Raw genomic sequence first — 144,179 nt, forward strand, 5'->3', positions numbered from 1 at the left:
TATCATCGGCCAGTACATCTAACAACAGATCAAATCTTAATATATTAATAAAAATAGTATTATACATAAAACATACATATTTTGTTTTTATATGTATAAAAAATTTTCAAGTATTGATTATCTATATATATAAAGGAATTTGTTCTCCTGAGGGATTACCGTGGAGCCCAAACCACAATAGGCAGATCTGGTTGAAATTTTCAGGATGGATTAATATTATAATTTAACCGTGCTTTAAGAAAGGATTTTTGGAAATTCAACCCCTAAAGAGGAAATTAATATAAGTATTAATCCATCTTGAAAATTTTAACCAGATCTGCCTTGAGGTTTGGGCTCTACGGTGATTCCTCAGGAGGACAAATTCCTTTATATATACAGATATCTAATCTTAATTATTATTATTATTATTATTATTATTATTATTCTATATTTATTTATTTATATTATTAAATTATTATTATTATTAATATTATTGATTAGAGGTTGTCATTGGCAATATATTATGGGCATAGGATATTATTTTGTGTTCAGTTATTTTCACTTTCATTTAAAAAAAATGTCATCTATTGAAGAAATTACTGTGAATGGAATGTTGACATAAATAGTTGTACCAATTATCGGTGATGGTACCTGCTTTTTTCCGTTCAATTTCCTTTGCCAGGAGATCCAAAAATACAATTGTTGTGTATGTCTCTGATAATTGGAATACCTTTATTAATATGTCTTACAATTCATATGGTGACAACTGTTCCACTGCTGAGGATTATGTTCGTGATATGGGCAATCCTGCTGTCTACAGTGGTTACTGCCAATTGTTTGCAGCTGGCAATATTTTCCCATATGTATTTGATATTTTTTATAATAATAATCTTTATGCTAAATTTGGTGTAAATATATTCCCAATAAAAAGATTGGGTAAAAATTAAATGAAGAAAAAAATTACTTCGCCGACCGGATTAGGTACTGTTATAAAAACTATAAAAGAACTCGCAGACAAAATATATCCAGGTACCGAAAACATCAAAGATAAATCAATGGACTGGTTATGTGAGAGGGCCAACTTGACATCAAATAATGATACAGCGGGAGACATAAACAAAATATTATTGGACTCTTTCAAAGAAAAAAAATATGGAATACAGATCAGTGAATTCAGTAGGTACTGGAAATAGATGATGCAGTTAATTATCCAGTTACATTTCTCAATTCACTAAACCCTTCTAGATTTACAATACATTTATTAATATTAAAAAATTGGTTGTCCTATAATGCTTCTAAGGAATCTTAGTCCACCAAAATTGTGCGACGGGACATGTCTACAGATTATTGGTCTACAATAAAAGAATTTTATAGAAGCTATTATTATGACTGGATCTGCAAAAGGTGAATCAGTTCTTATTCCTCGCATACCAGTATGTTTTGCTATGACAATAAATAAATCACAAGGGCCAACCTTGAAATTTGCAGGGATCGATATAAGAGAAGATTGTTTTTCACATGGCTTTTTGTACTTGGTGACTATATATTAACATATAAAAAAAAATAAAAACATTCTTGTTGACCAATTACATAAGTATTATAATACAAATAATTAATAAAAACATTCTTATCAGGTATTAAATAATAGGTAGGTAACTTTTTTGTTTACTAATTAAATAAGTAAGTATTATAATATTATGTAAATAACATTAAAAAAAACCAGGGTTGAATAACAGTGGCCCAATAGTTGGACTAAATAAGTAAAAACGTAATTTACAGAAATGTATATAGGATTATAAAAATGTATAATATAGAAAAGTAAATTTAACACACATCCGAACATATTTTTTTATTATACATTTTTATGTAAAAACGTCTAATTCAACGATTATTAGTGTAAGTTTTCGGACCTTTTCAAAACAATAGATATTAAACATAAAATTAATTAATAAAAATTAATATTTACGTTTAAAATTTGATGCTACAACACTATCAAAGTGATTTTAAATATTGTTAAGATAACAACAGAATATTTGTATTACATTAATTAATTGATAAGAGGCCGTTATGGAGGTAAAACTAAAAGATAATATTTTTGGCCCAAGTTAAACACACGTCCTAAGTTGGGCCAATACATTAAAAATAATAATTAAGTGTAACATAGGTAATGTGCAAGGTTCAAGGTCACCACCGCCTTTTAGGTAGTTATGACATTTTATCAATTCAAAGATATTAAGCTAATAAGCTGGACTCAATTTATTCAAAACACATAAAAGTAGCATGGACTCAATTCAATATCACCGCGTTTTAGAGGTCTAGTTGCGGCTATATATAGGTGCATATTGCATAATATATTAATATGACAGAATGCGAGCACATAATTCGTTTTTTACAATTTTTATCGCATATATGCTTTAGTCTTCCAACTAAAATATGACAAAATTTTGATCAACAGCTGTCTACAACGTTTTTTTTAACTAATAAATTATTCTAATACCTGCGGGATACCATGGAAAAAACTTAAAAGCTAACATTTTTTGAATTTTTCTGCATTATTTTTTTTTAGTTATATTTCTTATATTATTTTGTGTCTGTCATCACTTTTTAGCCTGTAGGACAGTAAAAATCAACAGTGAATATAGTGAATCTAGTTGTAATAGTCAAAAGTAAAATATTCCTGATAATGGAAGCGCATGGAAAAAGAAAAGAAAAATTAAGGAAAACCAAGAATTTTTACGCAAAATCGGTTTTTGACAAAATCGATTTTTGTTTTTGGTGAAGGTAACTCTAAAACAAATATTAAAAAGGTGGGTAAGTGGATGTCGCTCTGCTGTGCAGTAGGTGACAAGTGTGTCATTGTAATAACCAAGAATATCGATTTTAGTTATTTTGTTTTAATTGTATACTGTATAGGTACCTAATATTAATTAAACTTAATAATAAGTATTAATAATGAATAGGTAATAACAATATAAAATATAATATAAAATATCCACACTGTCTCCGCTCAGAATCGTTTTTCGTATTCAATAATATTATATCATTGAATTCAAATTTAATACAATCCATTATGCAGTGACCCACAACTGTACAGTAGAGCGACATCCACTTACTCGCTTTTTTCATTGCATATACTTTATATTATTTGTCTGGTTTCAAGAGGCATGCAAAGTATAAACAATCCGGATTCGAGTAGTCGAGTTAACATTGGTTAACCAGTAGATTAGCACTCCCTCATACTTTCCTGCACCACTCGCCACGGGCGATTATCGGATTATATGGTATAGGTACATACTGGCTACGAGTAAACTGCAGCATTGCAATTGGCTATTTACAGTTAACATCCAAACCCGGTCAAAGTACATACTTGAAAACAACAAACACGCATTATTGTAAATATTATTTGTGCCTATATACATTGTGCGTAGTTCCTCGTGATAATAATAATATTATAATATGTAAGTCGTAGTCGTTCTTGTCGTGTAGGTACCTACTTACCTATATTTAATTATTTAAATCGCATTTTATCACGCCGTCCTGGTGTGAACGGACTTTTGTAGGTAGGTCTTCAAACTTTGGATCGCTCGTTCCGTAGACGTAAGACAGTATCTAAGCCCTCCCCCTTAATACCCGGTTTTAGGTACCCCCCCCAAAATGTCTTCAATATGTCTTACTTTTAACCAAATATCAAAACCTAAATTCAATACAATTACAATATACATGTTTTTGACCCCCCCCCCCCCCCCCCCCCGAATTTTTTTTTGGATACGGCCTTGCGTGGACGACTTGCGTTAGGTACGTACCTACCCAGTACAGTAGTACCTATAACTTACTGTCCATATTATATCATATCCTACGATTTAAAAACTCAATAATAATATATTATTATATGATACGAAATTCGTGAACGCATCCGAATGATAGGCACCTATTACTCATATGGCTAAATATTATTAAATATTATGCATTATGTGTGTACAGTGATTTTCTTGATGGCCAACACGTCTCGGCTTCTCCCCACCTAAATACCTACCTGCAATGGGTTAAACAATAAACATAGGTCGATTTTAATGGTTTACAATATTATAATGTATAATGTACATAACCAGTTTGTAAAAGCTACAACTTATTATTTTTGTATAATGAAGGTCATTTAGGTTTAGGTATAGAAGTTGTTTTTATTTTGTAAAGCATTTACAGTTTAAAGGTACCTAACCAGTAAAATCAATAGCACACGTTACATACCATATCTACTCGGGCACTCGACTTATCTACTTAAACAGTATAATATTATACATATTCTTCAATGATAATTATTACAGATATTCCATAATATTGCTTATTAAAAGTAGATTATAATTTTTAGAAAAGTATTCTGCAGAAGAATTTTAAATTAAAATTATGAGTATATATTATTATTATTAATATAAATTAAAAACCTTATAATTACATTATACAAAAAATTATTTTATTCAGCCTGTAAAAACCTTGTTAAAAAAACTAAGACAATACACAATCTGATTAAAATATATTATATACCTATTGCCTTCTACTGTTGTATTTATATACCTATTCATATTGATATTGGCATAGTCACATAGTATTTTACTGATAATGCACGGTCAAATGTATTTTAGCTATAAGTCCAGGTTAGGTTATAACTTATAATGATTTCTTTTCTATAAACAATTGTCAGAGGATGATGCTAATCACCATAATTTGTTTTGAATGATCATAAACGATACAGTATAATATATTGCCAATGTTAACAAATTTGATTTACAAAATATCAAAATATAGTATTATTATAATTGTTACACAATATATTATCATAGTATATAATATCATTATCATTTACCATCATCTTATTAGTTATTATGTTTACATTTCATGTATGATATTCCCTAAAAACTGTCTCTTCACAATCATTTTAGTTATTATTACAAGATATGCATATATCACATTACAATAGTCTAAAATATATTATTAAGAATTCTTTTTTATTTATATTATAATATTCTATAAACATGTTAAATTAGTTTTTAGATGATTTGCATTCATTGTGATTTTACTCCAAAAAGATTATAAACGAGCTTTAAAATCATAAACAACATTTGTTGTAGTCATTCTATGTAGAGCATCAAAGCTGTGCAATAATTATTGTAATGAATTAATGATATTTAATAATAATAATAACAGCAATAATACAATAAAAAATATTATTTTGTTTAATTGATACGGATGTAAATGTTCATTGATTGTGCGTATACTAAACAATGTAATATGTATACCTATAATAATAAAATTACGATTGGCCATTATATAGATAACAAGTGTATCATAGTGACCTATACAATTGGAAGGTGAGGTAGGGAAAGAAAGTAAAATTTTTTTCTTAAGTGAGCAAGAATATTTAAAATAATGATAATAATATATAATCACCAATTTCGTCTAAATGATTTAAGTTTAAAAAATTAGACATTAATCTAGTATTCTAGTATTTTAGTATTTAATAAAGAAAAAAAATTAAATTCTTTATTGTTAGCCGTACAATATAATTAAATATTGTAATATTAATGTAAAAAGACAATTATTATAATATTATGTAATTTCCCCGCCTCGAGCCCTCATTTGAATTCTTTTTTTTTCTGATTATTAAGAGCGACCATTTCCGTACAAGTAAAACACAAAAGCACACATGACTATTACAGGTATACAACAAATATAGACATTGGTAAAAAAATAATAAAATACAAATAAATAAAAATAATAATAAAAATTTGAGATAATTTTTTTTTAAAAAAACAAAATATTTTAGAATTAAAAAATAGCTAGGCACTGATAATAAAACATCTATAAAGTTGAAAAAGTTAAACAATAATAATTTTTTTTAGATACATATTGTACATACAAATTTCCACCACACATCTCACGTAAAACATTATAAATCACATTTTTGTAGGGGGGAAATTATCATCATCATAAACATTTGTTAACCATCGAAAGGAACTGCTACAATAAAATATTTCATACATTTTTTACGTGACTAGTTATTAGTATAAGTATATTATAATATAATTATTAATATTTCCCTACTCTCACTACACATAATAATAAAAAAAAATATAATATTCAAATACCTTCACCGTTTTATTAGAGGTGCTTTTACATAAGATGGTAATAATGTTATACAAATGTGTGCATACTTTTATAAGTATTTATATGCTTATAAATATATATAATCAATTATCATACAGACATATTTATCAAATTTAAGAAGAAAAAAAACCATATTATATATTATAATAAATAAAATCAATTCAAATCATCATTTGTAAATTATATAATTAAACAGAAGAAAAAAGATAATTGCTAAAATTCTCGATATGGACATATATCTATTTACAGAATATCGATACGGGATACATAAATGTTGTATGAATAATATCACAAACATAATATCCTAAAATACGATAGTGGCTAACAAAATAAAAACCATCATTGATACAATATTATACTGTCTACTGATAAAAATAATTTCAATGTTAGATACACCTGTGGACCTTGCAAGATACTTGAAAAAAAAACACTTATGACCATGGTCCCCCATAAAACTATTCGAGAATCTTATTTAATATTATATTACAGTACATGATTGAATGATTAACAAAGTGAGGTTCAAGTACATGAATAATTATTGCAAGTTAAGAAAGATAAAATTAAATACAGTATTAACGCGGATCATAAACGTGTACATAAATTTTGGGATGATCTGTCCCTATATTCATAAATTTTTATTTTTAAATACAATCTAAATAAAACTTTAAATGTTTCACATTAAACAAGTGTGTTACCACAAGATTATGAACGCATAATTAATTAATTATACAAGTTCGTCATCGGGTTTTAGAATAATAATGATCAAATATTGATTTGTTCTACTGTACCGTGTTGAAATGTTAGTTTATAACAACGTACAGCCTTTACATTTTTGAACATTTTCGCCTTCACTCAAGTTGATGACAGGATTTGGTTCATCTTCAATATGAGCACTTTGGTCATGACGTCTCTGTAAAAATTCTTATTGAATGGCCAGTTGACAACAAATACAATTCTAACACTTACCTTAAGTTCAGAAGCAATTGTGACAAATGCTTCTTCAATATTTTTATTTTCCTTAGCCGACGTTTCTAGCACAGACAATAGTTCAGGAAAGTATTCGCACATTGCATCTGCTTCAGATAATTCCACCTGGCGGTTCTCCTCCAGGTCGCATTTGTTACCTACATAGATTGAATATGTAACTATGTAAGTGAAGTTGTTACAGGGTGGGTCATACTATTAAGATAACTTAAAAGGTATACGCATTGATTGATTGCAAAGAATTTCCAATATTGCAAACTTAAGACATTTAAAGTCTAAAATATGTATACATCTAATATACTATTGGAAGTTTGTAGGTTTAATTTTGGATTACCTATTATTATTATGTTTTATTAATTACCTATCCATGCATTTTATACTTATTAATAATCAAATAGCACCTGTACTGTACATTAAGTACACTATACTGTAAATTGCAATAAATAGTATTAAATACCTATTGTTTGGTAAATTTTAATTCGATTAATTATTTGCAATGAAATGAAGGAACACCACATAAGTGTAATACTCACTATAAAAAACAGATTTCAGTATAAAAACTTACCAATCAATACGAGCAAGACATTAGACGAAGTATACCGACGTACTTCTTCGACCCATCTCTGTAGATTTAGGAAAGTAGCACGTTTTGTAATGTCGTACACTGTAAGACATGATAATATTATAATGACAAAGTGGTGAATCGTACTGTATAGGGATGTTGATGAGATTTACCTAGTAGGACCCCATTAGCTGAGCGATAGTAGCTCTGCGTGATCGTTCGAAACCTCTCGTGACCAGCCGTGTCCCATATCTGGAGCTGTAACACAAAACTACTGTAAGTACGCCTTAAGGCATTGTCATTATTACAGACACCTATGCACGGCTGCAAGGCATCACAGACGGAAATACAAATTAATTACTTTGACTTTCTTGCCGTCGATCTTGATGGTCTTCATGGAAAAGTCGACGCCGATGGTGTTGCCCTGGTTCTCGGCATATGTGCCACTCTTGAACCGCTGAACGACGCACGTCTTGCCAGTGCCGCAGTCACCGATAAGCACGATTTTGAATAGAAAGTCGAAATTGTCCTCGGCTGGCACAGCGGCGACTCCGGAAACTTGCTGCTGCGACGACGACGACGACGAGCCGGACGCGGCCGAACCGGACGTCTTGGACATGGCGGTGGTCACGTTCGATTATTTAGCAGTTGAAGACGGATTCCGCGTCGGTCGTCTGTCGCATAACCTCACGGAGACAATGGCTAGCTGGCCGATGACGGGTCCACCGATTTCCCTGTACGCGAACGTCGTCTCGACAACCGTGTTTTCGGAGACGGGAAAATTTCGACTCGACGGTGACACTGGCGAAAACTCACGAGATATTATGAATTTTATTCATTAAATTTATGTAGACGGGTTTATACTTTGATATCGTTCGCTAGGTAGTACACTACATCAACTTACTATACGGCGTATGCGGTAATGCGGTATACGCGTACGGACGGCTCTGGGAAAATCATTCAGTACAACAATAACATCGCCGTTATCTCTGGTCTTTGTTATCTAAACATATGTTGAACGGTGACCTCACTGCGACCGTAACCGTGTTTAGCGCTGCCGGAATGGTATCACCGCTGGCCGCCTCGCACGTCTATTCTGGTACCGCGGTCCTGGTGGGGACCGGAAAGTGTTCTGTAATATTTCAATGCAGTAATGCACCATAGACTATGGTAATATTACTCTATGTAATGCACACGTCGATTATTATCTACACCTTAGCTGCCTAATAGACTGCAAAACATTTGTATAATTTTGACTATATTATGACGTATCATTTTATGTTTATTTATTTGTCGAATGTACACAGTAAGTTGTACCTAATGCGTACGTTGTTAGTAAATATTAAACGTACGTAAGATATATTTAAATATTTTATTACCATTATAGTACCTATTATCGTGAACAACAATCACAGACTAAGGTATACCGTATACCTACTAAGGTATATCTTAGTCCGTGACAACAATCTATAATCATAATAAATATTAATATTATTATTCAATTTATCTACGATCTTCATGATGTGTACAAACGTTAAAGTATAAAGATAACTATAGTCTAATGGTCATCACCTCGTATGTCTTTATCGTATTCTGATTGGCCGTTGTAAACATGGTAGGTATCATTTACTAACCATGATCTACCGGCAAATTTTCGGTTGTTCTGAGTTCAACTTTCGACTCGACACGAGAAAGTCGGATTCGGACGGACGAGTAGACGACCTAGCAGGCTGAAATACCGAATTTATACTTTGTAACACATTAATTAGGTATAGTTATAACTTATTAGTTATTAATAGTTGGTTATTTATAAGTAATATTATATAAAGTATTATGCGACGTTATTGACGAACCGTAGCATGTACTTATATATTTAATATTTATGGACAATCGATAACATTACAATTTTACTATATTATAGATACTAAACGTACTAAAATACTAAATTTAATTTTATCTTCAATACCTACCTATATAAGGTAAGTACAGCAAAACCGTTAAACGAAACCTAAACAGTTTCCGGTTTGACGTTTTCCAAATTTTACTTATTTCTGGCAATAAGATACCTATAGTATAGGTAGGACAATAAAATGCAATTAGATATATAAATATGTGAAATTTACGCAAACATTATGGTCTATGGAAAAATGTAGGCAGTGGAGTATTTAGGGGGGGGGGATGCGAAATGGGGGAAATTGCCCCAAGCAGCAATTTTGGGGTCACCAAATTTTTGTGGGAGCTTTTTTTTTGAAATCAGATTTACATTGATAGGCAGTTTGGCAAATCAATGTCAACAAAACATTCAATTAATATTTAAATATAAACAAAGCCATTCTGTGCAATCAATCTCCACATCTGAATATCTGATAATACGCCAGCGTATTGGTTTGTCGTCGAATACCTATTAATTGTTCTGTGCCTAAACTAAACATTTTTTGTGGTCTATGATGTTAGTAAAATCGTACTGTCAGTACAAGAGTATATAAAAAAATTATATATTGTACATGAGAGCATTTTAAATATTTAATAGCTTACATACTACAGTAATTTTGCAAGTTATCTTTAACCACATAATATAAGTATAACGAATTGTATTCGAAAATTTCTTGTAATTTTGATTATGTACTTTTTAAAAACTTAGACTTACGAGAAATAGTATTTTGTTATAAAAACAATAAATATTTTAAGATATGGAATTATATTGCATTAATAATTTGATTAACTACCTAGGTAACTATAAAGTATGGATACCTATAGGTAACTATAGTATATTGACATACTTTTCTAACAATAAATAATTAGGTACTGACGACAATAATATTATAATAATTATTGTATTTCATTAATAATATTATTAGATTCTGAGCGCTCTGCTCAATAAAGACAATGATTTTATAATAAAGTGTGATGATTTTTTTTGTGTGTCTATACACACGATAAATAGTTGAAATAATGCTTCGATTTTCAACTTCAACTTCTTTTCAAGTAAGAAAGTTAATCTAGTTGATAATATCCCAGTATTATAGAAAACGACGAGAAAAACAAAAAAAAATTAACGAAAAACGGAAATTTTTAAACAATTCACAATTTTTTGACAAAATTGATTTTGATTGTTTGGTGTAATTAAAAAAATAATAACTGTAGGTTAATGATATATTTTTAAATTATAAGCTATAAATTATTATCATTGGACGATTTGGCCGTTTTCTATAAATATTTATATTGATTTTAACCATGATTTTAATGCAATAAGCCATAAGGCCATATTTGATTATGCAGCCATTATCGGTCTTTTTCAAGAAATATTAATTTTTAGTATATTCAAAATGTTATAAATGGGTCTGGGTCGAAATCCCGACAGTTGTTATACCGACATGTAAAATCCCGACAAATAGCGATACCGACAGTAATAATAATAATAATAATATATATTACATAATATATTATATAATATATAATAAAAAAATTACCTAATACATTTTACAATTTGCTTTGATTATTTTGTTATTCTTTAGTACTGAGAATACCTCCGATGTTCTACGTCATTCTGGTCCACTAAATAGATTTTTATACTGCATGATACTATTACCATATTATATGTGTTGTAAGTTTTTGATGGGTGAGAAAAATTGCCACTAAAAAAACCGGGGGAGGGGAAAGGGTATTAAAAAAAATGTGTACCCAGCCACCCAGGACAGCAAAATTCTAAATACGCTACTGAATGTAGATATATACCTACTAAAGAAAAAACAAATTTAAAAAAAAAGATAAATAAAGTTTACTTTAATGCAATCAGAATGATACAAAAGTATAATTAGATATATAAGAACCATCTTTTTATCACACTCCTCGCCCAAAAAGCATTTGCTTCAAAAGTCGAGCCCTATTACCCTATTCGGGCCTATTACTACATTCCCACTGCTGTTTTTCCGCGTTGTAGTATAGGTAAGTATGTTGTGGGTAAATATTATTGTAATATTTTTTTTTCTATGTATACCTATTGTGTTTACTAACGATTTAACTTCATAATAAAATGTTCTGAGGGGGGGGGGGTGGTCTACCAATTACCTAATAATTATTTATTATTTACAAACTTTTAGACGCAGCCTAAAGATATTAATAAAAAAAAAAGCAAGTGGGAAAGTGAGTGTTGTTCTATTGAACAGTAGGTTACAAGTTGGTCACTGTAATAGATAGTGTTAAATTTTAATTCAATGATATAATATTATTATATAAGAAAAATTATTCTTTGCGAAGACGTTCAGTCAGCTTATTATATTACTAAGCATACCTACTTTATGATATTATTATTAATTTATTTATTTATAAATAACCTATTTACGTGAACCCTTATTTTAAATGTTCAATACTTATCTATAAAAGTTGAATATAAATTTTTAGTTACAAAATTATTTTTAAATTTGATACATTTTTCCAAAATCTAAACTTTAATTGCTTAAAAAAAAATTGCGAGTTTGTATTTTTAATTTTTTTCAACTACTATTTCAACAATATATCAGCAGCCTTGTATTTTATTTTTACGCTTTTTGACCCAACAAATAAAATTGTATTGACATTTATAGAAAAAAAAAATAAACAAATTGAAAATTGAAACTATCCGTAAACAGTTTAAAATGAGACAAAATAATTTTATCAAGTATAGAAATTGATAAAATAAGCACATGGTGTAAATTTCAAGTATCTACGGTTACCTATTTGTTTTTTAATTACAACAAAATAAGATAAATAGCTACATGCAGTGGCGTAACTGGATAAAAATATAGGGAGGAAATAAAATTAACCTCCCGTTCCAGCCGTTCCTGTAGTCATAATCGCGATTTCAAGAATATAATATTATTCAACAAGAGAAACCTAAAACAAATATAAACTTTTATAAAGTAATTTGAGGAAACAAATATTTTAATATTATAATCTTATGTAACAGTCTTGTTAACAATACTTTTTAAATGTGGATTATTTGGGGGGGGGGACTGATACTTTTGCCCCCCTCCCCGCAATTACACCACTGGCTACATAAGAAATCGAGTGAATATCCAATATTGTAAAAATTTTAATTTCGAACGCTCATAAAAATTTAATTTGATATCCTGGTAGACATTTTTTTTTTGATAAATGTAGACAAACTTATGAGGAATCTCGTATTACATTTTCAAATTTTAGATTTAAAAAGTAAAATTTTTATGAGTTTCTAACTCAAAATAATTTGCACATTTTCGTGATCTTTACGTGTTTTGTCAACATTTGAACTTTAAAAAAATATTGTGAATTTCCAAATATTCAATTATTTAGCCGATATTTTAGCTTATTTTCTTATTTTTAACGTCAATATGTCAATTTGTGCTGGCCTTTTAGTTTTAATTTTAGTTGCATACTAATTTATATTATATAATAAAAATAATTTATAAATTCAAAATTAAAATTTCTTTTGATAAACTGATTATTGTGGAACTAGTTAAATATTTTTTTGTTTTTGAAAAACATAAAATTTGTTAATAGTTTACATTCTTCTAATATTCTATAATATTATCTATGCTCTTGTGGGGTATTTAATTATTATCAACGAACTTATGTATGAATTTGAATGCTAGACGAAAACAAGTTTCAATATAATTTGTCGTTAGGTAGGTAAGTACCTACCTATTTATTGACCTAATTGGTACGTTACGAACATATTTTCTTATTGCCACAATGATGATATAATACTAGATACTTTTATATGTACAATATTTACATTTATTTATAATTCGCTCAGTATATTTACAGAATTTAAACAATCAAAAAGTGTACAAATAAAAATATACCTTGTTAGTTGTTTAGTATTCGTGTGAGTGGTTTAATATTACAATATGAACCGTTTCCAACAATTAGTATATCAACCCTGAAAATGAGCAAGCCTAATTTGGTCTATTGACCCGTAAAATGACCTAACACAATTGGTCTATAGATCCTAAAATTTTATGAGCGTAATTGATACTTGAAAAGATCATATTATACGCAATTGGTAAACTCCCACATCGTAACGTTGTAACTTTAATTAAACTTAATCGAGATACGTACATATTTTATTTTATTTATAATATTGTTATTGATTCAAAGGTAATATTTACGGTAATTTGTTTTTGTGTTCAACCTGAAAAACAAAAATTGATTTTGTCGAAAACTGGTTTCGAGTAAATATTCTCGCTTTTCCTTAATTTATTTTTTGTTTTTCCCAATGCTTTTGAAAAGTATTGCGAATTAAAAATAGAAATTGCTTACATCACCTATAATACTTAACTATATGTTTAGATTAATTTGACAAGTATTTTTTTTTTTTTATAATACCTAATGAAATAACTCAGGGTTTGCCAAAAATAAGTGTAAAACAGTGGAATTGACTCTCTAATAATATAGACCACATAATATTCACATATGGTTCGCGGGCCCTTATTCACATGTTAGAGACCACTGAATACTGATCTTAATCTATGCAATACAATATACGTACCGATTGGCAATTTATAATAATACAATATTTATCGCACTATCACTGTAGTCTGTATTGTATAATAATATATTAATTATTGTGCGTGGATATTATATTGTTGCAGGTGCGTGCAGATCCGGCCGTGCGGGCGCGAAGAAGACTTCGAGGGAATGTCACGGTATACTATGCAGCTATTTCAAGTATGGATTGAGATGATCTATATTAGTCATATAATATACTAGCCTAGGTCATCGTCGCATGCTTTCACGTATAATATATTACAATACTTATTAATTATATATACCTATGCATATTGTGCGTGTGGATAGGCCTCAAGAACTCGCGTAAGAATATTATTATGTGCGTTGCAATATTATATATTGTGTCACACAATACATATAATATATATAAACACAGACAATAAATAGTACAACTATTGTTAATTATTTGACGCGAGAAGATTCGATTGCGTTCGGCGTAGCACGCGTGTTTATGTCGATATTATAATATTATGCACATTTTTCCGCGGTCACTGCAGCAACTGGTAGGAGCAGAGCAAATGAACACAGTAACCATAATATAGGTAGTAGTAATACTGTATACCTCACAATAATAATATACCAGTCTATAATAATAATAAAAATAATAATCGTCGAATTAGTATTAGGTACCGCACTTACCAGTAGTTGGTTGTGATAATTGAATCACAATATATTATACGATTGGCATCTGTGTATTATAGGTATTATCGCACGTATATAGTACAGAAGAGTGGCGCTGGTCCATTTTCAAATTTAATATTATATATATTTTTCTTAAACCACGAGAAAAGAAAACGTCTAGATTGTGCTGCCAAGTCGACCCTGACCGAGTGTCGAGAGAAATAAATGTATACATTGTAATCGCGTCGGACCGTATACCTAGCACAGTTTGAATAGTATTATTAAGTTGCAACAACTGCCGCGATTATGACGAAATTATAATAACTATAATAGTATTGTCCATTTGTCGAAATTTAACCATAAAAATCGTTTTAATTGTAAAATAAATATGCCCTAAAATATAGAATTTCTTATCAGTTATCACACACATAGGTAGTGTGGTATTGGCGTTTGTGTTTTCTTCTCCGTTTATTCGTATGAACGTTTTATAATATTGAAAAATTTTTAGTATTTTAGTAGTTGAGTCTATATAAGCTACAAACATACGAACATTGCCTTTTGATGTATATTTGAATAACAAACAATAACTATAAATATTATTTTCTTTTATAAGGTACCTATACAAATTGGAAAGGTTACTGCTTTTTAATATTTTACGATATTTGACGATATCGACTACTTATGTTAGAAATTTATAATATTGATAGCATTTACATTATTATCAAATTTACATCATTGCCGGTAACATATACATTTACAACCAAATTCAATGAACTAATTAATATTACCAAAATAAATAAACCAAATAATTTTGGAACTGAAAAATTCTCTACTAACCTATATCGTTTTAGGATCCTAAGAAAATCAAAAAAGGGGTCTTGCACAGATTACGTTTAAATACCGGTATTTTTATTTTTGGTTCCAATCTCTGCGCGCAGGTCGCCCGTTTAAAGACAATCCACTAGACCCAAACCGGACTCTGAATAGTAAAGACTTTCCTGAAATTTTTGTGGATTGAATTCATGTTATCTATATTATGCAATTTAATTACTTATCAAACTTTTTTTTAACTTGCTGATTTCTCTGATTCATTTACCTCTAAATCTTCACAAATATTATAGGCACCCACCTAAATCAAAATAAGTATTTTTTCTTTTTAAATTAAAATAAATATAAAATCATAACAAGCCACCAACACTGCCAATCACTGCACATTTAACTCCATTGATAAGTGATGTTTCTATAATAATTATGCTCTACGCGATAATATTTTCATAAAGTATCACCTAACTCTAAAAAATTTTATTTTATTTTTATTTTAATTATACGGGCTGGGACCTTTTTACATGCAGCAATACACATTTGTAATTACAGAAGTAAATTACTTACAAATTTTTATAAAATATAATATAATTTATTATTAGGTCTAATGTTAATATATTTTAGAATGTGATTATAACATAACATAATTATCAGTAATTATCGTTTAGTCAATTTTTTAAACGTTTTTATTATTATTATTATTATTATTATTATTATTATAGCAATAAGGCAGTAAACCAACGTCCAACGTAGAATTTTATTCATCACAATATATCTATAATAAATATTATGACGTGTTATATATTATAGTAGCAAGCCCAGTCCATATAATCTGAATTCCCAATTGTACCTATTTTACCTATATTATAATAAATTATTTTAAAAATTATAATTTAAAATGTTTTTATACTTAAAATTTAAAAATTTAAATTTATGTAGGTATGTAGCACCCTAAAAAAATATTAAAAACTTAAGATTAATCAATTTGAAGGTGTTAATCACAATAATGAAAACCATAGGTACATTTAATATTTTAGATTAGAAATATAAACACTAACACTACCTATTATAGAATGCACACGGAGATCAGTAAAGTGGTGAAATAAGAAACGATGAGTGATTATTGACTAGTGTTCCTTCTTAGCTTTCTCTTTTTATATGTAAATTTGGTTGGGTGGGATCTGGTTGTAGGCTATGACCGAGCTAAGTATAGTGACATGTTGTCCGAAGGTGAACATATCTTTATATTAGATCATATTTTGGTAATTAGACTCTTGACATTATTAATAACAGAATATCCCACAACACTGATGTGTTAGTAAAAACTAATCTATAAGATTATGTATTTTAGTTAAATTGTATTTTTAAGTTTAATTCGACATTTTACCTTCAATATAATTAAATTGAATAAATAACGCTAATTTATAAATCGTTGTATATAAGCATTTAGTATATTTATGTGCAGAATATTAATTGCTGTAATAATTAATTTCTTCTTTTTATTTTTAGATAAAATTATTTATTTTTTTTTATTATTGAGCTTGAGCCTGGCAACTAAGACCATTAGCTATTTTTGTTTTTTGTTTGTAGGTTTTTTGTTGGAAGGGGGAGGAACACGTGTGTGTTTGTTTTGGCAGAATTTTTGATTTGGGCACCTGTAGGTATCTGTTATGCCCGGACGGGGGATGGCGGCACTTGTTCTCCGGACACTGTGACTTGCTTGAAAAAAAATGCCACCCATGGCCGAGAATCGAACCCGGGACGGCCACTCCGTCCCCCATAAAATTATTATCGATACTAATCGCTGCAGATTGTCAATTATTGATGTATTCGCGAAGTTGTTACTATTAAACTATAATTGTGTCGTAAATTAATGATAAAATATAATACATTAATATATTATCTATATTTAATAATATAAATAGCATATGAAAAAATGTGGGTAAGTAGATGTCGCTCTGCTGTACAGTAGGTTACAAGTGGGTCACTGTAATGGATGGTGTTAAATTTGAATTCAATGATATAATATCATTGTATAAGAAAAACGATTCTGAGAGAAAACGGTCAGTCAACCTTTGATATTACCAAGTATATTTGATGATATTATTGTGAATAAAGTAATTTATATATAACCTATTTACGTGGAGCCTTGTTTTAAATTTTCAATCCTTAGCCATAAAAGTTAAACATTTTATACATTTTTAACTACAAAATAATTAATAAATTATAAATTTGATAAAGGTTGTCAAAATTTGAACTTTAAATGCTTATAAAAAAAAAAATTGTGCCTATGCATATTTAATATTTTTTAACTGCTATTAGTACGATATATCAGAAGCCTTATATTCAATTTTCACGCTTTTTACCCAACAAATAAAATTTTATTTATATTTATAGAAAAAACTAAAAAAATTGAAAACTGACAATGTCCGTAAACAGCTCAAAAAGAATCAAAATATTTTCAACATTTTATGGTGTATAGAAAATGCTAATATAGACATTCAGTGAAATTTTCAAGTATTTACAGTCATTTGTTTTTTAATTAAAATGAAATAAGAAAATTGTTACATGAGAAATCGAGTGAATATCAAATATGATTGAAAATTTAATAGAAGGCTCCTAGGTTATTGTTTCAAAGGCAGATGAAAAAAATTAAAAATCCTTAGTCACAGTTTTTATTTATAAGCATTTAAAGTTCAAATGTTGACAAAATACGGAAAAATCACGAAAATTAGCAAATTATTTTGAGTTAAGAATTCATAAAAATTTTTCTATTTAAATCCAAGATTTGAAAATGTAATATAATATTACTCATAAGTTTGTCTACCTTTATCAAAAAAAAATGTCTACAAGAAACTTAAATTCAATTTTTATGAGCGTTTGAAATTTATATTTTTACAACATTTGATATTCACTCGATTTCTCATGTAACAATTTTCTTATTTTATTGTAATTAAAAAACGAATGACTGTAGATACTTGAAAATTTCACTGAATGTTTATATTAGCATTTTCTATACACCATAAAATGTTGAAAATATTTTGACTTATTTTGAGCTGTTTACGGACATTGTCTAAAACATTGTCGGAAAAAAGCGTGAAAATTTAATATAAGGCTCCTGATATATCGTTCTAATAGCAGTTGAAAAATATTAAATATGCATAGGCACAATTTTTTTTTTATAAGCATTTAAAGTTCAAATTTTGACAACATTTATCAAATTTATAATTTACTAGCTGAATTACCCGGCTTCGCCCGTGTGTAGTTTTTGTTTTATAAAAATTAAATTCTTAAATCAACACAAATTGTTGTGTTTTAAAGAAGAAAAAATGTATTTTACTTAATGCTATCAAGTGCTAAAAAAGTAGTAGTTGCTGAATTATAAAGACAACAAAAATAATAATAATAGTATTTACAAATGATACTAATGATTCTGATACACATATTGTTATTAAAAAATGTTTCTATAATTATATATAACTTTTTTTTATGAATATTTACAAATGATACGTAGTTGCTCAATTCTAATATGGTTTAAGTCAAAACCTCTTGGTATACTACATTTAGAGTGTATTTAGAGAAATGTATTATTATTTTTAGTCAGTGTTTTCTATACAACTCATTAAATATTTTATTATATAGCCTCGGAACAATTCATAACACACACAAAAAAAAGGTCAGAGTCCAGGTTGACGGAAACCTTCGGACCGCCGTGCCGTACCGTATTTCCCGTTATCGGCCGACTGCTATTGTTATTTATTATATGAATATAGATATACAAATTACACGTAAAAATTTATTTTTGCCAATTACAACCCTTTAAAATCAAAATTTTGAAAATCGGGTGACGTGGTGACACTCACGAAGGTATTTGGAACAACTTTGTGAAAAAAAATTGGAAAAAAGTTAAATAGCGTCGTCACAAAATTGGTACATAAAAAAGGCCTGTTCTTTTATACATAAAAGGATTAATTATTTTGTAGTTAAAAATGTATAAAATGTTTAACTTTTATGGCTAAGGATTGAAAATTTAAAACAAGGCTCCACGTAAATAGGTTATATATAAATTACTTTATTCACAATAATATCATCAAATATACTTGGTAATATCATAGGCTGACTGACCGTTTTTTCTCAGAATCGTTTTTCTTATGCAATGATATTATATCATTGAATTCAAATTTAACACCATCCATTACAGTGATCCACTTGTAACCTACTGTACAGCAGAGCGACATCCACTTACCCACCTTTTTTTTACGCATTTCACTATTTCAGTAGCTTGAAATAAAATAAAATATATTATGACCATTGATAGCACGGCGATATCCATAGGCAATTTAGGTACATCAGTATTGTGGTTCCATTTTTCGATCTCATGTCCAATGCCGTGAAAAATAATCTTAAAATTATCGATGTTGGCTAATTTGATGAGGAAACGTCAGGTGTATGAACCATTCAACTATATGTTATGTGACACGCTTTGTATCTAACGGCTAACCACTTCTTTTTTAAAGCATTTCATGTGCTTTATAATGACCAAGTGTAGACTGAAGGCGACCTCTGGATAATATAGTTTCATGTTCTTCTTTACTGCACAGTTGCACACCTAGCGTAGTATCAGCACTGCACATTTTCATACCAGTAAAATGAGTAAATTTGTTGAATTATACATATTATAAGTATTAAGTTTCTAAATAAACATTGACTCAACCATTTGTATTTAATCTAATACGTTATTATACTATATTATATTAATATGTTTGTTGGCAATATGTGCTGTATATACTTAAACGAGTATAGTAAGTTAAGTATATAATTGTAAACTTAGCTGAAAATTACCATACTTTAGACCTCTTGGACAAAATGTATCAATTTTATTTATTTATTTTATTACAAAATAAATCTAAGATATTCAATATTTAATTTAAAAATGTCCATGCTAATTAATTTTTTTAGTATTTAATACAAATGTTTAACGTTCTACTGCATATTACTATTCTTATAGATTCCGTGAGAAAAAAAAAGCAGACTAGATAACACATTTAAAAAATGTTGAATATTGTCAATGTTTAACAAAGTTAGTCATCCGTTAGACTAATAATAATAAAAACAAATATAATGATTTTGTATTGTTTTTTCTCGTACATAGGTTATTTAATATTGTATGCATTCAACAGACTAAAAATGATTAAGGACCTTTAAGTAATCATTTTCAAAGTGAAGACGGTTTATTTCGAATTTTAAAGTTATTATGATACAGGTATAATTTATTATCTGGAATATTTGGTGACGTATATATGTTTGTGAGAATATGTCTACACACAGCTATTTCCATTCACAAGCTAGGTATGTTCATAGTTTATAATATTACAATATGTTACTTATGCTGACACTGTTATACTTTTTAAAAATAAAAATCAACATTTGGTATTCAATACCAAAAGGTAACACACCTTTGACGTTAAAAACAAACTGAGTTGATAGTTTATTATCTGCAGTATTATCGGTAGTGATCGCTGAAAAACTAAATTGTCCACGTTCAATGCAAAATAAAATTATCATGTAAATCAACTATGTTCATCATTTTTTTTTTATGAAAAATATTTTTTTTAGTTTTATCTATAAAAACTATTGAATTTTGTCATTACTCATTACCTAGTTAAAATTATTTTAAGTTTGATGGTGTTTTGGCATGCGCGCTTCGCCATTAGTGAATTTTTTTATGTTCATCGATTTAATATCCTTTTTACTATAACGTGATTGTTATGATCGATTTCGATACTTACATAATTTAGTGTCTGGTATAGAGGTGTGAACAGTGGTGAAAGTTTGAAGCAGTATACTCAGATCTCATTATGTTTATTATGGTCAATGTGATTTTAGTTATTGCCATAAATGTATGATAGAGCTTTTGCGTAAAAACAAAATATAAATAAAGTATATAATTATAAAATATAAGAAAAAAAAATAATAATGACTTTACAGTATTATCAAAATGAACACACTTTGAACGTTGAAAACATTTTAAAAATTCACCAACAATATGAATTCAAGCTCACATTCGATTTTTATAAAAAAATTATAAACGTAAACAATTCTCTCATCAAAATCGTTATCCGTTAAATATTGTGTAGCTTTACTTTACTGTATCAACTAACTATATATAGGTACATAGTCTTTGGCATAAAGAACAATATACAAAATAGTGAATAAAATTGTTGCATGGTATACAAACTGGTATAGTAACATCCATGTTATGTAATATCTATTCTGTTGATGCATTATGGTCATTATAACTACCGATGTAAATCGACTATTGTTGCCTTATAGGTACTTTGTATAACAAAAAGTAGCATGCTGCTAGATATTTTTCCTCTGCAAGAAAAATTGAGAAAAATTGATAATTTTTTAGTGTAGTTTAGGTAGTAGAAACATATCATGTATACAAAACGTTAGAAATATCAGGTAGAAAAATCGGTAGTAACCAGCCCAAAAACATAATATCTATGTTAAAAAAAATTTAAAAAGTCGTATTAAATAAATGATTTTTAATAACTATAATATTATATTATATTATTACATCGTACCTACGCATATAGTTTACAGCATCAGAAATACAGTTTAATGCCACTTTCGGTGTATATACAAAATAGTCACGGAATAAAAACATATTTAACGCCTTATAATATTTTTCCGGTTTCACAGGACATACATAATATGTAAATATAATAATAATAATAATAATAATAATAATATTATATTGATATTGCACAGTGAAAATATTTTCGACGTGAATAGACTTATGTCGTTGTAGTACTTTTACGGTTAAATTATTGTTACATCATAATATATAATATAGTATAATGTATATCTATTTATAATAATATGTTAATATTAGCTATTAGATATTTAATTCACTATAGTTTATCTATGGTATTCGCCTAACTATAAATAAGTACAAACAGATATATTACCTACATTCTATAAAAAAACATATTTATCGTAATAATACTACGATTCGTACACTATGCTTAAAAACCATAATATTTATTTCGTTATTTTTTTGACTAAATGAGCAAACAGTTTACATCCTAACTACCTACATATCTTAAGACTCTATACATACTTAAATCATAATTTATTATAATATTGATTCGATTGACGACGTTTTGCACTATATATTTTGTTGAAATTCATTACGGTGTTGTTCACACATTACACGCGCCTATAGTATTACATTACATTAACTATTTTGCGAAATAGACTATAAAACTGAAAAAATAAAAATTATAATCTAAAATAATAATAAAAATAAAATACAGTCAATGTGTAGTGGCTTGACACGTAAATAACAACGTGCGTCAGTGTTCGTATAATATATGTATCGTCTATAAATACATAATATGTACACACACACATACACACACACATTTACTATCATATAGTAACATTTTCACGAAAAAAAAAAATATAGAAGGCATTAACAATATTATGGGCTGTAAGTATATAATATGGATTTTGATCTGTGCGCAGTTTAGTTGTCTCGTAAAGGAAAATCTTTAACATCGCGTCGACAGTAAATTGTAGTAGCGATACGTTAGGTTAGTCATACGTGTAGTAATATTATACCGGTCGACTGAAATGGCACACAATTTGTAAAAAATAAAACGATATTAAAATATAATATTTTATAATATGTTATGTTGTCCGAGACCGATTTCGAAAACGAACCAAATAGGATCGAGATAAATTTCATGCCGTGGTAATATTATCCTCATAATGACGATGAATCGTACCTACGCGATAAACAATATTAAAATACTATTATTAAAGTGGCTAGCGCATAATATTATTTAAAACATATCTCGGATACTAAACGTATATATAATAATATATATATTTAAATATATGAGTATGTGTGTGTCGCAAGTATAATGTATATAATATATATAAAAAAATTTGTCGAATATTTATTTACAAAAATGATTATTATTACTAAGTATTATATGATAAGACACAGGCACAAGCGATCATTTCCTGGGGTTCGTGTTGTAGTCCACGTACACCCTGACCACCTCGCCCGAGTACTTCCTCTGAGACGGCATAAAGTAAAAGTCCGGTTGGAGCTGATCTCCGGGCCCGCCGGCTGACTGCTGCTGATGCGGCGGCCCGTGGTGCGCCGCGGACGTCCGGTTGGGCGGCCTTTGCGTGTAGTAACCACCATTGTGGTGTGGTGGCTGTTGCGCGGGCCTGGGCAGCGAGTAAGTGCCCGCCGCCCTGTCCTGGTGGTGCATCTGCTGCTGGTGGCCGGGCGGTGGCGGAGGGCGGCTGTGCATGTGACGGCCGCCGCCGTTGGCCGTCTGCGCCGCGGTAGCGGAAGGCCTGTGTAACGACCGCGATTCCGCGTAATGGTTACCGCCGCCGCCGCCACCGTTGTGCGACACCAACTTTGTGGTCAGCGGTATGGTGGACGTGTGGCTCAACGAGCTCGGTGACTGTTTCTCGTCGCCGTCGTACTGGTCGAACGCGTAGTTGGTGTTCGGTCCGCCACCGCCACCAGACGAATAATCCTTCCAGGCCGAATTTACGCCGCCGTGATCCTGAGCACGCGCAAAAATTAAAGCAATTATTGGATAATCCATAGTAAAATTTCAAAGATATGTCATTATTATTAACGTGTGTATATCCGCGGGCTTTCCGATGTATAGATCAGCCGTCGATCGTTATGCGATGCGATCCGCTGGCAAAACCGTAGTTTTGCGTAAATTTTTCTTGGGGACCAAACTTATAGTCTCCTGCCTATAATGTCAAATCAATATAGTTTTTTTTTGTCTCGTCGATATTATTCTCTTTTTATTTTTTTTTGTTTGGTGTAGGGTTAGAGGTAGTTATGAGACGCGAGTTTTGTCAAGTTTTTAGAATTTAAGATTGTTAAATAAAATTGAGTTCACGCGTAACGATTCCATATTGCACGATATCGTTTAAAGTTACTACATCGAAAAGCCTTTGGTCTTTAGACCGACCAGGGTCTTAATAATTTTTGTGATAATAAGCATGAGAAGTCTACAATTTGCGCCGAAAACAACCTTTTTTCCACCACGCCGTGGGAGAAGATGGGAATATTATGTGATACCGAAGTCAAACGGTGACCTCTATTATCGTTTTATTAAAGGTTGATTTCGGCGCAAACAAAACCACTCTCCGCGGTTTACCACCGATTTATTTTCTATAATACATATTACATATTATATATATATAGCAATTATTATTAATATAGTCACATTTCGCAACGGCATAAAAAGAATAATATAATATTTACAAATACAACAAGATAAAATAATAATAATAAGTGTAAAATAGCTATACATTATTATAGTAGTGATAGTGTGAGTGTATGTAGTATTATAGAGGTAGTAGTAGTAGTAGTAATATAGTAAGTGGCAGTAATAATAATGTTAATAAAAATAGGAGCAGTGTGCAAGCGGTTTTTTTTGTTTAAGAAAAGAAAATCGTTCTACGGTGGAAAAACGTGTCCGCCTATTTCTGTACAATGATGGCGTATTCTAGGTACTACTTTTATTCGCGTTTCGACCCACATTCGCAATCATAATAATATTACGGCGATAAATTCCACATGAAGTCAATTTTTTTTTTATCAGAGTAGTAGTTATAGGTGGTATAATTACCACTTTTCTATGAAAGCATAGGTACATTTTTATTCCGTCAATTTGTACCATAATATTGTTAACTTCTTGTGTGAAAAGTAAAAAATGGTAGTAAATAATAATAATAATAATATTGTACGTTCGAAAAGTTGGTACATTTCACGTGCATAGTGAGTAGAATATGTATAATATTGCTATTATTATTATGTAATGATTTGTCATTGAACCAACGAAATAGTAGTTTTAAATGTAAAATACCTATTAGTATGTATTAAACGCAGTTATAATGTCGTTTCGGAAAAAATAACTTATAGGTACCTAGGTACCTACTACTAGAAAAAAAGCGATCAAACGAATATAATAGGCACGCATATACAAAACGATGATTTGTAAAGAATTCAGAGATCTAAAAAAGGGGGATTTATTGAAAGACCTCGATAGAATGAAAAAAAAATATGAATAAAACGTGAGAAAACACCAGCTGCGTAATATTGTATTATATATTGTGCGGGAGTCAAAGACAGAGTTAAATTATTAGTGGGGATGAATGACGGAGCAAAATCAAGTAAATGACTTCACGATCGCAGGTATTATTATATTGTTAGTCGAGTTATCGAAATATTTTAAGTTTAAAAACATCGACGTTTTTGAACACAATTATTACCGAATACGAAGTGAATATTATTAAAGTCGATGAAATACGCGTATTACAATTAACGATTCAATCTATGCTAGATGCATAGGGCACAACAATCAATATTATGATAGATAACTAAGTGAAAAAAGTTAGTAAGAAGACTACAAAATAGGATAATAGCCATTATATTATGATCATGCGTGAAATATCAAAGGGTGATTCCTTTTATATCTCATAATTATTATTTTTCGAATAGTTCAAACGTAGGTACTCAATTATTTTTGTTAAAACATTAAGTAGCTGCGTCTAGCTACTTGTATTGGCACATGGCCAGATTTTTAAGTTACATAATACGTGAAAATTAAATTTTTTTAAGCTGCTGTGTAACCTGTTATTATTATATAATTGTGTGGGCAAAAATAAAATCAAATAATTAAAAGTTTCACATTTAATCACCTAACATAAGTTGTTAGTATTGAATAATGATAATTAATCAAAAAAAAAAATTGGTTGGTTATTGTATTATACATACATCATTATCAATTTATTGATTGTTAATTGTTATAGATGTATATATCATTGGTTAGATCAATATTTCTATTCCTAAAAATATATGACATTGACATTTTTTAAATAGTTTTATTTTTAAATCGAATCAGTACGCATGGGTAAAAATATAAAATAATTGAATCCTACTTTGTTTGCAAAAGTATGAAATTATGAAAAACTAATAAAAATATGCAGTCTTCGTGACTTATGAGTTATATAAGTTATAATATACAATAAGGATATCACGCAAAAAGAAAAGAGAGACAGAGACAAAGAAGAAGTATTGATCAGACTCACCGGGTAATATACTTATATGATATGCGTTATGTGTTTTTTTTTTTTTTTTTTGATTTTCGATATATTTTTAAATTTTGATTTTGATTAGTAACGATGTGTGACGTGTTCTGCTCGGATAGGCGCCCAATGACCAGTGGTGTACATATTGTAAGGGTCGACAGGCGGCCGATATGCGGCCTGAGCTCCAGTCGGGACCGAATAGACCAGCTATACAATTATAGTTATATACGATTACTGCAAGCTCGCCAAATGTTGACGAATACAATAAGCCTAGTTATATTATATACGACAAAGCTAACAATAATAAAGTAAAAGCTCTACGAAAGCCGTTAATATGGATGTACTACATAATATAATATAAACATGATGATGGTCTATATAATAATTCATGGTAATAATAATGTGTGTCACCGTAAACTCAAAAATGCATGACAACGGCAGTGACAATAATTACCTTGTGGTTTGGTCGGGGTCTTCGAGCTGTCTTGTAGATGGTGCATCCAGCTTGAACAATGGCAATAAACACCAAAGCGGAAATGCATCCTATAACGATCCACAACTTTGTCGTGGACAATAATATACTGTCATTGACGTGTTCCTCTAACGGAATCGTACTGGACACTGCAAATCATAATATTTAAAATAATAGTATATTATACAGTTGAATTATTTCGATGTCGATATTGTACAATGTACCTATATAATCGAATGTACGAAATAAAATATATAGCTTGCAAATAGAGTTGGGAAAAGGGTGAGTGGTGTGAACGATTACCTGGTACCTAATACTTTATATTATAAACGCTTTTCATAAACGAATCAATCACCTAATGAATATACTATTCAATATTCATACTATCTGTTTTAATTGTCGAAAGCAAAGCTTTACTGAAATCGGCTTTGTTATAGATTATATACGTGTATAATATACTATCGTTTCGTCTATCGATAGTTTTGAATTGAAAATAAATAAAAATGGTGTACCTAACTAATGAAATGTAAATTATATTTCATATCACTTACGTGGCGCTGCTTCGAAAACAAAGTACTTAGGGTCTAACGATAGAGCGCCTACGTGGCCGCTGTTTACGGTACTCCTTAAAACACGCTCCAACTGTTCGGCACCCTCGTCCGTTCCCAATGCACGGCCGCGCGATCCACCGCCACTCTCGTCTAACTCGACACTCATTTTGGCAACCACGTTGTCGTTCTCTCTGTAATAAAAATAAACACAAAATCACTCAGTGAAATAAAATATAACGCTAAGCCGGGTATAATATATAGTTAATCGGCCAATGTTCGGATAGGTACATGAAGATCATTCGGTGAAAATAATACTTCGGTACACAATGCACTCAAAACGCACTCGCGGTTAATATTGTAATGAAATAATCAAAATATTTGTGTAAAAAATACAGTAAAACTCGCTCAAGACCCTCTTCGAGGGACGAGCACAAAAGAGCGTCTTATGCGGGAAAGCGTCTTAAGCGAACTTTACGCTGTACTACAATATTATAATACACGTACTGAGAAAACTCGTCGACGCTGATCTTGTAGAATTCGGGCAATTTTGTCAAGGTCTTCTTGAAACCACTGGTGACCGTGTTGGCTAGGGCGTCAAAGTCGGGACTTCCAGCCGGGGGCACAATGAAATTTTCACCCAATTTCACCAACTTGATGGCCACGTTGAACGCCGCTTTCGGCGCAGTCGTGGTGGTGGCCGATTCCCAATCTTCTTCTGCAAACAAACATAATATTATAATCACACTCAAGTCAAAAACACAACTACGAAAATGTTATAATTTAGTTTAGAAACCTTACCGGCACCGCAGGATCTTATGCACACTCTGTCGTTTGAAAACATTGGCAAGACTTCGTGTTTTTTGATTTTTTTGTTCACCGGGTTGTAACCGCCTCCTTTGACGATGAACGTTAAATATAGACACTTATCATCCGCAAACATCATATCCTGTTATTTTAAAGCAACGGTTAAACCATGACACCATGACACGTTTAAATGATATTTTAATGAAGATATATCAGGTATGTAACCTAACCTGTTGGGGCTGTCAATTGAATGCATTATTTATTCTATATGATGGCATTAAACAATACTTTGTAGAATGAATAATTAATAGTTTGATCAAAATTTGTTTTACATTATATAAAAGATGTTTAGGTGTATAGGTATGGTACTTACATGAAATCCTGTTTTTATATTTTAATAGTTTACCTATAATATGTTATAATTGTGTAATTTGCTCAAAACAGTTTTATTTCTTACAATTGATGCTTTGAATAAAGTATTTTCATAATATTATTATCATTCCAAAAAAATAATTTAGACTTATTCAAACTGCATTTTTTTTATATGTTTGTGATTTTTTAGCATATTTTGTAAATTTCTAGTATTGGCGTGTCAAATGTGCGTGTCTATTAATCAGTTTTTTAGTGCATTAAATGCACACACCTAATATCTTGTGGTATTCATGTTTTTAACGATAAAATTGATAATAATTACCTTGGTATCGCCGGTCGATCGTTTCCTCATAAAGCTCAACGTTGTCAATCCTTCGGCGGTGTTACCGGTTATATTGCTCAAGTCTTGTGAAGCATCCAACAGCGGAGCAGTGTACCCGTTTATCCACGTGTCCATAAGGAACGGCCTTCCAGCTTTATCCACCCATCCAATTATGGCGTCCGTTTGACTCTAATGAACCACAAAAACAGGAGTTACAAACGAAATTCAAACGATGAGGTGTCTATTTTCAAAATCAACTATAAACCATATTTAAATTTAAATTTAATTGTTTTCACAATCAAATCACTTAATTGTTCCTTTGAAGTTTTCGAATGTACCTATTTGATGTTCCACATTTTTTTAAAAATATTTGGTGGTTTTGAAAACATGGAATCTATAATGTCTCATACGGACGACTTAAATATTTAGTTATATTTCATAATATATCGGTTAGTTGTTTGAATAAACTTCTAAATTCAAAGTGTTTGTTCACGATATCTGCGATGTTATATTAATCGTATTACACCTATACATCTTACCATTTTGTGGTCGTCCGAAAACCCAATACCGGTCCAAGTACTGGTATGCGTGGTGGTGATCGTGAATCGCATGTAATCAGTTTTCGACGAATAAGTCCACACTACGTGGTACTCGCACTGACCAGCGGTTACGTTACAGCCTTTTGGGGTTGACCACTGACCGTAACAGTTGCTGGGCGCCGGCGAGGAAACCTGCTGGACGGACGGATTGTTATTACGACTGGTCAATGGGTTTTCGGCGGTTTTCGTCGATTCTTGATCGTCGACCGATGGTTGCTGTCGTCCGGGCTCATCTACGATAATAAAGTGCGTACCATTATAGTGAAAGTCACATTGTCATTATTATGCGTCGCGAAGACAAACGGTGTGAACCGAGAAAAAGTATTGTGCCCGTAACCCGGACAAAAACGTTTTAAAATTAAATATAAATAATTTAGGTGTATAAACAAGACACGAGATAGGTATTCTCGATTAATATAATGATAGAGTTTAAAATTTGTATTTAATATCAGACATTATAATATTATATGCGTGGTGCAGTGACTGCGCAAAAATATACTTAATGTTTTGGTAAATTTGTATGACTGTGTCACTTGTGTGTGCCGAAAGCCGTTAAATCTGACGGCGATCGCATCAGTAAACAATTTTGATACAGATATTATTTTAATATTATATATTTATATACAATACGATGATTTGCAGCTCAAAGAGTGAGCTACACTGAACTCGTAAGCCCCAATACAAGAGAAAAATAATTATAATTATTTGTATATATTGTACATCGATGAGCTTACGAAAGTATAATCGCGGACAAACCGGTTAATGATAATGGCAATAGACATATGGGGAAAATCGAAAATCTGTAAACATATTGCTGGAACGCATCTTTTGTAAATTAATAGAATAATTACGTCAGTGACAATAAAATAGGCGAGTATAATAATGCTCAATAGTGGAAAATATATAAATATGTTATGTAGTGATGAGTATTTATAATATTATTAATATTTATTTTTTTTATATTAAATTGTTTTCCTATATTTAAGGTTGAAAAACGATATTATGTTTTATGTTCACAATTATTGTATACGCGTATTATAAGACGTATAATACCTATATGTTAGTTATACATAGGTTTTTTTTATGTTTAATTTTGATGCCTACTGATAATAACTGATTGCACTCTGAAAATACGTAAGTATTACTGTGCATAAAATATTTTCTGGCATTGACATATTTAATAGAAACCAATAAGTCTCGAAATAATATTGAATCCCCATTAAAACATTTTTCACAACAGTTTATTATAATTTATAACATTAAATAATCTATGGACAATTTCTAAATGAACCGTAAGTCAGTGTTAGATTTTTTAAGTCACTAATAACAAACTTTAGTTTCAATTTGATATTTTTTCAAATATAGTTCAATATAGTCGTGTTAACATTTTTTTTAATAACTCTATAATCAAAACCATGTGATAATTACCGAAAAAGTTAATAGAAATCACTCCACGCTGGGATCCGTGACCGTGATATTTAAGTTCATCTTGTTTGTAAAAATCTTTTACAAAAGCAACATCTTTTTCCAGGCCAGATTTTGGAGAATGCTGATAGTTTTTCTGTTCTTGACCCTTAGCCCAAATCACGTGCATAACATCATCTACAATAGAGTGATCAGTAGGTTCGGTGGCTATAAAAATATAATAATATTTAATTAGAATCTAATGCAATAGAGAAATAATAATATATATTTCCAAATATCTAAAAACGTTAGTCACCCTTGAGTTTCTTTCTAAAAGCAATAGTCGTAACTCCATCTTTTTCGAATCCAACTGCAGCGATTAAATCATTCTTTCCACCCCAAAATCCGTCTACACGTGGTGTTGACCTGATGAAAAATATTATAATATTTTACCCGTAGGAAAATTTAAAAATAAAACAATTTACCTGTCTCTAGTGTAATAGTCCCACACTCTGCTAGCTGATCCTCGAGCACTCCCTATCACTAAATCTGTGCAATCCATTCCGTTAAAATCAGCTTTGGGTGTGTACGTATTGAGTTTCATTTCTAAAATATGAGCAATCACAATATTTAATAACAGTTGTTAAATATTTGTTCAGAAAAAAAAAAAGAAATGATAAACGATATTTTAACATAGGTACTTACATATTTTTAATTAATAATTACAATTTATTTTCTGTGAGTACATTCATAAAACATTATAATTAAACAGTACGTTGACATATTTACAACAATATTATTGTAATATGTGATGTTATTAAAATAATATAGTCGTTAACTTTAACTATGTCAAATAAATATTTACCTTTTTTGGCGGGAGTTTCGTGTTGATGTTCATGATTATGGTCGTGAGTATGATGATCATGTTGATGATCGTGGTTATGGTCGTGTTCATGTGATGAGTGGTCGTGTTCATGTGAAGAGTGATCGTGGTGGTTATGGCCTTCCTGACCTTTCAACCTTGGTTCTGGCTCTGATTCTGGTTGAGGTTCTAATCGATTTGTAATTTATTATAATATTTTGTACAAAATATATCAATATTCCAAGATTTTATAGATAGCTTACCATTTGGGGTTGATGCTGATCTAGTATTTCGTAATTGGGCAAACACTGTAAAAAAATATAAGAGCGTGGATTATGAAATTTTTAATTGAAGTGTATTATTATTATTGAAATGTAAATGAACGAACAATTAATTATAAAAATAAAATTATGTTCAATAATCGTCCAAATAGTATGATTGTTATAATACGTGATTAGTTATAAAAATAATTTTTAGTTTTTACTAAATAAAAAGCATTATGCTACTTGATATTTTCTACGCTGCAAGGAAAAAAATGAATCGCAGATATGTTTTTGAATTATCGACGTTTTGGCTTTCTGGCAATTAGAGTTTAAAGCCATAGTTACAAATGTCAAAAAATGTTTGTATTTATAAAGCTGAGTAACACTGTAACTACTATAGCACAAACAAAATTCGAATAAGTAAAATTTAATTATATGATTAAAAAATATGTATGCACCAGAGGCAACCTAGATACTATAACGCGAAATCAGTCGGAAAAAAAGTTGTACCCAGCCCAAAAACATATCTTAGCCAAAAAATGTTAAATGTAATTAATGGCTGGAAATTGTGTTTGAATATAATTTTAACAAATAAAAAGTTACCTGGCCTTCCATTAGATCTAAACGGTGCACTAGAAGTTGATGCTGCAGCTTCCGGTTCATCGGAAGGCTTTGGTTTTTGCAGTCGACCTCTGGTTCGGAAAAATGATGGTTTCGGCCGAGTAGAACTTGCAATTGTTGTCGTTGACAAAGTAGTAGGTTCTGATGAAGGTTCTGCAGTCGTTTCGGGCTCCGGTTCTGGTTCAGGTTTGCTACTTGATTTCTGCCCTGGTGTTTGTTTTGGTTCTGGTTCACTCTTTGGTTCTGGTTCAGTTTTGGGTTCCGGCTCGCTCTTTGGCTCTGGTTCACTTTTTGGTTCAGGCTCACTTTTAGGTTCTGGTTCGCTCTTTGGTTCTGGTTCGCTCTTCGGTTCCGGCTCGCTCTTTGGTTCCGGCTCGCTCTTCGGTTCCGGTTCACTCTTTGGTTCCGGCTCGCTCTTCGGTTCAGGTTCGCTCTTTGGCTCTGGTTCACTTTTGGGTTCCGGCTCGCTCTTTGGCTCTGGTTCACTTTTTGGTTCGGGCTCACTTTTAGGTTCGGGTTCACTCTTTGGTTCTGGTTCGCTTTTTGGTTCTGGCTCACCTAATGGTTCTGGTTCGGGTTCAGGTTTGGGTATTGCTGCTACAGCTTTTGCACCAGGCAAGTCTGCTAATGCTGGGAAATTCTTACACTCTGCAGTCAAATCTTTTGGTCGCCAACCTAACCCTAAGTAACTGGTACTGTTCGCTCTTAACACAACTTCTATCTCGCCTTCTTCTTTGAATATTTTCCAATATAAATGAAAATCTTTTGAAAGCTCTCTAAACCTGTGATTGCTCAAATCGATTTCAGTTGATTTCAACGACGAACCTGAAAAATAATCATAAATCTTATATATAATTTTGCATTTTTAAAATTTTGATTTCTAATATTGTATCACGTTATTGATAATTTAATATATTTTGCGTTGCTTTCACTAAATATACATAAATGTTAATGCTATAACAACATTGATAGACTTTAAGGAACTATACATCATGCTGCCTCCCAGAGTTAGAGTACATACAATGGACTCAATTTACACATGTTATATAAATATGATAATATATTTTGAAGGTTGAATAATGTCTTATACCCTTCATGTCAGTGTCAAAACTCAAACCATAATATCTGCAGCTGACCATTCCGTTATTTAAAACCGTAATAACTGTGAAATTATTAACACTCTCTTATTATATACTTGACGTATAGAAATCGCCCAAATACCATTTAGAAAATATACACAAAACATAGTATAATATGCTATAATACAACTTATAACTCATCTATGATTATTAAACATATTTCTTACGTTTAGTGCACGCAGGTCCAAACCATCCGGGTTCGCAATAACACTGTTTCCTAGGAGCGGTCGTCGCGTGGACATCTATACACCTGCCTTGATCGCCACAATCGTTGTCTTCAATGCATTCATCTTTGTATTGACATCTGGGTCCGTAATACAGTTTGTCGCACCGGCACTTCGATAATAAGTAACGGCCTTTGCCACTGCAGTCTTCTCGGTAATTTTTTTCTAACAAAATAATGCAATCAAACATCAATATATGCTTGGATTACGTGTTTTTAAGGAAATTAAAATAATTCGTCGATTTTTAGGGAGTTGTGTTTATAACTAATCATACACATGTATGATATGACGTTTACTTTATGATTCGTAATCAACGTTTATTTGAACGGATTCGAGATTCACTGACGGCTACTGAGTTTTGTGTACACCCTTAAATTAAGGGTACAAAATAGTTGTTATAATATAACAAATAAATATGCGAATAATAATTACTGTTTTTGATATCGACATCTGCGCACGACCAAAATCTGTAGCTATTGCTGAATTCTAATGCTTCTCTGAGTAATCTAATGGTACAATCTTCACAAACGAAATCCCCCGGCAACTGAACGGCGTACGATTGAGCTCTGGAAAAAAATAAACCAACAACCACAATTAACGGGGATCGTCATCATAACGTGATAATATTAAATTATTATTATTATTATTTTATGCCGAATGTAATACAATAGATTATTGTTGTAGATGTATTATTGCAAAATAATTATTGAGTACTTAAAAAAACAAAATGTGATGTAATGATTTTACAGTCATACTCCATAGACTTTCTCCAGTCAAGTCAAGTCAAATAACAATATCGACAATAGTACTAGTTAGATACAATGCTATTGATTTACACGATGAATACAAAATGTTAATTAATTCATTATTAGAATGACGGTTTTTATAAATCAGAATTCCAAAAGTTATGAAAAAATAAATTGCCTCATTAGTACATTACATCTTATAAAATACTATCGGATTATATTTTATTATAAACTATAAATAATAGATAGAATACCAATACATTTAAAGTGAACCTTGATAACTAGGTATACATAACGTCATAGTGAACCGATAATTTACAGATTAGTTAAAACGTACACAGTACTATATCAAATTACAAATACGAAACAAGAACAGAAAACAATAAGACAGTATGAAAAATATTATACCTATACTACGTGTAGAAAAACAAAATAAGTAGGTAAGTAGGTAGTTTTTTTATAGCCATAAGTAGATAATTTGATTAACTATATTAATTATTCAATAAAAATAAAATTATCACGATTTTATTTAAATTTTTATTTTAAAAGGTTCGTGTTACGTAATTCTTCTAAGGATAAAGGAACTGAATTAGGTACTGTACAGCGAATCGATGGAGGTCTATAATTATGATTATATATTATAATATAATATTACTTATTCAAATATTTGTTCGCAAACATTAGGTAATTTGTTATATACCCCTGCGAATAAAGTATAAACCCACCGATGGCACGACTTAAGAATGAATAGTCACACAGCAAACATCACAATCGTTTATTTGTGAACGTCTCATAAATACTATAAATTAACAGGCTTCAACTTAACAGGCTATGGAAATGTGTACCCTCAATAATATTGAATATCACACTAGTTATTACTTATTAGATACAAAAATAGTCAGATCAGAACTCACGTTTTGGTACGTGGTATGAACATTGATCTGCGTTCATTTATCAAATCTCATGCCATGCCATACAATAATATGATACATTAAACTTTATTCAGTTACCAATAAAACATAGATAACATTTTAATAATAACAAATTAATCCACTCATAGGGTATAGAAGTATAACTGTGGATATACTGGAAAGACGGGTAGAATTGTACATACAATTATGGTTTGAAAATATGTTTTACTTACTATTATGGTTTCTATCAAGGTTTAAAATGTATAATTAAGTATGTGAAAGTATTAGAAATTCATATTTTAATTTCAAATAAGTGATATATATACCTACTTAAGGTATGTTTTACTATAATATCAGTTACCTAACTATAATTATTACAAGATGGTAATTAATTTTCAAAATTTCGACTACGTCATAACGTTAAAACGAATATTGCTAAAGAATAATAATTTTCAAGATTTGAGTATTTCACATCAGTCATTTTTCGATCAATAAATAACGTTTAAAATAAAGTTCAATTAATATATTTAAACCATTGACGTAGGTATGTAAGATAGTTTTTACAGAAAATGAAAGAAAATATGACTCACTGTCGTAATTGTCAGTTATTGCGTTTTGTTCTTATCGTTCCATAAAAACTTGCAATAATTACTTAAGTATTTATCATAGTTTTTTGTTCATAATATTTTTATGTTTAGAAATAAAAATTAACATTTTTGTCAAGAATTTAGAAAGAAGTACCACCTACCCGGTAGTTTCTACCATGTTGTTACCAGACCATGTTTTAGATTATTGTCTGTTTTTACAACATTTACACTATTTTTTTCCCCGAAAGATGAGTCTTGATGACGACAACAACGACAATAAATGTTATTACTTATCATTAATATTATTTTGGCCATTTTTTCAACATAAATTAAACCAAATGCACACAAATTTGTTGATATATCTACAACCATACAAGTATTATAGTATATATATATATATATATTAGTTAAAATAAAAAATTTTTGGTTACCAACACTAATGTTAGAAATAAAAAATCCTGTCTGTGGAGTAGAGAAGAGAAAAAAAAGAAGGAAAACATGAACATTAAAGCTTCTAAATTTTATGTATTTTTACAAATTAGTTTTTTGTGTATTAATACATATTATATTTTAGGGAAAAATATAACAGGTACTTAATTAGTAGGTACATTAATTATTTAGTTATTTTAAAATTAAAGAATATATTTTTATTAATTCAATTGTTTAATTAATAAAAACGAATGTTCCTATTTTTATGTTTTTAGTATTTATATTAATACAAAATTTAATTTTGAAATTATATTATGTTTTGTAATAATAGTATTACGATAAAAAAAATGAGTAATTTTTTTTTAAAAGTGTCAGTTCTGTTGCATTATATTTACAAGTAATATCTTACGTAAGTATTAAAGACATAATAATTTGTTCAAACTACTAAATTATTTAATTCAAAAACAGGTAACATTTTAGTGTTTTACTTTCAATTTAATGACAGTAATTCTATTAATTAATTGTATATAGTAATAAATAATATATATAATTAATGAGCAGTGATATTACTGATATTATTTCTTAACAGTTAACAGTAAACAGGTAATTTATAAAGGTATGTAGTATGAGTAGGCCGGCCAAAAAGGCCAATATTATAATTTTAGGGATAAAAACAGCACTGCATTTTTTCCATTTATGGGGGCCCCCCACAACTTAGTATCGTTCGCTAGAGGACTTAACCCCAACTAAATAACTACCTACTAACAATAATTGTTGATTTTATTGATTGATTTCTTTATTCATATAAATATTTCCTAGTGTAAATTAATTAAAACAAAAGAAACCGTTTAAATGGAGTCGTTTTAAAAAATAGAAATTGGCGATGATTTATAAATTACATTTGTCATGCCATAAAATTGAGCATGAAAATTCATCGCTGTATAATCAATTTATATATAGCTCGTATTATAATATAGTAGATATGCTTACTCAAATAGATTAAAATTGATAATATTATGCTGTTTTTTATTTTTGTATAAATGGCAATACAATATGATAATAAAAAAAATAGTTAACAAAGTTAATATAATTATGACGTGTTGATAAAAACCAAAATTTTTCAAATAATAATCAGAAATGAAAGTTTTAAACTTCTTCATCAAAGATCAGTTTTTCTCCTCGAGTCTATATATTATATTATTGCATTGTAATATATCATTGTAATATAAAGGAGTAATAAAAATATATTATGCCCTAAGCTAGGTATGTGACAAGTTTTGTATACATCACGACCAATTTGTATACGAGAAGAGGGCGTATTGTACACTTATTACATCGAACTTGATCATATTATATTATTATACGTATTTAAATCATAAAAGTTTATTATTATTTTACTATATAGATTTCCTTGTTGACACACTGCAAGGATAACGTGGTAGGTACACATCACGACTGTTGATTTCATTATGACATTTAGAAGACAAATATTTATGATTCGTATTTCATATAACGTCATACTGATTAAAAATAATATTCAGTATTAAATTTAAATAACGTATTCGAATACCTACCTACAATAGATTATAGACGCATAATGACCATAACAATATTGATATCATGACGAAATAAAACTAAAATGGGAATTGTTTTTTTAGAAACGTAATTTGTATAATACATTAGTTATTCACACAAATATATTATAGATTATTTAATTAAGTAAATAATTAATTATTTTTTATATAAATTTTATGTTTTTGGGATGGGTACAGATATTTTTATTTTCTAACCAATTTTGCGTGATACTTTGTTATAAAAACGAATAAAATGTAAAAATTACATAATTCCGACTAGTTATATACACAATTAATGGAAACTTATTAATACTTATTCATAAATTGTCTTCGAAGTGGAAATATCTAGTAACAGGCTATATTTGTCTTTTTTTAAAAACTATTTTAACTTTAAAGAATAGGTGTGCTTTCTTGTCTTGCTACCAACTATTTTGTTTAGATAATACACATAATATATCTACATAAATTAAATATTCTATGTACAAAAATACTTTGATGCATTTAACATGAAAGAAAAAATGTAAATAATTATATTTTTATATCTAAACACCGTTTATTAATAGCATTTATTATGCTATGTACACAATTTTCTTAATATTGCTATTAAAACATATTTCGACATGGTTTTCTTCTACGACACTCCAACACGAATTATTTCACCACGAAAACGTCAACGATAGTAATAATTTATTAGGCGTAATTATTTCTAAACGCAATTCACTTCCTATAACGTCCGTTACATAGGTAGGTAGTAAAATTGACTTTTAGAGACTCATTGGAATAAAACACCGTGGTACTAATAAAAAATAATATTTATAAATATACATGTTATAATATTATTTTAAAATTGTATTTTCAGAAACCTATAATGAGTTTCTGGAAGTATGATTTTTTATTTTTTAAATTCTTATTACAATATTATTATAAAAATCGATAAAAATAAACAATCATATAAATTGGCTCGTATAACTACCTACATCGGCATCTCGATTGTATATAAAGTACAAAAATTATATTTAATTTTTATTATTATTGTACGTTAAGTGTTGTTGATTAAAAAAATAATATATATTTATTATTTCTCGTTCATGATGACACAAGAAAATAACTATTGCGGCGCGAGTACACTCTCTAATGTGGCAATGAAATAAATATAGATAACTTATATGATTAATAAAATAATACGACGACAGCTATAACTATACCTACCCAGTAGAATGCGGTTTATATGGTTTTAGAAATTATAAATCGATTTTACAATTTTAAGCTGAGGTTGTAAATAATATGTAATTGTTGTTTTAATTTTTCTTTATCCACAATTAATTATAAACTACTATAATCTAACTATAAAAATATGTATTTATAATTTAAGTTAATATTTGCTTTGATAACGGTAACCTGTATATTGTTGTTAATTGAATGCATTAAAAAACTCCTAACATGCGTGCACACTTATTATGTAGTGATGACTTATAATTGGCATTAATTATTTTAAATAATAATGATGATGAATAAAATGTAAAATAAACTTTTATCAAGATTACGTTTATTCTTATTCTTAATTGCCAATACAATTGTATATAATATTATATAAAATACAATTTTTCTTTTTTTTTTTTTTTAAATCAATAATAAGTAACTTAACCTAACCTAGGTTAGCTGCCACCTTTGTAATAGTCTTATATTTTTTTTGACACGCGCTGTCGACAACAACAACATTCTAAAAATATTTTTTATTTAGAAACGAAAATCAAATTATTATTGGTATCAATATTTACCAATAAAAAGTGCCGGTGAAATTTGTTAAAAAACCATCAACAACTTTAATTTATTAAAATAAGCGAAATATTATGACGTTTGAAGGAAAGAAATTTAATGAAAACATATATTTTAATAATAATATGCGCACAAAACCTAAAATATACATTTTCCCACAAGCACAGTAATGTAAACCAAATATTAATATAGAAATGTTTTTTGGCTGGGTACAACTTTTTTTTCTAACCGATTTTTCGTGGGGTCGAATTTCGTATTTATTGTCATGCATAGAAACAAAAATCGGGGGACGAGGTGGCCGAGCGGTCTAACATGACGGATTCGGCACAGCCGGTCCAAGTTCGATCCTCGACCACCGGGCGGCATTTTTCTCCGTGCAAGTCACGGTGTCCGGAGAACAACTGCCGCCATCCCCCACCCGGGAATGGCAGATACCTACGGGTGCCCAATCAAGAATTCTGCCAAACCCAACACACACGTGTTCCTTCCCCTACCGACACTAACAACCCACAAACAAACCACTACAGCTAATGGCCATAGTTGCCGAAGCTTATAAGATCAATAAAAAAAAAGTATCAATCGTAACAAAATGTAGCAGGTTACTAGATATTTTTTCACTGCGCTATACCCAAAAATATATCTATGATTCCTCAATTTTCCTGGCAAATGAAAAATATTTAGTAGGTAGCATGCTACTTAAATTCTTAGATTGTGCATTTACAATTCACAGCTCTAGTCGAATGAAAAATAGTTAATGTGCTAAAACAATTTTTAGATATTTTAATATTATTAATATTAATAATAATATTATACAAGTAATAACGATTTTAGTATTTGCAGAAGATTGATTGTTTGTAATAATAGATAACTTTAGTTTGATCGATTGGAGATAGACGTTAAAACGTAGCAATCTCTAAATTAAATAAGATTTTTCTAAAAATATAAATTTACAGATTCTTAATTTTATCGATGGTATGTTACTATAGGAAGTCATGTGCAAACTTCCTGGACCTCCATACTCTCATCATCGCATAGAGTAATTTTATTACATTCGTTTTGAGACGCGAAAGTAGCTAGTCTATTCGTTTTATATATATTCCCATAGTCATGCATTACGGCCGAGTCGCGTTAAGGTTATTATTATTTAATATTATCGTTGCGCAGATTTTGCCTTGACATCTTTAACTCGGTCCGAAATCGTGAACAGTGGGAACGGCCGTCGTTAAAGCACACGCTTATAATATAATATTATTGACCGTCATCGAGGAGCGCTGTTCACAAGCAGGAGTTTAACTCTCCTTCTCCATCGGCAGTTTTCCCACCGAAAATTAAATTCACGAGCATTTAACTCGACGTGTTATTATGGCAGGAGAGTATATAGGTATAATCAAAGAAAGCACGTTTTATTATTATTATATATATGTGTTTGTATAAAATATATTCGGCCTGCGTGCCCCTCCGCCCGTCAATTCACTCGGCCAAGATCCATTCTTGTGTCAATCAATAATAAAATTGGTTGACGTGATAATGCAACGCGTACCTACCTACGTGTATTTTCGTTTGTTTTTTTTTCAATACTCGAGACGTAAACATGTATCAACAACGAGATTAAAATATGACTATAGTGATTCGGTAAGAAAAATGGCGAATTTGTTTCTCTTTGTGTGTGACATAAGTCTAGCCAATCGCTTATAAGTGTTATCATAACTAAATATCAAAAATACAATATCAACATAATATAACATTATGATAACTACTACATAACATAATATAAAAATCAAATCAAAATATATTCATGAATATACTGCAGTACATTCAATAGTTATTTTGAATTTAAAATGACAAAAGCATAGTATACCTCTACCTGTCCTACCTACTTAACTACTTTCGTTATGCATGTAATATCATTATTTAGAATAAAATCAAATATAATAAACAATTTTTTTCATATCAAAAATAATATTGTCTCGCCTCTTGATGTTCTGTTTAAAGGTTTCCTTAGACTGCAGTTGTTAATTATTATAGCTAATGAAACGAAATCACTGATGTGTGACGTATTTATAAAAAAATATGTACAATAAAGCGAAGTAAATTGATGAAGAATTTAGGTTTTTTTTCTTAAAATCAATAAGTTTCGAATCGTATATGTCGGTTATACACATAATATATTATGATACGTTGTTACTATATAATATAATACGTTACATTTAGACCCCCTCATCAAATGTTGGGCCCCTGTGCTAAATGTTTTATGGGTTTTTATTCAAAACTACCAATAAAATACAACTCATTACAAGCGATACAATTGTCCCTATATACGATTTCTATACTAAATATTATAATATACAATTAATACTTATTAATATATAATATTTATGATTCATACATATCGAGTAGCTAAACTCCGACAACTTTTTGATAATAATGTGTATTAACAATTTTTATACTTAATAGGTACATCCGAATATTATTGTATTTAAATATTAATAATAATTAATTTGTCTTATTACGTTTTTATAAGTCACGATAATGTAAATAAATAAAATTTAGTTTTTGATTCCCAAATACGTAAATATACGTAGTGTTTTTAAAATGATTTCTTACGTAGTGGAATACTTTGATTAATACATTTATACATTTGATTAATTGATAAATCGTAAGTAATAGTGCCTAACGTAAGTATCTACCTAGAACCTATATAGGCACTAATGCACTAAAGTAGTACCTATAATACTGATATTTATTGATTAAAGTAGCAATATTTCTAGCTAGTTATTTTTTATGGTTAAGTGTTTACATCACTGTCGTTCAAATCATGTAATGATCCGTACAAACAAACAACTTATTGTCAATAAAAAAGGAATAATAATATTATGATGACTGAAAGTAAAAGTAAAATACGCGTATTCATCTATTCTAATGGTCAGTATAGTTTAAAAAATAACGGAAATATAATTTTGTAGTAATAGTATACCTACTATTTTGTATCAAATTTATAATAAAATGTAGGTACCTACTTATATAATATAATATCATTGTGAAAAAAAAGTAAATTCCATATTATTTTTGCAGTATAATATTACATTATTTGCCCAATTGTACCCACCCGAAAAATCAATATCGGGAAACGAAATATATTTGCAGCAGTATAAAATTATAATGATTGTTGTAAGAATTATATTATACTACGCAATACGTTTTTGAATCCTTTTTATAATAATTGTATAATACAATGAAATCATACATCGTAGTTAAAATCGTCATGATGTACGTATTATAGATTTTTTAATTTTTAACTAATAAATAATTTTAAAGTTGAATCGTATTATTTTATTTTAATAGAAATGGTTATACCATCGTCGGAAGTGGGGGGGAGGGGGGGTACTTACCGACCATTATACGATAGTGTGGTAAAATAATCACCTAGTATAACTTATAAGAAAAAGTCGCCGTAGGATACGTATATTGAATTCTCACTATATCTAATGGTTTTATTTGGCGTTATCATTATTAAGTTCTAGTATCAGGCCCAACCTATACCTACCGCTACAGAGATCGACGTTGGCGTGAAACGTCTACTTTCTAAACAAGCTGTGCAACAACTACTTTTACATGTGTAATTATGAATATTTTAAACACTATTTAGAATATTATGTATTTTATAATAATATAATATGAAGTAGCAATTAATTATAATTTTATTTTGCACGTCGGAAATTAATAATATTTTATAGGACACCTATAGAATGCATGAAATATTTATAATTACTCGGCCGATTTTTAAGTTTAGATTTGTTTTTTTCTAAATAAAAAATTAAAACAAATTATATAAAACTATAAAATTAATAATTGTACTGAGTGATTACTGATCACAATTATTTTTATATTTATTTAATTTACATATTATTTTTCTAATGAATTTATCGGTGGCTTGATTCAATGTTCGAGATTCCCAACCCAAACACTTTCTTTATCACCTTAATTAATAATACGCATCACTAAATCATGATCACTCTTCAACGAAGAGTCCATAAAAGTTTCACACTTATTATGGTATACCTCCTTCTTGTATAGAGTTGCGCTACTGAAATTAAATTACTTATAGTGGCAATGATATTATTATTACTTTCATTATATGATTAACAAATATACAATTTCAACTTACATTTTTATGTACTCTCCAATTTTTTAAAAAACGAAATGCACGGTGGCTCAAAAAATCAATTATTATAATTTTAATTGTTTTTAATCTTTTACATAAAAAATATTAACAATCATATATCATTCGGTTTTATTTTTGGTTGTATAATTTTAAGAAATGAAAACTTGAAAATTGTTTGACCACAAATTATCGAACAACAACACTTTAAGTAAAAATACGGTATTTTAATAAAACACATAATTTTTATATATAATAGCAAGGCTGGGCAAGTTAATGATTTTTTTTAACTCAGTTAAATTAAATTAATATGTACCAATAACAAAAAGTTGAAAGTTAAAAATTAATTTAACTATAGGTTGACTCAGTTAAGTTAAATGTTAATACACACCTTTTGTTAACTTTTTATTAAGTTAAAAAAAAGTTAATTTGTTTATACAACGTTAGCGTACTTAATTTTTTTCCAACCCAAAACTAAATTATAGACTTATAGTGTTTATACTTTATACAGTTTTTCCATATAAGTTAGATTCGATTGATATCTTTATAACTGAACTTTAACTTTTTAACTCGTTAATGCCCAGCCTTGTATAATAGTGACTTCCACATATTTCGAGAAAGCTATATCTAAGTAAATAAACTAGTTATTTAAATCACAAAAATATCGATAACAATTTATATCCAACAAAAAAAATAATATATTTAAACCATTTACGTTAAAATATTTCTACAATATTGTAATTCAAGATAAAAAAAATAATAATTACAACAACAACAATATCGGTAGTATATTTTATCCTAACGTTATTTAATTTGATAAATAGAGTTGTACTCACGTGGCATCGGTCCTCAAGAAATCAGAATCTTTTGTGACTGGTGTTAAATCCAATACAGGCCTTTGGTAATTGTCCAGTACTTGAAGTTTAATCCCTCCCTATGTAAACAATAACAAAAACATCAATGAAAATCCTCATATAGTTTGGAACAGCACACGTATATGATCTAATTAACAATAAATAAACACCGCGGTGCAGCTTTACAATAATTAAAAGAAAATCCGCGATTTATAGAAATAATTGGACAATCAACAAGTAAAAGTGGAATATACACTTGCGAACCTTACAAACATAAGCCTAGGTACGTGGTATATATATCTGTGCATATATGTGTTTAAGTGTGGCGCTTCGATTCGAGTCAGTGACCTTATACACTCTAGTGATTCTTAGTGCTCTCGAAACTCCACCAAAGATTGTACCGACTGCAGGAATTCTCGGAGAAAGTAATGAAAAACGTACGAGGTTGGTAAAAAACTGGAGAATATATCTAAAAGCCGTTAAGCGACTGCCGCCATTATCAAGAAATAACTCAAGGCAATACACGCGAAAGTTACGTGTATATAGGTACAGTGTACACTTATAATAATATCGGATCTATTTATTTTTTTAAAATTTTTAATCGCGAAATTCTGTCGATCTGGTTTAAACAGCTTCTGCTGCAGATCAAACGAGTTTACACATGTATGTACCTACGTTAAGAGTCGAACCCGATCAGAGTCCGTTTTTCATATATTTTATGTCCTGACGTGTTATATAACACATATATTATATATACATTGCAATCCACTTAATGTGGACACGTTGGGCCCAAACTCATTTGCCCACATTAAGCGGTTGACCACTTAAACCGAACTTTGTTAGTTAGTATATTATGCATTGGAATTGGGACCGTTTCGCCTAACCAGACTGTTCTTCCCATATTACGCGGATGCCCATGTCAACCGGTGCCCACGTTAGGCGGAATCCGCTGTATATACCGTATTAGACATCACGCAGCCACGTATACAGAGCGAGGATTCCGGGAGGGGGGGGGGGGTCAACTCCAACCACCCTAAATGGTAAACGATTACTTTTGTATTATAACTTTTGATTTATATTGATTGCGTGTATATAACGTCATGTGCAATTCCGTTTTTACTTCGATTATAACACGACGATAACGATTAAAACCTCACCACCACGAGTGTTTTTTTTGTGCTATACCTGCTGGACACGTTTATGCGTTCGTGTTTTTATAAATTAAGTTTTAATTTGGTTATTGGTATTTATTTTTTCCGATTTTGATTTCAGTTTCGGGTATCGGTATTTATTTTTTCCGATTTTGATTTCGGTTTTGGATATCGGTATTTATTTTTGCTGATTCCGTTTTTAGTTTTGAATAGCAGTTTTTATTTTTTCCGATTTAAATTTCGGTTTTTAACGGTATTCAATATCGGTTTCAAGTTCTGTGTTATTTGTTGACCAAAAATCTTCGATTGTGTTGAAATAAATTTTTTCACTTTAGTTCGAATATTATAATATAGGTATGGATCGAAATTCGTGAAGTCAAATCGTGAACCACAAACATTGTAGGTATACGTGACAAAAGAAGACTACGTCAAAAGAATTCAAATATAATATAATATATAATAGGTATAACAATACTACGGCACTATATAATATAGAATCGTTTAAAAAATACAATTGACGATTTATTTGGAAGTTTTTACTGCCGGTAGACGTATAGAACGACTATAAAATTGCGCAACGATATTTTATTATATATATTTTGTTATTGTGTAGTCTATACCCTTACACAAATGACTAATTAATAATCTCGAATGCGCCCACATTCACCCTGTATATGCACAGAAAATCGTGCAGCTCCGACGGAGTCGAATTTATATTATTATTGCACTATAATATAATATATTATACGGAGTGCGGGTCATGCGCACCACGACGATCACAAGTAATATAATAATAATTTCGCGATGTCGATTAATAATAATATTGTCGTCCGGGAATCCTCGTCGGGATTGCACAACCACCTGCAGTTATAATAATATTGTCATCGCCGAGTTTTCGGTCACACGCTCCGCCGCCGATCGCTGTAGCAGCAAACGTTTCGTCGACACGTCATGTCGTGATCTCGGGCCGTATTCAGCTATAGCGCGAATATTGCAGAGTTTAGACTTACCCGGTGAGGATACGCCAGATGCCACGTGATGTTGAACGACGAACCAGACATCAACGAAGTCTTGACTGAGCCTGCGAATAAAATAAAAACGAAAACGGTTAAGTTATTATATATTATATATTACGTGTTTCGTGCGACCTGTTGCACAAAGACCTGTCCGTGGACAATCGAAATTTGATTGTTGTACAACTGTACACACACACACACATACGAAAAAAATACATTTGATAACTTTTCGAGTACCTACCTATATGTGATACATTTATCTAACTCTATTGCGTGTACAAAGGGATCGAGCGAACACGTTGAGCAATTGTACAGGTGTACAACAGTAGACGATATTTCAAGTTATCACCGCAGTTAGCGACGTATACAGGGTGTTTGTTTACGAGACACACCCGCCCACAGCCCACCTGTTACATCATGTTTACATGTTCCACTAACCACATCCTACCTAAACTTACTAACACGTATGGGTGTATTTGGATGCATAGGGAAAATATAGGCAATTCAACTTTTAAAATACATATATATAGGCACGCGTGTAATAACTAATTATATACCTACCTAGTACCTACCTACATTTGTATGCCTATAAAATTATATATATTTGCTAGCCAAAACTCCAATATTGTCAAGAAATACGTACAACGGCTTTTTTAATTTTTTTTTATTTTTAGTTAATTTCCGAAACACATTATAAATTTTAACAATCGTAGATCCCTTACACAGAAGTAATAATAAATTATCCTGAATCATATTTCATCAAACTGAAACCCTCTGTATAATAAAAAGATGACGTATTCGAATAACAACAATACGAACAATAAAATATTATAATATCTTTTGTCAAGTTGCAAATATTACAAACCATATTATGTTTTATAAAATGAACAGACAATAATTACGAGGTGTAATACGTATCCTACTAAATAAAAAAAATTCAACAGAAACGTAAAATTTCTAATTCGACCCGCGAGCTTTCTTTCGGAGGTATTTGTTGTTCCTGGTCTGGAAAATGTGCGTTATTTGGGCTATGAGATTTAAAAACATCGCAAAATTAACGTTTCTACGCGACGACGTGTTTTGAATAATGGAAAATTACGATTTTGAAAGTCAATCGTCGCGAATACTGGGCATACCGGGCCGACAGGCGTGGATCAATCGCGACAAAACAACAGCGTTTTGGCCTACAGGTCTGTTTCAAAATATTCCTGGCCACAGCCGCGTACGTACGGTACCTACGTAAGTGCGAAATTGAATGACGTTCGACACTCTCGTAATAACAATAACTATACAGCAGTGATCATTCCCTGCGCGTGTCTCTGGCACGCCACGGAATGTCGATTTTATAGGTCGTCGCGTGCCCGTCGGTCCACGCGGTATACATAAAATAATAATAATAATAATATGATATTATTATATTGCATTTATAACGCGCATATAAATATTATATTCGTTGTGGTTAGACGCTATTATTATGGAGTGTCGTACTGCGTATGATAATGCGCACACCGGAGGAGACCTACTGACCTTTTACGATATTATTTCCGTCGCCCACTGAACGTGCGCAAGTTTTCGCGTCATGTACCCAGGTATAGGTGTATAGGTATATTAAGTGTATAATATGCGGGCACGCAGCGCGCAAGTATTCCATTGTGCGCGAATTGTTTCAGAACAAAAGCTGAAGAAATGTAGTAAAACGCCAATCTTCTGTAGGGTAACGCGTGACGTAACTATACCGTCGAAATAATACCGCCGCCGCCGCCGCCGCCGCCGTCGTAGGTTGTATAATAACGACGATGATGATGATAATAATAATAATAATCTTTGAAATCTTGAAATCAGTATTGTTTTAAATCTCGACGGTTATATTTTCAGCTCGGAGACCAGAGCACTATAATAATAATAATATGACGTATAATAGGTTTCGTCACCGCCTGCATCACGTTAAGGCGGCGGTGGACGTTTACTGAGCGAATAATTTGAAATGATAATAATTAAGTATCCGCATATTATATTTTATAACGCAAAGGAATCATTGTAATGTTATTGTTAATCGCAGCAAACGGCTGAAATAAACGCGTTGGCAATAGTAATATTATTAATTTTATTTTTTGTTTTGTTTAATGTGACCTAATTGCACGATATGTCGATATCACTGATCTGAAACTAAAATATTAATGAAATATAATATTTATTAAATTCTGATGTCATACCAAAACCGGCACGTGATCCAAATACATTACACCGAAACCTCAGAACCACGTTCCAGCTAACACCATTACAATTATATCTACAAAATCCGTTTCAAATAAAAATGCATTAAAATTTCAAAAGCATATATTATTATACATTTTCTTGTACATTCTTTAGGTAAGTAAGTCACCGCAACTCACGAGACGCGATGTACAGTCACTGCAAAGTCGCACAGATGTATAGATAATATGAGATAGGTATGTCCGTAGGTATTATAATACAATATGCATCATAATATACCTGCAGTGTCCTTCAGAGTTCAGATAACACGCCATACTATCACAACCGCAATAAACTTACCTACACTCAGAACAAGCTTATTTTTTTTACAGGCATAGGTAATCGCTGTAGAACACGGCTTGTCAACAGCGCACAATTCTCACTTTTTTAAAACTCATAGCCGATATATTATATTTATTTATTTTTAAAGAATAAATGTCTAGATCATTTACAGGTGCAGGTTACATGTTATCGTACAACACACATTTTGCAGTGGAAATGTGTGATTCGCGTAGGCAACATGTTTCCCGAGCAATGTACGCGATTTCAAGGTCGGAGGAAAGAGGAGGCGTTTCAGGTATTGCACCTAAAACGCCTATTGCACTGCGCATAAATGTTAACGATAAAAGAAAAATATATGCTTACGCATGAACCAATTATGTAAGACACAACAAACTGTTAAAATATCATAACATCATTTACTTATACTACGTTAAAATAATTGAGAATATTTGAACGATTATATAAAATATAAGTCTTAGGTATGCGATTTTTAAGTGAACACTGAAAAAAAATTATATGTGTGTAACTCGGTAAAATGCAATACATCGTACAATCGTACAACTATAAGTAGGTAGGTACATATTATATGATTTGAACATTTTAATATACATAATAATATAATAGTAATGCTAATGACCAAGTTGTTGAAGCAGAAATTGTATAAATTTCAAGACCAATAAAAAAAAAAAATAATATAATATACATATTTTGATACATTTAAATGTTACTTGTTTCGTATTTACATAAGCCGTTCACCATCTCGAAGAGATGCGAGCAGCGCGAGACTGATATAATTACGTCAAATTGTTGAATATTATTATTCTATAGGTATCAAATATCAATATAAGAACAAGTATTTATAGATATATCACTATAACTGAGATATTAGTATTTTACTAGCCATCTATATTATTATGTCTTTGACATCGATCAATAGAAAAGTAATCTAGAGTCTATTTGCTCTATAATATATAATGTAGAATTCAATGTATAACAATTTACGAAAAAATGCAAAAATATTTATAATTTTGCTAACTATTAAATCATAAAGACATAAAACTCTCAAGTCGAAAATAGCGGTACGATGCAATTATTGATATAACTTTTTTTTAAAACCATTTTATTCACAATCTATACTATACAATATTAGTACCTAGGTACAAAGAGTAAAATTTGATACATGGTTATTAACAGGAGGTAGCGTTTATGAGCACTCAACAGTTCCAACCCGACCAGGCACTTTTTAGGTAATACCTATTGTATTATTTTATTTTTTATTTTAGTAGGTCTCTAGGCCACTGTCTTTTAAGTCTTTTACGTACTTTACCGGGAAGTGAGATGGGGGATAGTTGATTGATACTGTGAGAGTTTAAGTTAGTATGGAATTTAAAGTAATATATATTTCACTAAGGGTAAGGATTTTTAGGGCTTTGTGAAGATTATTGTTTGTGAAATACCAAGGAGAAGACGTTAATAGTCGTAAGCAAATGGATTGAAACGATTGTAGCGTTTTGGCAGGACTCCATAACTGAATACCATAGTATGTCCAAACTGGTCGAGTTATTGACTTGTGTATGGTAAATTCATTGGATAGTGAGTTGGTAATACCAACAAAATATTTTTAATCCCTATGTAATATATTATCTTTGGATGTAAAATAATTTCTAATTTTAATTTTAAAATGAAATCTAGATAGAAGACAAAATATAATCATCAAAACTGTTCGTTTTGACTTTTGAGTTAAAACTATTAAATAAGGTATGGTCAAATTGTTTTTTTTCTATTACTAGTATATTTCAAATTAATTAATTTTTATTGGAGTCTGGGACTTATCCACCATCCAAATCTGTAAACACATCTCAAAAATAATACACTAACCTCTGAGGTTGGGAAAATAATTAATAATCAATAAAAGTAAATAGACCTATTCAAGACAAAATATATATTTTTACACTAATAATACATTATAAATACACTAAAAATGTTTCAGATTGTTTCGCGTGATAGTAAAAGATGAATGAATGAGTTTGTCTGCAGATAAATTATATTATGTAGATAATAGTGCAAATAAATAAAAGTGAAAGTCGGAGATGCAATATTTTACTGAGACTATTAAAGTAATTTAGCAAGAACAACATTGTAATAGTCTTATTTGTAATTAAAAATTTAAATATTTCATGCCACAACTGAATTGATTAGTAGGAGCCTATATATTTGTATTATATAAGTCATAACCACTCTTAACAATATGATAAGAACATCTTAATAAGTAAATCTTTTAAATTTGTTAAAACTCGAAATTATAATCAACACATTTTAATACTAAAATATTAGTAGGTAAGTGTATTAATATTTTATATATTATATTAAAATGTCAACCCAAAAATAAATTCTATGATAAATTAAAACAATTTGAAGGATGCATAATGTATCGTATCATGAACCATGATACGTACTTATTACGTACGAGTAATGAGTATGTTCAATCAGCTAAAATGTTTTAAATTCACACGAGTTATATTCAATATAATATATATTTACTATAAAATACTAACACACAGTTTGAGTGTTAACGAACATAACAGATTATTTTTTATAGTTCTTAGCGAAACGTTTAGGGTTTTCAGTAATAGTGTTACATTTTTATACAATTCATGAATAATAAATAAGTGTATATTTTTTCGTTACAGAGTTCTTGTTTCTAATGCTGTGTGTGGCAACACAGAAGTGAAATTATTATTTACTGTTCATGATCGCTTTAATCCGGACGACGTATACAAATGTTTCTTTTTAAATTTGACAGCTATTAATGCATAAAAACTGTAAAAACTCAACTCGAATATTCGCTGTCCAATCGCAATAATAATCGTAAAAGGTATTATTCAAGTAGGAATTAAAAAATAAATATTTTCAACGTATTGCGGCAGTTAAAGAAACGCGCGATATATCATCGATAACTTTCGTTGAAGTGGTACCTATTTTGGTACCTATACACTTATACAACATCGAAACCTACATGGGTGGGATAATATTATAATTTATACGAATTACACATTTTAGACTATAATATATTTATACCATTCCTCAAGTCATTTATTTTTCAACTCGAGACACAGATTTCGCCTATATATATATTGTTTTTCTCGGTAAAACGAATGTCGATCGACAGTATTTTTTTCCCATTTTATCGCGGTTGTTTTTAATTGCGAAATACGTATTCTAGTATAAAATAGTAAAGTCAACTGTGTTAAAATGTAAAAAAAAAAACAGCGTTTGACTATAATGGAACGGATGAGTTGCCACGTAACAAACCGCACGCGTATCCTCATCGTAGGCTTTCGATATGTTGTGTTGCGTAAAAAAAATATGTAGTTAGGTACAAGCGCGTTTTATAATAATTTATTTATACACGCGCCGAGCTAGAAAAGGAATCCACGTGAGGAGTGCACAATATATATGGATATAAGCGCCACGCAATATAATATATTATGTCCGTTTCGAAACGGTTATTATTTAATAATAATAATTTATTTTACAATAATATTATGGCGGGACGACGATGGAACGCGTTTGGAAACTCGAGTAAAAATTTAAAAAAAGAACTCCTCGTCGGCCCTATAAATGGCACGTTACATGCAGTGTTGAAATCAAGCATGTAGGTACTCTAGTAAAAGTCCTATTTGAGTATATAGTATTCATATTATACTTTTTAAGTACTGAATTACGTATTTTAAATACTTTTGAAAAAAGTATTTTAACAAGAAGTACTATCTGTATCTGTATATAAAATCAAATACTCTAATAATTCTTTTTAAGTTTATATATTGTTTTCTAATTTCATTTTGATCTCGTAAAAAAAATAAAGATTGAGAATATACATAATAATAATATATTTGTTTACTCTGAATTATAGTCAACCGATAATCAAATGCTCCGTCAAATAAAACAGTAAGTTGAGTATCTTAAAGTTTTGCCAAACGTTGCGATGGAGAATATAATATATACACAATAATTAACGTAAAGCATGACAATCGGTTCTATTAATTTATAAGGTATAAAACATATGAAAGTATCTATTAAAGAAGTATTTTTATTTGCACTCCGTGTCTGTACTTGAATATACCTATAGGTACTCTTAAAAAGGGTCTTGTTCAAGACTGGAGTCATAAGTGTACGTGTAAGTTCGTCATCGCGGAAACCGCCGAAAATCGAAAAACATCGATGTGACTTTCACCGATGTGGCGGCCAACTTAATCTGTAACGCGCTTTCTACCGAAGGCCGTGGCCACGGAGGCCTTCTCTCGCCGCGGGATCGAGTCGCACTACGCGTATGTTATGATGGCTTCGGCAAGTGTGGTGAAGGAACGTTCGCCCACCTCGCGCCTAAATAGAAATAGAAATTACATAAAAAGCAGCCCGCCGGCGTCGTCGAGGCCCTCACCCGTATAATAATAATATGTTATATACCCCATAATAGCCATGCCCGCGATGACTGATGAAATTATTTAGATATTATTGTTGTCGTGCGATTGAGTGCTCTATGACCCGCGCCCGGATGACGACGACGTCGCGACGGACGACAAATTTTGCCCGCCGGAAACAAAAGATGATAATATGCAAACGATTGTATTGTAATATTGTTATATTATTACAATACGCTGCGGTGTGCGTTGCGTACATTATTCCATATATTATATTTAATATATATTATTATTATTATAGTTATCCCACGGACCTGCAATAATAATAATAATAATGACATAGGTGCGTATGTGTACACACGAACTACGGCGGCGGTAGAAGATAATATTTCGTAATGGCATCATGATAAATAATAATAATAATACCCAACGCGTCGAAGAGAAAGACGTAGCATAACAATATTATAAAGTGTCGGTCGGAGAAGACGATCTCGGGCTGTGCAGGACTTTGGGGAGGACACGGGGGGGGGGGGGGAACAATGTTAGTCGGCGGAGAGAAAACTTGTCGTGAGTGATTTTACGCGCGTATTCTCTCCGACTAGCTCGCTGGCAGCGCGGTGTGTGTATACGCGTGCCGGTCACGAGCTTGTCGTGGGATCTTCTCGCCGGCAGCCGTGAAAGTGAATATTATTATTATTAAATTTTTTTTACTACTACACGCATATACTGCATTCGAAACCCGTCGAACGCGTTTGTCGTATAATATCTCAAACATAATAATAATAATAATAATAATGATAATATTATTATTATGTGCGACGGTGGCGGCCCTTGAAAATCGTCACAGACCCGGTGGCTAATAATTGCGACCTCCGGCCCGACGACCCCGGCGACACTTTGACCGCGCTGTATTCCCGAACGACGTCTGCGCGCCGCGATTGTTCTCCGCGAAATTTAAAATTCCTCGGCGAGTTACGACGATAGTTGTTGTGGTTATGGCTTGCAGCTGCCGCTCGGAGCTATTATTTTAAGTACATTTCGACTCGACCCCTGATACCACTGTTACCGCTAAATCTTTCAAACGGACGCGCGCGGACATATTATTTGATTCTTATATGAGTAGGTATATAATTTTTATTCAGTAGGTGTTAATTTGTATATAATTGGTGGCCGATTAATAACAATTATGCTATTATAGATAATAATAGGTAATCGTAAAACACTTTAAACAAACGTATTGCACAATATATAACTACGGCGGAGATCACTTTTCCGCATTTCCGAAATTTAATTAAAGTTTAATGTTCTTTTACTTCTATATCATTATCGCGCACCTATTATATACGTTTAAAATTAAATTGTTTTATCGTTGATTTATATATGTATTTAATTTTGGTGACTTTGAATAGCTATAGCTATCAACAGAACAACACAGATTTTCACACGAATACGCTGGAAAAAGAGTGTTACATAAATGTAACATTAATAAAATATATTATGATATATAATGTGAAATAACTGTAGAGCGACAAAAGAAAACAAATGTATTGTCTATGCATTCCCGTATACGTATAAGATGTTTGAAAAATCAAAGAATGAAAATTTGCAGGACGTTTAATTTTTCCCAGAATTTGTCAACAGATATATTTCATTAGATATGTGTTTTTTTAGGGAAAAGTTAAGTATTTAGCAATTACAAACAGCGCCGTTATATAGTGCGACTATATAGGTAGGTTAACAATTCCGGTTACTCTGCGGGACACAGCTGCACATGTAAGATAAAACGTATGTCAACTAAAATTGATTACTTAAAAAATCTTAGTAAAGCTGACAATATACCAAAAATGATTGAAATAAAAAAACTGTTCCGATATAACTCGATTAAAAATTACTCAAGAATTATATATTATAATGACGAATTTTAACTACCATATATATTATCATATTATATTAATATAAAATCATACTTATAATTATCCATATTATGATAATATACGACGGGCAGCTTACTTTCGTATTCATTTTCAGATGAACTACGTATTTTTTTAAACATGATATAGCCGACTTCGACGGTATTAATTACAAGACAAGACCTAAAATTACACACACGCACACACACGCACACACACACACACACACACACACACACACACACACACACACACACACACACACACACACTATCGGGGTATCCTATGAAAATTTCTCCGGTAGTGCGTGTATCGTTTAACCAAAACTGGTATTTGGTGACGAGAAAGTGTAACTGAAACACGCGGGGATAAGTGAAACAAATAAAATAAATACGCTCCTCGTCGGAGCACATGCGTGCATGTTATTAATCTAGAAATTATTGTTAGACGAGATTTCAAATGTTACGCGTCAGGTAGGTAGGTATGTGTTATCGTTCACCAAAAATTATAATAATAATTATTACACACACCCAAATTGACAAAATTTTGGTCCTGGTTTGTGGACGACTAAAACGAAAGCGCGTATAAGCCGCACACACGTACCTCTATAATATGTGTACCTACCTTCATATATCCTGAAAGATGAACGTGCTTATTGACGAGTTCGTTTACCGAATGAAATTATCATAATTAACGTTATGCAACGGACACGTGACTCCGAAACGGAATTATAAATTTTTGATCCACACCAGTCGATTGCAATATTTAAATACATAAAATGGCGTTTGTGCTTTCACGAATATCGCGTAGGTACCCACATTATAGTCGTTTGTATCGTGTATATGAATAGAGAAGCATAATATAGAATTACGATAAATTGGTTACCTATATAGTATATTATACGCAACAGCTTCATATAATATTATGAGTTGTTTCTCGCGCAGTTAAACTACCTATACCTACCTATATATATGTGGTTTTTACACAAGTACAAATTATTGGACAAATCAATGAGCTCGACTGATAAACTTCACAATTTAGAATACCTCGTACAGCTGTAGTTATACGTTATATTAGGCTACTGCATCAAAATATACATATTATTATACTTAATGCAGACATGCAGCTATGCAGCGTATAATATCATGAAAGCGATTCTTAAACCTTACATTATATTATACGTGGCTGAACGGTTTAGTTTAGAACATCAAAACCGCATATTTTATGATAATTTTATAGCATAACATACTTATATTACATTATGCGTGTGGCGATTCGGTCTGAAAAATGTAGAACCATATGGCCGAAAGTGGTCGTAAACTTTCATATTTTCAGTTTGCTGTGCATGGATGTTAATTAAACCGAAAAGACTATTAGAACGTACAGTGCACAGGTAAAGTTTTTTTGGATTTGGACAATTAATTAATTACAATTATTAAAGCAATTACATACAACTTAAGTTAGATGCCAGAAAAATAATGGTAAATAATGTATTATTGTTTTTATGGCAATCGGTTTAATGGGAATTTTGATCATGGAGAAATGAGTCGTACCTAAATAATATGTGATGTATAATATATACATATTCATTTTAGGTATGAAAATATAGAAATTAATTTTAAAACAAATTAAAGAGTAAAAACATAGACGTTATAGTTAGTCCAATTTGAAATAGGAAATGAAAAAGTTTCTAAATGTATTATTATAACAATATAATAGGTTTTGTTTAAAAAAAAAACATACTCTTCGTTCTCAATGTATTAAAAAGAGCAAATATTGTATTGGAAAAATGTTTCTAACTGAAGCATTACTCGTAGTAGCCTCTTGAATCTATTCACTGTAATATTCAGACGCATGATGCTCCTTTCGCTTCTCACGACTAAACACTTATGGGAAAACTTTTCAACCCGTGGTCGATTGTGGTTTTTGCATACACGTCTTCAGGTCATGGATAGGTCGTAGAAAACGATTTGAATAATAGAACAATTATTATACGTCTTGAAGAAAAACACTATAGGTATAGATTACAACTCCGAAACTGAGTAGTACCTATAATATTTTATAACGTACAACCGTATACCGCAGCAGGTCAGGTTATACTCGTATAGGTATACGCGGTCCAAAATAATATTCAGACAGTAAACAAACGGGCGGGGTCCTCCCGAGATTGTTTTACTTTCAATTTCAATACGTTCTTCGCATTCTTCTATATTCAAGGCTGTTATCGTTTTAAAATAAAACGACTCTTCTGGCATTCGACCAGCGCCTTCTAATTTGTATCGTACATAAAATATATTTTCGATCAATTTAATATGAACTTTGCATTGATAAATAGGATAAGAATGATCGATCAACTATTTTGATCGAAACCAGCACCAGTGACCTAGTATCCGTAATATATCCCGTGTGTCCACTGAAATAAAAATTAATGTAAGCAAACTTAAAAATATTACCAACACGTCATAATATAGATATTATTATCTAAGTACCTATTCCATATAGAACAGTAAAAATATGTAACGCGGAAATAGGTACACAAAATTAAATACGAGTGAGTACAACATGGAAGTATAACGAACATTTATTCGAGGTCAATATTGTTAAAATATCCTTGAATATAAAAGATAAATAATCATACAGCTTTCTACGGGCACAGACAATAATAACGTATAGGTAAACTTTCGATTTCATCTCGCAACACGTTTGGATCGTCTGTATTTTTCGCCGATAAATCAATCATTTATATTATACTGCTGTAATAAACATATAATATTTCGTAATAATTAAAATAATTTAATATCTTGGGGGGGGGGGAGGGGGATATCTAATAAATCTCGAGTTTTGAAAACGAAAAAAACCATCACGTCCGTCGCAAGACCGACACCGTCGTGTGTTTCGAATAAACCGGGTATAGTTGTAGTCATTCATATAATATAATATCATTAAATCATATACAATCGTCGAGGGGGAGAAGTGGCCAGACGGGATTCCTACAGCACCGAGCCACCGCAGCAACAGCGGTGAACAACAAGCTACTACGTTTCGGTATGTCTTCTAAACAAATTATGGGTGTATACTGCACAGTATAATATTATTATACAATACGGCAGCAGCAGCTCATACACCGATAGGTGTTGAATGTATATATATATATTTTTTTACCTACAGGTGGGCTGCATTCGACCAACGACGACGACGACGACGACGACGACGACGAACTATTGTGTAACGCCTGCACAGTACCTAGTTAAATCACTATTATACCGAAGCCTATAATATTATGTGTTATATTTTTTCTCCACCTTTTTCTATTGCGACATAATATTTTTTGTGGTATACCAACTACACCGTATAGGAACGAATTACACTTGTTATTTTTTTCGTGTATAGAAAATCATAATAATCATTTTTAGATATAAATTTCAAAATATCAAAAACACACGCGTCCGATATAATATACTATCCGTTCAATAACCCGCCAAGAATAATATTCCACGTCGGTAAGTAAATACGAAACATCATATAATATAATATGGTACGTCCTAATAATATTAATTCAACCATCATACGTACATGATATAATGATATGTACCTACAAAAAGTGTTACGTCTTACGTGGATCAATACACACTGAGAATATATTTTATATGCGTATGTTACGAATATTACACAATCGGAATTACTTCGACTATTATATATAATAATATTGTTATGTATATATAGTGACTACATTTCACAGTGACTACATTTCATATAGTATTATCAGATTAAAAAAATCCTTGGCCCATACGCATTAATTTAGTGTGTGTGTTTTTTTTCTTAAGTATACGGTATAACTGAACAAATAAATAATTGTATGTACCTACTTTGATAGATATATTTTATAGATTGAAATAAAACTCTTATCATCTTATATTATTATTATGTACATTCAACTAACGTTTTTTTCTCTCTCAATGTTTCGCTCGGTCATGTATATAATGTTGAGTTCCTATACACAATGTTAATTGCTTTCATTCTACGATCAGCGAGTAGGTACCTATAGTGTAGTGTATATTATGCGATGGTTTCAACATCCGTACAAATATTTTGAATTAAAAATCTAAAGTGGATGCATACTGCAGTATCTATGACATACGTACCACAAAAACGTTTCGAGTTTTCATTATATACTTTTGCGCACAACAATAATGCGATGAAAATATAAAAGAAAGATAATTAAACTTAATTTTGGAAACAAATCCTGAGAGTGGAAAAAAAATATTTTGATTTAAGTTAAGAAATCCGATAAAAAAAATTAATTGATATGCCTTTAGTAGGTACTTACGAGTACTTTCGATGATTTGGAATTGAATAAATATATATAATGTCTCATGCAAACACAACTGCAGGATATTAATCATAGTAAATGGCATAAAATAAATCCTACGTCCACGGCATGCCCTGTGGGCTATAGGTATAGGGCATAGGTTTATATTCTCAATACGTATATATTATGTGCACTGGAAGAGCTGCTCACGTAATACTTATCTATTATAATTATTTATTAATACACACACGCACGTATACAGTATAATATATTATATTTGAATTGATTAATACAATTGTATTATTATTAATATTATACCTATACCCGTACTATTATTGAAGCTCACAAATATGCGTGTCCTTCGGCAGACCCGTCCGATCGATTGCTCCCTCGGGATATCAAAACCTCATCTGCCTACGTCTATATATTATAATACTCTATAGACCTATTGTATACACGACGTTGTTATGAAACAAAATTAGTTATTTTGCATCAGTAGGCCACTTTGTTGTGGTACTATGATGGATTTTCGAACAATTACTCGTAGAGATATTTCATGGAAAACTCGGATGAAAATAATACTTAACGGCACAATAGTCGGTGCTGTCTATTGTTTGTAACACACATGGTACATAATAATATATTATAATATATTATAGACACGACGAACGTGTATCGAATAAGCTACCTACATAAATGCAAACAGATCAACAGAGAAAACAACAAATCTATGCTGGGCAAGTATAAGGCTTTGCTGACTGATGGTAATAATTACTGCATTATAATAATATTATTGCCAACAAGACGCATAGACTTACAAGGTTATAACTTATAAGTATTAATAGTAGTAACATGTTTAAAAACGTCAAACTCTGAACTTAAGGAATCACTGGCCGATATTCTAAATCAGGACCCCAATTTTATATCTCCACACACCGACAGATTTATCGTTGCCGCCAATTTACTCGACGGACTTCGATATCTATAACAACTTTATATAATATATATTGTCGTACTGGCTAATCGGGTATCTATTTTTATGTAATAATTATAGTGATCCATTATATTATATTTATACAAATAAATATAATATGATAATATGTAAATCTCTCCCAACTACAGCTGCCATTGGTAATTTTAAATAAAACAAATTAAACGTCTTACCTTTGGGCATACCACAGGGGCCGGGCGTTCTGCTTGTGTCCAGGAAGTCGAGGTCATATGTTCGGGCTGGAGGAAACGTGAGGGCTACATGGCTCGTGGTACTGCACACCAGACAAGCCACCACGGCCAATATTAATTCCCTCGAATTTGAGTTCATGATAAACGCTGCAGTGACGTACTTAAGCTATTCTCAGGCCCATTTCGTTCGACCTAGAAAATATAATAAAAATTATAAATATATATTATAGATTATGTTGAATACTTAAAATCAGTTGGAAATAATTTTAAATTTTTATACATAGGTACAAGCTGTTTTAGCGGTTTTATCTATTTTTTGTTTTTGTTTTCATTCACACGTAACCCTTATGTGTGTATTACTGTGAATGCTTATCAGTTGTTATAATATATGACTTAGGGTTGGTACCTATTACACCTAGCGTATATATCAATCGCGCCGAAATTACCTTTTCTGCCATAATAAATGTATAATTGGGCTATATTGTCTGTTGTGGACGACATTTTTTGAAATGTTTCCCACTCCATGACTTTTTTTTCAATTTTTAAGAAACCATTAACTATGTTTTTTAATAATCAAATTGTGCATGTTAAAAAGTTCCCTCCCCCCACCGACAAAATCATTTTACCGCCTCTGCTATGTACCTATTACATACAATATTAAGAATCATACGTGCGTCGTACGCTATCACTTATTATGGAGTTAAATCCAACTAAACGTATATAACAAATAGTTTTTTACCTATAGCAAATATGAGGTAGAGAAAATCCTCAAAAAATATCGTAGATTTGTAGATTATGGTTATAAATCAAACACCAACCATTACTATAAAAATCATCAAAAAGTGTCAACTGTGACTTTGGTGCTCATCCATCGTAACAGTAGTCAATATACAATAGTACCTACTGAAATAATGAATAATATAAACAATACACATTGAACACCGATTAAAATATCAAGCCAAACTTATTATACGTCAAATACAATATTATACCTTTCTTTCAGAATAAGCACAGATTGCACAGTGTATACTTTTAAGTTTTAAAAAATAATTCGATGAATAGATGAATCTGCAGTACAATAAATCTAATTTAAATCCATACACAGTACATATTAGTTTTATTCTTAGAAGTTGGTTGTAATGTTAACCGATATCCGATTAGTCATCTTATAAAAACCTTTACACACCAATCATAAGTAATCAAACTTATCTATTATTTATTTATTTTTATATTTTTATTTCAATCTAAGTTCTCACAAATATATGCGTCACCAAACATTCCAGATAATTATCATACTTATCTGTATCACAATAACTTGCTACCGTCTACACTATGAAAATTATTTCAGGTTTTTAATCGTTTTTAGTCCGTTGGATGAATACCACTAAATAACGATTATTCAATAACTGATATGTACAAAAACAAACAATACAAAAACATTCTATTTGTTTTTATTATTATTATTATTATTAGTGACTGTATAATATAATTATCTAACGGCTTACTGAAACTGATTTTGTTGACAACGTAAACATTGACAATATTCAATTGACCAGAGTTTTTCAATTGTATTATCCAATCGGATTATATGGTTTTGTGTTACGCAATCTAAGGATATAGTAATGTAGTAGAACGTTAAAAAATTTGTTTACAGTTAATTTTAAATTTAAGACCGAAAAATAGAATTAGCATGGGCATTTTAAAATTAAAAGATTTATTTCGTGATAAAATAAATTAATAAAATTGATAAATTCACTCCGAGTGGTCTAAAGTATGATTATTTTAAACTAATACAATATTATGTACTTAACTATTCTCGATTAAATATAGGTACACAGCTCATATTGCCAACGAACATATTATTATTTAGTTTAATAACGTATTAGATTAAAATATATAAATGTCGGACCGTCTAGCCGTCTGGGTCAATGTTTATTTAGGTACTTAATACTTATATAATTCGACGAATTTACTAATTCTACTGGTATGGAGTATGGATATCAATTTTTATAATGTGTTAGTTTTTAATCTGATACGATAATTGAATAAACCTAATAGAAGCTTAATACTTTAATAAACGGTGAAAGTTTGAAAAAGTTCCAAATTATGGTACTTTATGGATTACCTGCGGTTGTAATACATTTAACATTTTCGAAAACTAATGTCTTACGAGTATAACATTAGACGTAGTATTTAACTTATCTTACTTAGGCACTTAACAACACGAAGAAATAGTTTTCTTGAGATAGGTATGTACCTACATTTTCTAATCGTTATTTTCTATCAGCCATCACCCAAGGACATCAACCAAGTTACATTTTACGAACGATTAATTTTCGTAATATACATTATATTATGCTCGAAGAACATTTATCACTAACCAGTATTAAGATTTCAGAAGGATAATATTCGATCTAATAAATTCAATGTTTTCAATAAAATAGGTTATTTTTTATGACGTTCTAATCTGTAAATAATCGCATACATACATTGCCACGGTCTTTACTCTGGTCTTTGGTTTAGAAAAATGTACGAATTCATAGCGCGCGTATATAGCATACGTATGATGCAGGCGTATATATTATTATTATTAGAGTTGTAACAATAATTTGCAGTCAAAAACGGTATTCATATTATTTCATTATAAGTATACGTCTAAAATAAATCATAATTTTTTTAACAAACACCCGCATCGGGTTATGAATTTAAATGACATTCACCTTTATTTCATATTATTATAAATTAATGTGTTTATTTAGCGTATAATAAAGCGTATAGTAACAAACCCGATACCAAAAGGGTTGACAACCTTACAGGAGTAAGTGCACTAACCTAGACATGATATTATAATAATTAAAATGATACGCTATAGCTGTTTTCTTTTATCCGTCCTCTCATAGCAGTGTCATATAAACAATTAGTCGAGCCATTTTTTTTATGACAAAAACGTCGACGTATTTCAAGGAATATAGGAATTTCAAGTATTTAGTAGATGTATAATACCTACAACAATTATCTATGTACATACAATGCTAAACCATTTTTTATATAACATCTCGATTTACGGAGAAAAAATTATCTTTCATCGCCACTGTGCATATGCGTATATAATGCTACATAATGACGCGCGTGTATTGCCTAAAATTGCCTAGAAGCATCTTTCTATTTTCTTTTTTTTGTTATTTCGTAACACAGAGCTGCAAAGCCGCCAACGATGGTCAAATAGTTTCCTGGTCACTTATATGATTGACCACATGGGCTATACCTACACCGCATATAATGAGCGTTCACGTATATCTATATTTGCAGTTCATGCATATATGTGAGATGAATATCTTCTTGACCTCAGAGTGCACAGGAATGTGGCCTTATGTCATCACATATAGGTATCATGATAATATTTTTCTGGGACACCAAACCAGAAAGATTTTTTGCAATAACGCACGCCATTACACTATAGAGCTAGATCCTACGAAAATCCACACGTGTATATATAATAAATAATAATAATATTATGTGTGTACGTATCATTAGCCAACAAGAAACCGACCGCGCCTCGAGGCCTTATATTATGTATTATACTGCACTATTCCTCCGCATGCTATATCATTTTCTACATGACTTCCAATATGGTACGAAATCAAAGACTGAAAAACTGAGTGAAGATAGACTGACTATACACTTACGAAATATAGAATATAGATATAATAATAATAATATATTATACACTCGCGGCTCAGACACAAATGCGTTGCCCCGCGTTAAAGTCACTAACCGCCACTCAGCGGTACGCCAAACGCAATTTACAAAGTGTCTTTCATAGTCTCATTTTTTTTATTATTAATATTATTATTACGGTACACCGATTGTGTGCGATTAATTCTGAATAGTGAATCACAATACGATATGGAATAATCTAACACTGAAATAAACCACTATATGGGACAATCAAAATAAAATAACTGGGAATAAATATAAAACAATAATATTGAAAAAAAAAATTTACATTTAAATTTTTGTATGACTTAAAGTAATATAGTATTTCTCTCTCGAGCATAAAATAAAAACGAGTTGGTTAACCCGTGACTATTTACGTGGGGCAGAAATTACCCCAGTCAAACTCAACATGCACCTATTATAATTGTTATTGGGTTTCCAATGATGTGTTAATATTATCATTCAGTAACAAAACTGATTATACATATTTTATAAAATAAAAAAAATGTATTATAGCAGGTTTATTATAATATAACAACTATATGGGGTGAGTTTTTACCCGTAAAAGTGGTATATAGGAAACCGTGCAGTGGTCACGGATTAATGCTGACTTGTACAACTAATTCATATTAAAATATTAGAAAATAGTTGGATTAGAATAATTCATTAATTATTAAATGCTTATTACTGTGCAACAAAATAATGTGAGAAATATTTTATTTTTTTATATGTTTCTAGCCTTTCGCAAACAAAACGATTATTCGTTTCACGATCTTACATCTATCTATATTCTAATGTCTACATGCATCGAAATTATTGTACTCGACGAGTTGTCACCGACATCCAATTACGTTCAATTTGCAAACTAGCAACAACCGGTTTCGACTTCGTCGTCGAGATGCATCCGTAACGTGAACCGGATAATATACAATATCGCACGGTCAACGGTCAGCTCATTGCAGCAGGCGTCTGCTTGTTAGTTCGTCGCATGTCGTTTCGTACCGTTATTCTTATATATTTGTCGACGGACTAAAATGATTGTAGAAGCAAGAATTCAATGTTATTATTCCAAGAGTACCTAGGTAATAATAATAATAATAATACCTATATATCTATAAATCTATGGGAATATCGAATTCAAAAATTACAATTAATTTCCTACACTATAACCACAGAATATAATATTAATCTATACTATCTATTTGGAATCAAAAATTAAATATACTATTATGCAATTAATTGTTATTGACTAATAATTGTATTTGTCTGCCTTAGCGCTATGCTAGTTAATAAAATACTATATAATATGTTATATTATAACATTATAACCACTTGTAGTACCTAGGTAACATAATGTAAAAAAAATAAATTATTATTATTAACATAATGTTAATATACCTAAATACATGTTATATCTACAGCTGCATCTATAAAGATACGATCCTGGAGTAGCCACGATATGATCCGTAAAACCATACTTTTATAGTATTTAATGTTTATTATTTATATTTTATAAAATAATTCTTTCAACTATATATTATAATATTGTTCATATTATGAGAAGAGATAATATAATATATTTCTATTATATACATAGTTGAACACGTTTACCCAGACGAGTTTGATATATTACGTTTATGAATAATACCTATAGCTAATGTCAATTTAAAAATTATTATTTAGTTATTTTAATATACCTACCTACTACCTAGTACCTATTATGTATAATTTATGTATTCAAACGGTATACCATTACTATACTATCTCGACGTATTTAGGTATCCGGATTTTTAGATACATATTTTACTATATAGTATATTTTAACAAATACTTGCATAATATGAATATATACATATACCAGGCGATAAGTAAAAATACCTAATATAATATCTATCGTCACAAATATAATAAGTAAATATATTATGTCATATTTCATAAAGATTTTTTTTTATTGAAAATCAACAATGTGCAACTATCTACCTGTAACTATATGTACTGATGAATATCAAGATGAACATGATAAATTCATTGGAAACATAATGTTTTAATGAGAATAGCAGAAATCAACAATGTCGTAATAAAAATAGGATAAAATAGTTATTTTTTTTAAACTAAGAATTTGTCATGTTGTGATTGTATTTTTTGTAAAAATACAAATTAGATGCATACATATAAAAAGAAAACAGTTGTTAAGATACGGTCATGACATAAATTTTTTTTGTTCTCTTAAATATAATTGTAAACTTAAGGTTATTTTCACGTCACGATATATATGTATTTTTAAATAAACAATAATTACTATATTGTGTACGACTGTTAGGTTATTTTACTGATAATACTTTTTTTTTATTAATAATTTTGTTTAGTTATGGAATGGTTTCATAAATATATAAAATAATTTTACATACCTAGTATAATTAACGCAGAGACTATATTACATCACTTTTTATTTAATCATCAAAATATTTTCTAAAGTATTATAAAAAATATCATGTCTTACTATATTAAATCATGTGACTTTGGTGTGATGTATATTTTTGACATTTTTACTTATTTTGTTCTAACTATAACCTAGGAAACAATATATAGGTAGTTGGTAAAGGAAAAAAACAATCTCTGTCTGTTTGGTTGCAATTTATGTTAGATAGTTCATAATATATTATAATTCATGTCTTCGGTGCCGCATCACGGGCCATTGCCGGTTTGCATCACGACGGTATGATAATAACAATGATAATAACATATAATAATAACCATTTCGCAGTTTGATTTTAAGAGGTTGGCCAATGTGCATAATATTTATCGCTGTTAAATTATGTCTTTGAAATACTAATGGTTCAATGGAAACGTGCGTGTTTCAAACACGTCCGAGCTGTCCTATACGACATACGTGACTTAACCCGAGCAAAAAATGTGTTCAGTACGAAGAAACAAAAACAGTTATGTTTTAAGCAAAAAAATACCTGTCAACAGAGTATTGGACACGGGTATATTATTAAAAAAAAAATACATAAAAAAATTAAATAAGGCATTAAAAGTGGTCGGAAACAATTCCGTAGTAGAACTATAAATATATATATATAACGCAGTGGGTACTACGACATATTATAGTGTATTGCAATAATTATTATTCGCATATTATTATTACCGTTGTCCGTTGCGTTTTACATTTCGGTTTGAGAGCTTATAAGAACGATTTTATGTGGTCGAATAGGTATTATAATAATTACTTCACTTCATTTCGACCGATTACAATAATATGCGCAATACGATATTATAGCGGTTGAATGTAGATCGATAGAGAGAAACGTTTTTCCACCAACTGCAACGGGTCAAGCTGTAGGTACCTACACACACAATATAGGCACCACTGTTTTCAATTTCAAAATGTCCGAAACAACATTACAAATAGGTAGGTAGTAGTGATAGGTTTAGGCGCTAAATAGTCGAACAACCAATATAAGAGAGTCTATGGAAATATCTTTCATATACCTACCTATTATAGGAACCTGATTTTCTTCTTTGGAAGATTCCCGCATTCTCCCGAGACTTGTGCGCTGTGCGCAATATTCACACTTGCTGCGCTGACACAGTTGAGCTTGGGAAGTGTTTATAATAATATGATATATTTTGACAGACACGTCGAATATGTTATACCTGCATAATTAGATATTATTTTTCCTTCGTGACGTATCGATTGTTTACGGTTTTGAAATAATATTGTATAATATTATGATTCTGTTCAGTTAACCTTGTTATAAACACAACTATTATAAGATTCAACGGAACGAGGTTTCGACATATACGGACACGTAATATTATTGTAATTAAAATTAACGATGAATGTTAAATACTCTCACACATGTAAAATATAGGTACATTTATACGCATTACATATTATTATTATTATTATTATATTATATGACGTATATATATATATAATATTATTATATTATATGAATATAAAGTCTTTTGAGCGGAAAATTACATTTTTAACTTTATAATAATATTATAATAACAACAATAGTTGAATTAAGATAATATAATTCAGGTAATTATATGTATTATTTTATTCGGAGATCGGATAACGATTAATATTTCATATTACCCATTAGAAACTTCACACACACACAATTATATTGATAAGAGTTGCAATTAACACGTCAGTAAGGACATAACTATTAAACTACAGGCCCAGCCAGAGGGTCATTAATAATATTATAATGCTTTAAAACGAATACTGCACCATTAGCTGTAGACGGTGTGGTAGTACGACGTCCACTATAGTCACTAGATTTCTAATGCCTATAAACTATAATATTATTGGTAGTGTATCTCTATAATAAAATTGGCAACCCCTCACTAAAACCATCTATAAAGTCTAATACCTAATATATTATAATATTATACATTTATCGAGCATACTGCGTATCCAAGGGGTATGGAATTTGATTTTCTGGTTTTAAAAAAAAAAAACCTCGAGCCGAGTGGGGTTACCCTAATATCAGTTCTAATAATTTGAAAAAGGATGGCCGGCGCCAGGTGTAAACCAAAAACCACCATCGACGCCAGACGACCATCGACCGCGGTCGGTAAGGGGTTCAAAAATTCTTTGTGCTCTTATACCTGTTCGTGTGAGACAATACGTAAATTGTTGTTGTTGTTGGTGCGTCGCACTGGAAACCTGTGTTCTCTGTTGGTTTTTATTCTTCAAGAACACCGCCACCAGTACAATAATATTACTGTTGTAACAACAATTCGATTTGCGAGAACGTTTAGTCACTCGGGTTTTTACGTAAACGGGTGCGTCGAGCCTTCGTATGAAACGAGAAAGAGAAAACGATCGACCGGCACGGAACAAGCGAACGATCTGACGACACCTGACGGACTGCGGTCTGCGATAGTTCAGTGCAACAGCGACGGCGCGATCGACGATTTCCCGGTATCTCGGCGGCGCTCACATTTCTTCGTTGCGTTACCAAAGACGCGCGCGCGCGGGCACGACTACTACCAGACGTACCGACCACCGCGCATGCGTCATCGCGATACGACGTTCACGCCGAACCAGTCGTCGTCGTCGTCGTGGTTACCAGACGTATACGGCGCGACAGTGAAACGCGCCTTAAACCACCGATGTTTTTTTTAAATTTTAATTTCTACTACCTAGGTACTATTATTACACTCCACCGGGGACCGCGTTTATTTATTAAACGTCGTCGATTATAAACCATTGAACGTCGTTTCAATGATTAGCAAGCTGGTTCAACGTCGTCGCGTACAATACCTATATAGGTATAGATAGTTACCACGATGAATGCGATTTAAGGCCCATTCACAGCTACGTCGTGTGTCATATCGTGCTAGGGCGTAGTAACTATGGTTACAACTGGTACCCATATTGGTTTAATAGTTGAGCTGTATAGTCGATTCTTGGTATACTCTGCTGCATCTTGGTTATTACATAGTACCAAAAAAGTAATGTCCAATAATGTAAATATAATCACAGTGTTATTTGATCGTCACGACGTAGCATGTGAATCCGGCTTTGTTAATAATATAACACGATGTCACCGACACGACCATGGTTATGGTATAATATCTAATATTACAGTCTGATATATGTTATTGTTAATACAGGTGCGCGTCGTATGGTATACGGTCGACCCGAGCATACCAAATACAGCGTACGCCGCGCCGGATCCGCCGTCGAAGGACGTTGCTCTTGCGGCGGTCATCGAGCGCCTACCACCCGGGAAGCCTCGTCTGTTGCAGCTGCTGCAGTGCTGCACCGCCCGAGCAAGTAAGTCGAACTCCCCCGACCGGCCCCGATCGACTCCGACCGACCTCCCGAGGGAGGGTGCCACTCGCTAGTCTGCTGCTGCCTGCTGGTGTCTAAATACATACCCAAGTCTAATATTACAATTATTATCATCATCAATATCCATCATCATTGTAATATGGTACATTACTATTATATTCCTGTGTATAGTACGGATAGGGCGTCGTCATTCTTCTCCCGAATATAATTATAATAATATGACCTATACGACGAAAACGTGGTTATAATAAACAACAACAATAATGTCCAAAAAACTGTAATTATTATAATATTAATATTATAGGGTTATACGTGCCAGCGCACAATACAAACAATAAGCCGTTTCATCTTTGAATTTTTTTTTTTATCTCGTTTTTATATAATATTATACATCACATCGAGTGCGGGACTCGGGTGTATTATAATATAATATTAAAATAATAATGAAGTGTATCATTGTGTGTGGTGTTGTACGTATGTATACGAGCACGTTGTATCTATTATATAGGTTTAACCGTGTCCGCCGCGAACGTACCGCATCACGTAATAACAACAACAACAATAATAATAAAAGAAGAGCGGACTTGTGGTACCCATCATGTGTGTGTGTGTGTGTCGTGGTCAACGGTCTTCGCGCCTGAGTGCTATCGACGACAACGTGCAAGTCGTAGGTATCGTAAGCGCGGTGCCTCCCTATCACCCCTCAAGTAAAAATCCCCCCTCCCATTACTGATCACACACCCCGCTTACCGTTCGAACCCGTATCGAATCGGTCGACAGCCGGTCGGGCATTTGAGATTTTTTTCCGCCCGCAGAGAGTTCAAACTCGTTTTATTTCGTCACCGTCGTCGTCTTCGTTTATCATCACATCCGGCCAATAACTACACTAACTATACTATATAAGTACCTACGACGTAATAATAATATTACGATGCTGCAGTATAATATACGGTACGCAGTGTGTAAACAGGGGCCGTAAATGTGTCTATAAGTGTCGTATCCTGCGGAGGGATTTTTGTTTTTGATCGACGTTATGACAATATAATTACCCATGATCCAATTCACCGACGAAGAAACGATTTCGTTTATTTTTCAACGATTTTTATAATATCTCAAGTGTTTCGCATCCTGACATCCTGTCCCTTGTGCTAATATTATGCATAGTGTATAATCACAACCGTTTCGAATGACAACAATAACAATAAATGATTTATTGCAACTAACAAGAAATACAATAAGTATAGAGACATGGTCACATAGGGGCATGGTCCCTAAATGCCATAGTTCTCGTAAATATACGCGAAAAACCTTCGCGGTGGTCATTCTATAAAGGTCATTGATGCATAGACTATTGTAGATGGACAATAGATTGTTATTAAATGTTTAAGATTTTATTGAATTCATCTTGATCAAATGATAAGTTACAATAATATATTGTTATTGTCATAGTCGAGCTATACAAATATTGTAATGAAGACTTCATATTATGATTTATTGTACAATAATTTCGACTAATTGGCGCAGACGGATTAATAGAACCATAAGATAACCCATTGATTGAGAATAAACAAAACACGCCAACACTAGAACAATAATATTTTGGTATTTACGGATCATAATCTCGTGGCCGCTCTATCTCCAAGTCGATAACTACACTAACGTATGTAACTGTGTGATTGCCTATCCTCTGTCCTTATTTTGAATCCATACCATAAACACATCCTGTATTTGATTTATCAGCACTCATCGTTCAAGGAGAAAGAATATTTAACTGCGTTTCAAACTGCGTCTCCGCTTGTAGTGATTTGGGAATCTGTTTTAATAAACTATTGTAAATCAATACTACAGCTTTTATTTTTTTAACTATTGTCTAACGTTCAACCATTGATTAAAAAGATAAGTAGAGATTTTAACATTTAGGAAAATAATTTAAAACCAGCTAAGTTATTATTGATATTATATTATATTATTATTATTATTATGTACTGCACACTTGCAGCGAAAATAATAGTAATGCATAAAAAATCCTCAAAATATGCTTCTATAAATACTATTATATGCTATCAAACAATATGTACTAGTAAGCATTAAAACGAAAGGTATTTTGTCGTCTTCAATAATAATATTCTTAATAATCCCCGTAGTTAAGAGAATTTGAAAAAAAAAATAATTCATATTATTTTACCTGATTGCACTAGATGATCGAAAGTTGTCATAGGTAGATACAAATCCTATACTTGACAACAAGTTGTAATTTTTTCTTTTGGTTTTTAAGTTTTTATTTTATCTCTTACAAAATAGAGTACAATAAAATTAATTGATGGTAAATATAGGTTAAAATAAAAATAAAAAATAAAAAGGCAGATTAAACAGACTGTAGAGGCCTCCCAGCCTCGGTACTACGAGGGTTGTAATTTGATCGTTATAAATTTTGTATATCGGATTCGTTATTATTTAATTAAATCTAATAATAAGTAAATTGTTATCCACTTTCATAGCTTCTAAATAACTTGATAAATAACAAAATATGTATGTGGCTGTGAACGGGAAATATAAGACGAAACAAAAATATGCACTATAGAATTACAAAATATATGTATTATAAATATGCCAAACAAGGAAAAAAAAGTTAAAATATGCATAACATAATAATATGCAAAATACAATAACTAAATCCGGAAAAATTGTTACACAATTTCAAATAACTTATTTCAATACATTATATTATGCATTTGCATATAAATCCGTTCCCTAATTTATTATAATAATAATGAACTCCACAAAATCTGCAAAATTGAAGTAGCGTTTGTGCTGGTATAATACTGGTATCTACTATCTATGACCATTGGCCAATAATTTTAACAATATATTGAACGGGAGACGAGACAGTGGCCGACCGGTATACATATACATACGTCATAAGTGTGCATAACACAAGCCGACACACAAACACGATCTCGTTTTAATATTAGTAAATTTTTCGTCTGTATAACGTCGATATAATATGATAGTATCATTCGATCGTGAATTTGGCCTAATTTCGTTCCTTTATAATTTATGCAACAAATAAATAAACGAATACGATAAGTATTTGTGCATGGCGTATAGTGACTTTAATGTCCAATTTATAATTTATAATTTTCTTTTATCGTTTTCATACATTCAATAGTCACTTGTCTACTCCTAAATAACTCTAAATATAGTTAATTACAGTAGAAACTCAATTATCCGTCACTATTTTAACAGCCACTGTTTGTTATCCGTCATCGTGCAAAAAACGGTATGTATCGCAACGCAGCTGGTCTTACTTCTCTGTAAAATACGGAATATTGCCGCTCAAAAATCTCAAGCCTCAAAGAAACAAAAGAGGATGGTGGATTACTTTGTATAGTTGTATGTATGTTTGTTTTATTTTTGTATAAAAATATGTACACGCGTTGTAAAATACGCTTATGGCTAATTTTCTGTTAACCATCTTCCGACAGTGTCGGTTAATTGAGTGTAATGTTATTCTACTGTATTATAAGTTATAACATTAGTTTGGGTTGAACAGTTAAACAATTGATTATTATGTATTTGTTTTCACAAGTATATAAATTGTGTGTTTATAGTTAATACAAAGTTTTGTATTTGTATAGTATAATGTATTTTATTTTTCGTGTCTGTGTTTTGTGAAGAATTTCTTCAGAATTTGTACACGTGGATATTTGTGGCCAGAATATTGTGCACCGACTTTAGTTGTGAATAGATAACCCAAGTTACCCGCGATTCTATATTATTTCCATATTATTACTACAATGTATTATTAGTGTTGAGCACTTGAGCCACAGGTGATTTTATAGGTTCTTTTTAAACTTTTCTTAAGACAGTCGAGTCTCAATAACTCAGAACGTAATGGAGCAAAAATAAATTTTACTTGGGTATGTATTTTTAAAATTCATACACAACGGCAAAACATTCAGAGAGGCAAGATAAAAAATTGAGTTATCGATGTTTTCGGTTTTCGAGACTTAAACTTATTAATATTGTGAATTGTTTATTAATTATTACAATACCTATATTAAGTTGCTTAACATACGTTTCGAACACTTATAAGTAGAATAAAGTAGAATGCTCTGGCACCACAGCCCCCGCAGTTCCGAAGCCACCAATACCCGCAACATCGAAAACAACGCAAAACTCGCTGCCCAACAGCAAACAAAGTTGAACACAGATAATAATATTATATTCATGTTTAATTTTCAGTACGTAATACCAGTGTTAGAAATAAATACTAAATTGTTGATAACTGAATATTGTAATAAATAGAAAATCATATTTGCATGGCATTATGTTAGTATTATAATCATTAAATTTAAATACTAAATATACAAGAAAACTAAAATTTGTAATAATATTGTATCCATCTAAGATAAATAGTTTTGATTACAACTTACAATATAAAATGAAGCAGTTATTGAACCAAAACAATAATATGTAATTTTGATAACAATATTTTTCAAACTAATTAATTTAAATTAAACTCACTACCTATACAGATAATATGCATAGGCGTAACTAGCCCTTTACTTTAGGGGAGGCTGGAGTCCTAAAAAAATTCAATAGAAAAATGAGGTACCTATGGAAACATAATCGCCCCCACACAAATATAACTTTATTATACAATATACATTGACACACTTGCAATCTACTTTACAGCAGAGCGACATCCACTTACCTGCTTTTTAAACTTGAATTGTTACTTTATTTTTATATAATAATTAATAACAGTAAATAAAATAAATACAATTAATAAAATGATCTATTCTGTTCACCAAATATTGTTTTTGGATAATCCTAATAATATTAAAAAAATTATAAAATTAATCATGCATAAATTATTTTATTTCTTATTTTATTTTGTCATGATTATATTACCTAATAATATTTTAACTATTTATTTAAAACATTACCTTTAATATGGGCTGGCATGGACCCGAAATTAAATCTCCTAAGTCATCCACTTCAACATTAACACAAACATCTTTTTGTTTTTTTGATGATGTATCACTACTATAATTATTATTGAGTAAGCCAGAATCATCTTCTGTATCACTTGAGGTAACAGAAATGTTATTAGTATTTATAATCAATGATATTAATTTCGAACTCTACGTTATTTTATTTCAGTACCGCCAACTTTGACTACAGTAACTGTCTACTATTCGTTAATCGTTTTAAATTAATAATATTATTTCTCAGGGAATTTTATAGCTCTATAAATACAATATCTATGTTATCGACGTTATCGTGTATCTAGTATTATCATGTCTGGAGTCTAAAACAAAATAATCTCTACACGAGTCCATACAATAATGTACCTATATTTAAAAATAGATTTAAATGTCTCATCCAGAAGTTAAGTGAGTAATATTTAACTCAAAAACTAGAAATTATCAAAAAATAAAATCATTTGAACTCATATAATGGCACGATAAAATCCATAACTTATATAATAAATATTTTAGATTCTAGTAGATTAAGCTTAAAACCTACATAACCATAAATATACAATATTTTAGTTGTTTCCATAATCCTCGATAAGAGTATAAAAAAATAAAAACAAAGATACATCGAAAACGTTATTATAAATGTATAAATAAGGTGTTGTTTATAATACTAAATTATCGTATAAAAAAAAGAACAAAGAGTGGTAAGAATGGTATATGAATTAAAGTCAAAAAAAAAACAATAATCCATAAAAAAAAAAATTGTAAAGAAATTAAATAAATATAAAAAAACTGTAAAGGTACGGTTTCCTATCTGCGGCTGGCCGCATACGACTGGCCGCAACGACTAGTCGTAATGACTGATCTATATTTAAACTGCGAACGTGGTTTCCAATGTGCGATCGACGCGAGCGTGTCAAAAATAGTCGTTGCGGCTTGCGACTGTAGTGATCCGATAGCAGTATTATCGATCAGTCGCATGCGTGTTGTCAACTGTTTATTTTTATTTAATTTATTAGTTATTTATTATTTATTATTATTAGTTATTTAACGCAATATAAAATAATTATGCCAAAAAGTATAACGTCAAAATTTTTGCCCAACGAGGACGAAATTTTAGTTGTTGAAGTAGAGAAAGAACGCGCTATTTATGACAGTTCTCTCGAAAAACACAAAGACTATGGTTATTTAAGTAAATGTTGGAACAATATTTCGGCTGTAGTTGGAAAATCATGTAAGTATATATAGATTAACAATTTTTAGAACGTTCAAACGTTGCATTCTAATAGTTAAGATAAAAGCTCAAAATATATTCAGTGAATAAACATTTTAATTCGTATTATAGCTGAGGATTGTAAATATCGATGGCGGAATATACGTGATACCTACATGCGGCACAAAAAAAAAACTTAATACTGGATCTCCGGCCATATTTTCCAAAAAAAAATGGCCTTTAGCTGGTTATTTGTCATTTTTAGATAATGTTGAGTATGAAAGAATGTAAGTAAATATATCAATTTCGTACTTTTATTCATAACTTTAAATTTTACTAGAGTTATAATGTTATATTAAATTAATTATACGATGATAAGCAGTGCAGGCCTAGGATTTGTATACAACAGCATGTTTTTTTTTGCTACGCCACATAGAGTTTAAGTGAGTAATACTTGTAGTGAGCAACTATATTTTTGTGTGTAACTTTTAAAAATTAAAAGCCATATTTTTGCATATTTTGGTAAATAAGAAACATATTATATTGTACAATTTTTTATTGCATACATACAAATCCTAGCCCTGATGATACGACTGTTTTTTCTCATAGCCACTTCATGAAATCTATCTTTTCATTAAAAGTATTTATGTTCCAAAGAAAATGATTATACATTTTAATATTTTAGTACGGTATCGAATGTTTGCAATGATCAAGACTCAACAATAGTTGAAAGTAGCCAAGATAATTCCGGAGATCCATTGAATGAATCAACTGAAGAAATAGCCGAAGAGGTCATACACGGGAAAAGATCGAGAGACAAGCATGCACAATTAGCGTATGTTAAAAGAATGAATGACAGAACAGCAATAATAAATAGCATACAAGCCCAAAATGAAGCAATTTTGGGTAGAGAATCATCAACTGACGAGATAGATTTATTTTTTAAGAGCATTGCAATTTCAGTGAAGAAGCTACCTCCCAGAGGCAAAAGTGAAGCTAAAATTAGTATATTATCTTTGGTTGCACAGCTCGAAGATAAATACCTAGATAACACTGGAGCACAACCCACTCAACCGATGTTCCAAACACCCACTCAAATGATGTTTCAAACACCCTCTAGGTCTTCAGATTTTAACAATATTATGTCACTTTCGAGCACACCATCGCCAAGCCTCAGTTCATCATCGGCTACTTCTCAAGGATTTGATCCATATAGGTACAATAATCAACTATAACTATATCTAAATATATGTATGTATATTATAATAATTATTAATTAACAGGTTGTTTTTAATATTTTAATGAAATAAAAGTATACATAATATTAAATAATGTCATAAGGAATATTGTTTTTAATTTTAATACGTATAAAGTTTTTTCGTTTTATTATTTGATATTTAAATGTAAAAGTTAAATAATAATATCTTAATATAAAAAACTTATAGGTTATTCTGCCATGAAACAGCGCCTTCGTTATTAAAAAAGTCCTTATATGCTTCTCTGACGTCAAATCCTTCAGCGTTTGCAAAACCACCTCCTCTTGCAATTGGAATTATATTGTTAATTGGTACCGGTTCTCTTGAATCAAATTCTCTAAATGCTCGTCCATTTTCTTCTAAATATGCATCTCTTAGCATGTTATGCAAACAGCAAGCTACTGTGATTAGGTCATCACATGTCGATGGTTCAATGTTTATAGGCTGATAAAAGACGCGAAAAACCTGGCTCAATAAACCAAACGCATTTTCCGTCACTTGTCTGGCACGACTTAATCTATAATTAAATATAGACTTTGTCTTATCATCTTTTGAGGCTTGTCTTGTATATGGTTTCATTATATGAGTGTGAAGCCTAAAGGCTTCATCCCCCACAATAACATGAGGTAAGATTGTTGATGACCCTGGTAATTTTTTTGCTTCTGGAAAACCAAATGACCCATCTAATATTTTTTTACCCATGTTCGACTTTAAAAATATTCCGCTGTCACCTTCTCTACCAAACGAACCAATGTCTACAGCAATAAATTTGTAGTTGGCGTCAACCATAGCGAGCAGTACAATTGAAAAATAATCTTTATAATTAAAAAAAAGGTGGATAAGTGGATGTCGCTCTGCTGTACAGTAGGTTACAAGTGGGTCACTGTAATGGATGGTGTTAAATTTGAATTCAATGATATAATATCATTGTATAAGAAAAACGATTCTGAGCGAAAACGGTCAGTCACCCTATGATATTACCAAGTATATTTGATGATATTATTGTGAATAAAGTAATTTATATATAACCTATTAACGTGGAGCCTTGTTTTAAATTTTCAATCCTTAGCCATAAAAGTTAAACATTTTATAAATTTTTAACCACAAAATAATTAATAAATTATAAATTTGATAAATGTTGTCAAAATTTGAACTTTAAATGCTTATAAAAAAAAATTGTGCATATGTATTTTTAATATTTTTCAACTGCTATTAAAACGATATATCAGGAGTCTAATATTAAATTTTCACGCTTTTTTACCCAACAAATAAAAATTTATTGATATTTATAGAAAAAAAAACTAAAAAAATTGAAAACTGACAATGTCCGTAAACAGCTCAAAAAGAGTCAAAATATTTTCAACATTTTATGGTGTATATAAAATGCTAATATAAACATTCAGTGAAATTTTCAAGTATCTACAGTCATTCGTTTTTTAATTACAATAAAATAAGAAAATTGTTACATGAGAAATCGAGTAAATATCAAATGTTGTAAAAATATAAATTTCAGACGCTCATAAAAATTTAATTTAAGTTTCTTCTAGACATTTTTTTTTTGATAAAGGTAGACAAACTTATGAGTAATCTTATATTAAATTTTCAAATCTTAGATTTAAAAAGAAAAATTTTTATGAATTCTCATCAAAATAATTTGCTATTTTTCGTGATTTTTCCGTATTTTGTCAAAATTTGAACTTTAAATGCTTATAATTAAAAACTGTGACTAAGGATTTTTAATTTTTTTCATCTGCCTTTGAAACAATAAACTAGGAGCCTTCTATTAAATTTTCAAGCTTTTTTACTCAACAGATAAAATTTTATTGATATTTATAGAAAAAAAATTTAAAAAAACTGAAAACTGACAATGTCCGTAAACAGTTCAAAAAAAGTCAAATTATTTTCAAAATTGTATTGTGTATAGAAAATGCAAATATTAACAACCAGTGAAAATTTCATGCATCTACGGTCATTTGTTTTAGAGTTACACCAATAACCAAAATCGATTTTGTTAAAAATCGATTTTGCGTAAAAATTCCCGTTTTTCCTTAATTTTTCTTTTGTTTTTCACATCGCTTTTGAAAACTACTGGGAAATTAAAATTTTGACCTCCCCAATGCACCAACGATATTCACTTTCCCATCGAACAAGATACTGAAGTTGAAAATCGAAGCATTATTTCGACTACTTATCGTGTACACAGACACAAAAATAAAAAAATAAAAAAAAAAAATAAAAAAAAAATAAAAAAAAAAACACACATCATTGTAAAATCAATACATTCATCGTTTCACTCAGAATCTAAAAGTGATCCAGTGTTGTTAGGACTTCTTATTCTAATGTGTTTTCCGTCAATTGCCAAAATACAGTTTGGAAAATTCCATTTTGTCCAAAATTCTGAAGCTTTGACATTAAAATCTACGGTTGATATATCAGGAAGAAATATAGGTGTTAAATGTTTTTTTAAAGCTGACAGTGTTTTTTTGACAATTAGACTGATATAACTATGTGAAATCCTAAATGCAAACGACAGTGACCTAAACGATTCCCCTGTTGCAAGATACCTATGGATTAAACAAAATATTTTAATTGTTTCATGAAGGTAAGTAATACTTTAAATATTGTTTGTTATTTTGAAATATAGGTAAATAAATTCTAATCACGGTTGTGAAGTATTTTAGTGTACGAATTTGATATGATTACGATAACTACCGATTATTATTATTATTAAAGTACTTCATAATTTAAATATTTTAATAAATGTAATTTAACTACTTGCTTTAATTAATTATGATAATTAATGGAATACAATATTTAAAAATTACTTGTAAAAATTATATGTTCTGCAGGTATTTAATAAATGTAAATGTAAAACATTGTTCATAAAAAGTTGTTGGTGAAAATTCAGCGTCTGAAGTTAAAATTTTAACCAAATTGGTCAAAATCAGATTGCAATTTTTTTTGAGTTTGAAGTTAATACAATGTTCTATTTTTATAACTAAGGATTGAACATCTAATATTAATAAAATTTTGTTTCTAGGTCATAAGTAGTGCAAACTGTATAACCGAAATATATAAAAACTATAAAACACTGCTTTTTTAATAGATATTTTAAATTAAAATTTGGACAAAATGAGATATTTTAATATTTTAATTTTCAAGTGCAATATAATCGGTTAAAATTAATTAAAACTATATAGTAGCTTACTTAAATATATTTACCTTAAAGTAACTGCTAATTTTTCGTCAGGTTGAATTGGTTTTTTAACTCGTCTAGATGGAGGTAATGTTATATCATCCTTTACCAATGATAGAATGAACATAAACTGGTCATAATTTATACGGACAAATTCACGGAATTTCGGTTTACTGTTATGTAAATGTCCATTTATTAAAATTTCAAAAAAACCTTCTTCTTCTCGAGTTGTAAAAAAACTGTCGATTGATTTTCTTTTATTAATTCCTAATCGATTATTATAAATTTCATCTTCTTCTTCTTCCTCCTCTAATAGAAGACTAATTATTGTATTATTATTAATAATAATGTCCTCCATCACAGTTCGTACAATTCGTAGTAAGGTACAACAATAGTTATTAAAATAAAAAGTTATAAACTAAACACGTCTGCACACTACTAAATATTGGGATAAAATGAACTATTATACACCAGCCGCAAAGTAAAGTCGCATATAGGAAACCAGTCGGCACGCAGCGTTCAGTAGTTGCGACTAGTCGTTGCGGCCAGTCGTTGCGGCCAGCCGCAGATAGGAAACCGTACCTTAATGCAAATCCACTGTTCTAAAAACAAATCAAAAATACACGTCTTAGATAGTATTGTTGATATAACAGCTGTCGAGTGTCTAGCGATAATAATATAAATTATAATATATAATAATACCGTATAAACACAATATTATATACATTTTATTTTTATTCGATAATTATTTATTGTTTATATTGGTGTATTCGTTTAAATGATACATTATATAATAAATTTTTTGACATTGCGAGCAAAAATAAAGTTAATACTAATATGTTTTTAGGCACATACTGACATACATTTACCCAAAAAATTTGGAGGGGCTTTAAGAAATTCTGGGGGGGCTGAAGCCCCCCAAGCCCCCCCCCTAGTTACGCGAGGACCTGCGCTTGGCAAGATGCCCATCTCTGGGGTATACTGTTGGAGTAGCTGGTCTGCTGAAAACTGCCTAGCCAGTCCTTTTTTCCTTCATTGATGACCCTTCCCCGTCGCCACCGGTAAGTCTCTGAGACCACCTCCAGGTGCTTCCTATTACCCCGGGAAGCTCGGTTTGGAGATGCGCCCTCCACTGGCGTTGAGATCGGGACGGGGTCCTTAGGTGACCCGGGGGTGCGAAGACGCCTTCCGGCCATTCGTCATCCACCTAGTCCTGCGCCCAGGCAGAACATCGTCAGCCGCGGTCTCAATCCCGCGGCTCTTTTTCGCTTCTCACGATTCTGCACAATCATGAGTAATCATTTCGCGAGGGCGCTCGAGGGTGTAGCCTTGTTCGGGCGCCCCCCCCCCCCCCCCCCCACCCATTTCAGACCTTTTGTGACTTAGCGTGCTCTAAACCACCGGGTTGCCACCCTGGAAGGTACAGGTGGCCCAGGGAACTCGGAGGTCCTTGGTCATTTCGCTAGCACCAAGCTTGACCTGCCCCGAGCCTTTGTGACGCCTATGATAATATGGTATTTACTTTTTCTCAGATTTGATTTAAATTGAACTATTAAATATATGTGTGACGTGTGCATCGTATGTGTGCTCATTTATGTTCTATGTAAAATTGTAAATGTTCTTAAAAGTAACCGAACCGCTTGTTTAGTTTAGATCATATTATATTATGGATGTAGCCACAACGTATTATTTTGTTGCCGATATTAGCGACAAGTCCCCGAATTAGGTGTTCGATGTACGCATGCGCGTATCACAGAATTGTTCTATATCTTACTATCTTAGTTTGTGGTTAATACTTATATTATTTAAGTAATTATTATATAAGTTATTAGGTATACTATTTTTTTAATATAATAATATTTCGTTTTTTGTTATTAAAATTCAAAATATAAAATAGTGATTTAATAACAAATCATGTGGGGATAAATATGCGATAAGTGGAGTCACGCATGAGCATATCGAACACTTAATTCGGTGACTCGTCGCTAATATCGACAATATTATTTTTAAATTGATTTAATACGCTGTGGTTCCATCCATAGTATATGATCTAAGTTGTTTGGTGAGAAACGTTACTATTATCTATTTTTAAAATTTTGGAGAAATATAATACAATAATATTGTATCTATAGGTACTCAGAAAAAATTGTCACAATATAAATTAACATAGGTAGGTACCTAAATAAAACTGGCAGTGCTGTAATAGCTGTATAGTAAATAATAACTTTAATTTATAAGTTGAAAATTGACAAACTGCATAAGAAGTAACTGTAGGTAGGCAACTTGTTTAATTTGGAAACTATATACAGGTAATACCCATCTGTAACTTGTAATTTGGAAGTTGTACCACAGACAGAATACACCAAAATGACACAGTGATGGAGATTTTTTATAAATAAACAATATTTATAAGTTTTACCATATTATTTATTATTTTACCTACTTACTATGGGAAAACTTAACTTGTATGAATAATAATAAAACCTTTATCATTGCCATGGGTTGGGGTTTATTTATTTTTTTTTATCCATTTTTCTTATAAAGCTTATTAAACTTATAACTCGATAAAATGATTTTTTAAATTTATAAAATTTTTATTAATTTAACAAATACAAATTATTCAGTTAAATACAATTTTTACTTGAACTAATCAAAACAAATAATTGTTTTATTATATTTATACACATAAGTAACGATCTAAGTTATATTGAATGAAATAAGCACCGTTGATTTAATAAATTGGATTAAATCAAAATATCATTGAATGAATAAAAGTTTGATTACAATTACAAATACTCATTGGTTGATTATTTATAAAATATTTTTGTTGATTCGTGTAGTATTGTTCGTTAGGTGGAAAGTAACTTGATGGAAATGATTAGTTTTCCTTTTACATTTTATTGACTGGGCAAAATTGTGTGCCCCCCCTCCCCCCCATATTATTATTAACTGAAATAATGTCACCGTAAAAATAACACATAAATTCACCACATATAATATTATATGATGATATTTTTGAATTCAAATGTTGATTGAGACAATAAATAATAATCTTAATCCACTAAACACCGTTAACATATTTAATGCATAAGAACGTTCATTATTTCAGGATTCGGAATTTGTGACGAAAAACTTGAAAGACTACAAGCTGTATCATCTTGCTCAGAGTTGGTGACTGTAGTATAAATAATTAAATATATTACATTATTACCTATGTTATATAATATAATAGGGCAAGAGCTTTTAAAGCGAATTTTGTCATTATTAACTTTGTTTCACACTGATATTATCACCCGATAAAAATTATTTTCAGATTTTGCAAAATTACCTATTTAACTGTTTAAGATGTATACATATAGGCATTTTTAATTTTCGATCAGCTTTCATATTTGTTTATAGTTGTATGATTAATATTAAATAATAACTTGTTGCGTATTTTAATAAAATTAAAGAAACTCTGAGGATAATTTTTATTGTTCAAATGGACTGTGCATCAAAATGTCGATGGTTTTTGATGGCCTTAAGGATTGTTCAGATGGTTCAGACGAGATTAAAGAGTTGTGTGCTCGATCCGAGTATGGAACAAATATTTCCATGGGTACAAAATAATAGCTATATGACATTAAGTATTATTTATATGTTTATGTAAAAACTTATGGATGCCAAAGTTACGCATATTGATATAAATATGAGGCTTCTAATATTACATCTAATAATTTATTTAATATTGTTTTAGATTGTGGTTGTTGTATATGCATGCATGCGTATGTATGTATGCATGTATGCAGTGGCGGCTCGTGGGGTTCGTTGAAGGTGGGGCACAAATATTTCCTTCTTTTTCCACTATGAGAACTTTGAACTTACCATCAATTCCTGTTGATTTTTTAAATGAAATAAAATTTTTTTTTGATACCTTTGATACCAAAACCTTATACTCTTATAAAGTATCTTGCAAAACAAATAATTAAAAAAAAAATTATGGTTTAAAAATAAATATTGAATATAATTATTATGCCGTTATAATATAGTTATAAGTTATAAGTACTTTTAACAATTAACACAATATTATACAGTAGTTATATTTTTGAATTCCAAATCGATCCGTCTGTCTTTTTTCTTCATGAATACTTTGATGACTTCTTCATTAAAATTTGATATTTGTTTCACCATTTTCTTTTCAATTGATAACATCGCTAATGCTGTTAATCGCTCTTCTGCCATACTATTTCGAAGAAATGTTTTTATCCTTTTCAATGTCGAAAACGATCTTTCTGCTTCTGCAGATGTCATAGGTATTGTTGCTATAATACGTATAAGTTTAAATGTTTCTGAAAATATTTGTTCCAAGTTGTTATCAATAATAAACTGTAGTAAATTAACAGCACCTATTACGCTACGAAAATCTGTTCGTTTATATATAAGTTCCAATTCAGTTTGAAGCTTACTTTTATTTAAAAAAGGGTAAGCTTCAATTGTTTCATCAACATATGTTTGTGGAAAACTTTTTTCATACAAAGGAAATTCAGTGGACATAAATAATAGAGACGCGTTTAAATGAGCTTTATATTCGAACCTATCTTTAACACAGACAATAAGAATATCACAGACTTCTTTTGCAACACAAATTCTAGAAAGTAGTGTATCATCATCACGTTTTCTTTTTTGTCTACATTGAGTTACTTCACCTGGCATTTCATTTTGAAAATTATCGAAATTTTGTCTTTCTTTTTGAATATTTTCTTCAAATCGAGAAATGGCATTTTTCACTTCGATAGAGTCAATTTTCCGTTTTTGCAACTGGTTATATAATATATCTACATGTGGCATTAAACAATGAAAAACATTTAACCAAAATATAAATTTTTCATCATTTAACATTCTACGTATAGCGCACGCCTGATTAATTGCAATATTTTGATTAAATGTATTTTCGATCTCTTCCATACATTCTATTAATAACTCACGATTTTCGTGTACAGTATTAACAATACGGCTTTTGAAGTTCCATCTTGTATTTGATGATCGAGGGATTCTATGGTTAACAACTTTATCCAAAACGGCAACTCTTTGCGGAGAATTAGAAAAAAAATTAGTTACATCAGTCAAGTTGGAAAAAAAAATTCTTACATCACGGTTGTGCATTGTAGCTTGACTTAAGATTAAATTTAACTGGTGGGCATAACAATGAACAAAATGTGCATTTTTATATTCATCTTTTATAAGTTTTTGAACGCCGGAAAGTCGACCACTCATCACAGCAGCTCCGTCATAACTTTGCGAGATTAATTTGTCGTGGTTTTCTGTTACTTCTTTTAAGTTATATTTTATGCACTCTGATAGTGACTTTGCATCATGTCCAGATGGATTAAAAAAGCCTCAAAATCTCTCAACTGGCGTACCATTGGATAAAATATAACGAAATATTATGGACATTTGAAATTGTGCTGATACATCTGTCGTTTCGTCAGATATAACAGAAAAGAAATCAGCGTTTTTTATTTCGTTTTTAATATTTTGTCGAATAACAAATAGCATACATTCCAACATTTCATTTTGAATTATTTTAGAAAGGCCTTTAAATACTGTAGACTGTTCGAGGTGTAATTTTAAAGTGTTATCCAATTCAGAACTAAAATTAATAAGTCCGCGAAATATTCCTGGATTTTCAGAATCTGACTTCTCATTATGCCCTCGAAGAGCAAGTTCAAATGCACCACAAAATTTAATACAATCAATAATTTTAGATAAAATATAACGGTTGTTAGTTACAGTTTCATTATGTTTTTGTATACTAAGCCTAAATGCATTTGAAAGTTGTTGCCTTATATCTTGTTTACCCAAAAGTTTCAAATTTAAATGCGCATTTAAATGTAAACTTGATTTTATGTGTGTACTAATTTTATCGTTCAAATGAGCTAAATCATTTATTCCGTTTTGTGACCAATTTTTATCACCAGAAGTACGACAAAAAAGTATACAAGGAAAACAAAACAAACGGTTCGTTTTATAACAACCACATAACCAATCATGTTTTGAATAAATGTCTTTATTAAAACTTCTTTTAAATTCTCTAGACTTTGTTTTCTTAATTTGTATTATATTTAAATTTGGCATTGGCCTACCTTCTTTTTTTATTTCAATCTTTTTCTCAAGAGGTAAACTTGAAAAGTGGATATTCAGTAAATGCTCGACCGTAACATATGTATCCATGATGACAAATGATAAAAATATTTAATTAATTAGGTATTAATCACTATACACTATGCACCATACACTAAATAGTAAAAATACCACCGATAAAGTGATAAATGACAGTACAAAAGTACTAAACGTTTAATAAAATAAACAAAACACACTTAACAGAATTATTAGAATGAACAAATAATAATTAATTGTTATCTTATCATGTTTTCAAAACCGGCGACGGTCGACAATAACAATACGAAGGCAATAGAACCGACAAAATATTATAAATCGTAATAAAAATAGAATTCGGGCACAATCCGATTGTGCCCGGCAATGCCGTATTAATTCGTGTCGAAAAGTGGGGGAAATCTAGTACTGTTGATCGGATTATCCGGGCACAACGAAGTTGTGCCCGCCGCCCAATGCGTATATATAGTATACACGTACCGTATCTAGGAGCACCCGTATTTGATAAAACATTGTTTTCGATAATATTCAAACTACCAAGTACCAACTTATATCATGATGGAAGAAATACTTATTCAATATTAATTTTAATAATTGAATATACATTTTTCTTCTTTCTTCTCAATTTTTTAGGTGGGGCACGTGCCCGTGTGCCCTATAGCACGAGCCGCCACTGCATGTATGTATGTATGTATGTATGTATGTATTTATGTATGTATGCATGTATGTACTATGTATATATATGTATGTATGTAATACATATATAGGGATAAATGTGTTGACTCGGGGTAAGACGAGTGTGTGACCGATTTGGTTCTCACGATGGTCTACGTGACCGAAAGGGCTGGGTCAGCACATTCTTAGAGGCCTGGACGGACCGTTGCGGCGGGCCTCGCCCGGCGGACGGGCAGTCGTGTAAGGTCGAAAGAGTGAGTAACACCCGCGTTACTGGTCAGAGCATCTTTTATAGTTTATTACAGAGCCTCATATAGTTTTAATCAGAACCTCTCTCAGTGTCAGTATTTATATAGATTCATTACATAAATTATATATACATTAATTCTTTTGTGTTCAATTGAAATATTTATTATTAATATCAACTTATAAAAGCATTATATACATTATTACAACAAGTGTCTAATTTAATAAATTGGTAATCTTAGTATACGTAATCTACGTGTTACTTATTTAACACCAATACCTACGGTTTAACGTCATTCGACGGTGGATCACACTTCAGTGGTAAAGTAAATATAAAAAACCAAGTATTATTGGAAGAAGGTAAGAATAAAGCAACGGTTGAAACAGCACCTTGGTTTGTTGCAATATTTCAATTATGTGATATGGAATATCAATTTATATGTGTAGGATAAATTATTGCTCCACATTTAGTAATTTCTGGGAGAACCCCTGTACTAACAATGTATTTAATGATGAATGAAAATTAACTAAATAACGTTTTTAGCGGCTAAACCTTTTTGGGAAAAAGGTATGTTATCTAAACAGATATCAATAAATGATGGTCTATACAATATTGCTGTTGGGAAATATGATAGAAATTTTAATGTTATTGACAATGATTTATCTCAAATAATGGATGTACGTTATTAATAATTAAAAGTCTATAAATAATTTGTAAGATGTGTATAATATAATGTGTAAATGTATAAGCAAAGTAAGCGTTGCTTATTATTATTATTATTGTAAATAAAACAGCCGCTGCGCACGTACGCACACACACGCGACGCCTTCCGTCGTTAACGTCACCCGTCAATAACAACACAGCTGTGTGATACAGCGCCACCGAAATAAGACACTGTCGTCCCGTTGTAAACAAACACTGTCCGAAGTGTTATCAAGCCGTCACGAGTCGTGTTATATATATCATACAGATATAATACGCGAGTGCACCGCCGTAGTCGTATTATATGTAAACAGATATAATACGCGAGTGCGCCGCCGTCGTATCGTTATATTATATACAGATATAATACGCGAGTGCACCGCCGTCGTCACGTAATATTATATACGAATATAATACGTGAGTATACCAATATCGCGCGTCTTCTTGTTATATATATATAGATAAACGCGAATATACTGCCGTCGAGCGTCATCTTGTTATATATACGGATATAATACGCAAGAGTGCCACCGCCGTCGACGATATACAAAACAATTATTTTGATCATCATCACAGAAACCCACTAAAGGGTAGTGGTCCCCACGCCAGCAGTTTCGGTGCTAGCGAACGTCGATTCCTCAAGAGCAGTCGAAGAGGAAAGTCGTCGTCGATTTTTTCGTGGATCCAGTGACCAGCCAAGCTGAGTAGCAGTGCAAAGTAATCCAAGCATCCGTACAGAGCATCAAACGAAAATTAAAGTGAAAAAAAAATAAAATAGGAATCACGCAAGCGATTTCAGTAGCAGTTGCGTCAGTAATAAAAAGAGTTTTTTTTTGTTTGTACCAATATATACGAATAGCTGTAACGCTAGTATTTAATTAGTTTTAAAAGGTTTAGTATTAGTCGGAGTATTTAATTACATTTAAGTGAGTTAAATTTCGTTCATGAGTGACCATAGTGACCTTTCAAAATCTCGAACCCCTACACCTGAGTTAGGTGATAGTGCAGAAACTCTAGTAGAAACTGATATTCAAAATTATCAAAATCCGATTGAACACCCAAGCCACGCACTAGTTTGCCCCTGACATTCTCTAACCCAGATCTACCCAAATCTGAAAAACCTTTGTTAGACCTAACATCCATACTTTCTTTTGTGCTCAACTACAGGAAACAGATAATCTTTTTAAGAACGTTGATCAGACTATCAGGGGTGTGGATAAAGTATTGACAAGCGCGAACCACTCCCTTATAACTAACTTACTAGATCAGACTATCGTAGGAAAAGACATGTCAGTGAATAATGAAAATGCTCAATCACCAAACGAACCACAAAATTCCCTAGGTGAATCGCTCTCACAGGAAGGGAAGACTGCGGATTCACATGGTAGTCACCAGGAACCAACAACAGCAGAAAATCAAGGATTCATACGTAATGGTGATGCAGGATATGCCACCGTTCGTGCAATAGAACCAACCGACACCATAGGGTTAGAGGCAGCTCTACGGTTGTTACCAAGCTCATTCAACGGAGAAAAACAAGAAGACACAGAAGTTTTTTTGGAAAAATATGAGTTTGCAATCTCGTGTGCAAGTGAAATGGCACGAGCAAGACTACTACAAGGTATCATCGTGCGACTGACAGGAAAAGCACGCCAAACAGTTAAATTTCGATCTTTCTCATCATGGCATGAACTCAGAGAAGCATTAAAAACGGCGTTAGAACCACAAAGAACAACGACTCAATTGTTCTTGGAATTGTATCATAGCCAACAAAAAAATGGAGAAGACGTAATGGCTTATTCAACTCGCATCGAAAAATTACACAACTTAATCTTGGAACAGGAAACAAGTAGCAAATCAGTGGAGGTGTCGAAAGCACTAGAAGCTAGTCTAAAGGCCTAGACCGTCCAAGTGTTTATTGAAGGGTTGGGGGCATTAAAGGACTTCATAAAAGCCCGTAATCCTCCGACTCTCGAAAAAGCGATACAAGCCGCTAGAGAAGAAGAAAGAGTTAGACGATCTAACACTGAATCAAAGAAACTCTATATTGGAACCACGAAAGAAAGCAATTTCCCGAAAGTCAAGTTAACGTGTCTTAACTGTGGAAAAATTGGACATTCAGCTAAAGAATGTCGCAGCACTAAAGATCAGAAATCTTCAAAACCACCTAACGGACCATCTGAGAGTGGTAGTAGAAGAATGATCATATGCAATTATTGTAAGAAGCCTGAACCCCTACTCATAGAATGTACGAAGCGCCTGTGTGTAAATTCAAAGAAAACAGAGAATCAGTGAAACCACCAACAACTGGCAGTCAACGGTGGACGTCCGGTTGGCGAGATCCGAATAGCCGTTCTAACTAAATTCTCTACTTCCAGTCAGAATTAGAACGAGACCATGTAACATGCCATATTTCTCAGACTATCCGCGGAACCTCAATGTTACTTCTGGACTCAGGGAGTGAACTGAACCTCATAAAAATATCATCGTCAAAGGACCAGACCATCGTGTTTGAAGAGATAGTATTCTAACTTAAAGACATCAATGACTCACTGGTGTCTACAATTGGACTCACCTATCTAGATGTTAAATTAGGAGAAAATATAATCGTCACAGATTTCCAAGTGGCACACTCCGATTTTCTAATACCACATGATGGTATTCTCGGACGGCCGTTCTTAGCATCAAATTGGATCATCATAAACTATGAAACTATCAAGATAACCATTCCTAACAAATCAGACATAGTTCTTAGCCACGTAGAGAAACATTGGTCAAAGTCAGAGCTGAAGATCGGTTGGAAGGTGAAGAAGTAGTAATAACAAACCAAGAATTAGCTGACTCAATCATTTGTAGCAACGTAGTCACTAGGATACAGAACAAGGATGCCTTGGTACTACTCATCAGATGTTAGATTACAAGTTCAAAGTCTCGAAAATCTCGAATACGAACCATATCACGAAGCGTTGGTGCGCACATTACAGCCCCAACAGCAATCACAATCTCAGATTAACGGGAACCGAATCTCCCCGTTGAACGAAGCCCTTCGCACAACGCATTTAAATTCCGAAGAAAAGGTTTCATTAGAAGATCTCTGTCACGAATACTCAGACGTATTCTTCTTGGAAGGAAGAAATAATAACTTCTTGGTCACAGCAACTTCTGCCATAGCCCACGAAATACGGACCCCAACGACGATTCCCCCAAGTCATGTGAAACCATATTGGTTACTCCAACGGCATCGTCAAAAAATCACAGATCAAATGGAAGATCTTGAACGTGAAGGCATAATAGCACATAGTGAATCGCCATGGAACGCGCCTCTACTGGTCGTCCCAAAGAAGCCGGACATAAACGGGAAAATAGAATATCGAGTTTGTGTTGACTTTCGTCGCTTAAACAAAGTCACAGTAGGAGATGCATTTCCGCTTCCGAACATGGTAGACATATTGGACCAGCTAGGGGGGTCCAAATACTACACTACGCTGGATTTAGCACGTGGATACCATCAGGTACCAATGAATCCATCAGACTGTGAGAAAACGGCTTTATCCACAGACATAGGTCATTTCGAGTTTTTAAGGATTCCTTTTGGTTTGAAAGGAGCACTAGGGACATTCCAAAGACTAATGAATAAGGTTCTGACTAGTTTAAATGGACTCATGGCCTTTGTCTATTTGGATGATATCATAACCTATGCAAAAGACCTCAAAGATCATTCACAGAAACGCTCAGAAATCTTTTACATACTTCGTCAGTATAATTTGAAATTACAACCACTTAAGGGGGCTGGAGCATACCATATTTTAAGGAGTACTATTTAGGCAATTCATGTGACATATAAATTAATACTGTATCTATGTGTGAGTAGTAAATGAACATTAGTGTGCGTAATCCGTTATCGCGTTGGTCGTGCGAATTCTGCTAATTGCTAATTGCGTCTTCCCAGTTAGCAGTCTTTGTTATCATTCATACACGAGTATTCATAACAAAATAATAATGTAAATAATAATAATATTATGTTGTTTGAGGTTTGTCTGTGTCTTTTGCTTTTTTACTTCACTGTTTATTTAAACATTAATTATTACTATATTATTTTATTGCAATGAAGACTGCTACAGTACGGTATGGAATTAAATGCATTGTAACCTTTTGTAATAATAAGATGTCAGAAAATCGACGTACTAGTTATTTCTCTTTTCCTAAAGATCCAATCAGGTAAAAAATTCAATATAAATATATCAATATATAATATTTAATCTTATATAACAATTATTATAGATGTTCAATGTTTCCTAAATGATCTAAAGAATAGGCTCAAACCTCATGCTGGGCCAAAATTATTTACTGGTACTTAGAATATAAATATCTAATCACATTTTTACTTCAGAAAATATCAAAACATACTATAATAATTATGTATGTACCTATTTCATCAGTTAATTTTTTATAATTATATTTAGGTATGACATCTCAGGATAAAATTTTAATCTTGCCATTGACATCAGATGATATTCCAAAAACATGTACTGCATACAGTTATACTACTGTATACTATACACGCTCAACGTCTACTTCCCTGTACATCTAAATCAATATATGGCTTTTTCCCATATATGCGATTAACAAATGAGTATCTGTTAATATTTAAGCATATTAATGCATTTTAGTATACAAAAAAAAGCCGGTAAAAAAAAAATTGAATTTTTATAATTTTTTAACTACAATGAAAAATTTTCGAGATTTTGATAAATTCTGTCAAAAGTCGAACTTTAAATGCTTATATTTTTCAACTGTTATTGTCAGAAAATATCGGGAGTATTGTATCAATTTTCCAAGCTTTTTGACCCAAAAAATAAAATTTTATCGATATTTATAGAAAAAAAACTAAATAATTGAAATTTTGAAACTTTAAAATGTCAATAAACAGCTCAAAAAGAGTCAAATTATTTTCAAAGTTGTATGGAGTATAGAAAATGCTAATATAAACATTCAGTGAAATTTTCAAGTATCTACAGTAACTATGATAATATATTATTGATAATACGCACATTTGTATATGAATTTTTATTATGTAATTTATATTTTTTTTTTTTGCATTTTTGGTAATTTTCAAAGAATTGTTCATGTTGTAGCTTTTATTCAAAATTATAAAAATTTTAATACAACTTATATATTTTTATGAAAGGAAAAAAAGTCCGAGAAAAAATTATATAATACATATTAATAACTAAATAGAAATAAAAATATTTAATTAAAATTAGTTCGTAAAAAATTATAAAACAAAAATATTTTATTATTAAATAGTAATTTTTTCAAATAATATGTTTTAATTGCTCTGTGCCTCTGTATACTCAAATGTACTTACTATAGGTACATGTGATAATTAACTTACATAGGTAATTATTATTAGGTTAATTATTGCTGGAGAATGATTATATATACGTCTTTAGCACCACGTGGCCACCGGTCGTAATAAATATTAGAATCATTGCATCTAACCCATTTATTATGAAATCGGATAATGCATGTATAATGAGCTGATGCCATTGAATTACCATGGTGGCAAATCACCGAGTGTAGTTTATACATGCTGCCATCAATATTTATTTTTTCATTTGGTAATCCATTCATGACTAAGTCGGTGATTTTTGTGGTTGAATTTGACCATAGCTGTATTTGTAAAAATATATATTTGTTGCCATTTAATATGTGTTCAATAAGATTACTCCAGTCTTCATGGAGAATAGGACTTTTCATATTTTTTAATTCAATAAGGTTTTTTTTGAAACACAATTTATGACAAGAAATACAGCCAAGAGTTGGGAGATCAAGCGCTTTTTTATAAAAGTTTTGAAAAGCCAATTGATGACCTCCAATTATTGCATCTTCATTTAGATATGTCATATCACCCATATGAACATTTTGCCCTGATTTAGAGAATTCTACTTCGATGTTCTTAAGAGCAGTCACTTTTGACGTATAAATAGCTTTATCAATTTTTTCAATTTGTCTTTGCGTTTTCCTTAATTTGTATATTATTAAAACAATTGATCTTGGACTTGGAAAATGGGACCCTAAACTTTTAAGGAATAATAATGTTGAACTACATTTGAAATTTATATGACATGCAAACGGATGCCCCAGTTTAATCGAATTTTTAGTCTCACTACTACACAAATCAATATTTTTAATTTTTTGTGGAAAGTCGTGTAATTTTAGAATTAGAAATAGTTTAAATGTTTTCAACAGTTTTGGAATTATATAAAAATAGTCGAAATTACATATATCTTTATTACAGCTCCACTTAACTCCTACATCGTCATTTATCGAAGGGAACAAATTCATAATTTGACCAAGTTCGTTTATTTGTAAATTCGTTTTAAATTGATTAGGTAATACTTTATAAATTGGATCTAAAAAGTATTGTTCAGAATGCTTGCAGTGATGTGATTTACCTAGAATAGAAATCAGGAATTCAAAATTCAAATGGTGATCATCGGGTATAGCTGCCGAATGATTAATATTATTTTTAATAGTTTTTCTCAATAAATTCACGTGTTTTTGTAATACTTAATATTACTTTTCGGCAAAGCAAAGCCCACTTCATACATTTTTCTGCAATCGTTCTCGCTTTATAAAGGGGACATTTTAAAGACCTCATAACTTTGTTGGTCCACTTTTCTGTCGATCCTTTAAACAGAAATAATTTTGTGCTATTAGACCTCAATTGTTTTTTAGACAATTTATTCTGTATTATTTTTTCAATATTATGCTGTTTATTTACAACCAAATTACACTCTGATTTACGATTTGCCGTAGATAGAATGCGACATTTAAGAAGAGCTACTCTTCTGTCTTTGTATTTACTCGCTATTTCACGTTTTTTAATTTTTTTTTATAAGCATTGGACACCATGTTATGCTATTAACTTTTTCACACTTTAAAATACACAAAATTGCGAATTATTCACTGCAAAACGACTTTGTGGCTTTGTTACAATAATTTCAACGAACGCCGTAATTATAGGTTAGAAACGCACACAACACGAGGTAGACGTCAAAGCAAACACAAGTAGGTACACAACTACGCAGGGCGAATTAATGTACAACGGGCACGGTATTAATGTACAACGGGCACGGTACAGTACAGTACAACTGTCGGTTATCAAATGTTTCGTTTCACATTTACACTCATATACAAAAGACGTAAACCCTTTGCATGGAGAGGGAAATTCAGACGGCCAGATAGTTCAACGCAGCGCCGTGACGACGGATTACGCAACGAGTGATTTCAACCGACGAGTGGAAGGGGAAAAATGGGCGGTCAGCACAAACATCCAACGCCGCGGAACATATACATTGTGGAATTGATGAAAAAAATAGCGTTTTGCTTAATTATTATGTTAATACTTTAGCATGTAACTAAGGCTGTAATACTCCGATAAACTTAAAATGTTTACAGAATCATCTACACACCAAACTGAGCTATTTGTGAACTTTTCAAGTCAATTGGTTCATTAGTTTAGGCTACAGGGTGGTCGACATGATTTTCGTAAAATAACATTGGTTAAATACAAGTTGGTTCTCTCGTGTAATATACACCGTAGTCGCGCGCTAGTTTCTTTCTTTTTTTACTTAGCTCTGCGCCGCGACCGCGGCGTTGGATATATTCTTGTTTGCATGACTATAAAAACTACTAAAAGCGGTAGTAAATTAATCATACTTCCCGAAGTCCGATTGTAATTTCGAAAAAATGGTTGAATTTATAAACTTCTAGACTATGTTTCTTAGGAATCACTTTTTTATTTAAAATCAGATGTGCCCAAAATAAATACAAATGTAATGCAATTATTTCATGGGATTTCTATAAAAAAATGGTTATTTTAAGGACATTTTAAATTGAAAATTGAAAATCGACTTCCTAAGAAACCTAGATATTTTGTCAATGAATTCAAACATGTATAAAAAATTTAAATCGGACATTCCGAAGCATGTGTAATTTACCACCGCTTATTGGTCTAAAACGTATGAAAAATACGTGAGCTGCAGCCCCCTTAAGTGCGAATTTCTTAGGAAAGATGTCACTTACCTAGGTCACAGAACAACTGATGAAGGGGTTAAACCAGATCCTCAAAAGGTTGAATGTGTTCAGTTCTTTTCAGTTCCAAAGAATGTCAAGGAAGTGAAGTCGTTCCTTGGACTATTAGGGTATTACAGACGATTTATACACAACTATGGTCAACTTTCTAAACCATAAACGACGTTACTCAAGAAGGACGTTCCTTACAGGTGGAGCGATTTATGTCAGACATCGTTTGAAACATTGAAGAACCTCCTCACTCAAGCTCCGATTCTACAATACCCAGACTTCCAGAAGCCATTTAATCTAACGTTTGATGCAAGCAACTACGCCATAGGCTGTACACTGTCTCAAGGACATATTGGAAAGGATTTACCAATAGCTTTCGCATCACGGACACTAAACAAGGCTGAAATCAATTACAATACTACGGAAAAAGAATTGACCAGTATTGTATGGGGAATAAAAGTATTTAGGCCGTACCTATTTGGACAACATTTTAACATAATAACTGACCATCGTGCATTAGTTTGGTTATTCAACATACCAGATCCATGATCACGTTGAACTCGATGGCGTTTGAAGTTAGAAGAGTACCAGTATACTATTCATTTCAAACCCGGAGTGAATAACATGAACGCAGATGCACTGAGCCGTATACATGTTGTCTCTACTACCTGGGCATACCAGGTCATCAGAATTACGAGAATCTCAAGAATCATCAGATTTACCAGAAACTCAAGAGCCACCAGATTTACCAGAACCTCAAGAACCTACAGATTCTTAAGAAAATCAAACACATCTAGAAGAAACAGAGTTTCCAGAGACTTACCCAGAATTTTTGAAAGCCGACACAGCACAGCTAGGCCCAACACCGAACGTCGTTGAGCTGATAGGAGACATATTAGAAGTAGAGTTAGGAACTTCTTTAGCTCATTGTGTGTCAGTTGACATGAAAATTAAGAAGGGAATAGCTTGGGAATTCAGTCGCAAATATGGACGACTCGACGAACTCCGACTCCAAAACCTTTTGAAAAGGTATTCATGGATATAGTTGGACCACTACCTCAATCTTACAGTGGAAATTCATATATGTTGACCTTGTTAGATGATTTCTCTAAGTTTGCATGGGATTCACCTATGAAGGACCCCGAAGCCACCACTGTGTCACAGCATTTTGTAACGCAATACTCGCCTGCACAGGCAACCACCATCACTAGTAACAGACTGCGGAACGGAATTCCTCAGCAAAGTTTTCAAAAAAGTTTGCATACTCCTCAAAATCTCACAGACATTTACTACACCATATCACCCACACAGCAACGGAAGCTTAGAACGTAGTCACCAAACTCTAGGTGAATATCTAAGAAATTACTCTAATAAAAATCCGAAGAATTGGGACACTTACATCCCTTACGTAATATATTGCCACAATTCATCTGTAAATTCATCCACGGGATACCAGCCTCACGATGTGATTTATGGATATCCTCTCGTCGTTCCAAATTTTCTAACACGCTCCCCAGGACCTCAGTATAATTACCAAGATTATCAATTTGAAATGAAAATACAGATGCAAGAAACTCATCAAATGGTAACCAAACAACAAATCGAATCGAAACTAAAATCCAAAGACCGCTATGACCAGAAAATCACACCTCTGACGGTTAATGTAAGCGATAAAGTTCTCGTTCAAGAAAAAGCCAGTAAAGGCAAATTAGCACCTAACTGGCTAGGACCATATCCTGTGATAGAAGTCCATACGAATTATCCCACCGTCACTATTCTGAAACTTAATAAGCAGACGCGATTACACAGGAACCTGTTAAGATTATTCCTTAAGTAACTCCTACTATGTTTCAGGGTGTTAACCATAATCATAGCCGGAAGATCAGAAAACATAGACAATCACGTACACGTAACGTCACTCAGAAATACTACTGGTCTTTATTTTGAATCAATAAGTCCAATGTGAATTTCTTATTCAAACTGGGACTTTGTGACATATGTCAACCTTACTATTTACCATAATAAATTTCAGAACCTTAAGGATTACTTCCAATTCACTAGCGACATATGCACACACATTAAAGATCAGGAAGAAGAGACTCTAAATAAAGTCTGTATCACATTTTTACAAACCACCTATCCGATCATCCATGAAATAGAATTAAATTTTAACTCTGTAATGAAAATCTTGGCACCTAGTAGAAAAACTTCAGAACATCTGTCTAGACGAAATCGGGGTCTAATTAACGCAGTGGGTAGGCTAACAAACGTCCTCTTTGGCGTTTGTTCAGATAAAGACGCTGAAATCTTCTACTCAAAAATCCAAAATCTAAAAGAATCCAACCAAAAATCATTACATCTAGCACAAGAGCAATTACATATTGTGTCATCAGTTGTACAAGACGTGAACTCCACGATTCACGATTTAGTAACAGATTGTCTGAAAACAAAATCAAATATCCAAAAACTATCCGAACAATCCATACGAATGTTGAACGCAATCGATATTTTAAATGCTGAAAATCTATTCGATAAGCATACTACTACACTAGTCATCCTGTTAAATCAGTTTGCGTGGGAAACTCAGAGCCTCCAAACAATAGTTAATTTCGCTTTAAATGGATTGATGCACACTAGTGTTTATCCACCCTCAGAACTTTATCACGAAATAAAGGAAATTCAACTTACGTTACCCCCAACATTAGAACTCCCTGTTGTAGAATCACATTTAGACCGTCCTTAACTCTTTAGAGCATCTTTAAAGAAATTGCTCAGTCTCGCACCGCCTAGGCCTGCAGTTTTTTTTTATTCTTTATATTATAAAACATAGGAGAAAAATGTTGAATATTTAGCCCCCATTTCTCGTTTAAGTCGTGGGGTGTTATAAACCCATTTCATTAGTAATATAAGTATTTGTAATATAAGCATATCTTTGAAATATATATGTAACCATGTATCTGCCGTAGGAACGAGCACGGCCGGCGTATATGGCATTCCGCTGCATGGGAACTTTTGAGCCACAGCGGGCCCGCCCGACCGCGCTCGTCCCAAAGGCGAGTCAGTCATTGTCAGTCCAACAGAACCAATCCATGTATTTTTGTATTAACATAGTGTTCAAATAAAGTATAGTGGGTAACTACCTCACTGCGTGATTCATTTATTTAGTTGTGTAGACGTACATAACAGTATATAATACTTATATTTCAAACATAATAATATTATGTTAATTCATTTTATGACATAAATATTATTACATGTATTTTTGACTGTGGCCAAACCCGAATTTGTGGTTCTAGTTGTTAAAACCAGATTTTTATATTAACGGTTTTGCTCACCAGTTATACCAACAAAAATAAATGTTTTAGGTTTTGGTTAAGAACTTCTAAGGTTTTGGTTAACCAATCATGTATAGAATGTTTTTTTTAGAATACATTTTCAGTTTGGTTCATACTTTATACGTATTTAACAGTTAACCATACATACATTTTTCTTGTATACAAATAATTTAAAAAACAAGAAATATCTTAAGCCTTCTATATTTTAATGTTATATTCAAGTTTTGAATCCAAATTATTATTTTTTTTTTTTTGCTTTGGTTACCTCGTTGAAAACCGCTTGTTTGTTTTATTGCTCCGGTTCTGATTACATTTAAGATCAGTGCCGGCGTGAGGGTAAGGCGACTCAGGTGGTCACCTAGGGCGCAATTTTCAGGGGGGCGGCGAAATTGCTTTTTACAATCTTGCACATTTTTGTCAGCAATATTATTTTTTTTTAAATATAAAATACCTATAACTTTTTACTGAAATATTGACAAATATTATGGTTATTTCGCCTAGCCATATATTAAAATAGTATAAGCATATTTACAATGGCTTAGCGTACAATGTTTATCGTATATATGATGCTCTATAAATATAAAAATTCTCATATATTTGTTATCGTTTAATCGGGATCACGTTGAAAAATATTTAGTTTCCATTTTAAATTATTTGTTAAAACTCCTAAGTCAAATTTGGTAATTGGTGAGTTTTCTGATTGGTATAACGTATCTACTGCACTTACTATGCATGAAGTATGCACGAAAAAGCGCTAATCATTTGAAGGCTTATGGTACATGGATAGAAATAGAAAAACGATTAAAACTAAATAAAACAAAATAGATGTAGAGCACCAACTAATTATGAACATGGAAACTGATTATTGGATAAAAATTTTAGAATGTTTGTTATCAGTAACTTTAATTTTATCTAAGAATAATCTTGCATTTCGAGGAAGTTCAGATAAATTGTATACGCTAAGTAATGAAAATATTTTAAGTTTAGTTAAGCTTTTGTGTAAATATGACGACGTAACTAAAGAATTATCATTTAAAACAATTTCTCGTGAATTTTTTTTACTATTTAAAAAATGCACCTGAAAATGAAAACGAATTATTGAAACATTGTATGGATCTACACAATCATCTTAAAGATGGATCTGACTCTGATATTGATGGTGTCGTATATTATGCACAGCAGAGATTCTGAACATTTGGCAATTGTTAATTTCTTGTTTGGACATAAGTTCACTTTTTAATATTTTTCACCAGCTAGTAGTGAGCGGAGATTCTCCAAATTAAGACTCATAAAAACATACTTGCGATCTACTACGGCTAACGAACGTTTGGTCTCATTATCGATTTTATCTATAAAAAACGAAATTGGTTTTTCTACAGTTATACAGGCTTTTAAAAAGAGAAAATTGAGAAAAGTGTTGATTTACAACCATTTCTGTATTATTTATTTGTATTATTAGTATATAGGTATTTTGTATTTATATGTGACTATTATATACCTAACCTATATTTACTCATAATATGTTATTTTTTTTAAATTAGACGATAAAAAATTATTTACAAGTTAAGCATAATATATAATTTTTTCATATTTCTGTCCATGAACAACATTTTTTTCTGAGTATTATGATATTATGAGTTGTGGTATGCAAAAGGCGCCAGTTGGCATTTTGGCCTAGGCCGTCATTTAGCCTTGCGCCGGCCCTGGTTAAGATAAGCCAGTTCTAACTTTCATCTTAATAAATATTAAAGTAGGAAGTGTTGATTTTAAACTTACCAACTATCAACTATTTTATTTGTAAGTTTCTACCTACTACTTTTTTTCATTTTGTTTCTGTGTTCTTGATAAACGCCTCGTGATTTAACTTAAATATTTTAACAGATATTAGGTACCATCCATCGAATATAATTATTTTTATCATGCATGGACAGAAACTTAGTGTACCACATCAGGTAACCATCGAAGCAGTATGTTATTTAAAGACCGTGTTATAGTTACGGATAAAGATGGTGTTAAACGTAAGTGCCTATTATAATTACATACTGACATACTGTAATGTCTATAATTACTTGGATTAACCTTAAAAAAATGATTTTTGTCCTCTTTAATCGAAGAGAGTGTAGTCTTGGCAGATAGTATATGCCAAGTTCCTACCAAAGTATACTCAAAGTATAAATAGGTATAAGAAAATGTACAGCAAAATCTTGAAACAGTTTTTTTTTTCAAGCCAACTTTATATTAATTAAAAACTTTAACTTTGTATTGGCTACCATATTAATATAAGTAATAATAATGTAAATATATTATTATAAAATATCCTCACTGACAAACCGTCCTCTCATAGTATTGTTTTTCGTATACAATGATATTATATCATTGAATTCATATTTAATACTATCCATTATACAGTGACTCACTTGTAACCTATTGTACAGCAAAGCGACATCCACTTACCCGCATTTTTATTATTATAATATATTTTATTTATATTGTCCATCGAAATGTATATACTATACATATATATTATATACATCTCGATGATATTCTCATAGTAATGTGATTATGTGAAGGGTTAGTACTACTAGCATCAGATAAAGACGTACATTGAAACTACTATACCAGATACTATATTTTAATATTTTACCACCGATCAATGAATTATTGAAGACAAATAAAATTACCTATTATTCTCTCAAAAGATAATAACTGTAATTTTACATTACTATTTACAGCTGATATAACTTGTCATAATGTCATCATACAAATTATTTATCATTTATGGTTTTCCATTTAAATATACATTTTGATAAGATGATTTTTGTGCTAGACACAAAATATGCAACATTTTAATTTATAAGTGTCATAATATAATATGATATAAATAATAAATATCTAATTTATTATTTTTTTTTAAATATTACACCGTTTTGTTACTAATTAAATAGTACAACAATAATTAAATAATTGAGTTCTTAAAAGTTATACAAATTACAATTATGAGCTAAAAATAAGGTAAGTGAGCTTGGTGACTAATAAGCTATTTAAACTATCATAATATTATTAAAATAATTATAACAGTCTGCAGAAATGTATGAATTAATTATTTTGTGTGAGAAAAGTTCGTCCGAGTATGAACAAATATTCAAAATACATACTGATAAAATATTAAGCATTATTCAAGAATGACATATGATAATTTTATCAACAAAACATCCCGGAAACTCAACACAGCATACATTTCATCGTCCATGCAACGTTTTGGTTTCAGAAAGTTACTCGTAAAAAAATACTTAATACATTTCTAATAATAATAAATTAATAAAATATATATTATGTTAGAGTTATTACCAGATATCTAAATAAGTAAAATTAAAATATTTTAAATTCACCTTTAAGATAATAAAAGTCAATGCTTATAAACTATAATTATGTCTTTACTATGTCTATAATATACTTCAATAAAGGATGTATTAAAATAAATTATTTTTTAATTACAATTGACTTACTGTCAAATCCAGCACTCTTAAGAAAACCTAATAAATTTTAAAATTATTTAAACAAAATTACATAAGACTAAGCTTTAGTATATACCATAAAAAACGAATTAGTTTAATGTTTTACTAATCTCAAATGATTCTATCATGGGCCAGTTCATTTGCCTAAACATTAAATACGCACTTTTTAACATACTTTCCTAATAGCTATAATAATTTATAAATATGACAAGTCGACATTCAAATGGAAATCAACGTCAATTAAAAATAGATTCGTAATTTATTGTTTTCGTAAAATTGTCATTTGGTCATTAATATTTACCATGATTTGAGAATACACATATACATTAACTTTTTAATTTCTTTTAAATACTTATTATTTTTCTGGTTTATCCGGCCACTAAGACCACCTTGTCTCACAATCATTTGTCTTAGCATCTAAATCTAATGCTAGAGTCTTACAATTTTATTCACCTCCAACTAGTTCCATGTCCCCCTTTATTTCTTCCCAATTCATTTTTGGTTTTACCAGGTGTCCTTTTCTTTCCAGATTCTGTTCCACCACAGCCCTCAGTAATGCGTTTCGTCTACTTATTACATGTCCTACCTTTATGATAGTCTATATACAATGATCTTTTAGTTGTATATTGTTTCTAACCCTCTATTTTTTCTCTGTTATCTGCTCTCCTATATTATACATTTTTTATCGAACCAAATATTTTCTGAAATATTTATGTTTCTAGTATTAATAATAAATCATGATTTACTAAGTGTAGATGTTTCAAATTCGTGAAATATATTTAGTTACAAGTATAGAATTCTTTATATCGTAACTTTTCTAAGTTATTATTTGTTTATATTTGTTTATTATTTGTTTATATTAGTTATAACCTTTACAGCCCTCTAAAAAAAAAAAATTAGTAAACTATGTCTTTTAACTACAAATTATGAAAAAAAATATTAAAAATATTTAACCATCTGAATTTGATGTATATGGCTTTATTCAATTTTTAAACAACTAATAAAAAAACACGGACTGACGTTGTGTAAATAAATGTTATGAATTATGACATTTGTAATAACATATTACTAAGTAGTAAGCTTATATACTAGAATAAGTTTATACACATGCAATGTTTTAATTTAATATTTCCTCAAAAATCATTTATATTTAATACACTTCTTAGAACACCAATAGGTGTAATACCTACACCACACAGTATTATTAGCTATAATATAATATTATGAGTTCTGTTTGTATCTAGATTATCATAAAATAACAATAATTGATTTTAAATTTAAATTAATTCTGAAGTATTATACAAATCAGTGCTGAACAATATCGATAACATAAAAGGTATAACACAAACATAATCATTGTAAATCAATAAATTAATCCTTACTGCCATCGCTTTTTTGTCTTCATCCGAGAAAATAGCATCTGCAGACATAACACAAATCGCAATTACAATACATATAAAAGCTATTAAATACTGCTTAAAAAAAATCATTTTGATATCATATAAGAATTAATGAAAATAAAGTGAAGGTTAAACAATAAATTAAATAAAATGTTACTCCTAACAAATCTCTAAGGTATAAAATCATTGCAAATTAATAGTTCATAGGTTAGGTTGTATTCGGGTCGTTATCAATGTCCGTAAGAGGTCCAAATGGTGACGGCGAATACAATAAATCTCTAAGCAGGTCATCAACCCCGTAAATTCATTGTACAGTACATAATATCATCGTATTATATTATCGTGTTTAATATATTATACTCATTTCACCTAAAATACCACTACCTTCCCTTAGGAATACCTACAAATGGTGGGTTCATAAAAGATTTGTTTGTGTTTATGAAACTGTAATTTCAACTGGAAATGAGATGTAGTTATAACTTATTTTGTAAAGTATGTGACAACTATAACTTAAATTGAAGGTAATATTCGACAAGCTATTATGATGGTGCAATATGTAATATGCAATATGATTTGTATAAAAATAATGTGAACGTTGAACAATAAATGAAACAAAATGTTACTTCTATGTAAAAACTCATACATGGATCAATAGTTCGCCATACGAAATAAGTCCACCTGCATAGGTACATTATTATTTATTTTTTATCACCTGAGTAAATAATTAGTATGCAAAAATAAACATAGCGAAAATGCACAGAATTTTTAATGTTTCGACTCTGTTTTCACTCTGTTCGATTGAGTTCAAAATACTACTAAATATTGCGGTGTTTTCCATTACATTTTTGTGATAAATTATTGCAGTTCCCTCTGTTTTATCTCAGTCCCAGGTTGGTTTAAGGGTGCTTTTAGACATATTTTTTTTTGATAACGGTAGACAAACTTATGAGAAATCTTGTATTATTTTGTCAAATCTTAGATTTAAAGAGAACATTTAAAGGAATTTCTAACTCAAAATTATTTGCACATTTTCGTGAATTTTACGTATTTTGTCAATATATGAACTTTAAATGTTTATAAAAAAATTGTGGCTATGGATTTTTAATATTTTGCATCTGTCTTTGAAAAAATATATTAGGAGCCTTCTATTAAATTTTCAAGCTTTTTAACACAAAAAATTAAATTTTATTGATATTTATAGAATGAAAAACTAAAAAAATTGGAAACTGAAAATGTCTGTAAACAGTGCAACATATTTTGAAAATGTTATTTTGCATAGGAAATGCTAATATAAACATCCAGTCAAAATGTTATGTATTTACGGTAATTTGTTTTACAGTTATACCAAAAACCAAAATCGACTTTGTCGAAAAATTTTCTTTCATTTTTCAGGGAGCTTTTAAAAACTACTGAGAAATTTTTACTTTCCACCCTTCAAAATACCAACTATATTCACTTTCCTATCTGAAAAGATACTGTTGAACAAACTCCAAGCAATTTTACAGTCCTAGAAGGTATTAACACACACAAAAAATAGACACACACATCATTGTAAAATCAATACATTCATCACTCCGCTCAGAATCTAAAAATAGTAACGTAATGTATTAGGCAATGTGACATTATTGTGTTATTAGAAAATCGCAAACAATTTTATACCTACTAGAAATATATTATAATAATATCGCTAAAACTAAACTACTCTGTATAATGTGAAATTGGCTGAAATGTATTTACTTATAATGAATTCAACAACTGATTGTTTTGTACCTACAAATGGTGGGTATTCATAAAATAGTGATGAATTTGTGTTTATGAAACTGTAGTTTCAACTGGAAATGAGATGTAGTTATAACTTATTTTGTAAAGTATGTGACAACTATAACTTAAATTGGAGGTAAAATTCGACAAGCTATTATGATGGTGCATTTAATATGCAATAAAAATAATGTGAACGTTGAACAATAAATGAAATAAAATATTACTCCTATGTAAAAAGTCATACATGGAACAATAGTTCGCCATACGAAATAAGTCCACCTGCATAGGTACATTATTATTTATTTTTTATCACCTGAGTAAATAATAAGTATGCGAAAATAAACATAGCAAAAATGCACAGAATTTTTAATGTTTCCACTCTGTTTGATTGAGTTCAAAATACTACTAAATATTGCGGTGTTTTCCATTAAATTTTTGTGTTAAATTATTGCAGTCCCCTCTGTTATATCTCAGTCACAGGTTGGTTTAAGGGTGGTTTTGGATGAGAAAATCGGTATCACGATCTATGCCAATAAAAGTCATAAAAGACTGGGGTGGGTGTCATTTTAATAGGTAGGTACTTGGTCTTGGTAATCACTAATCAGTGTCCGTTATGGCCGTATAGGTAATATAAAAATGGTTAGTTTGATGGCCAATTCATCAATGAAATAATTATTTTGTGTGAGAACAGTTCTTCCGAGCATGAACAAATACTCACTTCGATTTCATATAAGAATTAATCAAAATAATATGAACATTGAACAATAAATGAAATAAAATGTTACTTCTATGTAAAAACTCATACATGGAACAATAGTTCGCCATACGAAATAAGTCCATCTGCATAGGTACATTATTATTTATTTTTTATCACCTGAGTAAATAATTAGTATGCAAAAATAAACATAGCGAAAATGCACAGAATTTTTAATGTTTCGACTCTGTTTTCACTCTGTTCGATTGAGTTCAAAATACTACTAAATATTGCGGTGTTTTCCATTACATTTTTGTGATAAATTATTGCAGTTCCCTCTGTTTTATCTCAGTCCCAGGTTGGTTTAAGGGTGGTTTTGGATGAGAAATTCGGTATCACGATCTATGCCAATGTTTTGGTTTGACATAACTGCAGGGGTGACTCCGTGTTTATGATGTCTAGTATAATACAAAAACAGTTCCTTGGACCCGAGTTTGAACCAGAGGCGGCTTGACCATGCATTTTGTGGTTCACTGAATCGCACCAAAAAGTCTGGGGTGGGTGTCATTTTAATAGGTAGGTACTTGGTATCGGTAATCACTAATCAGTGTCCGTTATGGCCGTATAGGTAATATAAAAATTGTTAGTTTGATGGCCAATTTATCAATGAATTAATCATTTTCTGTGAGAAAAGTTCTTCTGAGTATGAACAAAAATTCAAAATACATACTAACAAAATAATAAGCACGATTCATGAATGACTTATGATAATTTGAATGGAATAAAAATAAAATATTATGGGAAACTTTTAGATTATTTAATTATATTTAATATACACAATGACATTTTCAAATGTAATTTTTTTGGTAAAAATAAATTTACGACGAATGGCGAATTATTATTTCATATAATGTCGAGTTGTTACAGAATTGACAAATGAGTATTAACATTGATGATTTAACTTTTCGAGACGGAATATTTTTTGCTGTATTTTAAACGAAAATATTGAACTTTCTATTTTCTTATTTATATGACCGTGAACTGGAATATTATTAGTATAACGTTCACCCTTTAGCAGTATAACGACAAAAAAAAAGGAATTTGAAATTAGAACGTGTATGGTTATACGTTTTGAATGTTTAGATAAGTGGAATGGAGTCGTGGCACAGTGCTACCTCTATCTAGATATCAACATATTATACGATAAACCCCGCTTAAATAATCTTAGCCCTACTTGAGTTTTTTAAAAATGTAGAGAGTTTTATGGTTTTGAGTGACAACATTAGAAATGTATTACAAAGTTCCTCAATAGTTGCTAATACCTCAGTTAAAAAACAGACAGTAAAATAGTCATAGTCACGTGTCTTATTGTTGATAAAAAATTTCATACACAGTGCTATTTATCCATAAAACTTATCCATAAGGAATAGAAAATAGATTATAAAAAAAGATTATCTGGATAACTGATATGGTAACAACGTTCCCCCGACCACGTTGCAATACAATATACAGTACACATAATATATAATATTGACTGTCCAAAAAACGTCGAAGCATTTGGAGGTGGTCAATTGGACTGACCGGTGGTAACGGCGAAGGGCCACCGATGAAGGGAAAGTGGACTGGTTAGGCAGTGTCGTATATTGCAGACAGTCGTCAAAATAATATTGTTTTATATATATGTAATATAGGTGGGAATATTTTAAATTGTAAATTATTGATATAGGTCAGGCCAGCGAAGCAATAATGTGCTGAGGCGACAATAATATTTTCTATATAACACCGCCGTACGCGCAGGCACGACCCCCCGTTGTCGCTGAGTGATTCGGCGAGGACGTAGCTACGACGTGCGTGTGAAACGCCGATCGTAGTACGGGCTAGGCGATCTGAATTTGCTAAGTGTTTTATTTTATGTTTGTTTTAATACAATAAAAGTGTTTCCGACCTGAAAACCCGAGTTAAACATTATTTTAGTCATTCTTACGTTCTCACCTTTTATAGGAACAGCGCCGGGATATACGTACTATGTGTCAATGAAGTTTTATTAAACTGAATTGTGCCAAGGTATATGTAATCTTTGAGTCATTTCAACTAGATAGGAACGAACTAAGAATTGACAAGCGCCTACCATTGTAACGAGCTGTGACTACGTATATAATAATAATAATGATATATTCAATAATAGACATAAATGCTGCAGGGAGCACGTAACCCCGGGCGGCATACATCGATAAAACTAATAGTAGTAATATCAGTAATCCCGGAAAGCCTAATAGTAATAACATCAACGGTACCGCACAACACGTGATAAGTATATGCACGCATTATCCGTATTCTAGGAAAAACGAATATTATAATAAGCGTAAAAGATCATGACTTTGTACAAAATATATACTCCTAAAATAAAATAACATAATTATACGAATGACGTCTAAAGGTGACCTCAGGAGTACGCAGAGATATACCGTTTTATACTAAAAATGCCATAGGAGGGAGCTATTAGGAATAACCGACGAGGTACGTCGATGGACAAGTGTCCATCAGACGAGCACCAGCAGAGAAACCACCAAGTCAATTATTAAGTCACATCTCGTTTACCAAGTTATTAGTTAATTATTTTGGACTTAGAATATTTACGTTTAAATTACAAATAAATATACATATCTCATACAGTCAACTTGTTAATTTATTTCAAAACACTTCCATTATTTGAGCTGAAGTAGTTGGTTCGTTACAAAATTGGCGCTGTGGACAGGGTGTCTCAAAAGATACTAAGAAGAAAAGAAAAACAATTACAACATTTTTGAAATTTTTCGAAAATTTTGAAAATTTTTCCAATCTTCTTAATTCAATCAAGGAGGAAAATTCTTCACTGGATCACCGTTGGGAGAATTGATCACCTTCCAGCAACTCCGAGAAAGAATCCTGTACAACTACGTAATATAGCCAACTACAATCAACAGTAACCAAATGGAAGCACCCGCTGTACCAGCTGCGTTGTTGTGAGTATGCAGTATACTGCAATATAATTAATATCGGTGTTCGTCTCCTATGGTATAGTACTTGACCATAGTATATAATAATAAGTGAATAAAAATTAGTCGTGTTATATTATATAGGAAATTTTAGGAATTTGAATTTTCGTTTCAATAAAACCAGGGCTTGCATTTGAAAAAAAAATACTGTTTTACGTTATTTACAATCAAAACGTTATACAAATTTTGAGTTTATCGTTATTCAAAATTTAAACGTTATTCAACTTTTGTGTTTATCGTTATTCAGAATTAAAACGTTATACAATTTTTGCGTTTAACGTTATTCATAATTAAAACGTTATACAATTTTTGCGTTTATCGTTATTTAATATTTAAAAGTATTTAGATACCTGTTTTAAAAGTACACAGGCTGCAATTTAAAAGTATATGACTATGACCTTTTTTGGGGACATAATTTCCCTATTCTGAGTTTTAAGTAGGTATTGTGTAATTTTATTTATTTAATTAAATGGGTTAGATAACCCAATTACATATTATTTACAAAATATAGAGTACAGTGATACAGATTAAATTACAATATACATAGTTCGTAAAGAAATGGAAACAAAATAAATGATAAAACAGTATGATGATAATTAATCTTAAGTTATAAGTGATAATGTATTATTGAATTTAATAAATTGCCTAGGCTCTAAGGACTTTATTATAAAATAATAAATATAAAAAAAAAAATCATGATCATTATTTTGAAATTTTGAACGTATTATTAGGTTTTTAAATGTTAAAATTATTTAGTAAGTTTTACAATATTGTGCTTGAGAATATCATTTAAGCAGGAATCTATGTTTCAAACATATTTTACTCTGATTGTTTTGACATACTTTGTCAACATTTATTTTATACCTTCCTACAATTGACAAAATAATCAGAATCTATAATTTATGTTGTTAAAAGTTAAATAATATGTATTGGCAATATAAAAGTGTGTACATAGCTAATATACTATAGAGTGTAGACAACATAGTATAATTCATACTATCTAAATTATACTTATTACCATATTACCATTTTTAAATAGAACATTCACAAACAACAAAATAAATACCAATGATCACCGAACACAAAAGTTGAATAACTTGAATGGTATAAATTCCGACCATAGTACAGATAGTACAGTACAATATTATCAGAGTATCACTATTATTAGCTATTGGTAATTAAATTATTCTATTAATACCTTCTTATTAAATTTTAAAATAAATCTAATACGGGATCTCCCGGATAGGCCGGATACCGGATAAAATTAATTCTTGGCTCGAATAAATAATTGAATAATACTAAGTATTATTAAATAATTGGAAATTAATTATTTTGTTTAATGGAATACAATATATACCGTTTTGCGTTATGTTTTGTTTAATGATATATCATATATTTTGTTAAACGTTACGTTTTGTTTTGTGTTATTTATTTATTTATGTTTATCGTTTTTCGTTATAATTACGTTTACAAATTTCAATCGTTTTTTATCAAACATAACGTTATAATCATAACGTTATTATAACGTTTGCAAGCCCTGAATAAAACAAATTGTGTGAAATTTTACAATTGTTTAAATAAAATAAATCAATAGTTTTTCGAAGATTAAATTAAAATTACTTTTGAATAAAATAATAATTTATTTTGAAATAACGTAAATAATTATTTTAAATAAATTAAAAGTTATTCAAACCTTTAAATAAAATAAAATAATAATTTTATTTTCAGGAGTTTTATGTTTCAATCAGTTTTAATAGAGTAAGCTAGATATTGTTCAGTACTTTAAGTTAATTCAAATAAAATAAAATAATAATTTTATTTTACAATAAAATTATTCGATCATTTAAATAATTTAAAATAATAAATTAATTTAACTTAGAATTTTTAATCATTAAATAAAATAAAATAATAACTTTATTTTACAATAAAATTATTCAATCATTTAAATAATTTAAAATAATAAATTGTTTTAACTTAGAATTTCAAATCATTAAATAAAATAAAATTTTACAATAAATTATTCAATCATTTAAATAATTTAAAATAATAAATTAATTTAACTTAGAATTTTTAATCATTAAATAAAATAAAATTTTACAATAAATTATTCAATCATTTAAATAATTTAAAATAATAAATTAATTTAACTTAGAATTTTTAATCATTAAATAAAATAAAATAATAACTTTATTTTACAATACAATTATTCAATCATTTAAATAATTTAAAATAATAAATGGTTTTAACTTAGAATTTCAAATCATTAAATAAAATAAAATTTTACAATAAAATTATTCAATCATTTAAATAATTTAAATTAATAAATTAATTTAACTTAGAATTTTAATCATTAAAATAAAATAAAATTTTACAATAAAATTATAAATTAATTTAACTTAGAATTTTTAATCATTAAATAAAATAAAATAATAACTTTAAAATACAATAAAATTATTCATTCATTTAAATAATTTAAAATAATAAATTGTTTTAACTTAAAATTTCAAATCATTAAATAAAATAAAATTTTACAATAAAATTATTCAATCATTTAAATAATTTAAATTAATAAATTAATTTAACTTAGAATTTTAATCATTAAAATAAAATAAAATTTTACAATAAAATTATTCAATCATTTAAATAATGCAAAATAATAAATTGATTTAAATTAGAATTTTCAATCATTAAATAAAATAAAATAATAATTTTATTTTACAATAAATTATTCAATCATTTAAATAATTTAAAATAATAATTTAATTTAACTCAATATTTTTTTTCATTCTAATAAAATAAAATAAAATTTTTATTTTACAATAAAATTATTCAATCATTTAAATAATTTAAAATAATAAATTAATTTAACTCAATATTTTTTCATTCTAATAGAATAAAATAAAATTTTTATTTTACAATAAAATTATTCAATCATTTAAATAATTTAATTAATAATTTAATTTAACTCAATATTTTTCATTTTAATAAAATAAAATAAAATTTTAATTTTACAATAAAATTATTCAACAGTTAAATAAATTTAAAATAATAATTTAATTTTAAACTTAACATAATAATTTAAATTTCAATTTAATGTCAGATATTTAATTAAATTAAAATAGTACCTTGATTTCAAAATAAATTTTCAATCATTTGAATAAATTAAATTCATAATTTAATTTAAAATAATTTCAATCATTTAAGTAAATTAAAATAATAATTTAATTTACAATAGATTTTCAATCGATTTAATTCAAACAATTCAACTGTTCGGAATTTTAATTTCATATTTAAATACAAATTTTTCAGATCGATTAATTATTGAACATTTATACCAAATAGTTAAAATTATTTAAGCTGAACAATTTCTATTTTACGTATCAATTAATCGAAATCAATTGTGTTGTGCATTATAATAATTTGAGTTAAATAATAATTTTATAGATTAAATGAAATACTTTAAAAAAAAAAAAATAGATATTGAAGTACAACGGAAATTCAAATTAATTATTTAGTGAACAAATAAAGAAAAGAATTGTTTTATTTTATTAATTATTTCAGAGAATAATTATTTTGAGAAACATTTTTATTTTTATTTTACTATATTAATTAATTAATGTTTATGAATAAATAGTTGAATTTATTTAAGAAGTTATTAGGTAACAATTTCTAATTTAGAGGTAATTAATTGAAATAATTCGTGCTAGTCATTATAATAACTTTAGGAATTATTATTAAATTTTATTTTAATAAAAGGGGGTTAAGTATTATTGTTGAATATATTGGGGAGTATATTGAGAATTTATTTGGAAGATTTATTTAAAGGCCGTGAAGTAAGTCCTTATATTTGTGATTTTATTGAGACAATTGGTGTCTGTATTTGGAAATTTTATTTAAAGGCCGTGAAGTAAGTCCTTATATTTTGTGAATTTTATTAAGACAATTGGTGTCTGTATTTGGAAATTTTATTTAAAGGCCGTGAAGTAAGTCCTTGTATTTTGTGAAATTATTTAGACAATTGTTGTCTGTGTTGAGATTTTATTTAAAGGCCGTGAAGTAAGTCCTTGTATTTTGTGAAATTATTTAGACAATTGTTGTCTGTGTTGAGATTTTATTGATTTTATATAGGCCGTGTTGTAAGTCCTTCTGTGTTATTTGAATTTTACGACAGTTGATGTCGAGTTATTTTGTTGATTTTATATAGGCCGTGTTGTAAGTCCTTTGTGTTATTTGAATTTTACGACAATTGATGTCGAGTTATTTTATTGATTTTATATAGGCCGTGTTGTAAGTCCTTCTGTGTTATTTGAATTTTACGACAGTTGATGTCGAGTTATTTTGTTGATTTTATATAGGCCGTGTTGTAAGTCCTTTGTGTTATTTGAATTTTACGACAATTGATGTCGAGTTATTTTATTGATTTTATATAGGCCGTGTTGTAAGTCCTTCTGTGTTATTTGAATTTTACGACAGTTGATGTCGAGTTATTTTGTTGATTTTATATAGGCCGTGTTGTAAGTCCTTACGTGTTTTTGAGTTATTACGACAATTGAAGTCGATATTATTGAATTTTATAGGCCGTGCAGTAAGTCCTGATATTTGTGAATTATTTGAAGACAGTGAGTCTATATTTTGAATTTTATTTTACAAGGCCGAAATAAGTCCTTACGTGTTGAAAAGAGTAGGTTAAATTATAAAAAAAAAAATATATAATTAATTCAATTAGTACAGTTAATAAGAGTTACTATTTTTGAATAGATGTCGTATTGGCTGATTAATCTGAATTAATGCAAAAAAAAAATTTAAGAGCAACTATTTAAATTAAAGTTAATTTTAAATCGTATTAATTAATTAAATTAAATTAATTCTAAGTTAGACAAGTTAAGTCAAAATTCTTATTATTAATTAATTCACTTTAAATAAATTATTAAATAAGTAAATTTGAATTGAATTATTGAAGCGATCGGATTGATTGTGGATAACTAATAACAATTGTTGTTCATTATCTATAGTTAATTGTTTGCTGATTCGTTTGATTATTTGTTTATTTATTTAATAACTTAATTGTTATTATACGTACTGTAGATGTTATTTATTGATTAAATTTCATTAGCGAATTAATTATTACGTACGATTTAAATAATTTTATACTAGCGTGTCAATTAATTTTAATTCTGTTTTCGTTTGCGTTGTTTAATTAAATGATTATGACTATTGATTAATGAGTCAAAAGGATAATAATACTAGTTTAACTGATAGTGAAACTGAAAGTGTACAATTAATAAATCAGGAAAGTAGAGAAATCGTATTAATTAAATCAACGAGTTCTGAGATAATTAATAACAAAGATAGTGAATTAAGTAACCCAATCTCTAGCCCTAAAGAAACCAAGAACGATACAAATAACGATATAACTATTATTTCTGATAATAAGGAACTATTAATTGACTTAAGTACAGAAGAAGGTTATCAATATTCCATAGATTTTGATAGGGAAAAATATTTAGGGGCTATCAGGGAAAAGAATTTATTAAATACAAGTATACGACCGATAATAGTCAGTGAAACTGAACTAAGACAAATAGGTACTCGTACTCAGAAAGGAATTATACACACACAGTTAGAACCAGTTAAACGAACTAGAAAACCCAAAATGCCTAACAAAATTCCGTTAGACAAAGCCACCCTTATGATCCCCACCTGTACCGGTGAAAGGGACGCGTACCAATTTATTAAGGCTTGCGATTTGGCTTGTTCAGCCGTGGAAAAAGATGACCTACCCATACTTATGAAATTTATTAACACCAAGTTATTCGATCAGGCGTTAAATGTATGTCGATATAGGGACACCAGTGATTGGGAGGGTATTAAGTTAATTCTGTTAGATGCATTTGAACCACAACAATCGACATCTTCATTGCAAGTAGCATTAAATTCCGTACGAATGAGAAACAATGAGGACGTAGGTGCATACGCGCGTAGAGTAGAACAATTATATTTCAATCTATGTGTAGCAAGCACTAAGGGAAAAACTACAGACCAAGCTGATACAATTCGCGATCAATTAAAAGAACAGACGCTGGTAGTTTTTATTAAAGGGTTAATACCTAGTTTAAAGACCATCGTAAAATCCCAAAAACCACCCACTTTGGAGTTAGCAATCCAGGTTGCTAAGGACGAAGAGACCGAGATTAAGTCTGAGACCGATGCATATCAATATTATGGAGGCAATAGTTCAGGTAGACAAGTAAACAACTCCACCGCGAATACCAGAAATTCTAACGGGCAAAATAATAATTACAATGCTCCGAATAATAATAGACCTAATTATAATTTATCTAGACAAAATTACAATCCGAGAGGAAATTTTAATCCAAATCCAAATTTTAATCGATCACAATATAATCGAAATACGAATTTTAATAGACCTGATATAAATCACGGTAATAGGAATAATGTTAATAGTAGTAATCAATATCAGCCTCGAGGTAATAATAACTTTAATCGCAATAATAATTATACACATAATTATCAGAATAATAACCACGCAATGGCCACTATACAATGTTACCAATGCGGAGAAAATCATTTCGCTCGAGACTGTGTTCAAAATCGTCATACTAATAACAATAGTAATTCGCGTCCAACTAACAACAATTTCACGTGATAGCCTACTAATTACAACGCTCCGGTGAACATTATATGCACGTATTGTAAAAAATCTGGACATGACGTCTCTAAGTGTTTCAGGAAACAAAATAATGATAGGTATAATAATGATTCGGGAAACTCGCAAAGATCGGGGGACATGAGTGGCGCTCGCCCGATAAATTTAATAGCCACAGTCGAGGAAGATTTCGACGATGTTTACACATCGTATCAGTCTTAAACAACAATCACGTCACTTGTCAGTCTGCCAATATAAGAAAAGAATTTATAGAATTACTCATAGATACTGGAAGCGATGTTAACTTAATAAAATTTAGTGCTTTGACAGGTGACACATTAGTACAAGAAAACAGAAAAATATATTTAAAGGGAATTAATGATAAGATAGTGTCAACAATAGGACAAATTAAGATAACTTTAAGATTTAATAATGTTAATATAGAAACAGAATTTCAAGTAGTACGTAATTCGTTTCCTATACCTAAGGATGGTATTTTAGGACAACAATTTTTAATGAAAAATAAGGCAGTAATTGATGTAGCTAATTAAGATAGAGATATTGAATTAAGTATATCAACAATTATTGGAACATAAAAATATATTAGCAATAGATATTACGATTTATTATTATTGATTTATTGAAGTTGACATGAAGCATGGTTACTCGACCTTTAGTAAAACGGTAACCATGTGACATAAAAATGGAAATTACTTATTGTTGTTATAGTTAACACACTTATTATTATATTGGTCTATAATGCTATAGGAGATTTTAAATATTATATCATTTGTGAAATATTATGATTAACAAACATTATTGTAATTAATGCGAATCTAATCATAAACAATTTACTAATCATATATTATTGTATTAAATTAAAAAAAAAAAAAAAAAAAAAAATGTATTAAAGAAATTTTTTTATTAAAATTATTATACTATGAAAAATGAACATTACTATATTATATAAATGAAACAGTTATATTATATAAGATGAAAAATATATATATTGTTATGTAATTGAAAATTGTTATGTTATGAAAACAAGAATACTCTTATGTTATGAAAAACAAAATATTGTAATGTAATGAAATGAATATGTAAAAAAAAAAAAAAAAAAGAAATTTATGTAAAATGAAAAACCATTATGTCATGAAAAGAAATTATGTAAATTGTCGTTATGACAATAATTAATAATTTATATATAATATTATTGTAAACTTATGAACTATGTAATTATGTATGTTGTCCATTGTTTTATGTAAACTTTCTTTCATGTACACATTTAAAGATTTTTGTAGTTCTACAAATTGTAGCCCTACAAAAACCTTTGAAAGGGCGATGAGGTGTAACGAGCTGTGACTACGTATATAATAATAATAATGATATATTCAATAATAGACATAAATGCTGCAGGGAGCACGTAACCCCGGGCGGCATACATCGATAAAACTAATAGTAGTAATATCAGTAATCCCGGAAAGCCTAATAGTAATAACATCAACGGTACCGCACAACACGTGATAAGTATATGCACGCATTATCCGTATTCTAGGAAAAACGAATATTATAATAAGCGTAAAAGATCATGACTTTGTACAAAATATATACTCCTAAAATAACATAATTATACGAATGACGTCTAAAGGTGACCTCAGGAGTACGCAGAGATATACCGTTTTATACTAAAAATGCCATAGGAGGGAGCTATTAGGAATAACCGACGAGGTACGTCGATGGACAAGTGTCCATCAGACGAGCACCAGCAGAGAAACCACCAAGTCAATTATTAAGTCACATCTCGTTTACCAAGTTATTAGTTAATTATTTTGGACTTAGAATATTTACGTTTAAATTACAAATAAATATACATATCTCATACAGTCAACTTGTTAATTTATTTCAAAACACTTCCATTATTTGAGCTGAAGTAGTTGGTTCGTTACACCATCGTACCTCAACGAGTTAACAGTGCCATTCTAATTAACTTTAGAGAGTGTCATTAACTAGAGAATACGAGGGTAAGGCGATAGTTGGTTTACCGCGTATTGTCTAATACGGGTGATACCACAGAGTGGCGCCCAACGGGGTTCTTATTCACGGGTGGAGACAATTTTTTTTTTTGTGCGTGGTTTTTGTGCCCTGGTACCTCAACCTTGGCACGTTTAATTTTTCGAAGTGTTTATGTACGAGAAGTACAACAGTTTTTACGTGTGGTCTGGGAAAAATTCCCTTGGCACACCAATTTTTTTGTACAAGTGAAGTACGACAATTGTGTACGTTTTGGGTAGTAAAACCCGGAGCAAGTTTAGTGTTTTTACTTGTTAAAGTAAAATATACTTTTTGTGTGTGTTTTGGGGTGCAGTAGTAACCCAGAACGCAATTTTGTGCGTGTGTATACCGAGTGAGTAACACATACGCGTTCGATAAATTTTCTTACGGAAAAAGCAACGCTTGTACCTCGTGAGTACACCAATATATAATTTTTTGTTTTTTTTTTGTACAAGTGAAGTGCGACTAATTGTACATTTCTGGTAGTGTAACCGGGAGCAAATATTTAGTGCTTTACAAGTTAAAATAACAGTTATAAGAGTTTTGGGTACAGTAGAAACCCAGAACGCAATTGTGTGCGTGTATACCGATTAACTAACAAATACGCGTTCGTTTTTTTGTCTTACCGACAAGACAACGTTTGTGCCGCGTGAGTACAATTTTGCTAACCGTGCGTCTACAGATATACGCCAAGGTGAGCAACGTCTTGTAATATACTTAAATATTAATATTAGGATTGTAGATTAGTTTTTTAATAATTTAAATAATTTTTTATTAGTTTAATTTTCGTTCGCCCTTCAAAATTGTATTTAGTTTATTTCAAAAAAAAAAAAATATATTTTAATTTTAATTCTTAAATTATTCAAAAATTAAGTAGTTATTGTTAAGTATAAATATATTAATAAAAATCAACTTCTTTCATTACAAAATTTTTCTTTAATTTAATTAAATTTTAATATGATATGAATGACGAAGAGCTTATAGCCTTAGGTTCGAAAATTACTAAATTAACAGATATTTATTCACATAAAAAATCAGAACTTATTGAAATATGCAAATCTAAACAATTAAAAAGCGTAGGAACCGTAGATAATCTAAGGGCTAGATTATCAAAATATTATAAAGGGATCACAGAATTAGACGACATTGAAGAAACCTTAAGCGAATTACAAAAACACGAAGTTCAAGAAAATTCAATAAAAGATAAAATCGACATTAAAGATTTACTCATACAAAGTAACTTAAGCGATTCAAGTCCTGAAACAAGTAATAGTACTAAAAATAAATCAATTACTAACGACATTAAAAATATAGCTAACGATTTAGAAATTAACGCAAATAAATTTATAATTCAGGCAGACAAAATTTTAGACACTAGTAATACCTTATATCAAAATAATTTAGAGGAAACCTCTGACAATAATTATAATAATTTAATAAACTTAAATCCTAACGAACCAACAAAAAAAGAACACATATACGAAGATATCGAAAGTCCAATTAAAACTGAATCGAACTTAAATACCACCTTCTTTAGCAACTCACAATTTGTAATAGAAAACACACCTGAAAAACAAAATAATTTAAAAAATAAAAATCCAAAACACAAAATTGAAAAAATGATAATTAAACCAGATAGTTTTTCCGGACAAGGAGACATCAAAACATTTCTTAGACAGTACGAAAAAGCAGCACAAATAAACAATTGGGACGACAATGAAAAAATGAAATTCTTATCAATATTTCTGAAAGATACTGCCAACAAATTTTTACAAAACTTGGAAAACAAAGGAAGAAACTGGTCATGGGAAAATCTAAAAAGCGAGTTCATAAACGAATTTCAACCAATAGGATACTCTATAATACTGAAAGACAAATTAGAAAATAGGAAACAAAACGACTTAGAGTCAATTTCTAGTTTTGTTACGGAAATAGAATATTTATGTAGTCAAGTAGACAAGGATATGAAAGAGGAAGATATTTGTGTTTACATACTAAAAGGTATAAGAGAACCTATATTACACGCAATTTCACTTCACGACAACAGTAACTTAAAAAAGTTAAAAGAAAATTTAAAAAAATTTGAACTTATGCAATTTAGAATTAATTCAAGAAGCTCAGGACTTAGCGAATACACAGAAATTTTGAACAAACAAGTAATGCAATTAAATACCGAAACAAAAGACAGCAACCAAGAAATTAAACGTTTAAGTACAAAATTAGAAGGAATAGACAGTTATTACAAAAACAAAATTGATCAACTATGTACCAAAATGAACAAAAAAATACGACAAGACAGTAAATTTTGAAGATAGATCACGCAACAGAGACAAAAGTCTATATCCAGACAAATCGGATTACAAAGGCAGGAACAAAGGGAAAAAAGTCCTTATCCCGATAGGTACAACGACTATAAGTTCAGAGAAAGTAGTAAAGATAGATATAATAACCATAAATACAGAGATAACAGCAGAGAAATTAGCAATAATAGAGATAGGTCTTATTCAAGGGATAGGAAAAACTCCTACGACAGGTCCAGAGATACAAGTAGAAATAGATATAACAACAGAAATCGTGGAGATGACGCAAATAGAAAACAGCACAGTAGGGACAACAGCAGAGAAAGATACTCAACACCGGAAAAATTTAATGGAAGAGAAAACATAATATGTTACAAATGCAATGAAAAACGACATTATGCAAACGATTGCAATTTTTTAAAAAACGAATAGCACCCGAGTTAAGAGAAAAATTGGAATATCTACCTCGGGGAACAAATAATATTGATTTAAAAATCGACACCTCTAAATTTAACAGAGATAAAAAAATTGAAAAAAATAATTATATTCATTTTGTAGAAAATTGGTACAAATCAAAAAATTCAAATAAACTAATAACTAATGAAGTAAACGACGATGACGAAAAAGCTATAGAAAACATCGTAACAATAAGTAGTTTGAACCCACTAAACGAATTTCAAAGATTACCTACTCAGCAATAACGATAGAACCGACTTCCTATGCGATTACAGTGAACAGACGGTAAATATTTTATCATTACGAAATGATATCGCAATCGGCCATTGCACAAGTCAATGCCTTACTATGTCGAAGGGGATCGCATTACAATTTAGAAATAAATTTAACAACGTTCAAAATTTAATAGACCAGAGAAAAAAAATAACCGAAATTGCTTATTTAAAAAACGGAAGACAATGGGTTCTATATCTCATAACAAAAAATGAATATTACGACAAACCAGCGTACACTAACATTTTTAGAACACTAGCTAACACTAGGAAATGTTGTATTGAGAATAATATTACTACTTTAGCATTACTCAAAATTTGCACTGGACGAGACAAAAAGGATTGGAACGTTATTTCTACTATGATTAAGTTTATTTTTCAAGACACGCAAATAAAAATTGTTGACGCGTATATTTTATCTGAAATAAATTGTAAACCGGATTTGTCGTATTATCGCTCGCGATAGTGAGCACTATGTAATATAATAGAAAAAAGAAGTCTAGTGTCAGTATGCGTTCGACTGCCAATCGCCACGTAAATAAAAATATATTATTACAAAATAAACCAACTATATTCTTATATTCTTACAGTAATAAAATCACATACAGTCCACAAATTTAAATTCGTAATTTAACATTGGTCCTTCGACCAGGATAAAAGGAATTGGCGATATTCGTGAATGGCAGTCAAAATTAAAATTCGCACAGTATGTATTAAAGATAAAACGTGTGTAAAATAAATGCGTGCGTGAAATACTCAAATAAAATATAATCAGCCGTTAATCCATTCGTGTATCAGAATAACGGTAAGGTTGTCGAAAGGAGAACAATATTGGACATACCAATCCAACTTCAAAGGAAGAAAAATCTGGTAAGTCGTGTCCATATTATCTTAAATCCACTCCTTCCTAAAATAAACTATTAGGTTTAAAAAAAAAAAAAAAAAATAATAATAATAATATAATAAGTCTGGGGGATATGCCCGAGTTAGGTACCTTGAAAACCCGTAGAGGCCAATTAAAGGCCAAGCTAACAAGGTATATAAATCACCTGGCAAATGTTGACAAAAATGTTGAAATAAATCGGACAGAATTGAGGTGCCGCCGGGAAAAGAACGAGGATGTTTGGCAAGAGTTTGAACAGGTACAAAGTGCAATCGAGCTGTTACTAAATTATGAAGAAAATAAAGAAACAACGAACTACCGCGTGGAATTTGAGGATGCATATTATAATGCCATTTCATTATGCGATGATTTAATGTACGACAGAAGTAATGAGCAAATCGAAAACCAAGGTAACGCCGACGTTAGGCGTAATAGTAACATGCTTGTTCCGGTTCCACAGGTGACGGCAAGTAGTGGTGGTGGATTTTGTTGCAATAATTCTAATGCACCAATACAACTAGCGGCGATAAGTCTACCGACATTTTCGGGTATCTATAATGAATGGCCTACGTATTACGACATTTTTGGAATAATGGTACACAAAAACGATCGAATAAGCGACATTCAACGGTTTTTCCATTTGCGTGCATCGTTATCGGGTGAAGCGGCTCAAGTCATACAAGGCATAGAGACGACCGCCGCCGCCAATTATAGTATCGCATGGGAAAGTTTGATTGCCAGGTATAACAATAAAAAGGTGCTTATTCAATCACATACTAGAGGCCTGTACGAATTATCAGTGATAAACGAAGAATCCAAACAATTACGAAAATTAATTGATAAATTAAATTGTCATATCAACGCTTTGGAGTCCTTGGGAGAAAATCCTCGTGGGTGGGGATCCATGTTAATTCATTTAATTACGAGCAAATTAGATATTAGCACCATAAAAGCATGGGAAACAATTGCACCGAAAGACGAGATACCACTAATTCAAGTACTGATACAATTTTTAGAAAAACGTTTTAAAATAGTAGAAGCTGTTGAATCGGTATCACAAATGAATATCAAAGAAAGCTCGGATTCGAAGGGAAATAAGAAAATCAATAAAGGCTATCCCAAGGAGAAAACGTATTATTCATTCGCGGCTACCGATATGACTAAATGTTACAATTGTAATTTACCACATACTATTTATAAGTGCCCTGCATTCCTAGCATTATCAGTACCCGACAGAATAAATAAAGTAAATGCACTAAAGTTGTGCAAAATATGTATGCGTCCACACAATGACAAAAAATGTCTTGGTAAAAAATGTTTCAAGTGCCATAAAGCCCACAACACGATGCTACATTTAAATGCGAGCAAAGACGGTGAAGAGAATAAAAGTAATACGATGACAGCCGCGGGTAACGATAATAGTAACACAAGTCGTTCCGATAACGAGACCATACCAATCACAGCACACAGTACAGTCGCAGCGACGGCGGCTGCACCCGATAAACACGTTATGTTATCCACCGCCGTGATAAAAGTATATGATAAAATGGGTAATGCGATACATTGCCGTGCGCTATTGGACTCTGGATCTAAAAACAATTTTGTCACGGAATATATGGCACAAACTCTTCAATTAGGCCGAAACAAAATAAAGAGCGATATCTCCGGTATAGGTCAATCAATGCACACTATAACGTCCGCGGTGACGGTGAAAATAAGATCCCGCACAAGCGATTACGAAAAAACCATATCTTGCTTAATATTACCCAGATTAACTAATGACATACCCGCACAGGTCATTGACCCAAAACGTATAAATGTACCAGATAATATTGTATTGGCTGACAACGCATACAATAAGCCGCAAAAAATTTATATGTTATTAGGTAATGAATTGTTTTTCGACTTAATGCGTCCCGGGCAAATTAAATCGACCAGTGCCGGGCCAATTATACAAGAGACGAGGTTAGGATGGATAATTGCTGGTCCTATACCAAAATGCAAGAATAATACCGATCGGGGAAATATTACGTTACTAAGCGAAATCGTAATAAATAATTTGGAGGATCAAATCTCGAAATTTTGGCGCTTAGAAACTGTATCAAATGATAAAAATAATTATACAATGGAAGAAAAGGCTTGTCAAGCGTATTTTAATCAAACCGTTCGCCAAGGCGTAGATGGTAAATTTATTGTAAAATTACCATTTAAAACTGAAATAAAAGAAATAGGAAATTCTTACCCGGCTGCGCTACGACGGTTTTTTTCCTTGGAAAAGCGACTTAAATTCAACCCTGTATTAAAATTAGAATATATTAAATTTATGGAAGAATATATTGAATTAAATCATATGGATGTCGTCTTGGAAAACGAAGAAATAAAAATCGGTGTAAATGACTATTTTTACCGCATCATGCCGTGATAAATTCAAATAGTACTACTACTAGACTGCGCGTGGTATTTGACGCGTCATGCAAAACGGACATAGGACTTAGTTTGAATGATGCGTTGTTAAAGGGTCCCACTATACAGGAGGAATTGATTACTATTTTGGCTCGTTTTAGAAAACATAAATTCGCGTTCTCCGCAGACGTATCAAAAATGTATCGCCAAATATGGGTGGACCCGCAGCAGCGTAGCTATCAAAAAATTATTTGGCGTGCAAATCCCGAAGAGCCACTGCGTACCTATAGGTTGAACACGGTAACATACGGGACGGTTCCAGCTTCATTTTTGGCGACCGGGTGTTTAGCTAATTTAGCCGAAAAGGAATACTACATGTTTCCTGACGCCTGCGACGTCATTAAATCCGATTTTTACATGGACGACTATTTGGGTGGTGCGGACACCAAAGATAACGCATTAAGGTTACGTAATTCGTTAATTGAAGTTATGCTCCGGGGTGGTTTTCCACTAAGAAAATTGATGTCAAATAGTTCCGAGCTGCTCGCCGATATGCCCAATATAGGAAATAAATCAATGACCATAATGGAGCTTGAAAATAAAATTACTAAAATTTTAGGCTTATTATGGTGTCCGGAACGCGATATTTTTAAATATAAAATTGAAATAACAACGCTCAACGATCTACCAGTTACCAAAAGAAATATATTATCACAAATCGCTTCATTATTCGATCTACTAGGACTCGTTGGTCCTATAGTAAAACGCGCAAAAATATTAATGCAAAAATTATGGCAATTACAATGCGATTGGGATAAACCTGTACCGATTGAAGTTCAAAAAGAATGGAAAGGTTATGTAAGTTCTTTAAATTATTTACGTGAATTAGAAATACCTAGATATCTTGGTACCGAAACTGACTATGAAATACAAATACATGGTTTTGCCGACGCTAGTTTATTAGCATACGGGGCATGTTTATACATTCGTTGTTCGAGTAATAAAAATATTCACGTCACCAAACTTATTTGCGCAAAATCAAAAATAGCACCGTTAAAAATAATATCCCTACCTCGCCTGGAGCTATGCGCTGCCGTAATACTAGCACGCTTAGCAAATAAAGTCTTACCAAAATTAAAATTAAATATAAAAAATAAATATTTTTGGACGGACTCGTCTATAACATTAGCTTGGATCACTTCCCCGTCGTCAAGGTGGAAAACTTTCGTGGCTCACCGAGTAAGTGAAATACAGGATATGACCAGGTTAAATGAATGGAATCACGTGAGCACTCGAGATAATCCAGCCGATTAAATATCTCGCGGTTGCGGTGCCAATCAAATAATAAATAATGATTTATGGTGGGAGGGCCCTCATTGGCTCACCGATAATTCCGAAAACTGGCCAAAATCAAAGATCAACGTTAACGCCAGTATAATACCGGAAGCAAAAGAAAAAATCACTTTATTGATAAAACCCGTAAATGAAAACTTAATTAAAAATTATTCATCGTGGAATAAATTATTACGAGTGTTTTCTTATTGTTTGCGTTTTATTAAAATCCGTGTCAAAAAGCTTGAAGTCATTGGTCCCATTCAACTCGAAGAACTACGAGCAGCTGAAATTGCCGTTATCAAAATAACACAATCATACTACTGGTCAAGTGAAATAAATGGTTTAATAAATAATTCTATTCTGCCGAACAACAGTAAATTGAGAAATTTGCAACCTTTTTTTAGAAAATGGAATTATGAGAGTCGGTGGTCGATTAAAAAATGCTCTATATTTAGACCAATGTCAGCGTAGTCCTATTTTAATACCTCAAAATAGCACTATTGCAAATATAATATTGCAAAATGAACATGAAAAATTGATGCACGCCGGTCCTCAAGCTATGTTGGCCAATACACGATTGAAGTATTGGATAATATGCGGTCGAAATACTGCAAGACATATTTTTCATAAATGTATTAAATGTTTTAGACTCCGACCTGTTATAGTGGAACCTATAATAGGAAATTTACCAGCGGAACGTAGTGGATTTCGCCGGTCCAATCACAATCAAAACCAGTTTGAGAAAAAGGGCAGCAGTGACTAAGGGCTACATTTGCGTCTTCGTGTGTTTTAGTACTCGTGCTGTCCACATAGAACTTGTAAGTGATCTGACTAGTGATGCATTTTTGAACGCGTTAAAAAGATTTATTGGTCGTCGTGGCGTATGCTCTGAGATATATAGTGACAATGCCACTAATTTCGTCGGCGCCAATAAAAAGCTTTTAGAGCTTAAATGTTTGTTCCAGTCATCGGCCCATTTGGACAAAATGTATAATGCGTTAGCAACAGAGGGTATTAATTGGCATTTTATTCCCCCCCGATCGCCTCATTTTGGTGGGTTATGGGAGGCTTCTGTAAAATCTATAAGAACTCATCTATACCGGGTATTGGGCGAATCGCATTTGACCTATGCAGAATTAAATACTACAGTGAAAACTCTTTATAACGAATCTGAAGGGACCAAGAGATTTCTTTCGTTATAGAGAGTTTTCGTAATAGAGAGGGTTTAAAAAAAAACAAAATTTTAATTATTTATGTATAAAGGTATGTACCTATGTAATATTATATATCAAACACATCATTATGTTTACATTATTTTATATATATTTACGTATTATATTAAATTATTATTATTATTATACATACTTATTAAATATAATTTAATTTTTATACTATACATATTTATACTTTATTTAAAATAGTCTGTCATATTAGTTTGGACTTTTTTATTTTGCCAATACTGTTTTTGTATTTTTCTATGAATTTCTCCCATGTTTTGGGATAACTTTGGATCATCTTCATGAAACAATAAGTACTTTTCTAATAATTTAGCCGCATCAAGTGCTTGTTGAATACTTGGTATTACGACTTCGTCAGGTTGTGCTTCCTCTTCATCTTCCTTTTGCTCCTCCTCGACTTTTGTCACTGCATTTAGGATTTCTTCATCTGTTAACGATTTTGTTGTAACTAGATTTTCGTCTATTTCTATATAGTTTTGTAGGTCCTCAGGAGTAAAAGTATGCGGAGTATTGAACTGAGTAATCCACTCACTCAGTGTATCATCTTCATTCTCAAATTGTTCTATTTCTTCTTCAGCATTGGCAAAACTTCGAAGTCCAGCATGACGAAAAGAATGCCGTATAGTTTCTGCTGTTACCTCTTCCCAGGCTTTACTTAAGAAGTTCACCGCATCAAGCATATTGATAGAGGCATTGCCATCAGATTCGATAATTTATTTCTCTATGTTCATAAGATTAGATAGATTGGGATGAGCAGGACAATTATCCACGAGTAACAAAATTTTCGCCCCTTTAATTCTGCATCCCATTTTCTTATTTCTTCTTCAAAAAGTATTGATGTCATCCACGCTGACTTATTTGCTTTATAAGTGACTGGCAACCGTTTAATATTTTTAAAACATCGCGGGTTTTTTGATTTGCCTATTACCATAATCTTTCTTTTTTCAGTGCCACTCATATTGGCTGCTACAAACGCAGTGATACGTTCTTTAGAAAGTTTACCTCCCACGCATTTTTCCCCTTTGAATTTTAATGTTTTATCTGGGGTCATTTTGTAAAAAATACCTGTCTCATCAGCATTAAAAATATTATCCGGAGTGTACTTTTCATTCAATTTTGGCCACACATTAATTAACCAGCTGTTAGTAACATTCAAGTCGACATTTAGTGCTTCTCCGCTTATTTTCCCATAGGTAATATTGTGACGTTGTTTAAATTTTCCAAGCCATCCTTCCGAGGCCTTGAAATCTATAATACCAAGTTGTTGAGCAAAATGTTCAGCTTTAGTTTTAAAAACAGGCCCAGATATAGGTACATTATTACAACGTTGTTTATGGAACCATGTTAACATGGCCTGGTCCAAGTCTTCAAATTTCGGTTTCCTTATTTTGTTACAAGAACTTCCTTCTGTTTCAGCATGCAATATTTTATCCTTATTCTTCCAGATAGTAGCGACAGTAGATGGGCTGAATCCAAAACGTTTCCCAACATCACTTTTTTTTTCACCTTTTTCAATCGCACTTATTAAAGCGACTTTTTGATCAACACACAGTACTTTTCTTTTACTTGCCATAACGAATATTAGCGCACTACTGTGGTCATGTGTATAATGTTAGACATTACGTCGATAATAAAATGAACATTGTACCTATTAAATATCGATAATAACGATATTAAAAGTAGATAATGAAAGAATGTAATTCCGGAAATGTCGGCATTATTGCCGATTATTTTTATAGTTTATAATATATGTAATAGATACGATAACACGTAAATTGTATTATGAAACATAAAATATTGTTTCGTTATTGAGAGTGACTAATACGTTATAGAGAATGAATTGTCTAATGGGTTATATAGCAAACCAACCATTATTATGTAATGTTTACGTTATATAGAGTTTTTCGTTGTAAAGAGTTTCGTTATAAAGAGTTTTCACTGTATTTTAATAAAGATAGAAGCTGTCTTAAATTCTCGCCCACTCACTCCTCTTTCCTCCGATCCTATGGGCGCAACACCATTAACACCAGCTCATTTCCTTATTGGTGAACCTACCTGTTCAGTTACCTGAACCTGACTTGTCGGCTGTACCTGATAACCGCTTGAAGCGATGGCAGCGCGTGACTCGACTTACGCAGTGTCTTTGGAAACGTTGGAATGACGAATACTTATCTCAACTACAGACCCGAAAAAAATGGTTGTCAAATAAAGGTCCAAATTTAAGCGTTGGTACTTTGGTACTAATTAAGGAAGACAACATAACTCCTTTGTCATGGTCGCTTGGTCGCGTAGTACGTGTGCAGGCTGGAGCTGACGGGGTCATTCGAGTGGCTACTGTTTTGAGCCGCGGGAAGGAGGTAAAAAGGTCTGTCAGAAAATTATATCCTCTTCCGTTCGAAGGTAATGTTTAGAATTCAATAAAATAAAACACATATTTTTTTGTCGTGTAATTATAATCGTAAAAAATTTTTTTTTATCTGTTAAATATTTATTAATGTAATTTATTTGAAATGAATTTTCTTATTATATCGTAATTTCTAATTTTGTAATTTATAATATTAATATTTTTCGATGTATTATAATATTTAATATTTGTTTAAGGTTTATGTTGAAAATTATTTAAATGTTTCAAGGCTGGCGGCATGTTGACGCGTATATTTTATCTGAAATAAATTGTAAACCGGATTTGTCGTATTATCGCTCGCGATAGTGAGCACTATGTAATATAATAGAAAAAAAGAAGTCTAGTGTCAGTATGCGTTCGACTGCCAATCGCCACGTAAATAAAAATATATTATTACAAAATAAACCAACTATATTCTTATATTCTTACAGTTATAAAATCACATACAGTCCACAAATTTAAATTCGTAATTTAACAAAAATTTTAATATGCCTACTACCAAACAATGACGATGAAAAACAAAATAAATATTTTAAAAACAATGGTTTACTAACTAGTAATATCACGTTAGGAAAAAATTTCAATAACACAATTAACGATAAATTAAAGAATAAAATCTCACAAATCGCGGGTTCATTCATAAAAACGGAAAACGTACCCGGAGACGGTGACTGTGGTGCCCACGCACTACGAATATGCCTTAAACAACATGATATATATAGAAAGACAGTAGAATTATTAAATATGCTCGGCATTCCTAATTGCAAATCTGGCTACTATCTTAAAGATGACGATCTAGCGTTTATCTGTGACCAATTCAATTTCAACTTATATTTAATACACGAAAATTCCGAATATACAAATGCCATAATTTACAGGAAATTAAATAGGAAAAACATAGGGATATTCAATAAAAATTGCCATTGGACACCAGGAATCATAACAGAAACATATAACCCACGTCAATTCAATAACATAACGATAAACACAGTTTTTCCCGAATTTAATACTATAGAAGAAAATGTAGACCATTTCTTACACGAATGTTTCGATCGCTTAGAATTATCCCTACAAAACCCTATAGAGAAAAATAAAACCGACAATAATTTTAAAACAGACAAATCCACAATATGGTACTCAACATTTTGTCAAGACTGCGAATATTTGTCCACATCCAAGGACATACTAGACGACCAAGATGACAAAGAACAGTATAGGAGCGAGGGGGGAAACGTTATGTTTTGCGAAAAATGCGGAAACTACATAAGGGAATATCGGAACCGGCCTATACAAGAAGACGAGAAAGCCATAGAAACCAAAAACCAGCTAATTCAACACAAAAAAATGAAATGAAAATCAACCATCAAAATATAAGCGTAGATTCAGATACTGAACGAAAACAAAGAGTGTTATCTATAAAAATAAAATTAGACGGCAACGAACAAAATGCAATTATAGACACAGGCTCAAATATATCATGTATAGATTATTCCCTAATAAAAAATAAACAAGTTACTAAACCCAAAGAACAAATAACTACAACAACGAACTGATACAAATAGGAACAACAGAATTAATAATTACAATCAACACACGCCAATATCAAATCAAAGTATACGTCGTTGAAGGACTAAATTGTAAATTACTATTAGGAAACGATTTTAATATTAGATACAACCTAATAGTCGATTTTAAAAATGAAAACATACAAATCGATAATAATTCTATAAAAATGGACGAGATATGGTACGAACATAATATAAATCACAAATTCAACATTTATACAACTGAAAGCATCACAAGTGCAACCAACATTAATAAAAATAAAATTAAAATTATATCTAACGAAAATATTACCATAGCTCCTAAGACTAGGTCAAAATTAAAGGTGTCCACAAAAATGCAAGACAAGCAAATACAATATATAACAAAACCAACTGAGCGCCTACAAAATAATGAAAAAATAACTCTAGAAACAACATTATTAAATAGTGATGACGAAGTCATATTATACAATTTTTCCAATACCTATAATAATATACCAAGAAACATGGTTACAGCAATTGCCCCTGAATTAAATACGATTAAACGCGATAAATACGAAATAAAAAATATTAATTCAGACAATAAAATACAAGAAAAAATAATAGTAACAAAAATAACAGAAGTAACGGATAAACAAGGTACAATAATACAAATATCTAACGAACTTAGCTATGAACAACGTATAAAGACACAAACACCAATAAACAAATTCAAGCGTTTATTCACCTCAGACCCTTTAGACTTAGGATGCGCACAAGTAGAACCGTGTGAAATTAAATTTAAAACAGACAAATCGACATTTCAACCACCGTAATTAGTTAAAGAAATCCGGGAAGGTTTCGAAAATCTTATAAATTTTATCAAGTCCCTTGAATAATTTTTCTGATTATTACTTAAAACAAAAACACAAGATTTAATATAACTGTACAAATTTAACTTTCCTCAAGATTTTATAACATGTAATACCTTTTACCTACCACTCAACAAGCCACCGTCGGAGACCAGCAGACCGCTCCGGCCGCCAACGTTCTTTCATTCGATTTCAACGGATTCATCTTCAACCATCATTCTCCATTACGTCCCGGACCTGCAAATTGCAACACTGTCCACGACGAAAATTTTTCACGCAACCTCACCAATCTCATGTTTAGTATCATCTTTTATTCGTTTTCACGACACTGAATTTTCTTTTCGGTTGTTGTGTACGACTATATGATGAGAACACCGCAATGGGCCACCGATGGCCGAAGGGCCAATCCACTGTACACACTACCACTTTAAGTCAACTTCTCAAGCCGGCTGTCACACACGTTATCGTTATATAATATATTGTTTATATATATGCATTATATAATGATTTTAAATCAACGAACAAATTTAATTTAACTACCTTAAATATTTAATATTTCTACCTTTAATATTTCTCCCGAATTTTATAATATGTAATACCCTTTTAGGAACAAATATGTAATTTAGAACCAGATTAGTAAAATCAATAGCAAGACATTATCAGTTTTTATACTAACTAAGCAATTGTAATATTATAATATAACTAATTACGTTTAAGAAAAAATAATAAAACATTAAAAACATGTTACAAAAGTAAAAAAAAAAAGAATAGAATGTATTTTCAGCATAATCAAAAATTCACGAGTCAACGAGTAGCAACAATCTTCTGAGACAAAGGGCGAATATAATATTTTCAAAGTAGACGATAAGCATTAAACCAAAAATTATAGAAACAATAGCAAATAAAATTGTTCCATGCAAAGACACGAAAAAGACACAGTCCAAAAAGAAATTTGAAATCAGAAATATAGATATAAGAATAAAAATTACAAATCAAATTCGACAAAACGAAAACAAGCAAGATAATATTCAAATACTTACCTTATGAAATACAAGAAGAGAAGAAGAATTAACTACCACTGAATCAAAGAATGAAATACCATAGAAAAACAACGAAAATTTATTGCTATTTGTCGAAATAAAAATATTATACTTCAAACTGTGAACAATCTCTAAGAAAACATTTTTCCACAAAAGGACCAATCAATACATTTTTATAACCTTATATTCATATTTATTTTTTTTTTAGGCACGCATTATATAATTAACTATTAAAGTAGTAAGATTAAATTGTCATTAAAGCATAATTTTATAGTCAACGACGCGAATAAGCCGAGACAGTAACCTAGTAATAATATAAGTTTAGTATTTAATTTAGTAATAAGACATTTTTATGTAGCAATAGCATTAAAAAATGAGGGCATTTTTTCCAAAAAACAACGGGGACCGTCGTATATTGCAAACAGTCGTCAAAATAATATTATTTTATATATATGTAATATAGGTGGGAATATTTTAAATTGTAAATTATTGACATAGGTCAGGCCAGCGAAGCAATAATGTGCTGAGGCGACAATAATATTTTCTATATAACACCGCCGTACGCGCAGGCACGACCCCCCGTTGTCGCTGAGTGATTCGGCGAGGACGTAGCTACGACGTGCGTGTGAAACGCCGATCGTAGTACGGGCTAGGCGATCTGAATTTGCTAAGTGTTTTATTTTATGTTTGTTTTAATACAATAAAAGTGTTTCCGACCTGAAAACCCGAGTTAAACATTATTTTAGTCATTCTTACGTTCTCACCTTTTATAGGAACAGCGCCGGGATATACGTACTATGTGTCAATGAAGTTTTATTAAACTGAATAGTGCCAAGGTATATGTAATCTTTGAGTCATTTCAACTAGATAGGAACGAACTAAGAATTGACAAGCGCCTACCATCGTACCTCAACGAGTTAACAGTGCCATTCTAATTAACTTTAGAGAGTGTCATTAACTAGAGAATACGAGGGTAAGGCGATAGTTGGTTTACCGCGTATTGTCTAATACGGGTGATACCACAGAAGTTTTGAGCAGACCAGCCACTCTGCTATTAAACCCGAAAGGTGGGCAGCTTGCCAGGTGCAGGTCCCCATGGATCGCAGAGCAGATGCTTAGAGAGCGACTGCCCGCCCGTTAACTACAAAAAAAAGATCCGCACCCAAGGTGCAAGCGATCAGTGCGAACCGATCGCGGGATGCGGGCCCACGGCAAAATTAACAACCGTGTTCCAGGCGTTTCGACATTGAAACATACTGAGAAAGGGGAGTCCTGGTAGGCGTGTCAAAAGACTTCAGGTCACCAATCGAGGGAGACCGAGGTGATGAAAGGCACCTTTCTATTCCGCTACCTACCCGAGTTAACTATCACGCCACTTGCAACACACCAGTAGGCCCAAGCGGAAAACATCAGCGCTTGCCAGACGAAGCAGCCGCAGACCTCCATCCAAGTGCTGGACACTCCCCCGCTTAATCCTGACTAAGAGTCCACGAGCACAGCCAACTCGTTTGTGAACACGTGCAGCTAGAAGTCTGGCCGGGAGACACCTATCGACAGGCACTCAAACCCGATGATTCGTTACGGACACGGAATCCAGCTTGAAAACCGTACCGCTTCACTAAGGTCGTGTCGCGGCAGCAACCCTGTCCCGGCACCGATGCTAGCGGGCAAAATAGTCGTTGTGGGTACTATGGATAACGAATCCTGAAATCCCATTCCACGGGAATCGGAGAGAACCCTACTGGATATCTGACTTAGCAAACGCCCGAGCGGTAACAGCGCTCTGACTAGCTTTGTCACGCATGTCCAGCTGACGTACGCGTGCCCGTGCCCGCCGTCCAAGTGCCCGTGACTTATGTGGATGGCCACGCGGAGACTGATGGGAGTAGCGCCTTAGTAGAAGGGGAAGAATTTGTCTGGGTCGAATCCAGCACTCACTGACGTGGGCCATCGAAACCCACCCATCAGCCTCGTACGAGAGTTGCCGGAGGGGGACATTCTGCTGGGCGTCTGGACAGGGAACCTCATCGGAGGGACGAGACTTCGTCGCTAAGACGTGAAGGAGCTGCCCTCGCAAAACATGGCTAAAAGTGTAACAACCCCCGAGTCTTATACTCCCCATCACATAATTGGTTTTCAATGTCCAAAAAACGTGTAAACTTCGGTTTTGGTTTCGAATTATTTTCCGGTTTTTGTTTTGAGTTTTAATACCGGTTTCCAATTTTTTAGGTTTCGGTTTTGATTTTGGTTTTGCTCTTGGTTTTTTAACGGTTTATACCGGTTTTTGAAATCGGTTTTGAAACCGGTTTTAAGCCCTGATTTAGATCAAACATATGACTAAAAAAAACCTTTTCCTGTCGTCATCAAGCTATCATGGCTTGCATTGGATTTAATTTTAACACACACTATTTACTAAAACGTTTAAAAAAAAAATAATAAAAATGGTGTTCAATACAGAATAATGTTATTCTTTTGTTATATTATATTAGTTGTTACTAAGTAAACAACTTATTGTGTACATTATTTATTTTGTGCAGAGGAAGTATCGAATAGGAACATATCGCTTATAAAATAAATCGAAAAGTAGTATTTTATTTCATTTATTGTTCAACGTTAACAGTATTTTATAAATTAATTTATAATAAATCAAAATGATTTTTTTTAAGCAGTATTTAATAACGCTTATATTTATAGTAATTTCAGTTTTTGTTATGCCTGCAGCTGCTGATTCTATACAAGATTCATTAATCAGTAAGGATTAATTCATTGATTCAGAACATTATATTTGTGTTATCATTTTTATTTTGTCGTTTTTATAATATTTCAGAATTATATTATAAATAAAATCAATAATTGTTATTTGTGGTAATTTAAAGACAAACAGGTCTTAACCTAACATTTCTTAACTTTTAATTTACCATCATAATTATGACATAGTTTATAGCTAATAATTTTGTACCTAGAAATGTTTTAAAAATTGCATATTGTTTTTGAATTTGGAGGAAAGATTAAATTTTCTGATATTAGATTTGTTTAAACTTATTCTTGATATCCGCTGAAGTACATTAATATGTTAGATATTACAAATATCACAACTCATAACATTTTTTGACATATTGAAATTTTATTTTATTTTAGTCAACTAACAATCAGATAATACGATTAAAATTAACTTAAAATTATTATTTCTGCATAGGTTTAGAACATAAATATTATAGGCAGATAGTTGTTTAAAAATTGACTAACGCGTAAAGTGTCTACAAAGAAATCGGACAGATAGCTAAATATTCTTAATGATATTTATGTATGTAATATTTAGTAAATAGACGAGATAGATTAATAAATATATATATATATTTTTTTAGATGAATTTAAAGGTAATATTTTATTATTGAAAATATGGTATCTTTTGTTTATTTCTCCTGCCGGTGAACCACTCAGTCGGAACCGTGCGAGGAGCATTATTTTATACCCATTGTTAAACAGTATTTATATATTATTATTATTATAACTATTGATAAATTCATACTTTTATTATTAATACCTTCTGACCGAGTTTTATGCCAGTCGGCTTTCTCGGCACCAACTTAAATGATCAATGAAATAAACATATATATAAATCATTTTTCCCCAAATTGAGGTTTTACTTATTTCATTGCTGATCACCCTTCATATTACTGGTCCAAATATATCCTGTTCTCATCATTATTATTATTAAAAATCCACGGCACTCTGGCTTTCGGGTCTCGGTCCGTGGTTGGCGACCGTAAAAAAGTGTTCAAGGCGGCCACATGACTCTCGGTAACATGAGCAATATGTCCGAGCAGTCACAATCTGTAATGAAAAAGACCCTTGGTAAAACCAAAAATGAGGTTGAAAGACATAGTGAAGGGGGACGTGGAAGTTATTAGGAGATGAATTAAATTGGAAGACTCGGTCATTAGATATATATGGTTAGGTTAGGTTAGTGAGACGAAATAGTCCTAGTGACCGGATAAACCCGACAAAGAAGAAGAAGATAATTAAGTATAAAAAAAAAAAATTAAATAATTATGTATAATGTGTATTCTCAAATTATGGTTAAGATTAATGACCATTATCCCAATTGGCAATTTCACGAAAACAATACATTCTGAATCTATTTTGAAATGACGTCAATTTCTATTTAAAAATTGACATGACGTTGTATTTATAAATTATAAATTATAGCTATTAGGAAAGTTTCTTAAAAAGTGCATAGGTAATGTTTAGTAAGATTGAGTGCCCTATAATTAGATCATTTGAAATTAGTGATCCATTAAATTAATTAATACTTTATTTTACCTGTTCAAACATAGTTTTATAAAAGTGTGTTGAATAATTTTTAAATTTACCAGAGATTCTAATTCACTGTGCTAACTTTGCAAGTAAGTTAATTGCAATCAACAAATAATTCGTACTGTATAATAAACATAATTATAGTTTATAAGCTTTGAATTTTATGATCTTAAGGATAAATTTAAGATATTTTAATTTTAGATAGGTGTTTGGATATTTCAGCATAACATGAACAAATATTTAGGGTTTTTTTACAAGTAACTTTCTGACACCAAAATGTATAGATGGTAAAATTGGACGTTCCAGGACGCTCTTGTCTATACAATTGTCATAAGTCATTCACGAATTGATATTGTTAATTTATCAGTGTTTTTAATTTTTATTCCTACCCCGGGCAGCTTTTCTTACAAAAAAATAATTAATGCAAACAATGAATGCATTTACCTCAGTTTGTTTTATTGTTTTTAAATTTTAATAATATGATACTTCAGAAAGCTTTTTCCCAAGCTAACTAACCTTACTTTTAACCTACAAATGTAATTTGTATTTTTTTTGAATATTTATTTTTGTATGTATTATTTAGTTAGTTACAAAACGGTATACCTAATATCTACAACCCTACAAATATATTAGTTTCAAGGTTTTTACTTTTTAAAACTGACTGCCTATATTATTTATATAATATAGTTTTTAATATAGTATAATTATTTTATAATATCACTTATAACGACATTGTTGCACATGTTTTTGTGTCTAGCACATTACTCATCATCTTATCTAAGTGTTTTATTTAACCTAACCTTTAAACAACTTCTATAATTTATCCCAAGCCACTGTATATGGGTAAAGTTATTATAATTTAGTGTTGGACGAGTATTGTTTTTTAATTTTGAGTCGAGTCGAGTTCAAAAATTTAAGATTTCGTCAAATGTAAAGTATTCGAAAAAGGTCGAGGATTTAAAACAGTAGCGTACACAATAAATTACGAGTGTTAAAAGAAGTTGAGAAGTTATTCAACAAATGCCAAGTATTTGGAAAAAGGGTTGAGTACTGGGAATTGCTCGAGTATTTATTATATTGTACTAGAAATAGATTTTCCAAACATTTAATTTTTCTTTTATACAAACCTTGCAATGACAATTATTACTACCGTGAAAACAATTTAAACCATCAAGTATCACCTTCCTAGTATTCTTATTGGAAATAATTGGGTACTTCTATTATAGTTATTTATAGTTTTAACCCGTTGTTGGTATCGCTATGCAGAGTCCCGCCATTGGTATTGAGTGAGCGCAGCACTCACCTCGTTGTTTTTCATCATTCTTTATTATACAATGAACATAAAATATTGAAACCAACAACAAATTATTTAAATTTTAATCATTTCCAAAAACAATCTTACAATTGTTCTCAATTATAAATTGTTCACCACTAAAAATTAATTTATAATTGTTTATACATAATATAATCATTATCATTCAACTTGGCCCTAGTGGTCAGGAATATTTTGCTGATTATTATACAGTATACGCATATGCAAGGCTGGGCATTAACGAGTTATAAAGTTAAAGTTAATTTTATTTTTATTAACTTAACAAAAAGTGTGTATTCACTTTTAACTTAACTGAGTTAACCTAGAGTTAAATTAACTTTTAACTTTTAACTTTTTGTTATTGGTGCATATTAACTTACCTTAACTGAGTTAAAAAAAATCATTAACTTGCCCAACCTTGCGCATATGAATATTGTGTGCTCCTTAAAAATAGGTCTAACTGTCCGAGTTTACGAAATAGTATTAGGTCGAACTATTGAGTGAGTGCAATGCTCAATTTATGGATATTAACAACATTGCATGTCGATATCTAATCGAGAGTTATCTATACAATTATTATATTTGCAAGAGTATATTTAAACATGTTTCGATTGAAGGTATAAAGAATATCAGATGAATCAAGTAATAAATAAATAAGTGGTTCTCAAAATAATAACGAGGTAAACGCCGCTCACATCGCGACCACTGACGGGTTAACATTTATTTATAAATAAATACTATTTATAGTGTTTTTAATATTTAATTTTAAAAATAATTGTTGAATGTAAACAACACACCCTGTATTATGTAGATTATAAGCAAATTATTCATACTGTAGTACAGCAGACGCTGAATAGGCATTTTATATTTCTATAGCATATTCGTTCTATGTAGTAGCCTGTAGGACGATTAGTCGTTGCTTTATATTACGCCTCGGAGCACTATAGTTATTCATATCAATATACAAATTATTATATTATTACATATATCCGATCTTATTTTTATTTACCTTTAGCTTCTGTATATCTGTATACTTCAACAGTTTATGGGCCCAGTAGTAAGGTATTTATAATAAAGTGGTGTACGTATAATACATTAATTATTGATATGAATCGCGTGTTTGTGTACAGACAGTGTACAGCAATAATAATTCGCGAAGTATAGTGCAGTGTAGTGTAAGTGCATCGATCGTGTGAAGCGCAGAAACTGTGTTTGTTATTATTACATTTACATAGTGTACAGACATTACTAACCACTGTGTGACGGGGAGTTATAAGACCAGTCCCTCGGGGGTTTTTACACCTTTAGCCATATGTCTCGAGGGCGGCTCCTTCATGCCTTTGGGTGACGCGGAAACATCCCTCCGACGGGTTACGTCAGGGCGCCCTGGCGCCAGGCTGACGGTCCCCCGCCGGCTACTCTCGTACAAGATAGATCGGTGGGTTTCGTATAACCGCGTCGGCGAGCGCTGGATTCGACCCAGGCAAATAACTCCCCTTCTACTAAGGCGCTACTCCCGACAGCCCCCGCGAGGCCATCCACATATGTCGCGGACGCGCGGCCGGCGGGCGCGAGCACTCGAGGTACACGCGCACGTCGGCCGGACGCACGCCACACAGCTCGACGGGCACTGTTACCGTTCGGGCGTTAGCTGAGTCGGGTTTTCAGTGGGGCTATCCTCGTCGCCCGCGAGATGAGATTGAAGGATCCGTTATCCAGAGTACTCACAACGACTCTTTTCCCACTAGCATCGGCGTTGGGGCAGTTGTTTACGCTGTCGCGACGCGACCTTTTATGAGTGGTACGGTTTTCTTTTGCCGGGTGCCGTGTCCGTACCGAAAGCTCGGGTTTTGAGTGCTTGACGGAGGGTGTCCCCCAGCCGGACTTCCACCTTGCACGTGTTCGGACACGAGTTGGTCGGGACCGTGTGCTCTCAGTCGGGTTCGTGCTAGAAGCGCCAGCGCGCCGACGGAGGTCCGCGTCTGCTTCCCTCGTCATGCTCTGGCGCCTCTCGCCCAAGCTCACTGGTTTGTCGCAGGTGGTATAATTCCCCCACTTGGGTAGATGGTTCCCGTGCGGAAAAGGAAGGTGCCCTCCATCACCTCGGTCATCGTTATACGAGGACCCACGTTGGGGTCTTTTGACGTGCCTATCAGGTCTCCCTTTCCTCAGTGCGTTGATACGCCTGGAACACGGTTATTGGTTTTTCCCGTGAGTCCGCGCTCAGCGTTTCGGTCCGCTCCGATCGCTTGCACCTTGAGCGCGGATCTTTTTCGTAGCTGGCGGTCGGGCAGTCGTATGTGTAAGCAGATGCTCTGCGATCCTTGAGGACCTGCATTTGGCAAGCTGCCCATCTCTGGGGTATACTGTCGGAATGGCTGGTCTGCTGAAAGCTGCCTAGCCAGTCCTCTTTTCCTTCATTGATGACCCTTCCCCGTCGCCACCGGTAAGTCTCTGAGACCACCTCCAGGTGCTTCCTATTACCCCGGGAAGCTCGGTTTGGAGATACGCCCTCCACTGGCATTGAGATCGGGACGGGGCCCTCAGGTGGCCCGGGGGTGCGAAGACGCCTTCCGGCCGTTCGTCATCCGCCCAGTCCTGTACCCGGGCAGGACATCGTCAGCCGCGGCCTCAATTCCGCGGCTCTTTTTGCTCCTCACGATTCCGCACAATCATGAGTGAGCTTTTCGTGAGGGCGCTCGAGGGTGTAGCCTTGTTCGAGCGCCTCCCCGCCTTCCTACCCATTTCAAACCTTTTATGGCTTAGCGCATTCTAAACCACCAGGTTGCCACCTTGGAAGGTACAGGTGGCCCAGGGAACTCGGAGGTCCTTGGTCATTTCGCTAGCACCAAGCCTGACCTGCCCCGGGCCCTTGTGATTACAGTTCAGTTAACCCGAAGCTCTAGGGCTAGCTTCGTTAAGACCGTACCCCGCCTGCCCCTTTCCCGGACCAGATTAGTCAGCCAGTTTCTCAACGTGACTCGTCTTAGCGCGGTCGGTAGCAGGTGTGTACTTGTACAGGTCGTTCTATCCGCCTGACTCGTCGTGACCTGGTTGGGCCGTCCTTGCCAGGCGGGTGAGCGCCAGTAAGTTTTCACGGGGTTACCTCGATGCCCTTTCAGCAACCTAGGTCAGAACGCCCCGGGGGGCCCGCCAGCCCCTCCCCGAACCGGTGGGCGCTTCACCATTGCAGGCGCGGGAACACCGGCCCGGTGTAACCAGAAGCCCCCCAGATCCGTCCTCGCTCTGCCGCCTTCAGAGTTCTGGTGGCCTCGTGTTGTCTGTAGCGGTCGGTTTCCGCTCAGCAGCG

The 144,179-nt window shown here is 31.3% G+C and overlaps 4 protein-coding genes across 5 annotated transcripts; 1 reads left to right on the forward strand and 3 right to left on the reverse strand.

Annotated features, from left to right (window-relative positions):
- Positions 1-5,184: 5,184 nt before the first annotated feature.
- LOC132939195 (ras-related protein Rab-43) lies at positions 5,185-8,644 on the reverse strand. The gene is made up of 5 exons (XM_061006251.1): positions 8,046-8,644; positions 7,858-7,942; positions 7,688-7,786; positions 7,105-7,262; positions 5,185-7,048 (listed from the first exon to the last, which is right to left on the reverse strand). Exons 1-5 carry the CDS (start codon positions 8,301-8,303, stop codon positions 6,944-6,946), a joined length of 705 nt encoding a protein of 234 aa, XP_060862234.1. The 5' UTR covers positions 8,304-8,644; the 3' UTR covers positions 5,185-6,943.
- Positions 8,645-22,189: 13,545 nt separating this feature from the next.
- On the reverse strand, positions 22,190-70,665 carry LOC132937981 (uncharacterized). Of its 2 annotated transcripts, XR_009663862.1 has the most exons (20): positions 70,343-70,665; positions 61,982-62,191; positions 47,637-47,707; positions 45,458-45,555; positions 34,872-35,005; positions 34,383-34,604; positions 33,059-33,901; positions 32,456-32,500; positions 32,196-32,381; positions 31,816-31,936; positions 31,647-31,756; positions 31,355-31,558; positions 29,867-30,159; positions 29,328-29,516; positions 28,628-28,775; positions 28,334-28,544; positions 27,830-28,020; positions 27,261-27,427; positions 26,807-27,013; positions 24,119-24,258 (listed from the first exon to the last, which is right to left on the reverse strand). XR_009663862.1 is itself a non-coding variant. In XM_061004623.1 (19 exons), exons 2-19 carry the CDS (start codon positions 62,136-62,138, stop codon positions 23,689-23,691), a joined length of 3,960 nt encoding a protein of 1,319 aa, XP_060860606.1. In that variant the 5' UTR covers positions 62,139-62,191; positions 70,343-70,661; the 3' UTR covers positions 22,190-23,688. The 2 variants fall into 2 exon arrangements, 1 of the variants encoding a protein (XP_060860606.1); XM_061004623.1 differs by lacking the exon at positions 26,807-27,013 and having other exon boundaries at positions 22,190-24,258; positions 70,343-70,661.
- Positions 70,666-124,519: 53,854 nt separating this feature from the next.
- On the forward strand, positions 124,520-128,926 carry LOC132938793 (uncharacterized). The gene is made up of 5 exons (XM_061005804.1): positions 124,520-126,684; positions 126,861-128,112; positions 128,404-128,491; positions 128,568-128,745; positions 128,812-128,926. Exons 1-5 carry the CDS (start codon positions 124,520-124,522, stop codon positions 128,924-128,926), a joined length of 3,798 nt encoding a protein of 1,265 aa, XP_060861787.1.
- A 1,202-nt stretch (positions 128,927-130,128) lies between these two features.
- On the reverse strand, positions 130,129-130,974 carry LOC132938794 (tigger transposable element-derived protein 4-like). The gene has a single exon (XM_061005805.1). The coding sequence runs from the start codon at positions 130,972-130,974 to the stop codon at positions 130,129-130,131; it is 846 nt and encodes a 281-aa protein (XP_060861788.1).
- Positions 130,975-144,179: the final 13,205 nt, after the last annotated feature.

Source organism: Metopolophium dirhodum, chromosome 2 (assembly GCF_019925205.1).
Source record: "Metopolophium dirhodum isolate CAU chromosome 2, ASM1992520v1, whole genome shotgun sequence".
NCBI classification, from domain to species: domain Eukaryota; kingdom Metazoa; phylum Arthropoda; class Insecta; order Hemiptera; family Aphididae; genus Metopolophium; species Metopolophium dirhodum.

What these genes read in the sequence shown, in the direction of transcription:
- LOC132937981 (XM_061004623.1), bottom strand. Translation starts at nt 62,138, where the DNA reads ATGAACTCAAATTCGAGGGAATTAATATTGGCCGTGGTGGCTTGTCTG. An exon ending in GATTTCTATTAACTTTTTCG is followed by an intron (nt 30,160 to 31,354) that starts GTAATTATCACA and finishes TTATTATCGTAG; the next exon opens with ATGAGCCCGGACGACAGCAA. An exon ending in TGTTTTCGAAGCAGCGCCAC is followed by an intron (nt 27,428 to 27,829) that starts GTAAGTGATATG and finishes TATGATTTGCAG; the next exon opens with TGTCCAGTACGATTCCGTTA.
- LOC132938794 (XM_061005805.1), bottom strand. Translation starts at nt 130,974, where the DNA reads ATGGCAAGTAAAAGAAAAGTACTGTGTGTTGATCAAAAAGTCGCTTTA.
- LOC132938793 (XM_061005804.1), top strand. Translation starts at nt 124,520, where the DNA reads ATGCCCGAGTTAGGTACCTTGAAAACCCGTAGAGGCCAATTAAAGGCC. An exon ending in GGTTAAATGAATGGAATCAC is followed by an intron (nt 128,113 to 128,403) that starts GTGAGCACTCGA and finishes CGTGTCAAAAAG; the next exon opens with CTTGAAGTCATTGGTCCCAT. An exon ending in ACAATCATACTACTGGTCAA is followed by an intron (nt 128,492 to 128,567) that starts GTGAAATAAATG and finishes ACCTTTTTTTAG; the next exon opens with AAAATGGAATTATGAGAGTC.
- LOC132939195 (XM_061006251.1), bottom strand. Translation starts at nt 8,303, where the DNA reads ATGTCCAAGACGTCCGGTTCGGCCGCGTCCGGCTCGTCGTCGTCGTCG. An exon ending in TGTCTTGCTCGTATTGATTG is followed by an intron (nt 7,263 to 7,687) that starts GTAAGTTTTTAT and finishes CAATCTATGTAG; the next exon opens with GTAACAAATGCGACCTGGAG. An exon ending in CAATTGCTTCTGAACTTAAG is followed by an intron (nt 7,049 to 7,104) that starts GTAAGTGTTAGA and finishes GAATTTTTACAG; the next exon opens with AGACGTCATGACCAAAGTGC.